General features: G+C 32.2%; 1 protein-coding gene, 1 long non-coding RNA gene and 1 pseudogene across 7 annotated transcripts; 1 reads left to right on the top strand and 2 right to left on the bottom strand.

The window, feature by feature from the left end:
- Positions 1–41,354: 41,354 nt before the first annotated feature.
- Positions 41,355–83,278, bottom strand: LOC143238219 (putative inorganic phosphate cotransporter). Of its 5 annotated transcripts, XM_076478261.1 has the most exons (12): positions 82,896–83,278; positions 78,722–78,802; positions 70,203–70,329; positions 68,916–69,112; positions 65,200–65,433; positions 61,715–61,898; positions 60,263–60,393; positions 56,827–56,976; positions 52,952–53,084; positions 51,472–51,627; positions 45,606–45,691; positions 41,355–42,993 (listed from the first exon to the last, which is right to left on the bottom strand). In XM_076478261.1, exons 3-12 carry the CDS (start codon positions 70,303–70,305, stop codon positions 42,817–42,819), a joined length of 1,551 nt encoding a protein of 516 aa, XP_076334376.1. In that variant the 5' UTR covers positions 70,306–70,329; positions 78,722–78,802; positions 82,896–83,278; the 3' UTR covers positions 41,355–42,816. The 5 variants fall into 5 exon arrangements, with proteins under 5 accessions (XP_076334376.1, XP_076334377.1, XP_076334375.1 ...); XM_076478262.1 differs by lacking the exon at positions 78,722–78,802 and having other exon boundaries at positions 70,212–70,329; XM_076478260.1 differs by lacking the exon at positions 78,722–78,802.
- On the top strand, positions 83,172–114,139 carry LOC143236217 (sialin-like; annotated as a pseudogene). Its single transcript, XR_013019511.1, has 8 exons — positions 83,172–83,280; positions 87,285–87,567; positions 91,420–91,544; positions 93,291–93,421; positions 96,628–96,760; positions 100,282–100,437; positions 108,343–108,428; positions 113,442–114,139. The product of XR_013019511.1 is annotated as a sialin-like (transcript).
- Positions 114,140–115,728: 1,589 nt separating this feature from the next.
- On the bottom strand, positions 115,729–117,958 carry LOC143239202 (uncharacterized). Its single transcript, XR_013021055.1, has 2 exons — positions 117,429–117,958; positions 115,729–116,145 (listed from the first exon to the last, which is right to left on the bottom strand). It is a non-coding gene; the product is annotated as an uncharacterized LOC143239202 (long non-coding RNA).
- Between the last annotated feature and the right edge of the window lie 14,085 nt (positions 117,959–132,043).

A 132,043-nucleotide genomic window follows, 5' to 3' on the forward strand; every position in this document is an offset into this window, starting at 1 on the left:
GGACGACAGGAAAGTGCATCTCATTTCTCGTCGCTAAGTCTCAATTTTACAGTCCATTTACGAATAGTTCATCCATCTAGAACTTCCAACGTTTAATTCGACATACTCTGGGTGCTACAACGTAATCAAGTCTCACCTTAGGTTTAACCGTTAAATTACTTCTCTCTTAAAAAAAAAGTACAAATGATTCTAAAGTATTTTTAACAAAGGATTAAGTTTAATGTTTCGTAATCCATGAACGTGCAAAGGAATATTTTGAGAACCCGTAGAGAGCGCAATTTACAAAATTGTCATATACTTCCAAAGAATTCCTAAATATTACATATATGTGCGTGTGTGTAATATATATAGGAATATGTGCAAGTGTGTGTAATATATATAGGAATATATGCAAGTGTGTGTGTTGACATATAGACAATTTTGTAGCTTAGGTAAATTGTAGCAATGACGTAATCATCGACATAATTCAGAAAATGTTAAAACAATATACATATATCACAATATATTCACACAGTTCTTGAAAAGTAAAAATCATAATTGTGTCTTTATAATTTCCATAAAGTAATGTTTTACAGAAAGTATAATCATTTATTATTTTCCTAAATGTTAATGTGATTGCAATGTATATTTTCACAAAGTAAAGACAAACATTGTATTTTTCACGTTTCTTCTGTGAATAAGATTTCACATAATGGAGACGAAAGACGACAATGTCATTGCTTAATAACAGAGTTTTACGAAAACTACTTTGTTAATTAATCAATGCAGCTCTTCTTTATTTTTACTTTCGTGAATGAGCCATCATTCCATACGAACAATCGCACAAATGTGAAAAGCCAGATGCTTCTGATAATATTAGGCGTCACGAAAGATGTCTGAAATGTATCATTCTGAATGAAATAAAATCTGTAAGTATATCTTTCAAGGAAATTAATAAAATTAGTATCAGAATATATTCCGTATAAAAATTAATATGATATCATACTAAGAGGAATAATAATTTTATTAGCTTGCAGTCTAGGTGCCATTTTTTAAATCTTTATTTCGCTAAATTATAAAGTGACTTAATTTTTTCTCCATTACTCTCAGGCTAATTGTTCGGAACATAAATGCAATACCGTCCTCCCTTTATACAAAATACTTGAAATATACAAAGCAACAAGATAATTATAACTGAAAAAGTAAAGATAATAAGTTTCATTTCCTTGTAATGTGTTGCTTATCATATATATATATATATATAGTGAAGCTAATGGTGGTTTAGTAAGTTCAAAGTAACGAAAACGCACTCACTTATGTTTTAATATATCTGCATATGTTTTTATCAGTGTTTCTATGTGTTCATCAGTCTAATAATTTACTTGAAATAATACGGTGAAATTATTTCTTTTAAAATCAGTTGCTCGTTGTATCATATTTTATAAATCCACCCCTCTGAACAAAAACAAAGATTATTATGTAAAATCAAAATCTATATAGAAAGAGTTATAATAAATGCAACTAAAGTGTGTAGCGTATTGATATTATGTGAGAACTAGTCTTTAATTCTCATAACATAATTACAGGTTTTCCTCACAGGTGTAATTTTCATAGTCATAATAATTATGCAAAAATACATTGAAATTATATTAGTCGATGCTGCTTGTAAATTTGTTTCTTTTCCCCTTTAAATTTAAGAAATTATTCATTCCAGCTTTGTAGTCACATTTAGACTTGTCGAACATTAACGCACAATGAATGAGCTTATTAGACTAGTTGGATCACAAAGGTCAAAATTGTAGATTAAAACACTGTTAATGTAAGTCATTTATGAAATAAGTACGTTGTGCTGTGTATCATCATGAATAAGGCAAAATATGACCCATTTTAGTGGAACGACAAATGGTAATAAGTCTGTAGTAACGGTTCTCTGTTAATTAGTACATAAAAACCCTTTGTTTTGCTTTGTCTCTTTGGCTTTGTATACGTATACTAACTCTTTAGTAAGCATGTTTATTCCAGGTGTAGAATACCTGTGTTAGTAGTTTCTTTACATTGATTGTGAAAGCTGATATATCAGTTAATGGAAACTTTCTTTCGCTGCTTTTTTTTTTTTTTTTGTTAGAAACAATTATCTCTATTAACACAATATCTACTTCATTTTAGTCCTGACTACAGTATCGCATAATCATTGGCAGCTCTTTCTATATACTTAAATTTTAATATCGTTTTGTTCATGTTTTAGAAATAATCTTGCTGAAATGTCCCCCGCTGGTACAACGGCAACTCTACGGAATTACAATGCTAACATCAAGGGTTCGATTCTCCTGGGCGGACTCAGCAGATAGCCCAATGCGGCTTTGCTATAAGAAAACGCACATCTTGCTAAACCAATATGTATTGCAGGAAAAGTACTGAAACTTTGGTAAGAATTTTTTAATTTGAATGCATGCTTCTCGATGGTATTTACTTTGTTACTACATTTACTATATGCATCAGATATACGGGATATCTAAAAAGATTATGTTAAAGTATGGAGTGACTTTAAGGTTTATAAATTTAATGTAAACGTGACTTAAATACAACAGACTTGGGGAATAATAAAACAATAAATCTGTTTAAAATACTTCATCGATTTTTTCAATACACTACGTATTGCTCGTTAACGAACAAATAAAATATGCCAAAAATTTTGAAGGAAGTCTTAAGTACTCAGAAAGAATTCTTTATCAGAATATGAATTTAACACAGAAGGACAAAAACGACAAGAGATATCAAACAGCAAAGCTTGCAAACATACTGAAAACGTACTAAATTAGTAAACAGTTTGGTTTAATATACAGCGTAGACAGTTAAGAATAATCGGTATTTATAATATTATAGCTATGACAGAACAATATCTAGGTATTATAAATCAATAATAGTACCTGTGTCAGTTATTTCTAAGCAAAACAAGCATGTTATGACATTTCATGCTAAAAGAAATGGAAATGATTAGTCTTATGTTCTATGATATCCATAGTGGTCTCATACAGTATAGTCTTACTTTATTATTTTGAAGTTACTCACAAAACTTAAAACAATTCCTCCAATTTGTTTATAGATCATAGATGGGTCTTAAATAAGATATTTTATTCATATAGAAAACCACCGAAGGAATGGACGCGGCTACTAGGCATGGACTACAAGTATCTCCAAGTGTTGTTAGCAGAATATGAAACAGTTTCCAAAGATGTAATGACATAGCTGTGTGTATACTGGGACAGTCTACCATCCACAACACAACTGCTATCAACACTGAAACTGAAAGGAAGCTGTAGCAGGATACCGTGCCATTCTACAGATATACAGAAAGGGGCTTCGCAAAATTGGTATGTAAACACCCATCGAATAAAAGGTACATCGCTCACAGCAACGAGTATTACATCTGTCATGTAATGATATAATTATATTAACAATATGTTCAGTTACCCAACAATACGTGGAACATTTTTTTATGAATAGGTTTTCTCCTCTCTGCAACAAGATAAATGAAGTCTATTCATTTGGAGAAAATCTAAAACAGGCACGAGTGAATTGTTAAACAGACACATAACGTACATGAGGTAGTGGAAACGTGTGTTGCATGCATGCAGGAATAACGTTCTATTAGTTTTGAACAATAAGTCTCAATATGCTATATATTAAAGGAATAACACCCTTGACTCGTTCTGCGTTCTTCCAAAATGAAGCCTAAGTGAAATCCACACATGCCCAGTAAAGAATAATTATCATAGTATTATTTTGAGTACATGATTTTGTTTCTTATTTCCAAGGAGTTCTCTATCGCTTGCATTTTGCGCTACTTTTTATGCATATACATATACTTAAATATATAATGAAATGTATTGCACATTTCAAGCAATACACGCAAAACAGAATAATGTTTCTTTGTTTTGGAATTTCGCACAAAGCTACTCGAGGGCTATCTGTGCTAGCCGTCCCTAATTTAGCAGTGTAAGATTAGAGGGAAGGCAGCTAGTCCTCACCACCCACCGCCAACTCTTGGGCTACTCTTTTACCAGCAAATAGTGGGATTGACCGTCACATTATACGCCCCCACAGATGGGAGGGCGAGCACGTTTAGCGCGACTCGGGCGCGAACCCGCGACCCTCGGATTACGAGTCGTACGCCTTACGCGTTTGGCCATGCCAGGCTCTGGAGAATAATGAGGCATCGCAAATTAGCTCAAAATATGTTGAAAAGAAAGTTGCTTGAAACAAGTGGTTATTTTAACAATTGTGCTCTAAAAATTAGTAAATCTAAGATACCAAAAACAATACTAACTAAACTATGGAAAAATCTATTTCAGATAAACTATTCTAGGTTAAATAAGTGATAAAGAAAGTATAGAAGTGATTTAAATTGATATAAAGTTAATTTAATTTTAACGGAAAATAATGCTTAATTTTCATTTTTACTGCAACTTTATATATCATAATTCGGTTTCGAAAGTACGAGTTTGATGAAATTCAAATCCTCATAAACTAGTAAGCTTTACTCTTCACAACCCATTAGGAAACTGTAAATCTTAGCTAATTTTACGTGATAGATACGTTTTGAAATATACATAAATAGTTAATTCTAAACAGTAATAAAAACTACGTATTTCCGGTTTACTATCATATCTGTTTTAGTATCGTTGTTTGTTTAACGTCAGATTTATATTTAGAAATGTGAGTAACATATACTGTTAAATCTGTATTGCAAAATTTCCACCTATTTACTAAAATTGTAGAAAATTCTCGACAATATATATGTGTACATAAACAATGGTGTGTCATCCATATTGTTCTGCAGGCTTAAATTTCTAGAAACTCTCTTCAACATGACATGCTATATTATTGGTTTGCTATGGTTGGTGTACTATAAATTCCGGAAGCTATAAATGTGAATAACAACTATTAATCGAGGTCCTGAAGACAACTGACCATAAACATTTATAAATTTTGAACATTATAAAGCATTTAAGTTCAGTGTGTTTACACTGGATATTATTAGTTTTACGAATTCATTATATAACTTCAGTAATGGAAATCTCGGCGCGTGCTCAATGAAGAACGCAGAGCCACCTATCTCTTTATAAAGCGAACTGCATGCACATCAACTCAAGTTTAATTTGCTAGTTGCGAACCTTCGATAAGATACCAGGGAAGTTCCGTACCAAATAGAGAACTCGCTATTGTCTGTGCGTTTGTAAAGCGTTTCTACATAAATTACCATTTGTATACATCGTTATTGTTAAGTGTGTTATTGTTTATATATTAAAATATATTTGTATTAAAAAAGAAACCTCTGTGTATCAATCTCATTGACAAATATTAGAAACTGGGTACATATCTACATTTAATTAATTTCTAAATGTAAATTATTTTTTACTCAGTTTCAGAGTATTTCGAATTACAATGCGTAACATTGGTCTAATAGGTTCTAAGGCACATATGTTGTATATAGAAGTTTGAATAACCGCATAACGTCTATTTTAGAAGCTATAAATTTCTTGCCATAAACGTAGCTACACTTATTTTGGTTTATATATACATATATAGAAAGCTGATACAAATTTAAAACACTAATAGTGTATAAATAGCTTGAAATATAACATTAATTATTTTAAAAGTTTACACATATTTTAGCAGCAAGAAGCTGAGTAATAAAAATTATTACCTCTAATTAAAAACGAACTACTTATCACCACAAGCTCGATCCACATTATTTTTATGAAGATATTAAGTACTTAAATTGTGTAAGTATATTACAGTTAATTAGGCTTCAAGTCACTAATTATAATTACGAAAACGTACATAAAATTTTTAGAAAAAATGATGCAAAATAAAATTAATTACTTAATTTTAATAAGGTGAATATCTCATTTTCCGAGAATACTTTAAAATAAATATCTGTTTGTAAAATATAAAATTTTAATAAACAAAATGTCTTTCTCATGGAACATTAAATAAATAGAAGCTTTACACACCACATACAACTGAATCAGAATTTGAGAAGGTTAGTGGTATTTAGTAAGATAAAAACATAAGAAATTGTATGTAATTTGTCGTTAAATTTTTCAAAGAAAGGTTAGAGAAATACAATTGTTTAAATCTGTTGCTTTTAGCTTTATATCATACCGTCTCTAGACTAGAAATTGTTGAAACGTCTAATGAATTTCAAATATAAAATTTAAAATGCTATATAAAAAATAAGGAACAAAGAGAGCACCCAGTATCTTATCAAATACCTGAAAAAATAGGCTCTGTATAGCTGTGGTTAGAACGTTGGACTCGTAATCTGAGGGTCGTGGGTTCGAATCTCCGTGACACCAAACATGTTTCCCTTTCATCCGTATGTGTGTTATAATGTGAAAGTCAATCCTACTACTTGTAGGTAAAAGAGTAACCCATGAGTCGGCGGTGCGTGGTGATAATTAGCTACCTTCTCTCTAGCCTTACACTGCTAAATTTTAGATAGCGATTACAGATAGTACTCTTGAAGCTTTGCGCAAAATTAAAATCAAACAATATGAAAAAAATCAGAAAGTAAAAGTACATTACGTTCGTGATGACAGAAGTAAATCCGTAATCAAGTGTGTTGAGGCGTTTGACTCGTAATCTGAGGACCGCGGTTTGAATCCCAGTGGCACGAAACAAGCTCGCTCTTTCAGCCATGGGGGCGTTATAATGTGGTGGTCAATCCCACTATTCGTTGGAAAAAGAGTAGCCCAAGAGTTGGCGGTGGGTGGTGATGACTAGCTGCCTTCCCTCTAGTCTTACACAGCTAAATTAGGGACGGCTAGCGCAGATATCCCTGAGTAGCTTTGCACGAAATTAAAAACAAAAAACAAAACCTCCCATAACCTTTCATTAGATATAACTTTACATAACTTCCGTCCAGGTAATGGGTACTCGAGCAAGTTCAAACTTTAATTTGTTAATTGAATAAACTTATATATATTTTTTTATATATAGTAACTTCAGCTTGAGGTAAGTAATTCTTGTATTCCTTTCTTTATATTATTATGCAAGAGAATTGTTTGTGTTAAGCTACTAGCAATCTATAAAAGATATGAATAGCAATTCAAAAATTAGATATTGATCTAAATAAAGAAATAAACACAAACACATTCTAATAGTACTAACCAATAAAACATAAAACCTACAACAAAAAGAATAGCGTCGATAAAATGTATGAACATTTTAAATTATTTGTTGCTTTGTATTTTACACTAGTATTCTGTCCCATTTTTCATCACGTTAAAAGTAAGTACAATCAACGAATTCACAAAAATATTTTGAAATTCGCAACAAAGTTTCTCCTCTCTCTGTGAGTCTACTAACAAAAACATTTAACGAGAAATAAATGAATAATGAATACTCTATGAATAGTTCTTAATCAGTTCAAGCCATTATGTGAATAAAGACAAAGATGGTGGACGTTCTTAAAATAACAAGGCACGCGCAACAAATTTAAACAAACGTAAAAATACCACTATCTATAAATAAACCTCTCGAGATTATGTATCCTTGAAATATTAAAAAAAATGTGAATTTTATTCTTATTGAAAGATAAAGAAAGGTCATAATTTTATTAAGTTTTCATACACTTTAGCACACTATTTCAACACTCCATTTCTAAGTACAGAAAGTTTGCAATAGATCTGATGACTTCTTGCACTTTATCATCATAATGATATGGTTTTATTATGGTTAGTATGCACCAGGGTGAGTAAGATACAACATTTTTTTGACTTTCAAATACATGGTAATTGGGAAACATCTGCTGCAGTGTTGTTGTCAAAACATTTGTACTATCAATCGTTTATATAAATGTATTCCCTCTTCCCGGAGTTTATTAATTGCGGTTCTTGATGTGATTATTATTAAAAAAAACAACACAACGTTTTCTTCACTTAACTTTTGATGACTACTGGAAGAAAAATACAACTGGCTTTTACAATGCAGCACGCATCACGATATTCCAAATAAGTGATTCTTTCTATAGTGACAAGTATTCGTCTTTCAACAATTGCATCATAGAAAGAGTATTACAAAAACTCTAATAAGACAACCAATAATTGGTCTGAAAATATCCTGTCTCAGATGTTAAAAACAAGTGATGTTCAGAACGCAAAAGGTGTGGAATAATGAACATTGTCTTAACAAACAAACTGATCAGTGGAGTTTCATCTTTTTTTGCATTGACCGTAGAGAAAAGTGTGTATAGAAACCACATGGAGCATCTGAACTTTGTTGTCATTCCTGCAATGCAATCCGCTGCAAATGATATGATGGTATATTGACCATTTTCATGATGGTTGTTAGAATTTTGAATTTTTTAGAAAGTTGAATAACAACTAAATATTTTCGACTTTGTTCTTAATCATGCCCACCAATAGTTCTGCATTTCAATCCTACTGGAGAATACGATAATGCAGTAATTCACTACGATTCTATTCTTCGAAGCTTGTTCAGAAAGCACGACAATGACTTTAGTCATCTCTCTGTATCAGTTGAATCACCGGATATTAGTATGATTGAGCATCTTTCAGATGAGATTGAACGTTGCTCTCCCTACAGTAATCCTCTGCCGACAGCTGGGAACCGAATGCAGACCATATTCTTTCAGGAATAGGCTACAATCGAACAAACGCCTTCCGTCATTTTGTGGAGTACGTGCAAAGCCAAACTCAGGCTATTATCGTAACAAACGTAATAAAAGTACGTGCAAAGCCCGAAAAACCCTGTGCAGTTACTCCTTCATTTTTTTATTGGTTAATATAAAAAAACAGTTCGAAATTCGAAGAAATAAAAAGGAAAGATTGTAGAAGGAAACCGTATTTAATCTCTTACTATAAGGTTGAAAAACGTATCACATGTAAAGATAACTTTTAAAATACTTAAATAATTTAGAAACATTAAAAATTTGAAGTACCAAGTCTAGAATGCACGGTAAAGAAAACGATATAAATGTTTATTGCATACGTTTGTTTGTTTGTTGTTGAATTTCGCGCAAAGCTACTCGAGGGCTATCTGCGCTAGCCGTCCCTAATTTAGCAGTGTAAGACTAGAGGGAAGGCAGCTAGTCATCACCACCCACCGCCAACTCTTGGGTTACTCTTTTACCAACGAATAGTGGTACTGACCGTCACATTATAACGCCCCCACGGCTGAAAGGGCGAGCATGTTTTGCGCGACGGAGATTCGAACCCGCGACCCTCGGATTACGAGTCGAACGCCTTAACACACTTGGTCATGCCAGGCCTATTGCATACGAAAAGGACATCAATAACAGGCATGCGCACGTAAGATTTATTATTTGTAAAATGTTGAATTCATAACTTCGATAAGAAACAAACATAATAAATACTGCTTATTTTAACTCTATCATTTGTGTGTTTATCTAATAAAGGACAGACGTAATTGCACGAATATATTAAGTTACAATCCCATTTCCTTCATATCGTAAACTTATAATTATTTTAAGGTTCTTTATATGCATCACTTATTTTTTTATTACTTATCTCCTAGCAGTTATTTCTTAGAGAAAATATTTGTCCCTGTTAAAACTAACTAGATTATACCCCTCTCTTTTTAATCAGTGAATGAAAATGTCGTGTTAATATATTAAAATAACATATGGTGTTAAATTTTAATATGTGAAATTATTATTTTACAGTAAAGCTCTGACATTATATTTTATTTAATTGGCTGAACAAGTACATAATTCTTATAAAGTATAACTGACGAGTTATAAAGGTTCGATAAAAGAACATTTAAACTAGATTGAAATGGTAGGTTGAATTGCTTTTTTCTTAAACGCAATAAATTATTAGACTGTATTTTGTTCTTTTAAACTACGGACATAATTTATGTCTTGCGTTAACATTTCTAAGTTGGTTATATTTGCAAATATTTGTACAGATATCTCTAAGGTATAATGTTTCGTTCATCAACAGTAAACAACATTTACATCACTTGGAAGTAATTATAAACAAATACACTTCTAAAGACGGATACCTTTGCCTTTGAAGACTGTATAATAAACATTTTTTGGTAGAGTTAAAAAATTAAAACAAATTTATTAGTGTTGTATAAGTCGCTTAAATTAGTTAGTTATGATTTAACAGTTTCAATAAATATAATTGAATTATATTCGTAGACCTTTAAAGAACGAAATGAAATGAGTTAACGTTTTATCTTCATTCCTCTGAAACTAAGTATATAGTTTAAGTCATATGATGCTAATGACTCAAAACAAGTTATTGCAGCACGTTTCATATATTTGTGTTTATTAAATAAAATGAAACGTTTTATATCAGTTAAAATTATCGAACTAATTATTTTAATAATCATATATTTTTACTTCGTTAGTTTTAAATTATCTTTAGAGGCAAAGATACCGATCATAAGAAGTGTATATGTTTTCGAATGTTCCCAAGTCATGTATATATGTTTTACTGTAGATGAAAACTTTTATATGTATTAATAATCTGTTTCTTCACACTGATACAATCTCAAACGATCAATCAACATGTTGAAGTTAACTTAAAAGCAATAACATTTTACAAGTAATTTATATTATTTTGTGTGTAAAGCTCAGATTTTCTTTTCTTTCACAAATAATTCTTATTTTCGAAAGATAGTTTTATACAGAGAGTTATACAGAAAAAGCAAGCTCACCATAAAATATACTCTTGGTTCTATTATGTTAATTATATGTTCTAAAATATGTATTAACTTCGTAGTTCAAATTCTTCGTAAAATATCTCTATTAGTTAATCTTGGGCAAGTTGTGACTAAGTTCATTAATAACGACACTATATGTTATCAGCTTATCGTTAACTGCTGTTAAACTAATTCTAAAGTTTGTGTTGAATTTATGAAATAAAAAAAAATATGGTAATTCCCGAAATACGTTTTGTGAATTTTCCGTGCCACAAATGCAATAACTACTCTAATAACTATCTTATTATGATATCTGAATAAATTATTTGATTTTTCTGTTAGTTCATCTACTACGTGGCACTTAAGTTGTTTCAGTAAATGTTCAGGAGTTCCATGAAGAGAAGTCTGAAGATCTACAAAGAAAGTGAATGTCACGTTTTCCTTCTTCAACAAATTTTCCTCAGGACTTGAAGCATTACCAGACGGCAACTCTAAACTGTGTCGATACTTGCCACAGGTACTTGTAGTTATTGGATTTGTTATGCAACACAATCATAAATGTTAATTCTTTTCACTTTATCTTCCTTTATTTGTAATGACTGAACCTATACTTGTCTTCTCAAACCTTAATTGGTGGTGGTTACATCAAAAGTTTTATGATATTTTTATCCCTTTTTTCTGCAACTCAATAATCAGTTTTTGTCACGGCTACGTCTAATAGATTTACATTTAAAAGTGTATTAGAATACACTGCACAACAATTTTTTTGAAAAGTTTGCTTCCTGAAATGTTTTTGCTGATTGTGACAAGTACTTGGTGGGTATGCACAAATATAGTTTTGGCTTTGCTTCATCACGTAGGAACTCTGAGAAATAGACATTTAACTGTTTACTGGCAATAACGTATTTAATTTCGTTTATGTTTTTAATACGCTATTAAGTTCAACATAATTAAAATTGTTTTGCTTCTGATTTTCGTTTGTATTCAATATCCGTTGCATCACGTTGCAGTGTCCAACAGTAGTCAGCAAGCATTGACGGATTCCAGTTTCCCTAATATCGTTTTATTATTGTAGCAATATCCTGGTGAAACCTTTCACCGTGTTCGTCACTGACAGCACGGAGATTTGCGGGGAAGAAGTCCAAGTGTGAGTGGAGGAAATGAATCTTGAGTGACATGTTGCACTTCATTGTTTTGTATGCTTTGAGATGTTTGTCTACCAGCTGAATGTAATGTGGGGCTCTATAATTGTCAAGAAATTTGTTAACAACGTCTTTGAAGTCTTTCTAGGCAATCTTTTCCGGCCCAACTAACAGATCTTCGAACCGCTTGTCACTCATAACATGTCTGATCTGAGGGCCAACAAAAATGTCCTCATTGAAATTGGCCTCAGTTATTCTTGGGAACATCTGTCTTAAATAACAAAAACCTTTGTCTTCTTTGTTCATTGCTTTCACGAAATTCTTCGTAAGTCTCAATTTTATGTGAAGAGGAGGCAAAAATATCTTTGCCGGGTCGATAAGCGGTTCATGCACCACATTTTTCTGTCCCGGAACTAACTTTTTACGGAGTGGCCAGCTCTGTTTAGAATAATGTGATTCTTTGGCACGACTGTCCCATTCACAGATGAAACAACAGTACTTTGTATAGACGAGCTGCAGTCCCAGTAACAGAGCAACGACTTTCAGATCTCCACAGATATTCCAGTTGTACTTGCTGTACTGGATGTGCTTCAGCAACATATCCATGTTCTCGTAGGTTTCTTTCATGTGTGCTGCATAGCCAACAGGTATTGAAGGGTGAACGTTGTCATTGTGTAACAAAACAGCTTTGAGGCTTCACACTGATGAATCAATAAAGAGACGCCACTCTTGCGGGTCATGGTCTCAACCCTAAGCAGAGAACAATCCTTCGATGTCAACACAGAAACAGAGACTGTCAACTTGTGCAAAGAATTTGGTTATATCATCTTGGCGACTTCAAAACACAGAAATCTCCGTACCTGGTGACCACAAACGCCATTCCTGCAGTCTCGAACCCAGCAATTCGGCTTTTGCTTTTGACAGACCCAAATCTCTGACCAAATCGTTTAATTCTGACTGTGTTATGAGATATGGATCGCCTGAGAAGCACGGTTCAAAATTGCATTGCAGTTTCTTCATCTGGTTTGTCTAAGTCCATTCCTCTGATGGTTTCGGAATTGGAAGACTGTCGTTATGTGGCACGGGTCTCATTCCTGAAGGCAGATTAGGGTATTTAATTGACTTCTTGTTTTTGGCAGAGAAACCAGACACATTAGTCAAACAGAAGTAACCGTCCGTCACATGGTCTTTCTGTTCTCGCCATATCATCGGGACAGCAAACGGCATTGTCTTTCGAGTGCATCTGAGTCAAGCTCTCAGACAGATAGCACATGTCGCACAACAAATGTGAGGCGCCCATTCCTGGTCTTGATCACCAATTTTACAGCTGAAGTACAGATGATATGCTTTCTTCACAAGACCAGTCATTGAGCGTCTCTGATGAACAAGTGTATACTCGCCACAAATGTAGCAGAATATATCGAGGCTGTTACGACATTGACGCGACATATTGCCCGACACCAATCGTCCTGTAAAACGTCTATAACATCTATCTTACTTGTTACAGTGCTACTGAGGCAATGCTATATTCTGAAACAATACGTACGCACTATAAAGTCTATATTATTCCAATGAGGAGCATCTGTGTATGCAAACCACATTTATAGACTGTTGAGACAGTGCCAAGCTGGCTCCGGCCTGCCAAGGCATTCCCGGGTTGCATACTTCCACAGAACAGCTTCCAACCTGGCCTGATTTCATGCCTGGACATGCCCAGACTGCACAAAACATTGTTCATAGGTCTCTTACAGAAACGAACATTTTTGGACACCAATATAAGAATGAACATGACAGAACTGAAGATTTCGATAAAACGGAATGTGATGGGCAAATCTGAATGTGAATTTCGTAATCAGCAGCCAAAAATCTATAAGGAACACCCAACAGTGTTCAAGAAGCAAAACCTTTGTTGTGCAGTGATATCTATGAACGCACTCAAGTAACTACTTATTATATCCTGTCTCAACGTTTTTTTTATTACAGTCAGACCTCTCACAGATTTTTACATCTGGTATAAAGTGGAAACAAGTGTAAGTGCTTCCATATTTGTCCTAAAATCCATAAAAAATCAATTACAACACCTATTTATCATTAGATGAAATTATATGGCAATACATTTCAGTCAACAGCTTCACAGTTTGTTTGTAAAATACAAAACTACGCAATGTGCCGTCTGTGCTGTGCCCAGAAATTACTCTAAGAACAAACATTAAGTTACATTGTATGTATATGTAGTTTATTTTTCAGTGTTTTAACATCATGTTCATTGAATATTTCACAACAATAAAGAGCAGCATCCACATTGAATATTCGTGAAATTCAAACATAAATATGAGATTAATGTGTGAATAAAAGACAATTTTAAACCCAACATATTTTTTAGTTATTTATTTGTTTGTTATTGAATTTCGCGCAAATCTACATAGGGGCTATCTGCGTTAGCCGTTCCCAATTTAGCAATGTAAGACTAGAAGGAAGGCAGCTATTCATCGCCACCCACCGCCAACTTTTGGCTACTCTTTTACCAACGAATGGTGGAATTGACCGTCACATTATAACGCCCCCATGTCTGAAAGGGCAAGCATGCTTGGTGTGACAGGGATTCGAACCCGCGACCCTCGGATTACGAGTCCAGTGCCTTAAACACATAGCCATGCTGGGCCTATATGTTTAGTAAGCATTACCTATAGGTAGCTGGTTCGAATCCCCGTCACACCAAACATGCTCGCCCTTTCAACTGTGGGGGTGTTATAATGTTACTGTCAATCCCACTATTCGTTGGCAAAAACAGTAGCCCAAGAGTTGGCGGTAGGTGGTGATGACTAGCTGCCTTCCCTCTAGTCTTACACTGCTAAATGAGAGACGGCTAGCACAGATAGCTCTCGTGTAGCTCTGCGCGAAAGTCAAAAACAAACAAACTAAACATACAAAATTCAACTTCTCCATTCTGTTAAATAAAATGTGCTAACCTTGGCGTTCCTCCTATAATTTATGCCTCTCGTGAATATAAATTGTGTAGTTACAGCTTGCAATATATTGTTTATTAGTTAAAACAAAGAAGAAAAATCTTGCAAATATTGGCTGGTGCTTTTACTGGAAATTTTATTTAAAGTCGGTGTCTGTCGCTACTTTCTCGTTTTACTGCCAACAAAAGTAAGATAAAATTTAGGTCCTTTTCTCATATTATTTTATTTTTAGATATTCCATTGAAATATAAGTATTCACCGACTGTGTGATTTATAGGTCTGTAGTGAATATTACACTGTTTTCCATTAAAATTGGGTGGGGATGGCCAGCGCAGAAAGCCCTTGAATAATTTGGTGCGTGTATCTGAAAAACAAAAACAATTTATAAAACTCAGTATTTGGAAGGTATTCTGAACATGCGAATTTACGTCAGTAAAGTATAACCTTTTAACCGGAAGTTGTTAATGAAAAAAATTACAAAAATAGAGACTGGTATTATTTTTACTTCTTTTTAAATAATCTTGGCATATAAATATCAAATTCTGTCTTTATAGTAAAAATAATATGGTTAGTAAAGCGATGTATTACGCAGTTGAAATAGTACCACTACTCGTAAATGATATACAAGCTGAATTAAATTGTCAAGCTTAAACCATTTGTTCATCAGATTGCTTCTATTTGCAAATGCCCAGATGAAGAAATGTGAATTAACACCATTTTCGTTGGAAGCAATTATTTGTAAAGGATGTTGGGTCAGCAATCATTTTCTGACAAACAACGCAGTAAATAAATCGCATAAAACTTCTTTATTACACTACTTATTACTGGACAATATCGTAACAATCGCATTTACATTTTATTCCAACAACTGAGTTAGTATAATCTAGAACAAAGGCTCAAAAAAAATTCATGTTATAATAACTGCCAACCATAAGCCATTATAAGTACAACATGAAACAAGCAAGACTACTAACTTGAAGCATCGCTGGTCTATTATTGAGTATAATGAACGTACTCAGAAGACGACTAGAGCAGATGTCTCAATTAAATTGAAGATGATATTCCTTATTATTATGGGATAAAACTTTCATGCTTTACCTGTAAACTACCATAAGATGTGACACACGAAATAAAATCTAAGACAGATAATGAAACACAATTAATAATTCCTGTGTCAAACGTAAACAGTAAAGCAAATTTTTAATAGCCTGATATACCAATGTATGACATAATAGAATATGTAATGTTTGCCAGTTTGTAGTGAAGCACAAATCTACACAATAAACAATATGTGACCGCAACGAGAACCGAAACCCGTTTTTTTTGCGTTATGCAAGAAGACTAGCTGCTGTGTCACCGGCGACAAAATTAAATAAGAATACTATTACATATGCAAAACTTACGTTCAGAAGACAAGTAACTGTGTTACCAAGACACCACAATACGAAAATCATGAAGTATCAATATTGATTGAGAAACTTAGTTGCAAAATGGTTTTAACACAACAATCTTTACATCCACGTAGCATTAGTGAAAAAATGTAAAAAATATGAACTGGATGATTTATATTTTCGCTTATGTAATAATCGGAGGTAGGTACCAACTCCCATATTTATAGTAAAAAGAACATGATTTGAAAAGCTGTATTTATAATAATATAAGGATGTGTTTGTGGGTTTATATGTATGTGTGTGACCACCAAGAACCACAAATCTGAAAGTTTACACATATAATAAGTGGACCTAAGGGTATGCACCTGAGTATTATTAAATATCCACATGCGTGTGTGCACCTTTTTGTGACGAAAACAAGCGAAAACCCACATAGAAAAGAATATGTGACCCTCATAGCTCCAAGAGCAAAAGAAACCCAAGAATATGTGACCCTCATAGCTCCAAGAGCAAAAGAAACCCAAGAAACCTCAAATGTTGAACCCATGTTAAGTGAATTCGCGTGCATCTTTTTATGCAACAAACCACATAGAAAGGAAGTGTGACCACCATAACTACAGAAGAAAAGAAGCCAGAATTCCGAAAATTTCCATCTATATTAAATATACACCGAGGGTGTGCAGTTCAGTTTATAATTTATCTTGTCCACGTGCGTGCGCGTATGCACATCTTTTTATGTGAAAAAAAACACATAGAAAAGAAAAGTGCATGTGGATGCACGAAAGCGCACCTTCTTAATGAGGTATGCTAGAGGAAAATCACATAAAAAGAAGTGATTTCTTATATTACAACAATGGCCCGGCATGGCCTAGCGCGTAAGGCGTGCGACTCGTAATCCGAGGGCCGCGGGTTCGCGCCCGCGTCGCGCTAAACATGCTCGCCCTCCCAGCTGTGGGGGCATATAATGTGACGGTCAATCCCACTATTCGCTGGTAAAAGAGTAGCCCAAGAGTTGGCGGTGGGTGGTGATGACTAGCTGCCTTCCCTCTAGTCTTACACTGCTAAATTAGGGACGGGTAGCACAGATAGCCCTCGAGTAGCTTTGTGCGAAATTTCCAAACAAACAAATATTACAACAAGAAATTACAGACAGACCCATGTGTGTGCGTTCGCACGTGCGCATGTGCGTGTCTTTGTATGTGTACCCGAGAGATGTCGGGTACTTTCGCTGGTATTGAATTAATATCACGTGTAATAAAAGATATAAAAGCTGTATTGTACTGTTAAACCATTTGTCCACGAGATTGCTTCTATCTTCATATGCTTAGATGGAGAAATGCGAATAAACATTAAAAAGTTTAAAGCAATCAGATTAAATGATGATGCTTCTTTAACAAGAAATATGTTTTTCTCGCATGGTAAGTTATAAGGAACTAGAAAGAAGCCGAGAAATGTTTTACGTCAATCAAATTACAGTCCCTTTGTTTCTCTAAAACGCTTCCCAGTAATTGGACTCTTCGACATATTGCTGCATACTTGAAATGCTCCCCAAACGCTGTCAAGTACATTCTAGATCATGAAACAGAAGACATAAATTTGAAAATAAGAAATGAGGTATAATGATGCTGATGTTAAGTATCTTCATTTATACAGCCTTCGGGAAAGAAGGAAGATTTCTGCTGATCTCAAGCATGAGATAAACAATCATGTACCAAATGACAGAAAAATGTCCAGATCTACAGTATCAAGAAAACTCTACGAGAATATACTCTATGGTCGTGTAACAGTGACAGATACTTGCCTCAATACATAGTACCTACCATGAAGCATGGGGAGCAGTGTGATGGTTTGGGTGTGTCATTCTGCTGAGACGACATAAGTACAGTCACATAATGATCCGTCATGATATACCCAGTGGTTTTGCGTATTACTAGTAAAGAATTCTGCTACTAAGAAGATAATGACCCCTGAAATGCTCATGCAATCTATGCAGAAATTACTTAGCTAAGAAGGAAGTTGCTTGAGTTATTCAAATGATCCAATGCCCTCCCCCTATATCTCCGATTCCATCCAAATAAACAGATCTGGGACTTGATAAATCACAACTTTGAAAAATCAAAAGTTGCTTTATGGGAAAGTGTTAGCTACATCTGGAATAAAATTCCGAAGGACACTTTGATTAAATATGTTGTAACAATGCCTGAAAGACTGCCTGCAGTTATTAGCGAGGGAAACACAAAGTACTAACTGTTCACTGAACTTAAACACGAAGTTTCTGTTGTACTAAATATGAAGATTGATAAAATTTTGATATTTCACCTGTGATTTATCTTCCACTGTTCTGTGAAAGTAGCCTGAAATCTAACTATTGACTTAGTCCTAACGTTTTTGTACAGTACTGTAAGTAATTTTATTGTCATATTAAAAATATTTTTGTATTAGATTAAGTCTGACATCCATTACTTTTTGGCCCACACGACATCTGGGTCTCTTATCTGGCACGCTTTTTGTTTGACGTAAGAAATTTCAGCGGGAGGCACTTCCAGCTCACAGACTGCTTATTTTTACCTTTTAATTTCAGTTTTCATGATGGCACAACTAATACCGATTTATGCGTGTCTGTGTGTTTTCTTATAGCAGAGTCACGTTGGACCATCTACTGAGTTCATCGAGGGAAATCGAAACCCTGGTCTTAGCGTTGTAAATCCGTAGACAACAGCTGTTCCAGAGGGGGATCCGGTTTATGCACTGCTCGTTCTGGAAGATATATTAAAGCAGGAACTGTAGTTACTGCGTGTACTTAATTACTTTACACACTAAAATTTTCAACTTAAAAGTATATCTGTAATAAGTACAGACAACTCTCTTTGATATACATGTACAGTTTCCAAGTATTTAACTTCAGAAATTTAAATATTTAGGCGAAAAATTTTCTTTATTTTTACAATTAATATTTAACTAAATATATTACATACATTATAACTCGTTAAATATTATTCAGCGTGTTTAAACTCTATCAATAGAACTAAAGGTCACCTGCGAGGTCAGCGGGAACTCTACGGATTTACTCTAACACAGCAGACAGCTTGGTGCAGTTTTGATAAAGAGGAACAAGCAAGAAAAGGAAGTTACATTCAATACCGATAAATATAGAAGTAAAGCTAGAAAAGACTGTATTTGAGTGTACCAAGGCATTATTTATTGTTTTGAGATCAAAACATTCACATTTTTGCTAATCTAAACTAATTCTTGTAAATTATGTTGAGATTTCACAGAAAAATTTGAAATTGTAGTTGTAAATAGTGTTGAGTCAGACTTTGGATTGAAAACCAATGTAGAGAAAACAAGAGTTTATTTGTCTTTGAAGTTAAGCATAAAGCTACACGAAGGCTTATCTGTGATCTGTTCATCACTGGTATCAAAACCCGATTTATAGTGTTATAAGTCCGCAGACATGCCACTGTGCAGCTAGGGAGCAGGAAACAAAAGAAGAGAAAACACAGTCCTTAGTTTTAAAATTAGAAGTTTAAACTGGGTTTTTAAAATTGGTTTAGAAGTAAAAGTAAAGAAATACAAGTACAAAGGTGTACGAATATTTTATTATGTGGAATGGGAAGTGAGGCAAAATAGGATCCAAATTGCTAGAATCTCTTTTAATCACCTGTTGATACATCTCACAAACATAAAATTGAACTTCAAGTCCAGGTCGTCTCTGTACATGTTGATAAGACGGACAGGTAGCAGAGTCATGTGAGACCGTTTATTAACAGCCGAAGCATGGTTTGTAAAAAGTATGATGCACGTTAAATGGACGTAAATAAAGAATAAAAAACAATGGTTAGATGATGTAGACAAGACAAGAAACTATTGAGAGCAGTATAGAATAGACAAGGACGTAAGTTGAACAGAAAGCATGAAGTAATATGTTGATAGAAACTCTTAACAGAATACGTGGAAGCGAAAAAACAAAGGAAAAACGGCTAGGCAAAAGTAAGAGAATAACTGGCTTGTCAACATTATAAATGATCCGTATTAGCAGAGACAAATGGAGATCCATAGATCCCAACTTTTGGCACAGAGAAAAGTGAGCTTTAAGTAATGCCCAATGTTTTAGCCCTAAAATGTATGAGGAACTTTATTAAATGCTGGAATACTACAACATATACCATTGAAATAAGTAGATGAAATATGTTGAAACTACACAATAGAAATGTTAAAAGTCATGTTCTGTTCATTATGACGCAATGAAATATTTGCTGGTGGTCTGTTGGGAATTGTTCATTGGAGGTTGGTATGGCAAATTGGCAGTGTTGTTGATAGCGCATATGGAATTTGGTAGTATAGTGTTATTACTGTAAACTTCCAACTTTTTATTTTACATAGATGTTGAAGGTATCCCATACATCCCATATTTTAAAATCCAGAAATCAGTTGAAACGAGATAGAAAATAAAAATAACGAATCGTCAATTTTAACACAAGAAGAACATTGAATTTATGCAGCTTTCTTCATAAAGATGGCATCACTTTAGTAACTGTGAAAAAATGAATTAACTGTTCAAATTATCAGATTGTCGTGTTTTGGTTTAAATATAAATACACATTGAAAAGTGGGTGTGTCCATTCATGCTCTTAGCTATTTTTTTATTTCTTACAAGTAATTAGTGTCCCGGAACTGTGGATCGATCGCTTCAGTTTTGGGCCGTAGATATATTATAAGGGTGACGGGCTACATTCAACTATTTACTCAAACAAAAGTACCCAAAAAATTAGCAGCAGGTATTGTTAACCGATTATTGGCCCGGTATGGCCAAGCGATTTAAGGCGTTCGACTCATAATCCGAGGGTCGTGGGTTCGAATCCCGGTCGCACCTAACATGCTTGCGCTTTCAGCCGTGGTGGCGTTATATTGTGACGGTCAATCCCACTATTCGTTGGTAAAAGAGTAGCCCAAGAGTTGGCGGTGGGTGGTGATGACTAGCTGCCTTCCCTCTAGTCTTACACTGCTAAATTAGGGACGGCTAGCAGAGATAGCCTTCGAGTAGCTTTGTGCGAAATTAAAAACAAACAAACAAACAAACCGATTACCATACGTCTACTGTATCAGTTCGGGAAAACAAGCACTCTGTCAAACAGTATTTCCTTCGCAAATGAAAAAAATATACATTAAATATAAAACCTGACTATAAATTTTGCAATATTTTAAGTCAAGCCACAAATTCCTGGGTTCTAAATTGTGGACCTACTGCCTTAAACTTATGACTGTAATTATTTCGACAGAAAGCATTTACTTTTACTTAACTAAATTTATAGTATAACTCTGAAGTTTTTATCGCAATTATTTCTTAAAGCAGAACCTTGTTTATTAATAATCTGTTTAGTGTAAAAAGTTTAGTTCATTTTCTCATTGAAACGGGTTGTATTCAAATATTTGATTACTTCTGTTCGAAATTTCTACGAACAATAACAAAAAAAAAACACTGTACAAAACGACACTATCTTCTTATAATGATAAAATTAATTTCCATATAACTTATTTGTAATTAGTTAAATAAATGCCATATAGAACACCACCGCTAAATTTTACTTTATACCAAGTAAATATGCAACGCAAGGTAAAGAGCTATTCATCTTGAATTTACGATGTTTTTTTTATATTACCTTAATTAGGTGTCTTTAGATAATTACAAATAATTACAATATTTGGAGAAGAAAAATAGAACTGCATCAATAACATATATGAATAATTTGAGCTATACTTGTAAAATATGACTTTTATAATTAAATAACTTGACTTGAAAAAAAGTTCCATTTCTACAGGACTAAACAAACAGTAACGTTTGAAAAAAAAAATCTTTGGATAAGTGCTATATGTACAACGTGATATCAAGATAATATCGTAATAGTGGTTTCAAAGGGCCTGAAACATCTTAATAAAAAACTTACGTATGTGAGCTTCTCGTGTTGTTTCCATATTTAGCTTCTTTAATGAATTTTCAAATAAAATTTACGAAACCCACTTATTTTAATTGAAATGAACTGAGAAAGAAACGACACTTTTAACTTATTACATTACAGGCACGTGTTATAAAATTCACTAAAAATCAAATGTTTCTAAGGATTTCTGTTTCTCCTTTTTTTGCTTGATGTCTCTATAGATGGCAATGGTTCGAGTACTAACAGCTGGGAGCCACTCCCACAATTTTATTTTCGTTTGTTGTTAAATACAAAGTACACAACAGGTTATTTGTGCTGCGCTCGTCGCTGGTATCAAAGTCTGATTTTCAGCGCTTTTAGCTCTCAGCTGAGTTAGTGTTGAAATAGTCAAAAGAAAATGTTGTGTGAATTACTACAGAAAGAAAAGAAAATATTATTTTTTGTAGGCAAGATTTTTTTATCTTCTTCCATTATTGTATTGTTGAATGGCTTTTGATAAATGTTTTAAAAGTGTAGTCAAAAGATAATTTTATTGAGACAAATACATCACTTTTACATTACTACTGTTTACCCTTGTATATTTTTAAAATGTTGTCTGAATAAGTTTTATAAGTACAACATAAGTATGGCGATCATATTAATAACGAGTGAGACTTTTCTAAACATATTTAGTGATAGCCAAATGAATGTGTTATTAATATTAAAATATATATCTTTGAAGGTCAAAATCATGTTTCATATTTGCAGTTATCTACTTTTTATGCAAATAAGATAGGTTTTTCAAAGTATCGTCATTATTAAATAACTTCATATTTCTTTGATAAATTAGTTAACAAGAAAATGCCTTCGAACTTTCCTTGAAAAGGTTTGTTGTTTGTTTGACTTTTTTTAATTTCGCGAAAAGCTACACGAGGGCTATCTGCACTAGCCGTCCTTAATTTAGCAGTGTAAGACTATAGAGAAGGCAGCTAGTCATCACCACCCACCACCAACTCTTAAACTACTCCTTTACCAACAAATAATGGGATTAACCATCACTTTATAACGCCCCACGGTCGAATGGTCAAGTATATTTGATGCGACGAGATTCGAACCTGCGATCCTAAACACCACTAAATTAAGGACGATTAGCGTAGTTTGCCATCTTGTAGATTTGCGCTAAATTCCAAACAAACCAAATAAAAAATGTGGAAATTATAGAAATTTGAGAAAACAAAACAGCTAGACTAAACCATAATAACAGAAAAGTAATATAATATAATTGTGTTTGATAATCTTAAACATAAAATGCTCTGAAGATAATAGCTGAAATATCACTTATCATAAGAGAGCAAGTGTATTTCATGTGATTCGTATCATACTTATAATTCAAGTCTCTAGTTCGTGTTGATTTATTATCATCTTCATGCACGCCATTTCAGCTAACCTTTACTGTGTGACTTTATTTAATTTAACTCCACATAAATAAACAATAAAGTTTAGGTATTTATAATAGTGTACACAATATGAAACAGCGATATGCATTTAGTATATGACACGGTGTTACGAACTGAAGCAAAGAAACTCACAAAAACGAAGAATAAAACCCTTAGTAAAAAAAAGAAATAGCTAAAACATGTTTATAGCAGTCTATTAAACGAACCAAAGCTATATTATTGCAAAGTGAAATAAATGTACATGAAGGCAAACTTACCTGATACACAGAAACGTCTGAATGCGTGTTCACAAAGTAATGAACATAGTTTTTTTACGAACTATATATATGTGTATTTTAGACATAAATTAGTCGCAAAAACACACAGAAATTGTATTCATTGTATTATTCTTTTTTTTTAGGAAATTATACACAGGCTAAGTCTAATTTGAGTAAACTATATTGCAAAAAACAAAACAACAAAAGTTAAAATCAAAGTCAGTCGTCACGTGATGACAACGACCTTGTCATCGTGTACTATGTTTGTTGCATTAAACAACTGACTAAGGAAAAAAATATTGAAAAGTAAATATAATATACAATCCAGACTCATCGGACAAAGAGTTTTGTAATGATATGAAGTTTGTAGTGTTTGAACAAGATATTTGCGAGAAAATTCTGGACAATTTTTTTTTTTAATTTCACGCAAAGCTACACTAGAGCTATCTGCGATAGTCGTCCCTAAATTAGCAGAGGAAGACTAGAGAAAAGACAGCTAGTTACCACCGAATCGCCTGCGACTCTCAGATTGCGGTCGATCGTCCTAATCACCTAACTTGTTATTTCTATAGCTGTTCGGTTTACCGTCGCACTCGTTGTTTTACTACATATTACGGCACCACAAACAGAGAAATAAACTGCCAAAACAAATTTTATTTAAAATTTTAAGCAATAAACTAAACTGATATCACTGTTTAACCATAGGATTTCTGTATAAAATCACAAAAGTGTGGTCTACTTGGTCAGGATTTATTAATATTTTAATCTTTTTTTCACTGTGATCAATTTAATTATACAGGGTGTTCGGAAAGTCACTGCGCACTTATATATTTATCAACAGACATGTTTTAATATAGAATACAGGAAGTAACTATGAATGGCAATTATAAACAATGTTGAAAGTGACCCCCGTTGGCATCAATACAGGCTTGGATCCTTCTTATTTTGTTTCTAAACACCGCTATCAGTTGCTGGTTTGAAATAGACTGAATATACATATGATTACAAAACTGCGCTTTTACTTTCCGAACACCTTGTATATGCCCCTTGTTAAACGTAAAGTGGGACTATTTAGAGAAAAACTCAAACTTGATGAGAAGCTTTTGGTTGAATTTTCAGTGATTAATATTAAAGCAAAAGTTACAGATTTTCTATTGAAATTTTAAAGTATGTATATATTTCATAGCTACCCAGTGGCACAACGGTGTGTCTGCAGACTTACACTGCTAAAAACTGGGTTTCGATATGTGTTGTGGGCAGAGAACACATAGCCCATTGTGTAGCTTTGTGCTTAATTCTAAAACAAACAAATATATTTTATAATATTACTATCATAGATGTCAATTACAGAGTTGCAACGATAGTCTTATATAGACTTACACACACGCACACACACACGTGTGTGTATATATACATATATATAATTATATGTTCCTCCGTGGTTCAATGGAAGGTCGATTATCAATAATTGTATTTATAAATATGTAATGTAGGATGGATGTGTGTGTGTGTGTGTTTTCTTAGAGCAAGGCTACATCGGGCTATCTGCTGAGTTCAACGAGGGGAATCGAAATGTTGGATGGAAAACATGATTAGTAAACGCTATTTACATCCATTTACTTGCATTCTTGACAACCAGTTTGCAACATAGTTTAAGGAGTTATACTAAAACCTTTTCCCTATCTATCAGTGGCTTCCTATGTTTGAAGAGCAAGAAAATTCGTGTGGTTTTAATGTTTTTGTTTCGTTTCGGTTTCTTGTAGGATTTTACACCATAAAATGGTTTTATGATCCGGATTTAACATTACCATACATGATCTGCTACGCAAAAGTTTAGCTTTGCCGGAAATTCAAAAACAAGGAAATAAACACCCTAAAAATTACAAGGAAACAATTTAGTAAATTTTTTACTCTCATGAATGCGAGAATTAGAAACTATATATATATATATTTTTCAGAATTCATAAATAAATTAAAAGTTGAACAAAGTATATTTTCGTTTTATAGATGTTTATAATATGAAGCTATATTTCTTTCTTCATGGTAATATTGTTTAAAATCTTCACTCATAATAAGGATTTTTCTTTTGCGTTTTGTTAAGGTAACTTTTGCTGCAAACAATACTGCAAACATTTCAACGTGAAAGAAACGTTAACATTGGATAAAAACTCAATTCTTACCTTCTTATAATTTACTGGCATCGAAAACTCAACCGTTTATGTTAACCACTAGGTGAAACACATTTTCTCAACTATTTCTTCTCATGCTAAATATGTAACGCATTTTATTGATAAAAATATGAAAATCAATGAAAAAGAATGATCATCTCAGAAAATTATTCTTAATACCAAGAGTGTTTCTTCTCTATACATTTATACTAAATATTGTGAAGTACTGAGGGATTAATGGAAACTGCTTTAAACCAATTCATTCCTCACTAATCTAACACCTGACTCACTAGTCAGTCATGTTTTACCATTAAATAGCACCAAATTTAATAGCATACATTACTTTCAGACTTATCCATTATAACTAAAATTACTCCTTACTTTGTCCTTTATACTTATGAATGAGATTAGAAGGTGTTTTTTACATAAAGATAATGCAACACGCTTGAGATATTACATTAAGAACATTTTTCTGATAAGAAATCCACTGCTGAACAACTTAAAAGTTTTATATGCTAGGTCTTTCCACCAAACTATCTAATTTATTTTTATTAGTTTCCTATCCAAATAAATTTGGTTGATATCTGCGTTTCTTTAACAATATTTTTATTTAACGATCTATGCAGAAAACCAACTGACATATGCAGACTATAATGCCTTCACTATCCACCCATACTAAACAGATTATCACTGTATTTGGTTTTCACTTCAATCTTTGTTTATAAATAGGAAATATTTGTTTCAGTTTCATTTATAAAATATATAATTATTTATTAGTTTTTTAATTTTAATTTTTAGCGTAACTATTTTATTGATATTTCACGCTTCTCGGAGGCTCAAGGGTAATTCACGTTCATCGCTGGGACAGCGGTAAATCTAGGGATTTACATTCTTAAAATCAAGCGTTTGGTTCCTCTCAATGGATACAGCACATAATCTGATGTGGCTTTGACATAAAGACACACACACATGAAGGCATTTTTGTACAACCCAGATAGCCTATTATCTAACCTTGCCCTTAACAACTACAAAATTGACAATTTCTATTATTTATCTTTAGTTAACAGTTGTCTATTATTTATTCATGTTTTTTATTTCTATCTACTCGCAGTCAATTATAATTATAATTCCCGAATTAATTTGTTAAATACTTTCTCTAGTTCTCCCTCTCTCTTCTTTTTACCAGCACATTACTTTCCTGTACTCCAATATAGTTTTCTGCCAGAAATCTATCACACTTCATCAGAGTGAGTTTACAAATATACCTGGTATATCACTGAAAATAATTTAAATAGCTTCGACACTTTACACTTCTCACTTATTCCTGCTTCATTTCTGAAGAAAAAAGGTCTCTTTTCCAAAATCTTTCGGAAATCAGATTTCGTTTTTATGATAGTTATTTTTCAAATTAATTTTTATATTTGAAACATAAATGTGTAACAAAATTTTATGAGTAGTTTATGAATTATGCGCCATATACAAAACAACAACTTCTAACAATATATCAGTGATGTTTGTCGATACTTCCTTGATGGGAGGCTTAGAAAATTCATTGGAAGCTTTCATACTTTGAATGTTGTTAATATTATATTTGTGATTAGTTCTTTACTTTGAGTTTTGTGACTTAACAGAAATGATGAAAATATCAAACTTCTTTGTTATCAAATTTTATAAATCTGTAAACAACAATGCAAAATTATGAGAAGGAGACACCTTGAGAAACATATATTTAAGTTATCCAAACTTCTATTTCTTTTTGGTAGAAACAAGAGAATGAAGTGGTGTTCCTTGAAGTTTTATAATCACATAAGTTACAGTGTTATTGATTTTTATGTTTATTGAGCAAAACAACAGGAAAATATAAACACTGTTTATTTTGCATGACTAATTTTGTGTTGAATATTTTGTTTACTTAACTTAGGTTAATTTTCAGTTTCATTTAAAGAAAATTATTATCAATAATACTTACAGATAGTAAAATAGTTTTATTTTTGCACTCAACTTTATTGTTTGAACCATTAGACGTTCACTTTAAATATTATAAACATATGAGTAGCCCAATGTGTTGTAAAAATTGTCAGTTTTAATCACATGGTTTGTAAAATTACATCTCGTGACAGGTACCAGAAGCTCTTTAGAAACGTTTGTAATTGTCCCCGCATGTCGGTTTAGCAATGTGCCTATATCAACACGCCACCAAGTTCATCTTCTTGTAACTATGACGTCATCGTGTGTACCATTTCCCTCCACTCCCAATTTCCTGAGATTGACATTCGTGTTGGCGCCCTCTGGCTCCGTATTGCGCTAGTGCCGGGGTAACTACTTACGTTACCTCTCTTATAGATTATGTTGCTTTCATACAGTAAACAGTGAAAGGTAAGATTAGAAACATTGTTTTTGTTTGGGTATTCGAGGTTTTTAAAAAGTCTTAACATATTTAAAGCTTTAATGATGGTGCAATAAACATTAACGAGTTATAATACAAATTTGCTTAGATTGTAGATGTAAAGAAAGGTTTTCTCAAGATATAACTCTAATTTTCTCTATGTTCACAAACTTATACTCATAACGCAATGATATAAAGAATAATGTTAAATTTTATAAACAAGATAACTTCAAGCCCTTTTCATTACAGCTAAGAAGTTCTCATCTACCCTCTTAAAAATATTAAAATATTGTAAAGCTTTGTGATATTTTATAAATGCATTATTTATTAGATGAGAAGAGATTGGGATATTGAAAAACCTACAATCCTCTACTTAAAAGATGGTAACACAAACTAAAAAATTAAATTACTTGTTAAATGTTGAATTGAACACAAACGCTGAGTTTCACATCAGCTTAATAATATACTCTAAAAATCACGCTACAGAGAAATTTTGAAAATATTTTAATGCGATTATATAAATGAGGTGGTTACTTCAATATCTCAATCAGAAGTATATATCTTTATGTATTACGTTAACTATTTTGGTGTCGATTTTAATTCAATATAAACTTTTAAATATGGTTATACATATCTTTATTTTCTAATCCCAAGTACCAAGTACACGAAAGGTGATACACTGAGTCAATGATTAATTTCTGAAATGTCAAATTTTCTGGTACTCTCAGACAGAAGATGTCACAAGCTGAAAGCATTTACCTGAATTTAGTAATGATTAGATTGGTGTTAAACATCATTCAGGTATATAAATATAATAATGAAAGTCTGTAAAGGCTCATCTTTTAACACGGGGAAACATGATAGTTAATGCTTTTGAAGACAAAATTTTAGTTTCTGCCACCAGGAACATATAAAAAGAACGTATACTTTTCACAATGACATATAGATGGTAGTTTTACGCGAAATAAAGTGATTTTAACATTCTAATGTGATGGTTTTAATTTATATCTGTAAAACATGTAATATACACTTAACTATCTACAAACTCTTAAAACTTATTTAAAAGTTGAATTTCAAATCAATACAACAAAAGTCTTCAAAATAACGGAGCTTAAATGCACCAAATTTATTAGAGAAATAAGACTATAAAGGTTTCTGGTGAATACAATATTTCGCTGTAGTTTCAACGAATCTCTATTAGTTTTCACTATTGCAGCTGCGTCGTTAATTTTAAATAATGCTCTATCATATATTTTTTATTTTTTGAATTCAAGTACTCACAAACAAGTGTTTGAAGTCATCTAGTGCTGTTGGTTTCTCATAGTTATTTAGGGATAGTATTAATAATAATAATAATAGAAAACTGTAGATCGACAAGACTTAGAAACGAAATATTTAAATTAAACAAGTCTGAAATATTTCATGTACATTGAACGCGTTATACCATTGTATATGAGGGTCAGTTTTCTTGAAGAACTACATAGAATCGCTAATATAACACGTGTTTCTTAAAAGACATAAAAAAATCTCAGCAATTGTATTTCCATTATATTTCTTTAATACAAATAAGTCAACCACTTTCATCACAAATAGAACATTTTCCAAAATTTAAAGCATCTCAGGAAATCAGTTTTAGTCGATACTTAATAAGAAAAGTAAGTCTGGATAATTGCTTCCAATATGGTTCGGCATGGGCGGGTGGTTAGAGCACTCGACTCCTAATCCAAAGGTTGCGGGTTCGCATCCCCGTCACACCAAACATGCTCGTCTTTTCAGCCGTGGGGGCGTCATAATATTACGGTCAATCCAACTATTCGTTGGTAAAAGAGTAGCCCAAACGTTGGCGGTGAGTTGTGATGACTAGCTGCCTTCCCTCTAGTCTGACTCTGCTAAATTAGGGATGGATAGCGCAGATAGTCCTCGTGTAGCTTTGCGCGAAATTCAAAACAAACAAATATATTCTACAGGTCGTTGGATCAAAATCCTTTAACGAAGAAGGATTTTTTTTTCAGCCACAGAGGTGTTATAAGTTACGATGAATTCCACTGTTCATTGGTAAAGGGTATCTCTAGAGTTGACGGCAGGTGATGTTGACAAGCTGCCTTCCTTTTAATCTGTAGCTTGAAAATTAAGGACGTCTAGAGTAGATAGCTCTCGAGTAGCTTTGTGCTAAACGCAACAAATCAAAACCAACCAACCCAATCCTACCCAATAAATGGACTAAAAAGTTTGAAATAGAATATATAAACATCGATACGGTTTTATACTCTTCAGAAAATTTCCCAAGTTTCTTTCCTAAGTAATACATCAAAATATCCATAGTTTACTATGTAGCGGAAAATTCGGAAAGGCTTACCTTGTGAACAGAAATAGTAATAAAATTGGCATTTTTTATTTCTGTATTTCATAACTTCTAAGAATTGTGTAGTTTTAAGACAGGCTTATAAAACACGAATTACTCTAAAAATACACATTGGTCTCTTTGTGATGGGCGACCAATGACAATTCATATAACAAATAAATAAGTCTAACATCTCGTAATCGTGTATCAGGTTTTACATTTTATTTGACAACCCTTATTTTTCTTGTGATTTTACTGAAAGAGTGTGTTCTCTAATAGTAAAGCCACACCGGACTATCTGTTGAGATTACAGAGAGGAATCAAATCCCTGATTTTAGCGTTGTAAATACGTATACTTACTGCTATACATAGAGTACTATTACAGGGGCTACTAAAATAAAAGGTATTCTATTTTTTCCCTGTTGTATTCGTGTACTTCGGTGTACAATTTGTGTGATAAGATTTTTAAGTCACAGAAGAAATCTTTCACTCTGACGTTTCTGAATAGAAAGTAAGGGAACGAATGCTCTTTCATTAAAAATGCAATTTCACTTTCAATTAGTTTTTCCTTCGAGAGCTTTACGTAAAGTCTGTTGTGGAGCACTTTTACAAACAAAGCAGCTTCCGTGTCGTGTTTTTTCTTTTTTCATGACTGACTATTAACACATTCCAACTAACTTTATAAGTCAAAGTCTGGGAAATATTTGTTTAAGAGAACTTTGAAATGAGTTCTGAAAACTCCACTTAAAAAGTGACTTGGTATGTACAAGGTCTACAGTAATAAAAAGTTTAGAGAACTGGAACTATTTACTAAATATAAGTTTTCTGCACAGTTAATCACCCTTTGGGAATGTATTTTTTCATTTTCTTATGTGAAGATGTTTTCAATAAAAGAAAATTTTCGTCACAAGTTAAATCCTTGGGAAGAAATAGCTACACTTCTTTCAATAATAAAGTGTTGAAATCATGATAATCGTCGGGTCTTCAAGTTTTTAAATCTTTAGACACAACTTCTAATAACAAGTTTACAAACTAACCTGGGAATTTTTCTTGCAGATATAAAACAACCATTTAGATACAGTGTAAATGAAAAAGCGAAATGAGAAATGAATATTTTGTTTTTATATATTTCTTGATATTGAAATATTCATATTTTCTAAATTTCATTTAAAGTTGGGACTCAATTCCTAACTTTTCATATTGAAAATAACTGTAAAAATGTTTAATATTTGTATTATAACTAGGATTATTTACATTTGCATTACTGTTATTTTTAACTGATAGCAAATTTTATAAAGTTTCGAAACATAGTTTTGTGAACTTGATAAATAAAGCTGCACTAGATCCAGCTTTCGAATGAAAACAAAAAAATCCACAAAAGTTATATATTAACTTATTGCGTACGAGAAGAGTATATTATAACTTTAAAAGCATGACAAATAAAAACCTATTTTTCTCTTTTCTGGAGAAAAAAATATTCACTTGTTTTAAGCAAAACTAAAAAATGATGTTGCTAGATGTCAACACTGTCAAATCATAACATTTTTATGTTTAAACATAAGGGAAATTTATATTTATTTGTTTTATGTAGTTTAAATGTAAAAATATGTTATAACTATAAGTTATAAATTAAATAAAGATATAGCTGCATGTTTTTGAATTTCGCACAAAGCTACTCGAGGGCTATCTGTGCTAGCCGTCCCTAATTTTGCAGTGTAAGACGAGGGGAAGGCAGCTAGTCATCACCACCCACCGCCAACTCTTGGGTTACTCTTTTACCAACGAATAGTGGGATTAACCGTCACATTATAACGCCCCCCCGGCTGAAAGGGCGAGCATGTTTGGCGCGACGGGGTTGCGAACCCGCGACCCTCAGATTATGAGTCGCACGCCTTAACAAGCTTGGCCATGCCGGGCCTACAGCTGCATGATATTCATTAATTGTCTTACCAGTTATACAGTAAGATTTAATACTATTACAAAATAACTAACATTAATTAAGAAAGATATTGCATTTTGACTCCATACACGGTAAGTTTTGGTACATATTAAAGTTCCATAAATAATCTCTTTAAAAAAAAAAATATAATTAATCCACGTAAAATATTAAGTTAGAAAAGTAAGACTTCTGTACAGGACATACAAATCTAAATCCTTACTTTACGAAATAGGTTAAAAATAATAAATTATGTTTTGTTATTTAGCACAAAGTTACACAATGGACCAGAGGCACTATGCCCACCATGTTTTTTACCATGAGAAGATCCCAGATGTGCTGCTGAAACACTAGCGGGGATGAGGAGGATGTTTTGTTTGCTTTTGGAATTTCGCACAAAGCTACTTGAGGGCTATCTGTGTTAGCCGTCCCTAATTTTGCAGTGTAAGACTAGAGGGAAGGCAGCTAGTCATCACCACCCACTCTTGGGCTACTATTTTACCAACGAAAAGTGGGATTAACCGTCACATTATATCGCCCTCACGGCTGGGAGAGGGAGCATGTTTGGCGCGACGCGGGCACGAACCCGCGACCCTCGGATTACGAGTCGCACGCCTTACGCGCTAGGCCATGCCAGGCCGGGATGAGGAGGAATTTAAGGATTTAGAAGCAAAAGGTTTGAAGGAAAGGAGCAAGGATTTGGGTTGTACCTTTCAGAAGGGCTCCAAATTGTATTACAAAACTTTAAACACTAAAACTATATAATGTTCTTCGTATATCTGTATGGGAATTTTAATAATTTTTTACTTTATGACAATTTTATTCGAAACTTATTTCTTGTCCTGATTGTTTTATTTCATTTTCACTTTAGTTTAATCAATTAAAACTGTATGACTTTTTTAAATTAAACTTTAAAGAGCTATTAATGTTTTAAAACATTTTTAAAACTCAAAACTGATATATATGCATGAAGTCCGTACAATAAAAAAATATTTTGTGAGTGATTTCAATATTTTGACGCAGTATAATTAGCAGAAATTAAAATTGTGGTTTTACCAATGAACATTGTTTTACGCAGAAAATGTTAAATTGTGCAGTATGCTTCAATTCAGCATTTAATATTTATTTGTTAAATCATACTGTCAAGCGTAATGATCACATTGTTTTAATTATATATATATATATATATATATATGTAATTTTCTTTTGGCAAACTTACAAGTAATTTGTAGCTATTAAATACTATTTAGGTACTCTACAGGACAATCCTCAAATTTCTTTCTTAAGTGATAAATGAAAACTCTTTGGATTTAATGTGTAGTAGAAAACTTTAAAACTTTGTTTGGTAAACAAAAGTTAGCCAAATGTCGTTGTGAATAAGATTAAAAGAATGCAAAGAAGTGAAAATAAAATCAAATTTAGCAATGCTCTTTGTTCGTTTACGAGTGTTCAGAAATGAATTTACCTATTGTTCATTGTGAATAATTTTCCACGTGTAAATAAAGCAAATATTATTCGATTGAAATTACTAATTCATTTCTCACGAATATTCTGAAATGGTAAACACATGAAAAATAAAAAAAAAACTAATTTAAATAAATTTAAAAATGACTTTTTTATATTATTAAACTGTTTAAGTTTCTTAAAGTTAACAACCACACATGCACACAAATTTGGTATGAAACGAAGGAATCGGCGTCATTTTCCAATGTTTATTGTCAATAATAAAATATTTATTATTGCATTTAAATAATAATTACGTTGTCCACAGGTCAAATGTTCCAAAAATGGCGTCGAAAAATCTTAACAATCATATAAACAACGAAAACACTAAGGTTTTTTGTACGATGTTCTTATCTACTTTAAGATATATACTCTCTTTATCGCTGATGATCAGTCCTCAAATTTTGGCGTTCTAATTGTTTTTGTTTTGTTGAATGTTTGTGCAAAATAATCCGAGAGTCATTTGTTCTATTCATCATGAATTATGAAATTATACACTAGAGGTAAACTACCTGGTTAGTACTATACTCTGCCAAACCTTGAACTACTTTTTATTAACGAACAGTGGAAATGATCATCACCTAGTAACTCTACCATAGCAGAAACGGTGAGCACATTACGAGAAGGGTTTCGATACCACGATTTACAGGTTGCGCTTCACGAGCACCATCTACCAGGCCAAATCCGAAGCTAAAGTTTGCTAAACACAAAAACAATAAAACAATATTTCGTTGTTGTTTCTCGACGGAAATAGAGATTCACGGAAAGAATAGGGTACCACTAAAGTACTTCCTTAGTGAAAGGATATACATCTTGAATATATGTCTTTTTTCACCCTTCAGCATAAAAAAATGTGGCTTTTGAAAAACAATAAGCAAGTGAACTGTCGGTCAATTGTCAAACATTTAAAGTACAGAAATGGTGAGGACAAAAATCAAATGTGCAGTAAAAGCTAATGGTCAGCACATCTGTGGAGAAATACTTGAAAAGAAAGAGAAATAGTTGAATGATCAAAACTTTGTATATTATATTTTTCAAGAAAATTAAACTATGTTACCACTAGGAATTTAAAAAAATATCAACCAGTTTTTGAACATGTTAAATATCAAAGTATATGTGATACATTAAACAAACTTTTTTTGGTGAAAATATTAGTAGCTAAAACATTCTGCAAGTACCTCTAATAAAAAGCTGTTGTTTGATAATTTATATAGGGTTGGTCTGAAAATATAAATAAATAGAAATAATAACTACTGTTGTTATTTCTCTTATACTATTAAAAACAATTCATCAAATGAACAATGATGCTGTACAAATTTAAAGAAACTCATATATTTCATAGAATTTTTAGGATCTTGGTGTATTAATGGTCTCCACTAACACGGTATGCGTTAAAAAGTTATTATTACACATTGCAAGAGTACTTATGTTCCTACATGGATGGCTTTTAATTGTGACCTTCTTACAAGCAGAATATTAGATTTGAAAAAGTTCTTGGACATACACACACTGATATTGTGCCTCATATAATTTGATCAGCTTCATGTTTCCTTTTGTAGGTCATGATATATCTATTTTCAATAACAAATGTTTCGTACTCAAATATATTTAAGAAATAATATTTTCAGGAGATTATGCTCTGGAACTTCAACTAGGGATATGTTATGAAAGATGATAGTAAATAGCAGTTTTTGTCTTCATAAGACCAGACAAAGTATTTTGTGGTGAAGAGCGCTTCTTGCTGGCTGCTATCCTTCGAGCCAATTTGCTCAGAATTAGAAACAGTTTATTTCTGAACTCTGTCGGTCTCTTATTCGCCCGTTTAACCAAAATGGTGTGGTTTGAATTATGCGTAAGGATACACGATGGCTATCTGTACTAGCCAATCTAACTAGCTGTGAAAGACTAGAGACAAGGCAGCTAGTCATCATCATCCACCTTCAACTCTTGGACTACTGTATACAGTGGGATTGACCAAATATTATAACGACCCCACAGCTGAAAGAGTGCATATGTTTGATGGAACAGAGATTCGAACTCTTGACTCTCAGACTGGGTGTCAAGCACCCAAACCACTTGGTCGTGTAGGAACATTAACACAACTGCGCATGATGTGTTGTCCACGATGAAAATTCCAATAGTTAATACTTTCTGAATATGTGGTGTAAATTTACAATTTGTTTTTAAAACAACGGAAAGTTTCAAATCTGGATTTTATATAAAGAAAAAAGACAAATAATAAGTAAATTCAAATCGCCTTATTTTGTTTTGAAGCTGGTGTTGGCTTCTAAGTGTGAAGTGACACAATGGGCTGGCTACTTGTACTATGTCTACTCTGCGAACCCTTTAAATAAGTGTTGTAAGTTCGTAATATTATCACTGACCACTTTTCTTAAATATCAAAATATCATAGAACCACTCAATTCAAATATTTTTATTATTGTCTAAAATATATAAATAAAAACGATAGAAATGTCCAGAACAGTCACAATTAGTTATAATTATTTTAATAATCAAAACAGAATTATTCTAATTTTCCAAGCAATTCTATGAGGCTTCATTGTTAAAACACGCTATAAGAAAATAAGATGGCTTTTTAGTTTAGATTGTAAAATGTTTCAAGTATAACAAAATAATTTAATAAATATAATGTTTACGTAAACATTTGTAACTGATTTTAATTTTTTCTTCTCATTCTCATAGGCTATTTATGTTGTATACGTTTGTTAAGAATTAGCATACATTTATATCCTTACTTAACAACTGAAATTTGAAGTTCTTTCTCTAAATAGCTTGGCCTTATGAAACAACAGTTGCTCACAACTAGAATCTTTAAAGTTTGACACAGCATTACTACTTGCCAACTTGACACAACGAATTAAAACTGAGCTGAGTTCAATCTGCTTCTTGAGTTTACGAAGTCTATGGGGAACAGATGTACACTATACCAATCACTTTCATGGTTCAGAGGGTGGTGAGAAATTTGGAAATGGTTGCTCTGGAAACGAGTAACATTCTAACTGTTTTTAATCATACGCTGAAGCTGCTTTGTTACTCTTTTACCAACAAATAGTAGGATTGACTGTACCATTACAACACCCTTACACCTGAAAGGACGAGCATGTTTGGTGTGACAAGGTGTTGTTTGGGTTTCTTTTCTATTTGTAGAACATAGAGACATACGAAAAAGAGAGAATTTTTAAAAACTGTTTTTGTTAATATTATGGATTTTATTGTTAGGTTTATTTATCTACAATGCTAATATTCAGTGCTCAATTCACTGTAGTGAATAGAGCATATAGTCCATTATGCACCTTTGGACTAACTCAACAGGCTTTTAGATAACTTATTAACTATTGTTATTAAGACAATTTCATCTTTTTGCACTACTCGACAGGACTTTTTCGAAGTACAATCTAGACTTACTAAACTGAAAGTTGTGTTTTTCGTAAGTAGTTTTCCTTTCCTTTTGTTTAATGGGTCGAAGAATTAACTCAGTGTAAAGTGTGATGACTCATGTCATGGGTGTTCTGTATGGAATATCAGGTACAATTTTTAGACAGGCTAATATCTCATAACTTATATCATGATAATTTATATTTACGTATTGCTTAAAAATATTAAAATGTATTGTTGTTTTATATGAAGCGTGTAATAAATTTGGGAGATACCTGACGATAAGAAAGACGAAAAATGAATATTTGATTTTTGTGTTTTTCGTGAGTAGTTTTTCTTTCTTTTTATTTAATGGGGTCGAAGAATTAATTCAAATAAGACAAAACGTCATTTGTGTATAGAATGATATAAGCGGTCGATTCTCAAGATGCATTTGATTAATATATTTACATTCTATAGAAGGCATTAAGTGCTACGAAATTACACCAGATCATTTAACATGTATGTTTTATCACTCGAGTAGAATTGTTCATGTGGTTTGTATTATAATATCTGCAGCATTTGTTTTATATTTAAAAAAATAATCGTTCTCTATATAAAATGCAATTATTTAAGCATAGTATGCCATTTCACTTCTAAAGAATGTGGCAAAAGTAGTAATACTAGTCTACTTAGAACACACGACCAATAATGGATCTAAGCTTCTTTAACCGCCTATGGTTAATCATATACCTTGAGGAATACGTCAGATAGCTACATACACTAACATGGCCATCCTGCACACACTTGATTTCCCTCTGGATATCTAGTGATGGTTTCTCGTCATATGGTATGAGAAGGAAAGTAAACATTAAAGACGGACATTTGAAAGTGAAAGAAGAAACCTGTAAGGGATAAGTAAAATAAATATATCAATTTGAAACATACATTGGATGACGCTATTCTATAGTTTACGTTTTCAATGCTCTTTGTATTGGCTAAAAATCGTATATTGTATGATTAAAAATTAATATTTTATATTTATTTCTGATACTTCCCTTTTAACGTTATATATATATATATATACATATATATATAAATATATCATATAAACTATTTGTGAAAACAAAAGGCTTTAATCTTTCGTAAATGATATGAGATAAAAATAAGCAAATATAATTAAGCTTTACTGATTTTCACAGACATTTCAATTTTCTTTCACATAATTTTCAAATAACTTCTTTTTTTTGAAAATCACACTCCCTGATACGTCATAAACGTATTAATTAATAACTTGGATGTATGATTGACATATTTCAAGGTAAACCAATAGATATACCAAATTAAAAAAAATAACGAACAACAATTCATTAATGGGCCTGGCATGGCCAAGCGCGTTAGGCGTGCGACTCGTAATCCGAGGGTCGCAGGTTCGCGCCCGCGTCGCGCCAAACATGCTCGCCCTCCCAGCCGTGGGGGCGTTATAATGTGACGGTCAATCTCACTATTCGTTGGTACAAGAGTAGCCCAAGAGTTGGCGGTGGGTGGTGATGACTAGCTGCCTTCCCTCTAGTCTTACACTGCTAAATTAGGGACGGCTCTGTGCAGTGGGCTAGCAACCTACTCACTTAAATACTTGTTGAAGAATCCGCAAGCGATTGCGGCCCAATGTTCCTAGATGGAATCTAATGGTGATAACTAATTAATTCATTAATGAATATTAGATCCAGGATTTCTAGTTAGTTATTTGGTAGAAAGTTTCAGTTTTTGCTGCTCATGAAACAAGAAGACTCCATATCCTTAATTATATTATACATGAAAAGGTTTTATATTTTAGTTATTGCAACTGTTTTGCTGCAATTACTAAAGGATTATTCTATCTTGACGGTGTAATTGGCCGTACATATTTATGGTGAAATCTATGTTTAGATTCATGGGGACAGTAAGATTTCAAACTTAGCAACAACCAATTCTTTTGTTTTCATGAAAATTTTTGATTAATTAAATAACGATTTATCATCTTCACGTAAAAAAACCGTACATCTCTAATTCAGTAATATTTTAATATTAAACGTAAATAATCTGAATGAAAGTTATACTTTTTGATGATAGTCCTTCTAATAATAAAATTCGAACACCGGAATGGGTCTATATTTGTACCTTTCAACCCATATAACAGTATTTTGATGATCAAGACCTTTCACTAATTCTTATGGAAAGTCTAATATTAATTTGTAAAGCGAATTAAGGTATTATTACAAATAAATTTATTCCTTGAGCTTGTGATTAATAAGTTCATGCGAGAGGAAATTAGAAAAGCCACCACTCCTTTAATTCAAATATTGATGTTCCAAAACCTTATAGTTATCGTATATACTAATTAAATATAAACTGTGATTAATTAATGTAACTAGTTGTATTTCTACGAGTATAGCTATGAGGTGTTTGGGAATAAGTTATTATAATGAAGCCTTGATTTTGTTTAAGGTTGTCAGCAGCGTATGGAAAGGTAAGGGATAATTTATTTATAAATATACATATTTAAGATGCTGTATAAAATATATGAAGTTTACTGTTAGGTTCATATATTTTCCTGCGTATAAAAATAATATTTATCCTCGACTCTTGAAACACCTCCAGTATTGCTTGCTACTTATTGTAACACTGGTAATTACTCCAATTATTTTAATGTCATAAGTATATATGAAAGTGAAATTAACTCAGAATAACTTAAAGTACAATCCATTACCTAAATGTCCGGCTTAATGAACGTTAGTATTATTACAATTTTAAAGACAAAGGTCGGCTAGCCTGTTCTTGACATTCTCGTGACCGTAACTCTAACAAATTTTGGTTTCTCTGCATACTGGAATGAAACGGACTAATTATTTCTTTGTTTCACAGGTGTGGTACTTTAATTTGTATCTTGTTGTCATGTTAGTAGAATAATCACCATAACAATATTATTCTTATTTTTTATTTTATAGAACAAGCTGAACAAGGGTTAAGATCAGCATGACACATTCGTTTAAATTTTTTTTTTGAATTTCGCACAAAGCTACAAGAGGGCTATCTGTGCTAGCCGTCCCTAATTTAGCAGTGTAAGACTAAATGGGAAGGCAGCTAGTCATCACCACCCATCCCCAACTCTTGGGCTATTCTTTTACCAACGAATAGTGGGATTGACCGTACATTATAACGCCCCCACGGCTAAAACGGTGAGCATGTTTGATATGACACGCATTCGAACACGCGACCCTCAGATTACGAGTCGCATGCCTTAACACGCTTGGCCATGCCGGGCCTCGTTTAAATAAATGTTGTTTATTACTTCAGTCGGCATTTTTCTTTTTCAAAAATACGTTCCCTATTCAAGTTATTAGCAATTCAAAATAATTTAAAGTGTCTAAAAATTCGACAAAAGCACGATCTTTGCCAAAACATGGGGAATTCTCGACAGGAACTGATTTAAAAGTTTGTACTTGAAAAAGAACTCAGAGTCGTTCCATGAGTCACTATGCTGCAGCTACAAATTTATTACTGCTCTATAGAGAAAGCTTGTTTAACCTTTCGTCACTGATTGAGGTTTGATTCTGTTTTAGGGATCTGTTAGTTTCTTTTTTTTACGTCTTCTTTCAATGTTTTTGTCGATGCTGTTATAAATAATCCTAGATTATATTACAGAAAACAAGATGATTAACATTTAAAAACATATTTTTAACACAATAATTCTTTGTTTTACATATCGTGTCAGTATTGTAATAGTACATTTTACAGTGTAAGATGTGTGAGGTTTTTATCATGGTGAAAGAATCTCATATTGAAGCTTAATTTTCATTTTCTCGAGTTAGTTTTAATTATGAATATATATATATATATATACAACACTAATCACTTAAAACTATTATCTTTTTACTAAATTGAATTGGTACATATGTATTACTGAAAGATAACAAGAAACTCAATTTTCTTTCAATTAAGCATCAAGATAAAAACAAAGTAGGTACCAATGGAAATCACTAACATTAAAACAGCTTTTACAAACGTGTATTTTATTAGTTTACTATATTTCTAACTGCATTACAGTATTAAACGTTTTGACTTTTATAATTCTTTGCATAACGTGTGTATATGAACACGAATAACTTAAAACGCGACCTTCATTGTATATTACGTTAATAGTAAGCATTTTAAAAGTATATACGTTCTAAACATAGAGTACAATTTAAAAATGTACTTTAGTAAGTGTTTTGATGATATATTTAGATGTTTTAATAATCACGCGATTTATTTCGAAAACTTTAACCAATTTACTACACTGACATCTGCTCTTTAGCTATAGCAGTTGCATTGTGTCTTAAGCCAACTCCTGAGAGAGAGAGTACTGACAGAATTTGGGCTGGGCTGTTTGAAAGTAGTTGTTTCTAGTGAACATAAGGAATCACAAACATCTAAAGTATTCTCCAACACTTTGAGAGTTTGGGCATAGAAGTAATTTAATTTCAGTTCTAAATTGAAAAACGTTTTTACGACATACATATTATTTCATGAAGTGTCGGAACTCATCTACAACTTTATGTGCCAGAGTTACACTCTAAAGCCACCTAGCAATGATACATCCCTGTAAGTTATTAAAAATTTTAACTCTGTTTGAATCGAATTTTGCTTTTCTAAAGATGTGTTAATTAAAGTTTATATTTGAACCTGATGTGGATTATTTTCTTTTGATTGTATATTATTCCATATTATTACACTAATTCATCACTAGAAACTGAGTAATAAAGCATGTTTCATGTAAATTATAATATTTTAATTTATTATGGGTATGGTATAAAAAATATTTGTTTTCTGAAAGTCATCACAATATATCTTTAGATTTTGTTACCAAACATTAGATCAAACTCAGTAAGCATAATCGCATTACCTATTTTTCTCTATCAATGCGAAATATAAATCAGATGAAAGTGTCTTGAACTTAATATTTTGTTCACTTTGAACATTATGATAGCTTAGTATTATATGTCAACTTGTACCTTTATATCGTTCAAACAGCTTCTGGTATCTGTGCACTTATTATTGTTTTTACATTAGGCATAGGAAATTTTATACTGCATTTTCTTAAGAACCATACTTATTATATGAATATTTTATATGTAATCTTATTCAGGTTTTGACCGTGATAATATCTTGCTGTAATATGAAAGTCATTAATGGACGTGGATACTATGAGAAAGGTTATAAATAAATGTACATTTTTACAATCAATAGTCTTTGAAACGGTAAATAGAAGAATGTAGTCCTAGAGTCTACAAGAATTATCTTCATCTTCTTTTCGACATTTGGTGATTTCTTTTCCATGATTTGCAACTCCCCACCATTGTAGTTCCGCTGAACCAAATGTGGCAAACAAAACTCCTGTTACCAAATAGACTACGGAAGTTGAAATAAAAATGATGGACCATTGGTGGAGTGTTTGCTGTGAAAAAAAAAGTTCTTATTCTCATAAAGATTTTACCAAAGGAATAATCTCAATATAATAAAGTAAGTGCTGTTTTCCCTTTCTGTAAAAAGGATAGAAATCTAAAAGATAGCTGAATAAATTATTTCAGAAAAGCAAGCATAACAGTAACACTAAAAACAAAGATCGGTTATTGTTTTCAAATTCACCATCGATTTTAACAATTTTTAAAGATTTATTCAGTTGATTCTGTCATTACTATAACATAAAGTGAAGATTTATTGTTACATCAAACCAAGGCCCACATAAAATACGTTCTCACATTACATTTAGTTAACTTTATCGCTTGTGTCCACTCTTCACGCCTACACCTTCTGACCAGCCTTTAAATGGAAATGCCTTGTGAATCAAGTCAGAAATTAACAAGGTTTTAGAATACGATAAAGTTGAACCTGTTGTTAAATGTAAAACTAAATATAAACACTGAGAACACTAAAGATAAATAAAAAACAATATCAAACAGTTTAAAGCAGAATAAAAAGACAGCTAGCAGTTATTTAAAGATTTATTTCACACATATATTTAAGTTCGGTGTGTTGTTGCTATTATGGATTAGATTTAATTATAATTAAAAATTTCATTATAATTGTATTGCATAGATTCCAATCAAGTTCAATGCACCGGGAAGTGACACAAAAATTGGCATTCGGATCTAACCATTTGTTTCACTCTCCTGGAACCAATATGTCTTTCCCCCTTATACTGATGAACACGTACTTCAGCTAGAACGTATACAATCCTTTCATTCAACTGTTTATTAAGTATTTAAAACTGCCATAAGTATGTAAGTGTGTTTCTATATATATATATATATAAATATAAAGCACAAATATATGTGTGTCTGTCTGTTCTTTAGGTCAGGTCGCTGAGCCAGTCTCAACCAAACTTTGTGAAATTATAGCTTGGAACAAAGGGCAAGTTAATGGGGTTTCACAAACTCCACCTCTCCATTATAGTTATTATTAGGTATTTATTATCTGTGACGTAGGTTAACGTTAATTGAATTCACAGATGGCGCCACGTCTTACACCAGAAAAAACTTTATTAAATTTTCTGCAACACAACATACGCACAATGTTGGGAGAGCACACACGCGTTTTATATACATCAGAGTGTGCATTAGTACTCTCTACGCAGACATACAATGAAGAATATGGCCGCTACTATTGCAGTAACACATAAACTTAACTGAAGTTTCTACTCCAACAGCCACCAGAAGTATGAAATGAAGAGTCGTTTCTGAGTTATACCTACTTCCATCTTTTAACTTCAGCCCTAAAACGTTTTTCCGGCCAGTGACCTTCAATTAATTAATTACACGAAGCACTGCGGAATAACACTGAGAACTGAGTGTTGAAAGCGGGTAACAGAAATCGTTCTTACCACCACCACTTTCGCCGCAATCTCTTCCTACAGTCAATCTTACCATCGTCCAGTGTTTGAACCTTTTAACTAGAGAAGACGAGTGAACTCGCCTTGATGGCGTTAGACCGTTTCTGAAATGGGGAAGCCGTTTCATCTCGTCGGAGCAATTATTGCTTCTTTTATAGCTATTCTATGTTGTCTATCACATGTTTTGGTTACATGACTATGTAATTCAGCAGTTTTTTTGGTTTTTTTTTTACCGCTGAAACAATGGTATCAAACAAACGTCGCAGGCGCACACTGCGTCAGTTTGACTTAAGTTTTAGCTAGTAACAATTCCTGGCTCGGCATGGCCAGGTGGGTTAAGGCGTTCGGCTCGTAATCTGAGGGTCGAGGGTTCGAATCCCCGTCGCACCGAACATACTCGCCCTTTCAGCTGTAGAGGCGTTAAAAATTGACGATCAATCCCACTATTCGTTGGTAAAAGAATAGCCCAAGAATTGGCGGTGGGTGGTGATGACTAGCTGCCTTCCCTCTAGTCTTACATTGCTAAATTAGGGACGGCTAGTACAGATAGCTCTTGAGTAGCTTTGGGCGAAACTCAAAACAAACAGACAATTCATTGTTATCATCAGATTCTGAAATTGATGTTGAGTTTCAGTTTGGCGTTGATAATTTAGAAGTTACAAATGCTGTTGTTATCCTTTACTGCAGTAATAGAAACAATACACGAAGTAAACTAGTTTCTATTTGGAAAACAGGACACGTGTCTTAAGTGAAACAATATTTTGGAAACATTCGTTTTTATTCGACCTTTTCAAATCGCAATACATTTTCTATTCCTTTTTTAAAATTTCTTCTTATTCTCGTTATTGAAGATGATCGATACATTATTAGTACGGCTAAGCAAAAAAATAAAAATTACTTAAGTTTTAGTGTATTTCATTTTGATGTAATTTGTCTGGTGCATCTTTGTGTGTTGTGAATCATACAGGTTTTCCTCGTCACAGTGCAGATTTCCTTTTTCTCGCAAACGTTCTTGTCTTTTAAGTTGGAGTAAGAGATTTAAAGGTGATCTTATATGTTTTCGTACGTTTTCTCTCTTATGTTTTACAAGCATTAATGTTATTTTGGAACAAACAGGTATTTATTTCAAAGTACTGTGATACTGATAAGATCTGATAAAAAAAAAAAATTCAACTCACTTTATGTTCGGTTAGGATCCCAACAAAAGCCGGAGCAATGAATCCACTTATCTCAGACAGGCCATTTGTTAGACCCATTAAGGTACCTGAAAATATGAATACTTCAGGTATGGCCTTTTATTTAAGGTCGATGTCCGTGAGGTTTGAGATACTTAACCAGCAGTACATGTAGTTTTAAGAAATTTATATTTGTTAAAGAATAAAGAAACCGATTAGCTACTTACAAACATTATCAATTTACGTACAACTCATTGATCAGTTATATTTTAAGTTTTCTATAATAGATGTTGATGCTGCGCATATATATTAAAAACACAGTTAGAAAAACGTCTTAGCTTAAATATAAATTGTAAAACCCTATCATACATTTGTTTATTTTTAAATACATGTGATATATGTATATATTATAACAAAGAGGTTCGAAACTGACAAAATGCTGAACAGTTGTGTTAAATCAGGAGAAAAAGGGAAAGATGGGGTAATACCTTTAGCAATACGCTTCATAAATTTATTTATTTTTCTAATCCGAGGGTCGCGGGTTCTAATCCCCATAACACTAAACATGCTCGCCCTTTCAGCCATGGGGGCGTTATACTGTCACGGTCAATCCCACTATTCGTTGGTAAAAGAGTAGCCCAAGAGTTGGCGGTATGTGGTGATGACTAGCTGCCTTCTCTCTAGTCTTACACTGCTAAATTAGGGACGGCTAGCGCAAATAGCCCTCGAGTAGCTATGCGTGAAATTCAAAAAACAAACAAACAATTTATTTTTCAATAGACCATTAATCTTTATTTTTCAATTAGCTTCAAATGATTAGAACAACGTAAGTAATGTATTAATTGTTTTGTAAGAAATAAGGCACGTTTATTAGTCTTACACTAAACTAAACTGCGTTCTGTTCAAAATTATTTAATTATGTTCACTAAATTGATAGAAATTAATTGTTGTTTCATTTATATTATTTACAGATGGTTTTATATTAATCTAATGTGTGACTCTGCATATAACCCAACGAGGTTGTGCTCCATAGTTATAGGAGATTCCGCATAAATAATTATAATAATTAAAAACCTGTATAAAAGCCTTAATGATAAATACCGGTAACTGTTTTTTTTTTTTTGGAAATATTTCATATGCTATTAGTTGTTGTGTATTTTTTTTATAATTAAGCACAAAGCCACACAATCGGCTCCCTGTGCTCTGACCACCATGGGTATCGAAGCCTGGTTTCTAGCTTTGTAAGTTAGCAGACACCTCACTGTGCCACTGAGGAGCTACGCTATCAGTAAATCCCGAATTTGTTGTATCCAAATATGCAATCCATATAATGGTAATGTATTTTGTTCATGGCTTATGGACAGTCAAACAGCCCTAAGGTTTTTGAATGGCCACACTATTTTACCAACAGTGGGCACGCACATGAAGTGATTATTTTTTTTAAATTGTCAAAATCAAATTACGTAACTCCTTGTTGTCTGTTTGAGATTGGAACCTTGTTCTTATTTGTTAGAATGGTTTTGCTACTATCATTAACAGCAAACACCCTATATTTGAGTGTTGTCACAGCACCTTGGGGCTTGATAGATGGATTTTCTTCAAGAAGAACCGTAAAAAAAATGAAAAAGTCAATGAAGATCGCGTGGATGTACAGTTTGCAGATCGTTAAATATTTCGAACTCTTGAACACACAGGTAATCAAGAGAACAAGAGCGATTAACAATGAGAAGTAAAAGAGTAGCATAGTCACGGTCAGCTGGGTTCGAGGCTAGTAACTGAAGATCTGTAGGGTTCTAGTCTAAAAAAAACAAAACAAAAACATATGCAATTACGAATGATGATAAAGGTTCACATAATGGATCCACCAGTTACAAAAGAAAGCGTTCTCTCATCAACTATGGAATTTCTGCTGATGAGGCGGCCAGTTGTAACTTGGTTATTCTTTACGCTACCTGGAATCGTAATATAGCACTATATATGATACAACCTACTTTAGTTTCACAAAATTCGAAAAAAAAATGTTTGTTTACGACCGATTCCTGCCCCTGGCTAAAATAAACCTGAGCTTTATCTTACTTCCCATCTAACAGGTTTCCTTACTTACTTACTTATATATTATTATTTCTTTAATTTTTTTTCACTGTACAAATAATGTTATTTTATTGTGGTATTTTCTCCTTATGTCCTGGACCCGGCATGGCCAGATGGGTTAGGACGTTTGACTCGTAATCTGAGGTTTGCGGGTTTGAATCCTCATTGCACCAAACATGCTCCCCTGTTCAACCGTAAGGGCATTATAATGTGACGATCAATCCCACTATTCGTTGGTAAACGAGTAGCCCAAGAGTTGGCGGTGGGTGGTGATGACTAGCTGCCTACTCTCTAGTCTTACACTGCTAAATTAGGGACGGCTAGCACGGATACCCTTTGTGTAGCTTTGCGCTAAATTCAAAACAAACAAGCTAACCTTATGTTCTGTAAGACTTGTAAAAATGTTCTTAATCTTATTTTAAGTCTGATAGTTTAGCATTCTATTTCAGGCACATTGGATCAGTTGTAAATCAGATTATAACACTAAAAACCGAATTTCAATATCCGTAATTGGCACATCGCATGTAACCTGTGATGTAGTTTACGCTTTACAACAAGCAATAAAACTTGCGATATATATTGATAGCATTTTGTACACTATCGTCATCTAGTTTGCAAAATATAAAGCTGAAAAATTATCTCAATGTTTTCATAACTTCTATTATAAATAATAATTTGTATATAAGGTAAAATTAATAACAGTTACAATATATTTCTACTGCAAACTCAGGTTCATTTAATTAAAAATTCATTTTATTCTGGTTCATTTTTCATTTGGCTTGATTTATAAGAAGGGTTAAAATCAAAATTTTATAGCAGCCACTTTTTCAATAGGAATCTAACGCATATGTCCATACGCGTAAGCAAATAACAGCATTTTAGAAGAAGGCTAATAGAGAAAATTCCACATTAAACATGGGCAAGAAATTCTTGCAGAATGATGAAAGCTTCAGTAACAAGTTTTATTAAGTAAGATTAATTGTATACTGAACTACCTAAATATAAATGTTAACTTACTAAAAACTTTATACGTAACCTCCAGGAATAAAATGAACATAGCTAATGCCATATGACAAAAATAACAAATCATGCAGTTTTCACTTGTGTAGTAAGATAATACTCGGTTAAGTGAACAATTAAGTATTCATAACCTGTACATGCCTTTATGTGTCAATAAGAATGAATCCCTTCTGATAATAATCTGACAATTCTTTCCCAATATGACTTTCGTTTGAACGAACTGAGCCTCAGAAACTGATAAGTCTAAGCTTTTAAGTATGGAAGTTGTTGTTAAAAACAGAAAGTAAATTCAACGATTTGCTACGGTAGAATATTGTAACATGGAAGGAAGTGTATCATACATTTCTACACCTTTTTATCTTATTGATCTTAACTTAAACTGTCTGTTTAAGTTGATAAAAATGATGCTTTTACATTGCTGTTTTATGACCAGAATCATGCTTCGTTTTAACAAACATTTCTAATAGAGACGTTTCTTCGAAGCTACTTTGGCTTGAGAAAACATTATTGTTTTCAAATGTATTACAATATTCTCATTGATATAAACTTACAGAATCTCACTTTTTCGTTTTATTACACGAAAACGAAAGTGTCTCATAACTTTACTGCTAATCTATAGAATCAAACATTCATATAACTAGTAATTTTGAAAAGCGTTTTTTTTTTTCTTTTCAAGTTAGAGTTATTTAAGATGTTATTTGGCTGTATACATGTAAACACTGATATTGTAATATTCAACTAAATGAAATAACTAGTTATAAAAAATTAAATGTCTTTCTGAGCCTGTCTTTGTTTTTATGATGCCAGTTTCTTATGATGTGATTAGTACCTGAACAATATTTAAGGACATTATAGAAATTATATATTTAATTAGTTGAAGCAACAGATGATCTACCTAAGAACTAAAATCTGTCCGAAATAATAAAGTAAGCATTAGAGTTGGTAAGCTATGGACATAAATCTCGCATTTCCTCGATAAACATGGACACATGTTAACAACCACTACAGTTACCTAATTAAACCCAAATAACCTTGATACACTGATATAAAGCTGCCATCAATAGGATCATTTTCGTAACTCTACGAGTTCAAAAACCTAACAAATATGTTGTAAGTGTAAAAAGCATGATGGGGCTGTATTTCTTCACCAAGCTAAATTCGCAGTTTTGGGAATTAAAGAAGATATAAATAAGAGAAAGAGAAACCACAGAAACATTATAATAAAAAAAAACAACAGACAAACTTCTTTTGCAACTGTTTAAATGTATTGAACTGTCTCTTTAACTATGCATTTACTCTTTCATATTATGATCACGGGTTCGAATTCCCATCACACCAAACATGCTCACCCTATCAGCCGTAAGGGCTTTATTATGTGCGGTAAATCCTACTATTCGTTGAGTAGCCCAAGAGCTTGTGGTGGGTGGTGATGACGAGTTATCTTCTCTCTAGTCACACCTTGCTAAATTATGGACGACTAGTGTAGATAGCCCAGATGTAGTTTTGCATGAAATACAAAACAAATCAAACGAAATTTTTCATGTTTCAGAACATAGAAGGTACATTTGTTGTTATTTTTATTCAATATCGTAAAGACTGTAACAATTACAATAAAATACTTTAGCAGTATTTCAGATTAGATTAATTATTGCTTGAAGTTATGCACAAAGTAACACAATGTATTATCTATGCTCTGCCCACCACGGGTATCGAGACTCGGATTCTAGTGTTGTAAGCCCGCTGTGCCACTGTGAGCGTTTCATATTAGCTCATAATATACAAAAGAATTTTGGAAACGAAGATAATTACAAAATATTACGTAAATTGATTTTTTTTAACTAGTATATATGAGACCAACGAACATTTACTGATACTGTTTGTGTGGTAGTAGATAATCAGTGTGTAATAAACGTTTTTCATCTTACATCACGAAATAAGACACATAGACGTAGAAAGATGCAGGTAACCGCTGTTAATTACTGCACAGACACCATCACTTAGCAACAGCAAAATTTGTACGAATTATTAAATTTTAAAGTAGTTTCATGTTTAATTAATGAAATCATTAGCAATTATATCCAGTTAATAAAATAATGCAATAATTCTTAGATACTTACACAATATTATGAGTTCCACTGCCACTCCGTATTTTCCCAATGTGAGTTTAAGGCTTACTATTCTCAATCATTTCAGAGTTAAATAAACACAAACATTTAAAGTGTGGATTTGTGATGCGAAGACTTAACTATTTAATCCCAATATACTCGAAACATAATCATAGAGTTCAAATTATACCAATTTAAGATTTGTTGTTGTTTCATATTAAGCACAAAATTACAGAAAGGGCTATGTTCTGTTCACAGAGGATATCAAAATCAGATTTGGAGCGATACAAATCCGCAGACGTACCATTGTGCTATGTTGGATATGTTACAATAACTATATTGCATTCACCATTTTGAAATATTATTTTGTGTATCAATGAAAAGAACAAATTCTTATCCACGATTCTACTTAAAAACGTCATTTATTTAGTAATTACGATCGAAACACTCACGTTTTTCTTTCTTTGTTAAATGTTATCAAGTCTAAAAGAAACATATCATGAGATTGTGTTTGACGGAGGTGGTAAATATTTATTTTATTTTATTGCTCTTAAGAAGTACGCAAGTACACGTTTTAGACTAATTATAAAAGTTACAGAAACATAACTATTACAAAGACAATTAGGAAACAAACATTACGAAAAGTAACCTACCAGCAAAGTCAGGAGCCAAATCTAAGTGATTCACCATGTACCCTGAGAAGGAAAACCCATTTAATGCCATGGCTAGTGTGAAGAGGATGACATTTAAGTTATTACTGCAACCAGCCAAAACTACGCCGACGAGACACAAGGCCGGTCCCATAGAACCTAGAGAATAAAAATATTCAAACACAAATGGTAAACAAATACAAATTCATGTCACTCGCATACAGGAAGGCAATAAATAATGTTATTATATAAATAAAGTCAATACATAAGAAACCAATGAAAGTTAAAATTAAAACATAAGTAATAAATGACGATGCCTTTTTTAGAATGTTATTTTTGACCTGATGAAAGCAAAAGTGTATCAAAATGTTTATTTCGAGCCAATGTTATAACAAAGCAGAAGTTTTTAAAGATATAACAAATGAACAATAATGATTTTTATACTGTCCAAAATTTATACAAAGCATAAACTCTGTCACTAATTTTAATAATGATCTCATCTTTGGGCAATAATATGCTATAGGATTTTAACATTTCCATTTTAATGTGTCATAAAGGTAAGAGTTTGCAAACGTGTGAGTACCTTTCCTAATAAGATTGTTGCTTTAAGAATTATTGAAATCAAATAATTTTATAGCCTAACTCATTTTTATATTTACAGAATCACACCAAATCAACACTTTAGAACAAGGATATGACGCTGAACATATATATAACTTGTAAATTAAACACTAAACTCATTAGTGATTAAATACAATTTTACTACAATTTTTTTTTTGGCTAGGAATATTTGTTACATGAAAGAGTATAAGATTAATAAAAAAAACAAACTTTCAGTAATCCAGCTGTTCGAGTACAGACTCTTGAATATACGTCAATACTCATGGTTAAGTCAGCTCTGATACATGTATACACGATTGTATACTTCATATTATAAAATTGAGATTTTCCTCTCAGTTCTCTTGGCTGCCACGTATTAACAATAATTATGAAGTAGGAGATCTATATGAATGGGGTAAAATATTTCCAAATAAAAAAAGTTCCTTGTTGTTTGATAAATATTTTCGAATAGTCCTGACAAAATAGGAAAGAAAAAACAATAAAAAATTGGAGATTTTACAACTTGTATATTTCTTAATCAATTGCCTTGAAATTTTATATGAAAAGAAGGGGTTCAGTATAGCATATTCATTAAAAATGTCATTGGTAAATCACTGTCGCAGCTACAAATAAAAAGTAGAAAATCACGAAACTGCCACTCCTGTTCATAACACAGAGTAACGTGCAGGTTGTTTTGGCCGCACGACACACTACCGTATGAGTGTCTTGATAACTGTAATTGTATGACACTAGCAACATTATATTGAACAAAAAAAAAGTGCCTAGAATAAACCTAGAAGGTCATATAGTAACGAAATAAAGTTAAGCTACAACAATACGTGCTACAACAAGACTGATACATTGTAATGGTTGAAATACTTACCAATTGTATTGCACACTTTTCGAGTGACGCTGATGCTGAGATATCTTTTTTTTACCATGAAGTCAGCTGTAGTTCCAGTGATCCAAGCAATGAATGCCCGAAAAATATACGGAAGAGCCGACAGCATACCGTTCTATCATCACAACACATATCATCAGGTAATAATGTAAAAAAACAAAAAACAGCTGAATTTGGTCTTAATTTTAACAAATTATTTTTCAGTGACATATATAGATGGTTGGTGGAGGTTGGAACATATCAAACGTTCAATAAAAAATCTCCACTAGCTAAAGGTGCATTCAATAATAAAAATGACTTTTCGCATAAACATTTTTTTTATTTAAAAGATAACACATTTTTCCCTTCTCCTCTTTCAATGAGAAAATGTTATCTATCTTACCTTGATAGTTGAGTAAGTGAACATTTTATTCTATTTAACTTCCATTACACTTACAACTTAGTTTTCTACATTAGTTAAAATAAAAATCATTGTTTAACATTTTTTCAGATGATATAAAATATTATATAGAGGTAAGATTAACGGTTTGTAACTCTACAGTCTAGAGTACTATTTCTTGTGGTAGAAACAAGTCGGATGAACCCATTTTGTCGCTTTGCGCTTAAAACAAACAGCTAACTAATCAAGAATATTATTTAAATGTACTTCTTAATACTTCTTCAATGATAACGTATTTCATACATGACAAAGTGTATTTGTACAGAACGTAAACAGGATACAGCTTTGGCTTCCTACGAAATGTATAACATTTTTTATCCCATAATGATTATTTCAGAGTGTACGTTGTGTGTGTGAAGCTTTATAGTGAGAGCAACTCTGTTCTGTCTGGTTAATTTAACATGTAACTAGTTATAGGCGTAACATATTAGATACACTTTGGTTTCATAAATGTAACGTGTCTTTTCAATTATTTACCACTTTGTGAAATGCATACAACATAACATTTAATATTTTCAAGAGCAAAATCTAGAGTAACGTTGATGCATTTCGCAATTTGTTTCACTTGATGTAAGAAATATTTTTAAAACCATAAAAAAGTTTAAACACTTAAAGAAAACAATAATGAAAGAATGAACAACACATTTTCACGCCGTATTGAGCTGTGTACGATTTATGTGTAGTGTAGGTAGCTCGTTTTTGGCGACACCAATAGTTATGTGCTTAAAATAGAATAGCTAATCATTAACTAGCTTTTGTAATAAATTTACTAAAATTATAGCAAAGTACTAACAGACACTAAGTTATCTTTCTAAGAAAGTCTATTAAAACCTAATGTGTTTCAGAAATATGTATTTAGTTAAATACAGACAGAGAAGTAATAGAGAAAAATAACATCAGGATGATGATTATAGACGTTAAATGCTATACTTTAACATGTACCATAAGATATCTGAGTTTTGAACTTTGGTATATTTTTCCCCAGTTATAATGTGAGTAAGTACTTATAGTTGTTCAATAAATGGTAAGTATCTTTATATTATAAAGAACAAGTATCATTTTGAGAATATTAAACTTGCGTTATCCACAACAAAGATATTAAAGTAGCCTCTAAGATGTGGTCCTTGGCTTTGAAACGTTTAGAGGATATTTCTTTCAGAAGCGCGAGCTACATTCAACTTTTTTGCACACACACACACACACAAGTTTTGATGACAAGTTAAGTGAATCGTAATATAAGATAGTTCAAACCCTTTTTCATTCCTTCGGTGACAAATATGAAACATTTTCTACCAGATATAGTGAGATGTCGTTCGTCTAACAATCACACAGAGATCCAATGTCATTTGTCTTCACTCTAAAACTACCAGACATATATAAATCCTAAATATACAAATTACAAAATATTCTAGGCAATTGGAAAATGAAATGAGTAGTCATAATGTTTCATATCAAAGTGTATTGTTATCGGACGTAGCACCTTATAGATTTATGTGCGACTTGGCTGTTGAAATGGGAGCTTAGAAAGCGTAAGCCTTATACACTTGATTTATTATGAAAAGCAGCTTGGAGGAAACGTATGCTTTGGACATAACAGCCTTAAGACGGAGACTTTTATAAAGGAAAATACGGTGCAGATATTTTTCAAGATATACTGTATCGTAGAACATGACAGGACCTTGATGACAAAGACTGCGACGACGCGGCGAGACTCTAGAATCCTTTTAATATAAAGCACTTGATTTTTACACATCAGTGGAGTGTTTTCTATCCGCTTTTACAAAAGAATATTGTATCTCATTATTTGGACTTTTAAGTTTCATATCATTTAAAAACAAACTTTTTTCTTTTCATTGTAAACGAAAGTTTAGCTTCATTTCCAAAAAAATATCATACTTCTTCTAAATACCTAAATTGTGGAATGTTTTTATACAATTTAAATTCTAGTGAAATGTCTTGTCTTGTGAATCGTAGATAATATCTTAATTTTTAATGTACAGTAATATCTGATTTATTTTTCTTGGTTAATTTTTCCAGTGCTTGTCTTGTTATGTCCTAATTAATTTTAAATACGAGAAAACAAGGGTATTATTAAATATCTCTAGTGCAAGGATCGTATTAGAATACACTGAAATATGAAACAGTGGTTAAGAAAACAAAGTTAAATCTTACTTATGTTCAAGTAATCTAATTTGGTCAAGGTATAAAAGAGAATAGATATTATTTTACTGATAACAAACGTAAAATAAGGCATTCAAATACGATTGTTTTTGTTAAACACTAATAGAAAGTAAAATACGAATGAGAATACAATACTAGTTATGACCTGATAATTATTATAGTTTTATAACTCTATTTATTACAAAGGTTATGTGAGTCTATCGTTATATTTAATATATTATTTTAAAAATAACTGATTAACAATTTTTGTTGTATTAGATTTAATATCTTGCAAAGTAGAAATTTCATCCTTCGATGTTCTGAACATAATTTAACATTGTGTCTTTTCATACTTATATTCAATACAATTATAGTTCAATATTCCAATTAAAGAAAATTTTGGATATTTAACGAGCACATTTTCAGTATTTGTTTAGCTTCTTATCACGTAGCCTAATTTGTGTTTGAAGGTGTTTTTTTGTTTCATGAGATTCGTTATTTGTTAATAGGTTCTAAGTTGTCTAATAAGACAATTATTTTGTTTTTGCTGTTACAATGTATAAAATATATTCAATAATGTTTTATAAAACTCACATTTCTGAATCATGGTAAGTATGTTCATAGTTTGGGAAGATGGCATAACTTAATCTTGTGGTTAACGTACCATGTATTTTGGTTCAGGGTCATTTTCTCGCACCCTGTTGCCATCAAAGGAAAACAAAAATACATACAGAACGTTAGGGCTAAAGGTACACTCTAAGAGTGACTTTCAAATTCCGCTATTTTATAGGAGTAGCTCAAATGTTCGAGGTAGGGGCTTTTCAGTATTTGCCTTACATTTTGTTTCTGAGAAACATTTTTACGTTAAAGAATTAATTGAAAAACGATTATTTTAGAATTCGAAATGCATGACTTAAAGTTCTGAAAATCTAAACATTCTCTAAATTAAACAAGATAACATGCCATGCTGCACGTTTATTCTTGTTTCACCATTTAAAGACATTAATGCAATTATTTTCAATGTAAAGCAGGCTGTATGAGGTCAACTACAACATATTTAACTAATCTTACCAAAGAAATTAACGGAATCATACGAAACAGTAATTATTATGATTTAACAGGCAAAATTTCGTTATATACAACAATTCAAAGATCAGTATGGGATATCTGGATGTAACATGTGACAACGAATCTAATTTTTTCTAACATACCACTAGTAAACCAGTGATCATTGTTTAATATAATATAATTTACCTACTGTTTCCATGTTGTAATGGAGAATATTCTTCATGTAAGAAGGAAGTTCAGTCAGGAACATATTCAAACCAAAGTCCTGTCCAAAATGCGTGGCGATTAACATCCAGATTGGAACAGATGTCAAAACGTTCTTCCAAGGTACTGGCGCTTTCTGCGTATGGGAAAGACGGTATGATTTATAAATACAAATAACAAATTGTATTTAGCTAGATATGAATATCTTTATGCCTTTTCTTTAAAATACATTTATTAAAAAAACAGTTACCAGATCCAAAACTCCAGAAAAATAAATGTATTATCTGAATCAGCTAATAAAAAAGGGAGTAACAAGATAAAAATGCTTACTTCTAACTTGAGTTGATGATTTTCATGTTTATGTGTGTTTCAGAAACATAATTTTTATAACTATTTCGATATTCTTTTAGTTACATGAGGAAAGGGGTTGTATTGTAATTACTATAAAGTACTAATTTAATATCTCAAAACTGTGCATCTTATTAGATTTCATAGCAAATAATTATAAATAATGTGATACCCTATGTAATTCTTAATGCTCGTGTACATCGTAAATAAGTGGGTGAAGTGAAATTTTTTCGTCGACTTATTTTCATCATTTAAATCATACATACACATAGGTTGAGTACATTATATTAGAATGATTTCATAGTCTCTCGACATCCTTACACTCCATGAAACAACTTCCGGTCACTTTTTCCTGACGACTATACGTGTAAGCCGTTGATCTGCAAGCAACATAGTTTTCATTGCAAAATAATCCGTCATAAGATACGTCACTCCTCTTTACATGCTTTCATAGTCTGTTGAGTATACGGTAACACCCATTACAACATTCCAATTGCACAGAAATACATTAGGCCTGCATTCAACGACTTGACAGATATAGCCTAACATAACGTTTTTGAACAATATGGAACTTATTGGTCCATCTTGGCTGTTCCATCCTCTAGACTAAAACTATAAAAAATTAAATTTTAAAAACATTTAAATCCAGCCCTCATAATTCACCAATTGGTTAATCTCGGCTGTTCCATTCTATAAACTAAATTAAAAGTATAAATAAATAAATTTGAAAAAAATAAAGGCAGCCCATATCATTCATATACTTATCAAGGTTTCTCTTAAACTCTTAAATTACTGCTTCTACAATATTTATAGGCAACCCATTCCAAAGACCAACCATCTGTTAGAAAAATAAAACTGTCTTAGTTGAAGATGACTCCTACCCTGTTAAAATATATATTTCTATCCTCGAGTCCTATTCTCGCAGGTTAACAACTGTTCGATCTGACGAAGAGCACTAGCTCAAAACATCATCTTTCTTTAAATAAAAATATGCAAACTTAGCGATTGTTCAACCTATTATTTAATTTATCCTATCCATACTCTAAATCATGGAATCAGCTATAACTATAACCTCTTTATCATCCACATCTTCCTCTGACCGGTTTGTTTTCCTTCCCTCCAACAGAAGCCAAGAGTTAAAATTTGTTGCTCAATACAACAGGCACATTATAACTCAATTCACTACTTTTATCTTTATAATTATTTTTTGTATTTTCTTGAATGTTATTGTTAGCCAATGTATCACGTGCATGTAAAACTTCTCATTAAATCCTGCTGTTATTTTCCACAGTCGAAGCCTCTCTTTATTTATTGCCTCTACTTTGATTAGGATAGCCTCCAACATACAAACTATGTAAAGTTTGCACAGTTTTATTACTAGTGTTCTTCAAAGTACATGCCGGTCTCGAGTTCCCCCTCATTGCACCCGTTACACTTAACAAACTGCGAATGTTTAACTCCTACACTAGTCTTAACTACTGTATTTATATTTATATCCAGAAAATAAATACTCAATAACACATAGCAGTAGCCTATTGTCAACACTGTTACTGTTAAGTCTAATGTTTAAGAGCCAATAATATTATTTTTGTTATTAATATTCACACTAAAGTAATAAATTATATCTTTAATTTTATAGAAGTTAGAACTTTATTAAAAGTGACATTAACTAGTCTTTGATGTATATGTAATGTTAATAATAAAATGTATTTAGCCTGATTTATGTTAAAATCTAACTATAATTATGCGTGGAGTGGTCAAGCATGACCAGTTGATTAAGGACCCTCGAGTTGGATTCTGAAGGTCACGGGTTTAAATCCTTGTACCACCAAATATGCTTGCCCTTTCAGCCGTAAATGTGTTATAATGTGACGATTAATCTCATTATTTGTTGGTAAAAGAGTAGCTCAAGAGAACTATAGGCTGGAGATAATCTAATGGATCTAAATTCACGTAAACACGTTAAACATTGAAACACTAAGAGACAACAAACTACTTTTTTTTTAGAATGTATCTATAATAATACAAATGTGTGTCTATGTGTGTGTGTGTGACCGCTATAGCTCCGAGAGGTAAGAACCTAAAATTGTACACGTATACTAAGTGGACCCTGAAGGTGTGCAACAAGGTACTATTATTCATTTTATCCACGTGCGTGCGCGTGCTCATATTTTTAATGAGACAAGCCAGTGAAAATCTACACAGAAAAGAAATGGTTCCCTATATTTCGAATAGAAATCACAAGCAGACAGACACGCATAGGCTGGGTATCTTTCCTACAGTCATACTGTCACTTTCATCGTCTAAGTACTATTCTTACGATTTTCTAAAGTTGATCTTCGGTATTATTTTTCTTAGACGTCAAGGAAACAGCTTGTTTACAAGTTACTTGAGGCAGTTCTTATGTATTATGTTGAGTTTTGTTTCCTGGGGCTAGTGAACAGCTTATTCTACTGATCTTTCTTTTCGTGTATTAACATCTGATAGAAGCGCTGCTCTTTGCTTACTACGGTTGAGGTTCAATTTTTTTGTAGGATGATTCTTCTGTTACAAGTTTATCTGTTCTTCTTTGTTCTCCAATCTCTTAGAAATTACAAATGTTCGACGTGAACACATCAAAACGTAATAATATTTTACCTCAAACGAGCTGTTACATATCCTTTCTAAAAACGATGATTTTTTTGCTGTCATCGAACTACTTACGATAAACCATTAAAAAAAAAGGAAAATAAAGTTCTGATATATTCGTGTTGGCTGTGGTGTCACGTCATTTGCTTGTTAATATGCATATTCAATGTTTTTTCAAATATAATCTTTTTAGCCATTTCTCTATATGTATATATCTACAGATATACCCTGTATATGATATATAAGAAAATTATTCTTCAATGTTTATAAAATAATTTGAAATCCAGCTAATTCTGGGGTAATACACTATATTCGAAACGGTGTAAAGTTTGCAGCTGATAAGCTTCAATGTGTAACACGTCTTCTTAATTTATTTATCTGAACAAGTAGAATATATAATGCTTTTTGTTGTGTATTTTGTTACCATTTCCAACAGATTTACATACTTTGTCTCCATGCGCTCTGCTCTGATCTCTTTGAATGAAAATAAGTTCTTGTTTGGATATTCTTGGATGGTCTTCTGGGGAATCAAATATTAAAAATATCCAAAATATAAACCATACGATACCGCCCGTACCTGGAATATTCGAAAACATAATAAATTTCTAAAGCGTCAATAACTAACAAAAACAAAAAATTAAAGACACACAGTCTGTAAAAACTAAGTTAACAACTCATGTCTTACATCAAATCAAGGACAGCGTGAATTTTACTCAGTATACGAACCTCAAATGAAATATAATTAAATGCAATGTTATGGAGAGAAAAAAAACACAACTCAGACATAAAATATTCAACATTAAAGCACAAAACATAATGTAGGTTTATTACATAATATACCCTGGTTTGTTTTTAGGTACCGGCGGAAGTGAAACCCAAACTGCGTTGGAGACACATTGTATATTAGGTTTAATTTCAACTTCGCCGGCCTCATATGCATGGAAAAAAAAAAAACCAACAAATGTATGTAGGAAAATGGTTACTCATAAAAAAATAAATAAATAAAATAATAATATTGATTAAGCTGTCCTAGAAGTTAGATTCCAGCTTTTAGTATGATGTTTGGACATAAATTGTTTTTTGTCTTGTTTTTGAATTTCGCGCAAAGCTACTCGAGAGCTATCTGCGCCAGCCGTCCCTAATTTTGCAGTGTAAGACTAGAGGGAAGGCAGCTAGTCATCACCACCCACCGCCAACTCTTGGGGTACTCCTTAACCAACGAATAGTGAGATTGACCGTCACATTATAACGCCCCCACGGCTGAAAGGGCAAGCATGTTTTGCGCGACGGAGATTCGAATCCGCGACCCTCAGATTACGAGTCGCACGCCATTTAATACTGAACATTTAATATTATTAAACAAATATATTTTAATATATTTGACAAAATATTTAACTAAATATTCTAAATTAATTTATAATAAATATAAATCTATTTACATACATTAGAAAATAATTATTTAAGCAACACTATAATATACTAAACTAGTCATCGCCATCCACCGCCAACTTCTAGGTTATTCTTTACCAACGAATAATGGGATGGACCGTCACATTATATCGCTCCCACGGCTGAAAGGGCGAGCATGTTTGGTGTGAAGGGAATTCAAACCCGCGACTCTCGGATTACGAGTCGAGTGCCTTAACCACCTGGCTATACCAGGCCTATTAAAAAAAAAAACACTTTACAATTGATACTTTGATAATTCCTAATACGTGGTGCTCAATCGATAAGAATGCTTTATGCCATTTCTGCATCTTAAATGGTTGTTAACATAATGTTTATGACAGTAAAGCAATCTTATTGTTTTAAATTTTCCTCCATTTATTTTACATTTTATCATTTTTATCGTAAATTACTCGTGATTTTAGTTTATTAAAACAGTAAGAAAATATTACCTAATACATAAAAGCCAGCTGGCCATCCACCAAGAAAGTCACTTTCACAAAAAATTCCTGTTAGAAGCATTGATACCACTGTTCCTATATCTCCACCAATGAAGACCACGGCAGACAACAAACTCCTCTGTGAACGAGGTAGCCAGTGTCCTAACATCACGTGCATCGCAGGGTAGCTAGGTCCCTATTATGCGATAAAAGTTTCTCTTGTATCCTGATAAATAGTCTTTAAACGTGTGTTCTGTTGTTCATGTTTATTATACTCTTGCATTATACCATTAAATAGCATTCAACATTCATTATTATTTTGTTTCTTAGTTACTTTCAAACTAACTCTTCGCTATAAGCCAATTAATGAGAAAGTTTTACAATATTTTATTTTAATAAAGGATATACGAGTTTTATACAAGCACAACCAAAAAGTAATATAAATAAAAGTAGAGCGCAATACCTCCGCCACGCAGCGTTGATCATTTTCGGTTCTCAAAAAAGGCGAAAATACATCTAATGTCTGCCATTATGAAAGAACACAAATTATTTTTTGGTAGAGCAATGGGGAATAGTATCCTACACATGTCCTTCAAGATTAGTCAAAAGTTGATCGAGTTATAGAGGAATAAAAAATCGGTCTCCATGTTAACAGATAGATATTTTATTTCATATTCGTGACCTTGCTGAGGCCCTGTACTTCAACCTTTACCACCCCAAAACTAAAAACATTAAAATTTGGTCATAGTCCAAATATATGCCAAATTTCGTCCAAATCCATTTTTGAGAAATCGTGCTTATAAATACACACATATGTGAAAAATAACTTTTGTCAACCTTTGGTGGAGGAGATATTCTTTGTAATTATGCACAAAGCTACACAATGGACTATCTGTGCTCTGCCTACCACGAGTATCGAAAACTGGTTTCCAGCCTTTTAAGTCCGCAGACATTCAAATGTGCTATTGGGACTATGGTGAGAGGCGTGGATGAAGTAAAACCGTTTGATATGAACGAGAAATAAAATATTAAAAACAATTAGATGGATTTACATCACCCAGGAAAAAAATCAAATAAAAATGCTATCTTAGTCTGAATATTTAATTTTACGACTCTCTAGAAAACATTTCTTTTGATTTAGTTGAGTGGTTTTTTCAGTTGTGTAGTTTATTTGTTTTTTGAATTTCGTGCAAAGCTACATGAGAGCTATCTGCGCTAGCCGTCCCTAATTTAGCAGTGTAAGGCTAGAGAAGCTAGTCATCTTCACCCACCGTTAGCTCTTGGGCTACTCTTTTACCAACAAATACGTGGGATTGACCGTCACATTGTAACGCACCCACGGCTGAAAGGGCGAGTATGTTTGGGTTAACAGGGATTCGAGCCCGCGACCCTCAGACTACGAGTTGAGTTCCTTAACCACCTGACCATGCTGGGCCCATTGTGTTATTTTAATTGTCGTAGTATATGTTGATGTAAATATCTCAGGTTTTATTGCGAAATTCATATATGTATTTCTTTACAACTGAAATCAGAGGGCCAGCCTTTAGGACATACGTTTTTATCTTTCTAGTAATTCTTTATAGTGATATATACGTTATCTTTATTCTTTGTGCTTTTCTGTGTCGCAACGGCTGAAAAAGGCAAAAAGTAATTTGAGATGTAGGATATTCTAGACTTGAGTACTTTTATCAGATCTTAATGTGTAAGCCCTGTTTTTAGCTTTAGTTTTTCTTAAAATGTCTTACAGGCGAGTAGTTAGCGTAATTCACAACTGTGTAGGTTCTACTTAGAAAGATATTTCTCCGTACTTGATACATTGTATTTTCACATTTTAAACGAAGTGTCTTGAGTTCATGTCTGTTTGTTTTTGACCTAGTTTTGATGTAACTACAAAAACTTTTATTCAATGCTAGGAACTGCTGAAATAAATCAGCCTTTCAACAGAAAGGTATAATAAAAAGAATGTCAATTAAACTTAGCTGAAGGTAACTGCAAAGTGTATAACTCCAAAGCTAGACATTTACGTTTGTAACGTGCACAGGGAGTTCAGATCTCTCTTTTATCTGCACAGATTAAACGAAAATAAAAGAAATAATTCAATGATCAGAAGAAATAAGCTGCTTAGCAACTTTATAATAAACATTAATAACTTAATGTCTCAAGAACTTTCTTAGTATTACTCTCATTCACTGTCTATGCGCTCAGTGGAGGTATACATACAATAGTAATACCTATAATGCCTATAAGTAGTAATCCTACTACTGATTATCATGACGGTTCAACCTTCCCTACGAAATTGTAAATGAAATTGTTCGTATTTCAGTTGAAAGTTAAAAATAAAAAGGTTATAACAGAAAGATAAAATTTTGGCAATTACAGAATTAATGATCCTGATATAAGTAATTATTGTCATATATATCTATTTTAACATCGTATTTACTAAATGATATATTGTGTATTACAAAATAACCATGTTGAATAGCTAGCAAAATTAAAGAAAAAGATATAATGGAACTTTTAACAGATGTATTGTAACAAGCGTTCGTGTGTTTTCTTATAACAAAGCCACATCAGGCTATATGCTGAATTGTAATAAGTATTAACTAAATTGTTTCCGAGTAAATTTTTTTTAAAAATGTAAACCTCAAGTTGGCGGCCTGTGTGCTTAACCTACGATTACATAACCTGATAATAAATAAATTTATTTGTAACTTGTATAAAGTCGTCCAAAAACGACTACGCCTACCGGCTACCAGTTACTATCTTAATAAAAGTTTCAAAGAAGGATTCTACATTAACCCCTGTAGCTTTTTGTATTTTTTCCAATGACCAGTTGTTTAAAATTCTCCATTACTTCTGTTATAAAACTGGTAGTTGATCATTGGGTAGCCTTTTCTTTCGTCAATGATATGAAGCCTTCTCTTACTTTACTGAAGCTATTAAACACTTATCTCTCAGTTTTTTCTTAACCTTTAAATATCGTACTTTTCATGCTTTTGTAGTTGTGGAATAAAATTTTTCACGCCAAAAAAGTCTTGTAATCTAGCCACCCTAGAAGGAGGCAATTATAAGCACTATTTATGCTTTCAATTCATTAAACTTTAATTGAATCGCAATAAACAAACCACACTTAATATGATAAACCAAGAGTGACTGGAGAAAGAATAATGAATATGTATATTTTAATCATAGAGCGCTAACAACCTTTTCAGTATACAATGATATTAACTATAGCAAAATACATCAGGAATTTACGAAATGCCAGTTTTATTCACGGTACAGAAACAAGTTGTAGCAAGCCATTATTTTAAATGACACGAATTTTGGAAAATATATTTCTTAGACAATTGTAATAGCTTTAATATCCTTAATTGGTTTACAGTTTGAGAAATTACATGTAATTATAGAGCATGTGCGCAAAAATAACTTAAAAATAGTAATAATTACGGAAAATATTCGTCTATGTTTTAACAAATGTTCATAAAATCTAATATTACCCCTAGTAATCCTTCTAAGATTCGAACTACGATCAAAGCAGCAACATGCACCCTAGCAAGTAGAGGAGTCACGATAGATAACACTGATGTGCCGACTATTGTTATTCCATACACCCATTTAGAACTGTAAATCTCCGCCATCCGTCCTCCTAGAAGCTGAGTCAATACGTAGGTGTAATAAAATGATCCAAGAACGGTTCCTTGAAGCTTTTCATCCCAATCAAATTCTCCTTTCTAGGCAAAGTAAACAAAATACGCGGACACATAAACAATACATCAAATGACAAAGAATTATTCAGCTAAAACAAAAATATATTAAAGTCATTGCAGTCCTAAAGAACGTTGAAATACGTTTCTGCTAAAATTTCTAGTCTTCATATTTATCAAATAAATTTAGAAAAGCTGCTTCTTATTCACGTAATATTTTGTCTTTCATTCGTTTTTATTAATGGATAGCTTTAATAACACATTAAAGGAAATCATATTACGTAATTAATGTTTTATCTTAAATAGCCGACTAACTACTGGTTGAATATGCTATATAAAATACTGCCATTGGTTGAATAAAAAATCTTTGTATTTCAATAAAGGTAATGTCTTCTAATAAGTGGCTACTGGCAGCAGAGGCAGTGTATTGAGCGTGATTTTTGTCCTGTAATATAAAAAAAATTTAGCCATTTCACTTTCCTTTTATAGAAATGTTCTTCTGTTGTTAAGGTCTAAGCGATATTATCCTGGAAGTATATCAGGAAAAGAATATCAGAGCTAAAAGGCAAGCACGGGTTGAAAAGTAACCTTTTCTCGTGGTAATTTGTACCCAAAGAATCACCAAATATATTGCAAAACTGTCATGTAGTCTGTGAAACATCACCACAAAATTTTATTATATAGACTTTCTTTTTTATATTATAATTAGTTGTATTAAGAACCTAAAAGTTTATTAAATCCAAATTATTTTCTGTCATTTACTGTATCTACCGCAAGGAATCGAACCCCAGATTTTATGTTGCCAGTCCATAGCCTTAACACTGTCTCACCGAGGGATATGGGTGAGACTTTATATAGACAATGATTAAGTTGTACTCTGTGCTGAGTTCTAAATTACGACCGCAGATAAACTTCTTTCCAGAAAATGCACAGTATTTACAGCAAAATACAAATAGTATGTTTAAAAGTGTTTTTATAGAAATAACAGTATTTGAAATCTTACATATTTATCCTATCTGTCCACTTAAAATGTATTTAATTTTTCAATTCTTTTAAATTTTTAGTTTGTATGTTTAGTGATTATGTTATGAATGTAACTTTAGTTTATTACCAGATTATCTTGAGAAATTTCAGGGAAAATTGTTGCTTTCTAATTCCACAAACAAAAGATACTTTTATAATAACTTTCTTAAAGCATTTTTCTTATCAATTCTTAATGTAAAAGTATTTTAATTAATAATGAAATACATTGTTAAGAATAGTAATGAATTTTATTATGAGTACTCATACGCCATTGCTGAGGATATTATTTTATTTTATTTCATTTGTGAAAAAGGAACTTTGAAAGTTATATTCCTAAGATGTTTAAAAATAATGATATTTAACAACCTCTTAAAGACAAGACAGTATGAAATCCACTACACTGAGCGGAAAAGGTAAAATGTGTTAAATTATGCGATAACTACAATTAAAGATATATTAAAAAATCACATGGACCTGATAAATGGAAGCCTTGTTGTTTTCTGAAGGTAAGAATCAAAAATTATAAATCGGAAAAAAGAAACTACATGAAAGATATTCATAAAATTTACAATACACTTATAAAATACACTTTATATGAATGCTTCTTAGGACTAAAGGTTTCATAAAATGTACAACAAAGAGAAATAACAGATTTATAAAAAATACAACTTTAGTATCAGTTATGCTGTTTTTAAGGTATAATTATTAATGTACACTATATTTCAATTTATATTATACTGATGGTAAAATTAAAAGTCACACATCAAAGATGTTTTACACTAATATTATGATATGACGTTAAGTAATTAAATATTTTATGAACAGTATAACAAATGCATGGTAAATAGTCTATTCTTGCAATGTTTACTGGCATGTTAAGCTCCAAGGTATTAAGTAGAGTACTGTGAAATTTACAAAATCTGCTGTTATAAAGTAACTGTTGGAAAAAATATACAATAAAGTAGCTTATATTTTTACTGTTGACAATCGCTTTTAATAAAATTATACAGCAATAGTTTACAATAATGAATTAAAAATGAACAAATATGTAATTGTTATGATGGTGTTATCTAAATATCAAATGATTTTATTGTACATGATGTCTTATTTTAAGCAAACATGTGTCATCACATTTGGCTCATCGGTAAGTCTGTAAACTTATGATATTAAAATTGAACTTCCATATCGTCAATGAAGAACAAAAATAGCCAATTTTGTAGCTTTGTTCTTAACAACAATCAAACAACTTAGGCATATTTGCAAATTATTTATCAAATTTAGTAGTTAAAAAAATTGTTTTAAATTTGTTTAGTTTGCCTGATGCCTTGTTTTTCCTATAACTCATCGGAAGAAAAGTTATTTCTATTTTAAAAGTAATATTCCATTTCACTGTTATTTATATAAGTGTAGCTACTGATTACATTGATTGGAATGTAGTAATGAATTTCTTACTGTTATGTGATACGATGGTTGAACCAGGACAATTAAAATTTTTATACAAACAAATATAGGAAACGGAATCATATTTTCAAATAAGAGATAATTTTTGTATATCTAAATATTCTACAGAATAGAAAGAAATAGATATTTTATAAATAGATTTATTTTAGTTATATGATAAAATACTACATTAAAAAGCAAGTTCGTAAAGTACTATCACCTCCTAAAAATATTCTTGAATTTACAAATCATAAAATAGCTTCAATTAAAACTTTTGGCTAAATGTAGCAGTATGATACACATTTTGAGGTACCAGGCAAACAGAAGTAGTATCACAAAACAGGTCGAAGTAAAGTTGTTGTTCAGAAATTAAAAAAAAACAGAACAGTATTACCATAAAAAGAATTTCAAAAAAGATCTTAATAGTTTGGGAAAAATAGCTCTAGTAGCTTTTATCAAAATTATTTTTCATCTGCATTTGCTACATCAATGTTATTTTAATTTTTAATATCAGTATTCAGATTTTTTACATATGATGTACATTTTCATTGACTGATTTAATAATTTGCGTGGATAATGAAATCGTGATGTATGTAAGTATAATAAACAATTTAATTACTAATTATTTCATGTCAATAGATAATGACATTTCTAAACAAATCAAATAAATAGTCCTTTAGTAACACAACGGTAAATCTGACGTCTTTAACGCCAACAACCAGGTTCTGATACTCATGATAAATATAGCACATATTGTTCATATATACATTCGTGCTCAATTACAACTAAACACATAAAACAAGATATATTTCCTTTAATGTATTTATTTGAGGTACATTATATTTATAAAAATTAATTAAAAGTAATGTTATGATATACTGAAACTTAAATGCAATCACTGTAATAGTGAATATTGAAACTGACACTTGACACCTATACACTTTGAAATTTATTGTCCTTATCTTTTTGCAATCAAAACGCTTATTCGTTAAGTTTACAGTTTGGAATATCCCCCCAAATACCACTTAAAGCACAAAGAGACTCACCTTGATAGTTTCTGTAGAATTGTCAACTTCTGGAAAGGGACATTCGTCAATCAGGGTGACATTGTTGTCATTTATTGAGCTGTTCACCATCGCCACTATAGCTACGTTTAAAGTTACTCGAAGGGCATGTAAGTAAAAAAATTCCCCAAATCCCATCAAGGTAAACACATATCGTGCTGGGATAAAATGTAAATATCCTACATAATAGAAAGAGATAAATGTTTTATTTCAAAGTTTCCGTATGTTTATTGCGTAGATATAAATGCAAACATTGTCAGAATTTTATTATGGTGTTATATATATATATAAATAGTTGGAGGTACTTTCTTATTTATGTTATTGATTGAAGAGATAAGCAAGCATAGGGCTTGATCAAAACGACTAGTTTTTCAAAAGCTACAAGAGTTAGCTTTTATTTAAGTTATAATGCTTATTTTTACCGTTTGTAATCGAAAAAGTGTAATAAACGTACTCATTCATAAGAAATAATAAGAAATATACCTAATTAACAGAATATTTTAACATGAAAATACACTACCTTACATTAGATTTCAAATCTTACACCCAGACAAGTTAAAAATTAATAGTAACAATAATAATAATATCAACTTTTTATCTCACATACGTAATTAAGGAACGTGATATTGTACGCATAAAAATGAATGAATAAACCTACGTATAAAGATTCCTTGAAAATAAGAAAACTTTATAAAAAGATCTAGAATAAAATCTCAAAAAATTCATTTATTTACAGCTACTATTATATTAGTATTATATTATATAATGTATATTTTACTTTTATTTATATAAGTGTAGCAGTTAACTAGACTAACGACAATGTATTAATAAAATGTTCACTGTAATGTAAGTGATATAGCAGTTGAACTATGACAATGTAGAACTGAACCTATTGGAAATTGAGATGCTTTTTTGGTAGCTGAATATTTATATTAAACTTTATATTTTCAAATGGAAATGTTGGTCAAGAAAATAATTTAAATTAATTATATGTTTACATGTTTTACACATTATCCTCCTTTCCTTTTTCAACTATTTCCTTTTCAAAAAAATAATAATTCTAACATAATAGATAGATTAAAAACAAGTATTTAATATCTCTTACGTTTCAACAAGATAGGCAATATGTTACTCATAGATTTCTTCTGAATAATTGTACTTAAACATCCTAATAATATGGCTATCCACAATCCTGAAACATTTTAAACAATTTGCAATATAAACTAGCGATAATTAACTTACATTAAAGTAAAAAAATGTATTCGTTACCTAACACACCTTTATAGTTTGACTTCTCAGAACAAAGCTCTTGTTCCTCACTTGTTAAAATTTCTTCATCATCATCGGTCATCTCCTCTTTCTGATAAGACATTGCAAGCTTGTTAGGCTCGTTGTCCTATATTAGTCATTTAAAATGAATTTTAAGTTTTACGTAAAATAGCCCCTAGATACAGGTAGTATAGATAAAGATTTATCTTTTGTTTAATAAAATTTACGTATAGACTATCTTATGGGCTTTATCGCGGCTATTTTTCCTTTGTATAAACACACAAACATGCACACTTCAATAATATTAGAATTTTATATATATATATATATGTATGCGTAAATAAATATACAGGGTCAGGTAACAAATTAGTCAACCTTATCTGTAGCTTACAATATCGCCTGAATCAAAGTATCATAAATGTATTGAAAGGGTAATTATGTATAAATACGCCTCTGGTGATGATATTTACTGATAAGTGAACTATAAAGGCAATCAAACTGTGGAAAATGGTAAACAGGACGGAATGTTATAATAAAAAATTCGTGGCATTGGCCCTGAAACGGATGATAGGAATTGTAAAAGAATTGTCATCACTTATGCACAGATTTTCGTTTTTTATTATAAAGTATTTAAAACAACAATACTCAGTTAAGGAGAAAGAGTTCTCAACTGTACCTCACCTTCCCCAGTCGTACACTACGACCTAAATACAGGTTCAAACACATACAAGCGGGGCTTCACATGTCACCACAGGAGAAAGTCTTAACGGTGTTTATTAAAGGATATGGGTCTCTCTTAGGGTAGTTATAATAGCTAGTGGCGATAATGGAGGATATTGTTGGTACACTGGGGCATCAGTAAATCATAAGAAGGTCCTTAAATCCCTTATCTGAACACGGTATTTTTCGTTAGTTAATGAATAAAATTCTGTAATCTGATTGGGTAGTGAAATTTTATCGCAATCTCTTATTGTACTCCCTTGGACTTTCTTTCCTCATTACAATATTTCTCAATAAATTTTCCCCAAATACTCCCAGACCAAGCCATAATGGGCCGTTGCGAAATAATTTCAAATTCATGGCTCGATGCATTAATTATTTTCTTTGTAAATATCGTAAATAACATTATAATTTATAGCTTGTAAGCTACAATGTAGCTACTGACAAAGAGTATACGAATAATTGATTGGCTTTTAATCTTTCTGAATATATATAGTTGTAATGGATATAAATTCTGTTATTTCCAAAGATGAATATATAGCCACTACCCAAACAAAAAAACCAGACTCAATCAACGCACTAGAAGAGACCACATCGTAAGACATTATATAACAACTATTGGGAAAAAAATCAGTTAAACATTTAAGGGTTGAACCAAAATCTCCTTCATCGTAACGGGTATTTTAGAAAAATTCTTCCATGTAAAAATGATATTCTAATAGTACTAAAATGTATATGTAAATTATAGAAAGAAACCTATTTTTGATATATGTATTTGAGCAGCGTGTAGTATCAATTTTGTTAAGGTTCTTTTTCTCAGTAATTCAGCAAGTTTTATAAGAATATGTTTTTTTTTTATTTTTAGCAGTTTCACGAGGTTAACAAAAGAAACGTGAAGACCATTGTTCGAATGGACTAGACCACATCTTGTATAAAATATCAAACATTTCGAAATGCGATAGTGTCGAATGTATTTGGATATATATCTAACTGCTTTATGTTTTGAGTTCCAATGACAAACAATTATGATATTTAAATGTCAACATTACAGTGCATAAATAAATCCCTGAGACAATGTAAATAAAAGTTTAATTTAAACAAGTTTATTTACGTCAATTCATAAATCCGATAAATTATAAAATGACTGTTCGCCAAAACATACAGTTAGAATCCCGTTTATTTTATAATTTTAAGCCTGAAATAGTTTACTTAAAAAGCAAACCTTCAGTTGAAATTCATTGGATATTTTAACTGATAGTAGCAATTCTGTTGATACTAGCCTTCAAGCTAGTCGTATATAACAGTATTTCTAACAGTGGCAACAGCCATTTTGATGTCTAATAGAGGAGTTTATCCAAATATGGTACAATGCATATTGTGACATTGGTCCTTTTAAGTAATATTTTAATATAACTTACTTTCTACCTTCGGCAAATATATTTAACGATAAAAATCAATCATCAAATATTTTAATTTTTTTTGTCATATAAGGCAGGACCTCTAGTTTTAACCAAATATTTTCAACATTCTTTTCAAACTAGCTTTCCAATAATATATCTTCTCTATTACTCAACAGATTTGTATTAATAATTAAGTAGATGAAGTATCATAAAACAAAAATACAGAATGTTAGAGACATCTGGTTTTGTTTCATTACAATTCTTAAAAAAGCTTAACAGGTTTTAATGAGCTTTTTTTAATAAAATATACTAATTTTAATCAACTACTTTTCAAAATCTATGTATAATTATTTAGTTTTTCACATGTAACATTTATAAACATAAAAATGGCAGTAGTTTCTGTCTAGGTATTTGATTTTCTATTTATTCATAGCAGTAAACACACCATCAAATTCAATTTCAAAATCCAGATTATATATATATATATATGAAGTACTTCACTCAAAAGTTTATCTGCATAAGACATTAAACAGTTGTAAATGAAGTGAAATAAAAGAAAGTATTATTTAGCAATGGTGATAAGTTCTGAATAGAAGTCGGAAGAAACCAGATATATTCAACAGTGATGAAGCACTGAGTAAAAACCTTCCCAAGAATTACACATGTTTCACGATGATGATGAAGCATAGCTGTTTATAAGACTGGTAAACAGATATGGCTATAAAAGACAAACAAGTTATTTTCAAAAATAACAATTGTTATGACCAACATTCTAAAGCATTAATGGCGATTTTGAAGGTGTACCCATACAAATTTAGAAACTTGTTTTATCATACTTTATGAACAAAAGCTAGAAATTTGGTATTTGAATAATTTTTGGACAGACCAAGAAATACAAACACTTTTTTCAAACCCTAGGAAAAGCCTACGTTTTATCAGTATTTTAAAAGCAACATTAAAAGTATCCGTTTGAAGAGGAAAGCACCCGATTTTCCAAACTATTGGACCGAGAGTTGTATAACATATTGTGTTTGAATTAGATACCAACAAAATTCACATGACATTACAACAGTAATAAATAATAAGTCTCAATTGCTAATCAAATATAAATGTTCAATAAGAAATTCTCATTTAAGGTCTACAGGTCTACATTTATTTTTAAATTGTTTTTCACTTGATTAATATAAGTTACGTAGAAATTTCAAATTCTAAGCTTCACCTTGTGACACATATCAATAAAACAACGAAGTTTGTTTGTTTTCGAATTTTGCGCAAAGTTACACAAGGGCTATCTGCGTTAGCCGTCCCTAATTTAGCAGTGTAAGACTAGAGGGAAGGCAGCTAGTCATCACCACCCACCGCCAACTCTTTGGCTACTCTTTCACCAACGAATAGTGGGATTGACCGTAACTTTATAACGCTTCCACGGCTGAAAGGATGAGCGTGTTTGGTGCAATGGGGATTCAAACCTGTCACCATCAGATTACGAGTCAAACGCCTTAACCAATCTGGCCATACCGGGCCTAAACAACGAAGTTAAACTGCTTATATTCACCATGCTATAAAACAAGATCATTTTATTTATCAAGAAATAACGAGAGATTGGACTATAGAAGGTGATCGAATGTTTATTTTCCATAATATGTCTCAAATATTCAGAAATAGTCTACATTAAATATTTAATAGCGTTTTGTTCATCTTTTTCTCTACACATTTTTCAAGTGTCACGTATTACTATATGATTTTGGACGAGTCTCCGATTTATTATGTCACGTATGTTAGGATATTACCATTTCAAATAACCGGAAATTTGTTGCTGTTTGGCGTTTTATGGCGTAAAGCAACTAGGCTATTGCGTCAAATTACGAGTAAAAAACTAAAAATAAAGTAAAATTATTAAAATTCGTAAAATGGAATCGAATTAAAAACCAAAGTGCAATTTATGAATTAAAAGCTTAAATAGCGTTAAAAAGCCGAATTTCTTAAAATATTTGAAACATTTGTCAGGTGGACAGTGTCACCACCGCCAATGACACTGTCTAGTGTCAAAGGTAAACCTGTGGACAAAACATGTCTAAAATGGTATTGTTGTTTAGAGTCGTAATGACGGCACGATAATAAAATGTGGCCTATTATGACTTGGGTGTCACACAGACCACATATTGGTGAATCAGTCCCAAATAAACTAAAATGATGACCAATGCATAGTCTAGTTAGGACAACTTCCTCCTTCCAATCCTTATGAAAACAATAGGCCAAAGTCCAATAGATGGTTTTACCTGGAAAAGCTTGTTATTACATTGCTCACTCCAAGGCAACTACCAATAGGATCATAGTCCAAGTATGGAACAGGCATGACAGTAATAGTGTCAGAGCAGACAGACTTAGCTGCGGTGTCAGCGAGCTTGTTCCCACGAATACCAATGTAGCCTGTTATCCAGGATAGAAGTAGACGTTAGAGACAAATGGTTCAGTCTGTTTTGGATATCGGCGAGAACAGGGTGAGAAATAACGTGAAGTGATTCCATGACCAGTAGAGAACTAAGTGAGTTTGTATAAATAGTGCAGTTCGTGTACTGCACAGCTCCTATGTGATCCAGGGCATGGGAAATGACATACAATTTGGCAGTGAACACAGAAACTGTAGAAAGGATCCTATGTGCAATTTCAGAACCGCGAAAAACCGTGGCAGAGCCCACAGAGTCACGTGATTTCGAACCATCCGTATAAATGGGAATGGAGGGATGGCTCGAAAGATGTTCGGAAAATAGAAGATGGTACTTTCAATTAAGTGTATTAGCATTTCTAAGATGACTCAAAGAAAGGTGACATCTGGAGATGGTAATAAGCCATAATGGGATGGGCTTACCAGTCGATACACTAATGTCATTCAAGGACAAACCCAGTTCATCCAACTGTGCCTGGATACGAAGGCCAAAAGGAACAACAACAGACCATCAGTTCTGAAAAAAACATAGTTCACTGAGGAAGGAAAATATTACTCCAGATGGAATGATGTGATAAGGATCGATGTTTTGAAGCATACAATAAAGACAGTAGCAAATGGCACAGGTAAGATGATGTTCATGAGACTCTGTGTACAAATTCTGGACTAAGGAAGTGCGGAAAGCCCCGGAGCAGAGCTCTGAAGTACCTGATGATGAACGGGTCCAGCATCTTTAAGGCTGAAGTTCTGGCTGAGCCATATACCAGTGACCCATAGTCTAGCTTCGATCGAAAAAGAGCACGATATATCTTTGCTATAGAACATCGATCTGCTTCCTACGAGGTGAAAGAGAGGACACAAAAGGTGATCAGTGCCCTTGTACACTTGACTCATAGCTGCTTGATGTATGATATAAAGGTCCGCCTACAGTCAAAGATAAATCCCAAAAAAGAAGGTAGTGGTCTGAGAGTATACACTCTACGGAGCGAACCTCTCCACATCTATATCAGCACCTCCCCAGAGGGGATTATGTCAGTTAAAGTTTCTCATGTTTAGAATTGAGAAGACAGCTGTTCAATAAGAGCATAAGAAAAGTCTGATTGATCGCAGGTCTTTCCAGGAGACAGGTAACACAGATGGCTATGTCCTCCAAGGCTATGTCAAGTGGCAAAGAAAGGGCGGGCACATGCTGAAAGACCAGAAGTGCCACCCATCCATGCACATAATTAAAATGTCCCAAATGAACCGGTTTGAACCGGATTATAGCGGTTTATAGTTGTTCAAACTGGATAGAACTGGTTTGTGCTGGTTTTCAACAGGATCGAAACAGTTTAATCTGGTACAAATCAGTTGTATCCGGTTTTGGCTGGCTCAGATAGGTTCAAAACCCTTTCAGCTGTTTAATGCTGACCTGTATCAGATTCAACTAGTTTAGGACCGGTTTAATTTAGAATGACTATGGACGAGTTAAAAGTAGTTTGACCTATGTTATCTTCTCATGAAATAGGCAGTTATTATCTACTTCCTGATTTATAACATATCGAGTAAAGTATCAAGCTTTATTTCATCAATAAACTTCTCTCTGATGTTATTAGTAGGTTCAGAATCAATGATTCTAACATATATGGAAATTCCTAGGTATAATAAAGGCAGCATCAGTTATGGGATATAATTACTTATAACAAGCTATGGTGTAAATGTTCGATCTGAAATAATCAAACTATTAGATTACAGTAAAGGTTCAGTGAGATATAAGAATTACTGAATCAGATTATGTAGAAACAATGAACTTTCATTATTAGATAATAAAGAGATTTCTGTGGACCCAGTCAAACCTTGTAGGGTTAAGTAAGCACAGTATCTTCATTTCTCACTCGTGCAAAGATACCATATGAGGAATGACAGCTTGCTTTGTTGCAATATCCTCGATTTTGATATGAAAACGAAAATATTTTAATTAACATTTATTTTTGCGCTATTCGTATGAAAGTAAAAACGTCTACAGATGTAATTCATCATTATCAAAGTCTGATTTTAATTTATAGCATTCGCTTGGCAAGTTTTTACATTTTCCCATCATCCTGAATAATAGGCTTACCCATCCTCGTATGCACCAGTGTACACATCTCTGCGCGCATGTACCAGTATATGCTTTGAGCTGAAATTTGAATGATCTATAACTTCTTCAAAAATTTGAAATAACATAAGATATTTTTCCCTAGTTAACTTCATAATAGCTTATGGAACATGAACATGTAGGTTGTGTGTGTGTATATATGCTGACCTATATCAGATTCAACTAGTTTAGGACCGGTTTAATTTAGAATGACTATGGACATTTTTGATTTCTCTTCGATTCAGAGATATTACACACCCTTTGTCTAAAGCAACGTCTCACTAAAATTTGTACATGCCAGTACCGTAAATTCAAAATTATAGATAATGTATATCAATAAACATAATCAATGTATTATTTCCTACAAAGAATTCTGTAGCCAAATCTAAATTATTGCCATACAAATTAAAGTTATTTTTACACAAATATTTCTTTAAATGTTTTCAACGTGTTTAATTTCGCAACAAAAATATTGTCGAGAAAGTAGTTCAGATATGTATTATTGCGTCGCTTTTCTTCAAACATGTTTTATTCGCTAAGACAAAGTAGTCCTAAAAAGTATATCTTATACGGATAATTGAGAGAAAAAAACAAGTTTCAAGATGCATTATTATACCAAAAATTAATTTTAATACGTATTACTATTATAGACAAAATACTTCCACGAACCTACTGAATGAGCTACTTTCCTCATAAAGCTACTCATCAAAACGTTTCTGATTTCTCTTCGATGTTGGCCCTGATATGGCCTAGCGCGTTAAGGCGTGCACTTCGTAATCTGAGGGTTGCGGGTTCGCGCCCGAGTCGCGCCAAACATGCTCGCCCTCCCAGCCGTGGGGGCGTTATAATGTGACGGTCAATCCCACTATTCGTTGGTAAACGAGTAGCCCAAGAGTTGGCGGTGGGTGGTGATGACTAGCTACCTTCCCTCTAGTCTTACACTGCTAAATTAGGGACGGCTAGCACAGATAGCCCTCGAGTAGCTTTGTGCGAAATTCCAAAACAAACAAACAAACATTCTCTTCGATGCAGAGATATTACACACTCTTTGTCTAAAGGAACGTCTCATTAAAATTTATACATGCCAGTTATAGATAATGTATATCAATAAACATAATCAAATGAGATAAATATAATTTAAAGAAAGGTTTTATTTATTGATAGCATTATAAATGGGATTACTGTGGTTTTAATTACAAATATTTACATAATTTGAATGAAATATGTTAAAATTACTGAAAAGATTTCCTTAAAATTTTGTTTGACAAAGAAATGTACATATATATCGTATTTTGATAAGTATATATTCATATATCATCGTTAATACGATGTATCATTTTAAGTAGACAGTCTTGGTGTTTCCCTGTCGTACAGCAACAAGTCTTTGGTTTTACAATGCTGAAATCTGGGGGTTAGATATATCTAGTAGCTCATTGTGACTTTACTGTGAGAATATACACACAGCTAATAATGGCTACTACAGAACCCCCAGTAACACAAAATATACGCATTTTACATGAAAAAGAACAACACTGGAATCTCTTATTATATTGTTCATTTCTATCTTTAGTGAAAGATTTGTATCTGTTTGTTTAAAACAAAAATATTTCTTTTTATTTCATAGATGCTGAATAATAATTATTAACGTGAAGAAGAAATACCCATGTTTACATGACTTTTTGATGAAAGGTAAGTAATGTTTTTACTAGTTTTTAATTTGATGGAAAGTTTATGCCATGGCAAAATAAATAATACTAATACAGTAATATACATATAAGTAATATTTTATGCTTGTTTATATTCTACCATAGAAAATTAACTTTTCCAAGATACTCACGTGAGCTTTATTATCTCATCAGAATCTGTATTCATCTATAAACATATTTCCTAGATATTTTTGGCTTTGAAGTAAAATGTTCTGAAAACAAATTAAGCAATCTGTGCAAATTAAGGAAATCTGTTACTTGTTAAAATAGATATTAACTAGCCAGACATTACTGACTATTGCTTCATGAATGAATTTTTTTAACTTCTTAAATGTATCTAGCGATTCCATTAATATTTTTCGGTTGATTGTTAATACGAGTGAGGATCATGTAAGTGAATACAACATATATATGTAAAAACGGTTCGTTTGGGTTAAGAATTTTTTGTTGTTTTTTTTACGAAGAAAAGCAAACATGTGGTCAGCGTCTGGTCAGTTACCTCTTCCTTTCTTTGTGAACCTGATGATGACCGAAGAAGGTCGAAACGTTGTTCGCTCCTCTACATAAAAAAATTTCAACCCAAACGAGCCGTTTTAACACATATATTTCCTCTACAAGTGGGTTTTCTCGACATCAACATAGTCGAAATAGTTATATCTGTGTTTATCAAGAACCTTTAGACTTATACAATGATTGTGGCCAAGGTTTTCATTGAACCAAAGACAAATAAGTTAAAAACATTGCGTAGTTACTAGTACCAGGTAACAGATAATAAATGTTGGTACCTAAGTAACGTAACATGTTAGTATTTTCACTTTTCACATGGGGGGCAGATATAAATGAAGATAACATGAGGTTATACAATTTTGCGACATGGCGCCTTATCCACCATATGTTCTCGTTTGTATTTGCGCTAAACAACCCTTAAAAACACTTACAAATTTATAGTAACTTGTCCAAAAAATCTCACCCTGTATAAATATATCAGTTGCGTTACTATAATATTTTAGCATTTTTAATACAATAAGGTCGTAAAATGGCAATTAGGTATAACCAGTACTTTTACCTCATTAGATTGGTTATTGAACTATCTGTAGAAAAACTTGAGCGTTTACTTTTAACTAGATCAGACACTTATTTGATAACTCAACTGGCCGTTTTGGGCACTTTTGGTCATTACTTTTGTTCTCATAGAGTATAAATATTTCATACACTAAACGTCCATAGAAATCCCTTATTGGTCTTTTTCAATGATCTATAATCATAAATGAGCCAATAAAAGATCGCTGAACCTCTATTCTTTCTCGTAAGCAAAAATATTTTACAAATTTAAGCAGTAATTATTCCAAATGATAGAATGGCAATGTCAGATCACAACGAACGCACAATATGCTACTAAAGTAGGGTTTTGCAGAGGGCATCAATAAATGTTTTGTTTTTTTGCAGAATGTCACAATGATTAAAAATATCACAAAATGTACCCTAATAAAAGCAAATATAAATATAATGTTCAGATAACTAACAACCCACTGCTCTTACACCCAATACATCTTGGAACTTAGTTTCAATATAAGTGGATTAGACATCACTATAAATATTAATACTTAATAGTATTAACCTAACATATTATCAATATATATCAATCCCTGAATGAAAGTCAACTCCAAAACTAGCATCGAATAATGTACAGAAACTTCGAATCTCAAATGAATTCACGGACTAGTCTCAATGATATTTTAGGTGGCGCTAGCTTAATACAGAAAGTTGGAGTTATTAATAAAAGTTATCCAGCCTGAGTCATTTTCTAATACTTTAGGAAATAGTACAATGTTCAAAAGAATAAACAAAACAAAATGTTCAAACTAAGTTAATCATAATTAAGTAATTAACAAACTTTCAAAATAACCAGCCAATAAAAACCATTGTTTAGTTTCTGCTGAAGAAAATAAACATTTTTTCAAAAAGTTATCACGAATTGGAAAGATTCCAATCAAATTATGAGTTATGTTGATCATCAGCATCAATATCCAATCACTGATTATCCCTATCTAAATTGTAACAATCTGATTACATTTCAACATTGACGAAAAACATTTGTGATACACATTTTCTATTTATTCACAACAAAAAAAGAGATAAAAAGCTAGAGAAGGTGGTTAACATTAACAACGAACGACTTTCTTTGTGAACCTGAAACAAAGACAAAGTGTGACATAAAATCACAAGGTTAGTTTTTGTCTTGGAACCAAAAACAAACAAATAATGAGTTTCTAGAACATGTGTTTCACGTGCAATTAAAAGCCAAGTGATGTAGAGCAAACACTTTAATGTTTCAATTTATCTGTTAGCTACTAAATAATGGAGAAAAATTTTAAAATTAATAAAACTAAAGAATAACACAGAGTTAAATCAGTAAATAAAAGTAAAATCCTAAAATAACAAAATAAACGGTTAATTTAAGAAACTAATTGCTTTTCCTCTTGTCTTTCACTGCTAAATTAGGAACGGCTAAAGCAGATGGACCTCATGTAGACTTGCAAGATGAAAACAAGATTCACTTCATGATGACGAGACTTGTTGAGAAACTGACGAATTCGAAGAAGGTCGAAAGCTCTTCTATGTAAAGTGTTTTCACAAACAAGTATTCACTTATAAATCAAGCAACCACAACAATCTAAATACTGGAGTCGTAGAGTGCTTATAATGAACAAAAAACACGAAAGAAAGGAAAATGTATCACTTCAATCCTTCTTCACGATGGGCACCCTGAAGACTTGATAAAGAAGATAGAGCAAGACGAAAATTACTGATATACAACCATATTTTCTTATGTCAAAAGTTGCTCTGTAAAACGGCATAAAGTTGGAAAAATATTCAGTTAATACAAATCACTCGAAAACTCAGTATAGATAAAAATATCATTTACAATATCTTTTGTGATGTAAGTCCAAATACAATGAAGAAATAGAATAACTAAAAAAATATGTGCTTTAGGAACGTAATAGACAAATGTGCTTATACAATACCGCCTGTCTGCAATAGCTCATTCCGCCAAGAAGGAGACCATACGATAAACTGAAGTAATTCTAAAATATTTGGACAAGAATCATCCATATTACAAAGTGTTACCAACCGGTTTGGAATATGATTTTGTTTTGAATAAAAAATAACAAATAGTAACACTAAATGTATAAGAAAATAATATGCTGGGACTTACGTTTAGTTGGCGTAAGAAAAAAATAAACTACTTTTTTTCTCTTTTTCAAACAGAACTAAATCAAACTCCCAATGTAGAATTATGGACAAAAGTGATTCATGCGCTTCTTGAACTATGATTTCATGGTTGAGTTATTATCTATGAATATTTTTGTTTCTCTGTCGATGCATTGGATACTGTGATAATATTTTAGGAGTCAGAATAATTTACTAACAATTCTGCAGTTTAAAAGCAGTTTACATATCATAAATTGATAGCTTCAGTGCTAAAAACAATTTTGAAATATATACTTGTAAGGTATATTAAAACTTGTAGTAACGATCTTGAAATAAAAACATGTTAGCAAAAACTAAAACAAAGACAATTAAAATCACAGTATGAGTGTTAAAAAAATAACATTGTAGTGAAATGCATCTCCGTTAAACTGTTGAATACTTTGAAAACAGAAATTCATAATTTTTTACGTTTCCAACTGATCCATGTAGCGTTATCACAGAAATTATACGCCGTCAATAATGACCGGGTAGTTAGGGAACTTGTCTCACAACTTGAGAGTAGCGAGTTCGAATACCCGTCCCACCAAACATGCCCGCTCTTTCATCTTTGAGGGAGTTACAAATTACGGTTAATTTCACTGTTTGTCGGTAAAAGAGTAGCCCAAGAGTCGGCAAAGAGTGATGATGACTGGCCGCATTCCCTCCAGACTTTCCCTCCCAAATTAGGGACACTCGAAACACTGATAACCTATGTGTAGCTTTGCGCGAAATTTGAACAAACATTTTATTTGCTTAGACCTTACAGGACGTTTTTAATCAGAGAGAAACTCTGCCACTATTAAAAGCTAACAAATTTTAAATATTTCACGAACATTTGCTTATACAATTATGTAAAGTTGTTTATGTAGATGTATCCTTTCCCCTCAGTAACGATTTTATCAGTGATGAAAGATCAGAGACATAACTATTATAGACGTTAAAAAAAGTGATTTAATCTATAATTTTCGGTATATTTTGTTCAAATTATTGTTGGTGCTACTTTCTGAATAAAGCATTCCTGGTAATATTCATAGAAATAAAACTTTTACTCACCAAAATTCGGATTTTTCATAACTAGAAAAAATAAATTCTCCGCATATATTTTGATTTCTAACTCAATGCAATAAATATTGCATCTATCAATAAATAACACAATTCTCATCAACTAAGTATTTATACGGGATTCATAGGTGTGATAAGAAGTCTATTGTAATAAACTATAGTCCGATCATATGATACGCCATATAATGAAGGGCGTATTCCAAGTGTAAGATAAGATTACACTAAAACCTTTGCAGAACAACAAGCCTGACACTTGACAAATGAATAATGTCGCATTATAACAAGAAGCTGGAAGTGTATGATAATGATGATGACAGAACTTCCGCCACCGATCAACACAAATTGCTTTTGCAGAAGTCAGTCTTCAAACGTATTGGTAAGTATGTTACATTTACGTATCAAAATTTAGGTTTAGTCAGTTTTGCCATATAATTCTTTAAAAGGTGTAAACTACATACAAAGTCTTTTATGTTTAAATAAACTGATGTGGAATGTATATTCAATAATATTTTATTATATGATTGTTATACATATAAATTAATGTAAGTCTTATATATAATGTAAGTTTTAACACAAAACACGTTTCCACATTTATGTATTATGACAAACAATTATCAACTAATGAAATACCTCTTCTATATAAAAAAATGGAATAATTAAATAAATAAAAATACAACATATTAAAGAGACGCCACCTATTACGTTTTTTTCTCAGCTTTAATAATGCCGGTGTAGTTTACCACATGTTTATGCTTGTCAAATCAATAATTTCTAACACTTAATTTCAAATAAATTCTTAAAATAATATTTGTTGTTATAAGAAATATACGTTTAAGTATTCGATATTCATCTTACCAGCAAGCGTTTCAAATACGTAGAGTTAAGAAAATTAGTTTAGTAAATGTGTACTTTAAAGAAAATTAAAATTGTACTATTATTTTGCGATAGTTAATATTTTCAGTTTTGTAAAATAGATAACTTATTCCTCTTCCTCTCTTTCAGAATTTCAGCCTTTTTCCCAACACAATATGTTCTTACTCTAATGGGTTTTCTTGGTTTTTTTAACCTTTACGCCCTTCGTGAAGTATTGAATGTCGCTATAGTAGCCATGGTAAACAGTTTAAAAGTGGAAACAAATGTTACCATCATTTCTGAATGCCGATTACCTAATAATGAGAACTCTACAAATGCTGCAAAGGTTTGTTATTTTGTGCATATCTTATTAATATTTAGTTACAAATACAGTTTTTGTAACACACGTGCTTGCTAGAAAGACACAAAAATATAATTTAGTGTTAAGATTTGCTGGATAGGTGATAGTGGCTCTTAAGTATATTATTGAACTATATAAATTCCCACGTTATTCAAACTATTACCGTCTAAAGTCATATGAATCTCGCTAAAAGCTTAGTGAAATTTAAATAAAGAGAAGTGGATGCTCGAGAACTAAAACTAGATTCTGATAACTATCTAAGTGAGAAGCTTCCTCGGCAAACTCTATGAGAATAAATAGGAAATACTTAGATACATCTACTGAAAACCCTTCATAATCTTTGTAATGCCGCACAGAAAACAAATCTTGCAGAAAATGTCAAAAAAATGCTATAACAAGTGTTCTTTTATCGAATTAAATGTATTTAAGGTTTTGCCAGTTTGTAAACAGTCAGCCAATAGAAACACATTTGTGAACATCAACGTATTATAAAGCTACGGTATCACATATTGGTGTATATCAGTGAGAATACTTAGATACAGACCACTATTTGTATCATAACTCCTATTAAAGTCAGTCTTAATATTTTCCTACTACTGTATACACTCTTGGGCTACTTCAAGAGAATAATGAGAATGACCATGTAACTATAACGTCATGTATGAAAGATGTTCTTATTCTATGATGAGATGCAAACCTGCAATCTACGAGTTGATTATCTTAGTCATCAGACCATGCTAAGCTCTAACAAAGAGAAAATCAAGTGTAAGACCAAGGGCAGAGAAGTATGTAGTCTCGTGGAAAACTGCCATTTATTAACTCATTGGAACAAAACCAGCACATATAAAAAATTATTAGTAGTACCTTCACCGTTTAAACCCCATAAAAGTGATATGCATGTTAAAATTTTCTATAGTGCAATATTATCCAGTTACGTAATATATTCTACAGGAATAATTACTAGAAATATTAAACAAAGATTACATTTAATAATGATTATTCAATATTATGAGTAACGGACAAACCACAAAAAAAAATCACTCTGCCTTAGTTGAGCATCTTTGCTGTTAGCGGTGTATTCGGACCTTATCAGTACTAAACCAATATTTTTAAACATTTGTTTTCAATATACCTCCTTCTGTTCTGACTCAACATATCGCATTAGCTCAACATTAGCTCTTTTCGGATCACTGAGATGTCATCGCCTTCTCTTGTTTTTTTCCCTTCTATCAATTGAAATGCTTATCCAAAATACACGAATTTTAACAAATACTTATTAAACAATGTCTAGTTTTTGCTTAAAGTCATACATTTAGATTTACTTTTTCTATCATTTTTTACGCTGTGAAAATTCCAAAACTTTGTTTATGGTCACGTTTTGGCTGTTTTTTTAGTGTGAACATTTTCATTAATTTCAGTTTTCTAATGAATTAGTCCTCCGGTGAGACAGAAGTATGCCTACGGACTTACAATGATAAAATTCTAGGTTCTATTTCTCGCGGTGGACACAGCAGATAACCCAATGTTGTTTTGCTTTAATACAAACAAACTAAAAGTGTACATCTTAACCATTTATCACTTCACTCAACTTAGTGTGGCACAGTGGTATGTCTGCAGAGGTATACCGCTATAAACCGGGTTTCAATAGCCATAGTGGACAAAATATAAATAGCATCTTGTGTAGCTTTGTTTTTGTTGTTTTGAATTAAGCACAAAGCTACACAATGGGCTATCTCTGCTCTAACCATCACGGGTATCGAAACACGGACTTTAACGCTGTAAGTTCGCAGACATACCGCTGAGCCATTGGTGAGCCTATGTAGCTTTGTTCTTAATAATAAAAATAAAACAAACTCTATGGCAGCATTATTGTGTTATATTATTGATAAATGTAAAAAAAACAAAATCTAGAATTAAATTATTGATGTGGAAGGGTAAATATCACATTTATTTTCCAAACTTCAGAATAAGTTCAGACTCAAAAACTTAAAAAAAAGTAAAACGGCGCATTTGATTTACAAATGAAAGAAAACACTGTATAGAAATTTAATGGTAAATTAATTGCTTTATTGAACCTAAAATAATTTATACATTACATTAACGGAATGTCGTAAACCACTTTCAATTTTAATATTTTGTTCTGCTTAATTTTACTATATCAGAACATTTGGCAAACACATTACTGAAATGATTTGGGTAGTTATTGTTTTCAATCTCACCTAGTAATGCTATTTTTAAACTTCTCCATTTGTAATCTCATTGACATTAAAAACGCACACTTGCAAAACTAATTTGTACTTGAACACTGCAGAAAGAGTCACGTATAATTATAATTTGATGCCAGTGGGATTCGGACCCGCAACCCTCCGATGATCCGTCGAACGCCTTAACACGCTTGGCCATGCCGTACGTGAAAGAAAAAAAATATTATTTTCGAAAGTCTGCATAACTGATTTATGAAAAATCTGTTATTAAAACCAAAACAGTTTTTATGAAGTTTAATTTCGCAGATCTGTGTTGTCAGTTATAGATCTTAAAATAAAGATATGATCTACAATAATTTAAACGGTTTTGCTATGTAACGTTAATTATTTAACAGTTGTGTTTCTGTAATTGATCATTCTTGTTCTTTTTCAACCTCAAAATATTCTAAACTAAATTTTAATGTATAAATAAATATAATGCAAAACAAGTACATATTACAAATCTTTACGCATTAATAATTTACTTAATTCAAATGGAAATATCTAAAATTCACGCAAAGTGTTTTGGGTTTGTTGGCTTAGGCTGTTTGCACGAAGCTATAGAAGGTCTATCAGTGCATAACCGTCTCTAATAATTACTTGATGGACTAGATAGAAGGTAATTATTCAACAGTAGTTACTGATAATTCTTAAGCTATTATTGCTTGACCAATTAGTTGTTTTCAACGTATACTCTGGAGGTGGTAGCGCGTTTTTGTTTCGTTTTTGTGTGGAAACGAGATCCAAATAATAAGCTTTCTGATTCACAGTCACAATATGATAGCCCCTAAATCGTACCCACCAAGCATCTTGAGGGAAATTTATATTCTTTCTTGTTGTTTACAGTTTTATCATTCATCTTTTAATGTTGTCATATACTCTATATTTTCTAACTATTGTTTTCTGTTTCCTTTTCTTTAACAGGAGGCGAGTTTCAGTGGGATGAAAAGATACAAGGAATTGTTCTAGGTTCATTCTACTACGACTATGTGGTGACTCAGATCCCTGGAGGCCGGATGTCAGAAATTTATGGTTCTAAATGGTTATTTGGTGGATGTTTATTAACCACTTCAGTTTTAAGTCTATTGATTCCTGTAATTGCAAGGTTAAATGTTGTGGCTTTGATTGTCGCTCGGATTATACAAGAATTGGTAGGAGTAAGATTTCAAATTAAAGTATTTCTATTAAAGATACACATATGGTCATTGTACTGAGCTATTTTTACGGAATATTTCCTATAAAGCTGTACGTATAATCAAATCGAGTTACTCATTTACAATTAGATTAGAGGTATCGGAATTGATTATTAAAAATGAAGCGAAACATGAAGTAATATAAACAACAGCCTGTAATATAATTTAAAGGAAAAATATTTTAGCATGCAGAAACTTTTCTATATAGGTTTACTATAATGCAATAAATCATTAGTCAAAATAAATAATGTATACTACCAGTTTTATTAGGTTGTCCAGAAATGAATGTCGGAATTCTCACGATGACATTTAGAAACTTAATATTGAGTACCTTATCGTTGATCACTCACAAGGTGTCTTACTTGTCTACTGTTTCAACTCTACTCAAAGAAAGTTTCTCAACTCCCAAGACAGCATTGACAGAAAGTCTTTTGTCTGATTTTCCTTTACGACTTTAAACTTGGACCAAAAACTACCGAAATTACACGAAACATCAAACCAGGCATTCGGCCATGGATCTGTTACTGAACGTATAATTCAACGTTGATTCCAAATGTTTCAACATGGAGATGAAAGTCTTGAAGACTACGAAGGAGGTGGAAGGAAGCCATCCTTAGATGAAAATATATTGAGGGAAGCAGTTGAGACAGACCCTCGCACAACAAGTACGTGAGCTTGCTGAAAAGCTAAGCACAAGCAAATCAAGCATTATCAGCCACATGGTGCAATTGGAAAGACGAAAAGTTGAATAAGTGGGTTCCACGTGAGCTGACTGAAGATTAACAAAATCGGCGTTATGAGACCTGTTAAAGATGACGCTTCAAAAATTGAACGAATTGGAAATCGAGGGTCTTGTTCATCCACCTTATTCCCCAGATTTTTCCCCTACAGATTTTTATTTTTCGAGCACTTTGACAACTTTTTGAACAATAAACGCTTTCAAACCAAGGCAGAAGAAGCTTTCGGGGAGTTCATTAACCGTAAAAACACTGATTTTACAGCAAGGGCATAAACAGCATCGTTACACGTTGTAAAAGTGTATTGAAGCATGTTTTACAACACTACCTTATGCTTTTCCAATCCTCGCAGATCAAAAACGACATTTATTTTTGAACATTTTAAAAATTTATAAAAGCTTACACCGATAATTCTCATTTGAAAATGTTATTACACTCTTCTCAAAGTTTTCCACTCAATACTAAATATGCTCACCCATTAATGTTCTCTCCGTCTTTAGTGTATACCAAACGTAAGCACCCACACATATATCTATGTGTGTGTTTGTTTGTTTTTTTTCATTTTGCGCAAAGTTACAAAAGGGCTATTTGTGCTAGCCGTCCCTAATTTAGCAGTGTAAGACTAAAGGAAAGGTAGCTAGTGATCACCACCCACCACCAACTCTTGGGCTACTCTTTTACTAACAAATACTGGAATTGACCGTTACGTTATAACGCCTCAACAGCTGAAAGAAAGAGTATGTTTGGTGCAACGAAAATTCCAGCCCGCTACCCTTGGATTACGAGTCGAGCACCTTAACCACCTGGCCACGCCAGGCCTATATCTACACTGCTGGTCAAAATCTTAAGGCCATTGAACATAAAGAAAAAATATGCATTTTGGATTGTTAGATTCAACTACTTATTTGAGTAGAGCTTCGAAAGATGAAAATAAGAAAAGGGAAAATTAAAATAAAAACGTTTCTAGCATTTGATAGGGAAAATGTGAGCACTATGAAGTTACCCTAAATACTAGCTGGTCAAAAGTATAAGATTATATTGCAACGAACCGTTAATCGATAAACACGTAACGAAATTTAATCATTTATGTTCAAGCAATAGCGTTATCAACATCCCCCACTGAATCTCCTGTGTAACATTGAGTAAAAACATGGCAAAGGCTAAAAAGTTGACAGAGTTTGAACGTGGCAGAATCGTCGAGCTACAAAAGCAAGATCTCTCTCAACGTGTCATCGCTGGTGAGATTGGGCGTAGTAAAACTGCTGTTGCAAATTTCTTAAAAGACCCTGAGAGATACGGAACTAGGTGTTCACGTGGTCTGCCAAAGAAAATTTCGCCAGCGTTGAGCAGGAGAATTCGACGGGTTGTCCGGCAAGACACCAGCCGATCGTCGAATCAGATTAAGACCCTTACGGACGCAGAATGCAGCTCAAGAACAATAAGACGACATATACGAGAGAAAGGCTTTAAAAACCGAAAACGTCTTCAAAAGCAACGCCTCCTTCCACACCACGAAACAGCTCGGTTAAACTTTACTGAGAAGCACCAAACACGAGACGTAGAAAAGTGGACAAAGGTTTTGTTCTCTAATGAGAAAAAAATTAACCTGGACGGTCCAGGTGACTTCCAATGTTACTGGCACGATAAGGATATCCCACCGGAGACACAACACAGTGAAGGAGGTTCCATCATCATTAGGGGTGCTTTCTCCTTCCATGGAGCAATGGAGCTTCAGGTTATACAGGGGCGTCAAACAGCAGCTGGCTACACTTGCATGTTAGAGAGAACATCCTTATTGCCTGAAGGCCCTCGCTTCTATGGAAATGACTGGAATTTTCAGTAGGACAATGCCACAGATCTCGTGTTTGGCATTTCCTACCCTGTTTAGGACTTCTTTTTGGTATGGTTTTGAACACAACTAACTAAATTTCGTTACGTATTTACCGATTAACGCTTCGTTTCAGTATGGTCTTAAACTTTTGACCAGCTAGTATTTAAGCTAATTTCATAGTGTTCACATTTTCCCTATTAAATGCTAAAAGTTTTTTATTTTTATTTTCCCTTTTCTTATTTTCATCTTTTGAAGCTCTTCTCAAATAAGTGGTTGAGTCTAAAAACGCAAAATGCATATTTTTTCCTTATGTTCATTGGCCTTAAGATTTTGGTCAGCAGTGCATATGTGTATAATGTTTGTGATTAACTAAATCTCTCAAACAGATGGGATACTTTGTTTCATATTTCACACTTTATTTTATAAATTCATCGATGTAGTTACTTACTTCTCAAACACTTCATCTAAATTAAAAGCATTTTATGAATTATACAACATTTGCCTCCCAGTGGCACAGCGACAGTTCTGTGAACTTACAACGCTAGAAACTAAGTCTCGAAATCCGAGATTGGCAGAGCACAGATGTGCAGTTGCGTATTTTTGTGCTTAACTTCAAAAGTTTTGATTCAAATAACCTTCAGTTTTTCATGGTGTTTCATCATTCTTGAGATAAATTTCTTTCTTTAACTATCATCATCATACATTAACTATTACAGAAGTAAACTCCAGGAATACAAACAAAATTATCTTTGTGATATATTTGTTTCATTTACAAAACATTAACTTCATATCGTGTTATAGCAGAATAGTATATAAATGATACGTAAAACTTAATGTTTGAAAGCATATTATCGTAATATTTGTTATTGGTGCGTATTGTGTAATCTAATGAAACTTGGTATAAGTTATATTTCAATTTACAAAATTTGTTGTCAAGAAAGCTTAATTCTTAGGCCTTATTACTGGGAGACTAGACAGGTACAGACTTTTTAGCTTTAAGAAGAAATGTGTTACGTGATTGACATAGAGAAAGATAAAATTTCAATGTTTAACATTCTTCATCAATAATTAATTGAGCTTATGTAAAATTCATATTTCTCAAACAGCTCGTGGTATGTTTGTTTAGCTCCCTGTGAGCTATATCACAAAAGCTCGTGTGTGAAAAATATGAAAACAACTTTTTTATTCTATTACAGTTTCTCTTCTTTTTTTAAACATAGGAACCCAGCTACCCTGCAATGCACGCCTTGTTAGGACGTTGGTTCTAATCAACAGATTAGAGATTCCCTATCACAGAGAAGTTTGTTATCTTCCATAATCTACATAGGTGCGGAGATTGGAACAGTGGTGTCAGAGCTTCTCACAGGAATTCTTTGTGATTCAGACATCCTGGGTGGATAGCCATCTGCTTTTTACTTTTTAGGTAATAGGAATATTTGTTGTTATTTTTTCAGTTTTCATTTTATTTTTAGAATACTAAAACACATTATGTAGTGGCCAACGGCGAGAAACTGATTTATAATATATGATAAATTGTTTCATATCATTGCAAACATTTCTGAGACCAACTAATGCACTACGTTTCTCTAATAAATAGGCCATACACCACAATATGGTTGTTATATTTAAGCATATCTAGCATCTTCCTTTTTCAAATTATGTTTGAATAATATTTGAGTTATGTTAGATTAGATATTTCATTATGTTAATCATTCCTACATAAAATTCATATTTGTATTGTTTACGTAAATTTATGATTCAAATTCAGTATTAAGAATAAAAAAAATTAGAGGCAAAGGAAAGAGAAGAGGATAGATACACTGTATAAATATTTTGTAACATAAAACTAAGTGTGTTAATTGGACGTATACTTTTATATACCCATTTACTGCTATGATGTTCCTTATATTGTTGTTTTCTATATTGCACAAATAATACGTCTCAGTTTAATGATGGATTGGACCATTTTTGCTACTCATTGTTGCATAAATTCCTTAAAATACCTCAAGGTGTCCTTCTAGGTTATACTCTGATTTTGAGGAATATTGTTTGTACTTGGTCTGTGAAGTATTATGATAAAGTTTTAGCAGAAAGCTACACAGTAGGCTATCTGCGTTCTGTCAACCCAAGTATTTTAGTATTCTAAATCCATAGCCTTACCTCTGACACACTAGGTGACTCACAATTTGTACAAACAATAGATAACACGACACATGACACCAAACCACATACTTCCAGTTATTCTTCTTCAACAGTTTACGCTCTGTGCTTTTCTGTTCAAGTCGCTGATGAACGGTTTTCAGAATGGTGTTTCATTGCATTACTAGTAAGTTTCTTTGCGTGATATTGTTGGAGTCAAATTCGTCACTATTTAAAAGAAAATGTGACTTGATGTATGATACAATTTTAAGTTATCGGGTCCGGAAGCTTCAGTTTTCTAAAAATAGACGTATTACTTTTGTTGCTGTATTTTACAAACTTTCATAACAGGTTTCTTTTAAGAGCCGGTCAAAGAAACCGTTATAGGACTTCCTACATCGTATCCCTATGAAAATTATAATTATTATTGTCCGTTTTCATTGTCTTATAGCTACAGTGTTACTCTATTTCTGCATTTACAGAGAGATTTTTGATAGTTTGGTGCATAACATGATTTCCTTTTTCTTGCATATGTAAATAAGCCAACTTTCCTCAATAGTGTCTGTAGAGATTTCTAATAAAGTTACTAGTCAGTGTAGATTTGCTTGTTTTCCAGTTTTTCTAGATGTCCCACTTTTAACTCCAAGTTGGTGTCGTGTTATCGTTGAAACAATAACTGTTTTTTACAAAAAACAAGTTTGCATTTTATGATATTTTTAAAACAAAGATCCTTGTACCTAACTATGAGCTTAGTGAGTTCAGCGTAGAGTGTTATCTGTAATTTATTCACTTCGGTTATAACAAGTATAAGTTTTAGACAAGAATCTGTGTCACAAATATAAACATCTATAAAAATATTTCAATTAAAATACTATTATAATATTTATCTTGACGAATCCATTTACAAAAAGAAACTGTTAATTGCCAAAAATGATGTATTTCGACCGTAACAATCTTTACAAGTGTAAAAGGAAATAAACAATGAAGTTATAATATTAAAATATCATTCTGCCTATTCTCGATTGTGCAGGTATTGCAGGAATACTTTGGTTTGTTCTGTGGACAGTTTTAATATTTGATTCCCCTGAAGAGCATCCAAGAATATCGGAAGAAGAGTTCCAATTTATCCAAACTAACCAAAACAAAGAGCATGGACAAAAGGTAAATATAAATCTACTAAAAATTATAAAAAATTCTTCCTTCAAGTCAGAATGAAAATATTAATTCAGCAAATTCAATGTTTTATTTCAAATACTAATTTTCGTTTTTGTTTTACTCACAATTATGACTTATTTAGTGCGTCACTAAATATATCTTTCCATATCATTAACAAACATTACTGTGACAGGCTATAGACACATAAAATAGTAATCGCGCTCGAATATTAATTTTTATACACTTATAATAAAATTAATAAAACTAATAATGTAAATATATAAAACGACAAAAAATAAAGTTTCAGCTTGAATGAGCATTTAACAGAAGTATTTTATAAATAAGCATAAGTTTGACCTGCAGTTGATATGTTATAATGTAAACGTCTTACACATTTCGATAAAAAATTACTATTTGTTGTGTGTTTTAGAAGATTGAAAACACGTTATAATAGTGTATCGTTACTTACATTTAACCGAGTTATTACTGAACTCTTATATGATTTTTTTATAAATTTAATGATTCACACTGCTATAATATAAGACAACAATAATTAAAAATAACAGAATCATTGTAACTATAATGTACACAGAATCAGTTTGTTCACAAACAGTGCTGTTACAAAAATAAATATACACATTTCCTTTGTAGAACTATTAAATTGTGAATTCCTGGTGATCCCACAATAAGATAATTCTTGTTATTCTACCTTATCTAATATCTGGAAAAAGGAGAGAGTGAAATCCAAGATTTCAACTCATAGATACACATACCCAGCAACCAATTAACCATCCTTATAGAATTCACTTACACCAAAACTAACTTTGTATTAGTTACCCACCACTATACTGGTACAAGTGTGTTGACGATACAATTGCTGGAATCACATCTACAGAACACACAATTAGTTTTTTTTAACCACGTTAACTCTATTTATCCCGATATTAAATTCACCTGTGAACATGAAAAACTAACCAAATAACATTTCTCAACCTCAACATCACAAGAACCGATACACAATTCGAAACAGAAATCCACAGAAAAATCACCAATACTGGACAATACATTCACTGGGACTCAACAAATAATACAAAAGAAAACTCAATATATCAAGGAACCAAATAAAAACTATTCTCATCCGATAAAATTAACGATAAGATCAACAAAATATAACAACACTTCATCAACATCAACAAATTTCCTCCAAAAACCGTTGAAAAAACTATATGCACACATCTAGACCAACAACAATAAATCTCAAGATAAAACAAACTACCAAACCTTACACTGCTGCATTACAATATGTTCCAAATATCAGTGAAAAAATAACAAACATTTGGAAACACTTACAACAAAACACAACATTCCATTAAACACCAAATTTATTCAAAAACCAGGTACAAAACTAAAGTCCACATTATGTAAAAACTACACTGACAAACACAACACAAACATAATTTGTAAAATGCAATGCAATAACTGCTACATCTTCTACATTGGAGAAACTAGCAGAAAAACGGAAACTAGATTTAAAAAAGAAAAACAAATCTTCAAACGTTTACGAACACTGAAAATCAAGTAAACACAATATAACCATATAAAACACCCAGATACTAAGTAGGAATACAAATATAAACAAACGCAAAATCAATGAAGCCCTACTTATACAACAAAACAAATATAAAGGAACACCTTTATACCTATACTAATTAATAATCTAACATCTAGCTGCAACGCCCCCTACAATTCCTAACCGTTTACATTCTCGTCCCTCAGATATGTGCTCGGCAACGGTCAATTGCATAGTCTCTCTTTGTTGACCTGAAGATGACCTAAGAAGAACGAAACGTTGTTCTCTGTAAACGTGTTAACACCCACAGCAGCCGTACTGAGATACAAAGAATGATATCGATCTTGCTCACTTCGAATATAATACAAACTTCAAGTATCTTACAAAGCTTCTTACTGCAACTCTTTCTATCTAATAGACAGAGAATAAACTGGCACTGAAAGCATTCATATGAACTCACATAAAATCTCCAGTGTCAACCAATTCCAAGAAATATCCAAAAAGTGACCGTCTACAACTGCCAGTGCAAGTTTGTAAATACTTAAATTCTGATTAAGGAGTTTTAAGCTCAGGTTAAGAAGACTATTAGTAAATAATCAATTCAACACGAATTTAAAATTGAGAATACTTGCAAATAGTTTCACTAAAGTATATCAGAATACAAATGTTTTCGCTTTTTCAAGTCACGAAAGGGTTATAGCTTAAAATATCTATCAATGTTAAATGCAGTTTCTATTCAGTTGTATTATGAAATTGAAAGTGCACTCAGTATTTTGGTAGCAGAATATTTCAATACCGTGGAGGAACATGCTGACATCAGTTCCGGTCTGGATGCTGATTGCCACTCATTTTGGGCAAGACTGGGGCTTCAGTATATTATTAACAGAACTTCCAACATACATGAAAAAATATTCTTCACTTTGATTTCAAAACAGAAAGGAACTTATATTATATAATGTTTGGATAGATTTATAATTGTTTATGCGAAAAATAGTCTGGTTATGTAGTAAAATATAATATGAGTATTACTTATTGCTATAAAATATTATGTTACAAGTACTATACAACCTCCGTATAAATAATCTTCAAAGGTGCATGCTTCTTTAAAATATAAATATTTTATTGTTACAAATTGTTCTCATTGTTTATATTCTTATTAAAAATGCATAAAAGCGAAAGAAGTTCCACTTCTTTTGGAAGAAAAACTCAAGAGATTTCGGGAAATTTATTACATTTTACTTGGCACAGTAGAGCCATTATGCTATGTTTACAATAAATGTTACATTATATATGGTACTTGTAGATATTATTCACTATTCAAGTTAAAGTTCTAAAGAAAGTCCCTTAGTTCACAGCACTGTTTTACAAATACGTTGAGTTATTTCTCATCGCAATAACTTAAAAGACCGATTCATATAATATTTCAATATATCTATTTAAGAAATTCAAATAAGTTGACAGTTCTCTCAGTATCTGGCTTTACATTCTGCTTCAATTAACACTACAATGGTACAAAAACTAATATGTTTATTTGATATGTCCATTTATTTTGAAAGATAAAGAAAATACAGTTTCGGATGTCATACGTTTTATACATTTACTGTTATTTAGGAAACAGTTTTATTTACTTTTACAACTATAGAATGGTTTGTTATCTGCTCTACCGTACTTTTTTCGGGGAGCATTTGGTTGGATAGCTGGATGTCTAGCGGATTTAATCAGAGGGAAAGGATACATCGGAATTAGTAGCACTAGAAAGGTCTTCAACATTATAGGTAAGTGCAAGAAAATGTTTTAATAACTACTACCTTACATTATTACACAGCACGTGTAATTTCAATGTAATCTTGAAAGAATACTTCACAATGAAATATAGTTTAACTTATCACCTAATTACAACTCAAAAGTATTTCGTATGCAGTACGATACATAAATTAGGAATGACACAGTAATTCTTATGTATTTTAAATTCAAGACATCCTGATTTTGTTTCTTTAATATTATTCTTAGCTGAAATATCGTGTTGTTCGAAAAATAATCACGACTTCATATATGCCATTGAAAATCTAAAGCTTTCTTCTATTCACTAGCGCTTTTACTTCCAGAATTTCAGACCTTTTTAGTTAGTGAAGAAATAAAAGTTGCATATCATTTATATTTTTTTCATGAATTCAAACTTGGGCATAATGCATCGTAAATACTTCTCAATATCAACAAAGCAGGGGGTGAAAGAACCACAATCGAATGTACAGTACAGTATCGATTCCAAAAGTTTCGTAATGGAGATGTGAGTCTTAAGGATAAGAAAAGCAGAGGGCAGCATTCTGCACTTAAAAGCGATCAACTGAGAGCGTTAGTGTAAAGAAACCCACGCCAAACTCTTCGAAAAAATGGCACATAAATTGGGTGTTAGCATTTCCACAATTTCTGATAATTTCGAGCGACTTGTAAAAGTAAAAGAGCTCGACATGTGGGTTCCACACAAAATTAGTGAAAATCAGAAAACTCGCCGTTTTTAACTGTTTTATGCTGATTTTGCACAACAGAAATTACCTGCCACGAAATGTAGATCCTTTAAGTTAAATGAAGTCGATCTTCCAAAAGCCGAAGCTGCACCAATAGAAGATTATGATCACTGTATGGTGGTCTGCGGTCGTTATTATTCATTATAGCTTGCTCAACCAAGGCCAGAATATCACTGTGAAGGATTATTGTCAACAATTAGCAGACATGCATAGAAAAATTCATGAAAAAAGTGCTAAAATTAGTCAATCGAAGAGCACAACTCATACATGATGCTAAGCCACACTCTGCTCAAATGATGCTTCAGAAGCTCAACGAATTGAGCTACGAAATATTGCCTCATTTTCATAGCTTGCCAGACCTGTTGCTTACCGACTACCCTTTTTTAAAGCACTTGGACAACTTTTTATAGGACACAAGATTCAACAACAAAGCAGCAATGGAAAATGGTTTTAAAGAATTTTTCAGTTCTAAGCCTTCAGAGTTTTATCGATATGGCATAAATAGATTTGTTTCTCAATTGCAAAAGGGTATAGATTTACAGTTTCCTATTTTAATTAATAAAGTTGCTCTTTAATTTTTTATTTCTTATTAAAGTTAAAATTTTAAATCCGCCATTATTTTTATTACAACCTAATAACTTTCAAAGCTGATGACAAATGCTTTCTTCAAGTTTTCTTAGAGAAATTAATTCCATTTTTCTTTAAATACTGTCCATTGTTCTTTCTTTCATTATCGGCTTCTTTTTATTGAGATACTATTTTACTGCAGTTGTTTAGGATTGTTATCATAATAGAAAATGAAATTTCTTCCACCAAACGACGCTCAGAGGAAACATAACAGTGAATGAGTATTTGTTTATATCGGATAGAATCCAGAAATTCATCATTATGGCAGAGATAGATCACTAACTTTAGATGTGGTTAAATAGATGTTTGGATACTATCTCCACCGTGCTCAGTTAACTAATGTTAACAGACAATTATTGTTTAAGTTCTCATCACTAATGCTATGAATGAAATGCTGTTTATTGGTGTCAAATACCTCAGTTTACAACAATAGACCAAAGTACTCTTTTTCCACATACATTTTGTCCATTTCTTGTGGATTTTTACAAACTCAAGCCTCTTATTTTTATCACCTTTCGGAAATAAATTCTTTCTATCACCATTTTAGCAATACAGTCTACGTCGTACTGTGGAAAACCAGTGATTTATTAAGTTGTGCTGCATGGCAACCACTAGATACGCGTTTGTCTCTTGAGTGAAGTAAGCTTTAAGTGCTTAACTTCCAACCTTGAAAGATCAGATAGTTTTTCAGACTGACTTGCGATACAAAATTTCACTTTGTATTTTAATTATTTTTATAACTACATTTTTGTATATTTTAGTTTTTGCAGAACTTCCTCGCGGACAGAAATCTTTATATAAACATGTTATGCCGGGTTCTGCTTCACCAGAAAAAAAGTGTCTTTTGAAGTCATATTTCGTTCTAGAGGGCAAAACTTTGATGTTGGAGTCACAAACTATAAAAGATAACAACTATATTTGTACAAAAGCAGATAATAACATTAAAGTTTAAGAAAAACTGATTAACACCTACAATAGAGTCAACAAATGTGTGGAATACTTTTTGATATTGGAAGTAAATATAGTAGTTACACTATTAAAACATATATATATGTTGCATTTTTTAGTTTTCACACATATTCGTATGGCCAATTCTAACATTTTAACACCTAATATCTATCTAAAACAAACAGATTATTTAGAAAGTATTTAACTAAATATGGTTTTTAGATTAACATATGTTGATACATTTGCACCATTAGTTTTTAGCACAGGAGACTCTAACTAATATACAGTGATGTATATTTTATAATAATAATTATTAAATAGAGCAGTGCTATTTAAATATTTGTGCAAATTATTTTATATCAGATTGCGAAAAGTAAAACCAAATAAGTTGTTGTTCATAATTAAACACTAAGTTACACAATGGGCTATCGGTACTCTGCTCATCACGTACATCGAAACCTGGTTTCTAGAGTTGTAAGTCCGCAGACATACCGCTGTGCCACAAGGAGGCCTATACAAAGCAAGAAAACGAGACTGTTTTTTCACGATAATCTAAATGATTTTAAATATAATTTCAGTTTGTTGGAACATCCCTTTCTCACAGAAGTATTAGCAATATTCCTGAGTAACATTTCATGTGCTTGAAATATTTTTACCTCAATAAATCTATGAGGTTTGCTTTTCGGAAATATTACTTATACATTTTTTTTATATGGGTAGCTATATATGTTACTGGTTCTTAAAATTTCTTTTTGGTTTATTACGACTAATAAGCTACATAGATTATTAAATGAATTTAACATTAATCCATTACCCTCTGACTTAACAACATTTGGCAAATAATGAGCTCTATCTTTCTGTAAATGGCCCGGCGGTTAAGGCACTAGACTCGTAATCTGAGGGTTGCGGGTTCAAATCCCTGTTACACCAAACATCCTCACTCTTTCTTCTGTGGGGGGATTATAATGTGACGGTCAGTCCTACTATTCGTTGGTAAAAGAGTAGCCCAAGAGTTGAGGGGGTGTTGATGACTAGCTGCCTTCCCTCTAGTCTTACACTGCTAAATTAGGAACGGTTACCACAGATAGCCCTCGTGTAGCTTTGCGCGAAAATCAAAACAAACCAAAATCAAATCAAGCTCTCTTTTTTAAAAAAATCATGTTTGTAAAGTAAGAACTTCTTTTTGAAACCACTAGGTTCTTTAGGACCAGCCTTATGTTTGACTGGCGTAGTTTATGCAGGCTGCAATAACACCTTAAATGCTGCTCTCTTCACGCTAGCCATGGGTTTCAGTGGATTTTCATATGCTGGATTCTTAGTGACCCACATCGATTTGTCTCCTGACTTTGCAGGTATAGTTTGTAATAGTTCCTGAAATTTTTTTATTGTTTATATTCTAAAAACCGGTTAAAAGTTTAGAATATTTTGTAAAAATTCAATACCAACTGTAAAATGGTTTGAAGAAGTACCTTGATGTAAACGTGCGAATTGTATGAGATTGACATCACGCGAAAAAAAGATATTGTTTAATATTTTAATATACATATTTTTAAACAAATATTTAAAGTTTAATATTCAACTTCAACTCCCTTTATATACAACAGCTTTAAAAGTTTCTGAATATTTTATTTTTAAACAACATTCTTAGTATTCTAACGCCATAAAGTTCCTAAATATGTAAAAATGTATCTAGCCAGCTTTTCAATCATGAATTTCTTATTAACTTATCTAACTCGTAATAACCTACCGTACCTAATTTTCCAAAGTGATAATTGCCACAGCATCCAGAAATCTTCATGTATAAAAGATTTTCCATGTTCATCATTTCTGCACTTTTAATGTTTCCAGGATATTTATTTGTTTATTTACTAAAATTTACGTTCGTAACTTGATAACTACAAAAATGGCATTTTCCATGTCCTGTTTTATCACATTTGAATAGAATTTTAGCTAAGCTAAAATTATCAAAAAGGTGTTTTAAATACTAATAAGTTTAAAATTAAGAAAGTTAAACGTCTAGGGTTTTTTGGTAATCATGTTTTCGTATTTTGATATATATAAACAGAACCTGGTACAAAAATACAATTTAAAGATATTCGAATCAGAGCTATAGACAGTTTTGGAATTTTTGTTTTTTCTAAAATTTTCAGCAAGAAAATCACAGTTTGAAGGCTCTGTAAACTAATCATTTGTATATGAATCACCTTATGTGGGATTTGGTAGAAAATTACTTTCTTGTAGTAGGTCCCAAACGATCATGTAGACAGCTTTCAATTTTTCTGCTGTATAAACTGATCATCCTGCAACTTTATAGCAGAAACATGTTGTATTCCTCCGAAAATGTTAGCCTTTTTAATACTTATCATTTCTGTATAAAAATTATTATGAAATATTAAGTTAAAACTACGACTCTACAAATGTTGGATAAATTTTATTTAAGTTTTATTTGAAGTAGTTCAAAGACTTTTCAAGAGTTTTCATTTAAAAATTGCAAAGTTAGTAATGAACTTATTGTTTTGATAGTTACCAAAAAGATTATAACTGAGACATCGTTATCAAGATTTAGGTTCATAACCACTGCCATAGAAAATACATAAGTGAGTGAATTTACAATATTGACTTGTACATTACCATATCATGGCCATCCAGCTGTTGGTATTGTTAATGCCGTGTGTGTTTCGTTTCAAAATATATCTGTGAATTTTCTATTACACTTAAGAAGTCAGTGAAAGATTGTTATTTAACAATTAATGTTAGAAGTATGTTTGACAAAACGCTACAAAGTTTGACACACAGTTAAAACATTCTTATAAAATATATGAACCTAAAAAAGTAAATGGGTTGTCAAAAACAGTATTGTCCAATCAGAGTGCACGCTTACCATACGGAATAACCGCAATTTTCTAAAGACATGGAAACTTCATTATATTTGTCTTTTTTAGAAGTACCCAAAAGATAATGTATTTCCTAGAATTTCACTAGTTTACAAAGTATGTAGGACGAAGATGTGTTCGTCCCATTGAGATAAAGTAAAATAAATACTGTGTAAAAAGCTTTTCGATTTCCTGTGGAAATTGATTCAATTAGATTTGATGAAATAGAATTCAGGAAACTTGTTCTAATGCCGAAATCGTTCAAAAAAGTTTATATAGACCATGATTAACGTTTATCTATAATGGAAAAGTTATAAGGAAAAATCACCAAAAGGTAATTTTTTCAAACTTTGTAGATAGTGGACATGATACTGTTACCAAACGAATACGTTCCACAGGAAATTAGGAATCATGTTAAACATACCATGCAGACGTTTTTCATCAAGATTCCTTTTACGCAACGTCACTATAACCACAACCGGAACTAAGGAGCTGTGTAGCCAAACATTGCATATGAGAAGTTCAGAAAAAGAATCTCAGAAACTCTTTGCAGCAAAAGACAAAAAAAAGAGTTCAGATTAAAAACTCAATCATAAAATCTGAAGCAGCTGGACAATACTAATTAACTTGAGCTGAAATTAAGTAAAAACTCTCTATTTTGATAAAACTCCCATTAAGAAACCAATCCATGTTAAAAGCATACACACAGAATGGTGTAGCATAGCTTTATGAAAAGAACGACTAATAAAACTACCATTTTCCAGCCATATCTAGTAACGAAATTTTTCAAGGAGTGAAAAATATGAAATGATGCAGTTAACGTTGTTGTATGCAGTTAAACACAAATCTATTCAAGTACATGTGCTCTTTTTACTACAGGTATCAAAACCTGATTTCTATCGTTGTAAGTCCGCAGACAGTAGTGACAATTTCCTATCCGTTTTCTTGCTGAGGAGGAATAAAATATAATATATCTAAAGATGAAACTTTATTTCTACAAGTCTAAATTACTATGAAAATGATAAATATCAAGAAATGTATATAAAATCAGAAGTTCAGTGTATCTATATTAATATACTATCACTGAGCTAATTCTCGTAACTCATTAATTGCTGAAGCTTTTAGAGAGACAATAAAAGTTGCGTTGGAAAAATACAACGAGAACATCTTCACATGTCTCAGAAACGTGTTTATTTCAACAGTATTCTTCGTTTGTCTATTTCTTGAAGGTCCACTTAAAAGGTTAATAAGCATTTCGTACAAGTTTCTTATCGCAAATAAATGGAGGATGGAAAACAAACTAAATAGTTTAGGTTAGAACACGTTTAATCTCAGAAGGAAAAAATAATTCAATGTAAGAAGTTTTGGTTAGGGATTGTACTAGTTGTGATCCGTTATCTTTACAGGTTAAAGCTCACCTGATCAGTAATCTTGAAATATCTGAATCCGACTAAATTGCATATCCAAAAATAAGAACTACTTCTCATTTACTGACATTTTTTGATCCACAGAAATGCTAATAGTTTACTGTAAATATTATGAGCATAATAAAACCATCTAAATCAATAGGGTCAGCCTCGAAAATGACATACTGAAAAAATGGTCATCGAAACAGCTGCAAGAAATGTGCCCAGAGTCTATCATAACACTTATTATTTACAATAGCTTAAGACTCAGTCACAAAAATATCTTTCAAATGGTATCTAACAACTATCAAACATCTATGATGTAGAGATAAACATTTAAGCTCGGCAACTAGAGAAAAACAGAGATAAACATTTTCATATCCACATCATCAATAAGACATCTTAATGCGAATAAAACAATCAAGATGGTTTGTGTTTATATACGACTGATATGTGGAAATGTCTGTAGGATAATATGAACAATTTCAACAGTTTTTGGTCGGAGCCAAACTTTAAAAGAGTAGATTTATATATTTTGTTTCATCCCCAAGAGCAAGTAATAGTGAAAACTACATGAAAATAGTAATAGCGAAAACAACATGAAAATAGTGATAGTGAAAACTACATGAAAAATAGTAATTACAAAAAAAATGGGAGTTGAATCAACTGGCAAATTTAAGCTTCAATGGCGCTTGGTGGGTTTTTAAAAGACTGCTCTCTGAATAAAACGTTTTCATACCAAGTAAAGTACTCTGATACAATGTTCTTTACTGAAATGTGTAAATGTTAGGTATCAAGAAAATTAGGACGAATACCCATAATCTATCCTCGAGTGAATTTTTAAAACTATTTAACAACGTATTATTAAATCTAATATCTATATAAAGGTAAACGTGTGAAAGACGAAGTACATGAGTACACAATTTGCTGTTCCCATTAACGAAATACAAAACTACTGTCATAGCTCCAAGTCATCATCTCTGAGTTGGTTGTACCAATGAAGTTGTGACGATGGGTATCCTTTCATTGTGATGATTCGCATTCTATATTATGATCATTTTTATAATTAATGAAATAATAATATCTTAATCTTTGACTGTTAATGTTCTTCTTATTTTCTTCCAAGAATATTTTATAATAAAAAATAATACCTTTCACTTCTATGGTGATTGAATATGCTACTAACCATGGTAACTGAACTGTATCTTATTTTTTGAGAACTTAAGGTACCATTGGATGCTTCCGATACTTTACTCTTATCATAATAATTGTATTATTTCATTTTCTTAATACTGGGAAAACAGTTTTCCGTCCTAGTAGAACATATATTGATGTTTAATGGTTCTGTTAACATGATATTATTATATTTTATCTATTACACCACTTTTTATGTAAATTTTCCTACACATCAAAGTCAATTCATTACACATTACTTTTCAAATTAAAATCTCAAATGAGTCAGAAATAATATGTAAAAATAACATAAGTACCATAATGACATTATTACAAAAATGGAAGAAAAAGATTACAAAACTGCGTTAAAAGAATTCATTAAAAGTTATTTTACACATGAAAATAAATGGACCCTCAAAGTGAACCAGAATACCATAATAAAGTAAATTGTAATAAAACTCAGCCCAGGTTACTGAAAAAAAACAGTTTCAAGTCTGACAAGCTATTTTTTAACGACGTTGTTAGTAAAGGCAAGATTTGAGGCTTGGCAAGGTGATAAGCCATATTGGAAGTCCAATGTTATAGATGAAGGTGAGAAAAATATATTTGTCTGACTTGCTTCCTTATCAATTTATGAAATGTATAATGTGATCATTTTAATTCTCCAAGCAACTTAGCAATTTTCAGTCGTATGTAAAAATACTTACACTATCAGTATGTCAAATGTTCTGCAATAAATGCAAGAAATGTTGTCCTATTACTGAATATGAACATTAAGTGGGTATTTAAACGTTTGGCTGATATGTGTGAATATGGAAATGGAATTTTAGCAAATAAATTAGATGGCGTAATAGCCACTGTCGTAATTTGATTTAACATTTTAATACAAATTATTCTAATTTTAGAATGTAAAACTAAATGTTTAAATTTTATCCAGAATGCGAATTTTAGGTAAACATTTAGAAGAGCTCAGAGAAATTATTTAGTGCTTTCTAAAAGTTACTGAATAACATTATCGTTCAATAATGTAACAAAATTTATCACCTTAGCTTCATAAGTTTAAACTAAAAAATTTCAGCTCTTTATTAGGTTTAGATAAGCATTGTAATATACGAACAGACTACCTGTTTTTGATGCTAAGATAGAACTGTAAGTCAATTTTACAACTTTGTTTGTTTAAGATATTTTAGTGCAGAATGTTACAATAAATTGTAATCTCAATTAGCCATGTTCATTGCGTTAGCTTTTAAACATTATAAAATAGTACTGCAGGCTATGTTTTGCTTGTTATTTGGTTTCGGCATTTTTATTCATTAGCAAGAGGAAGCATTGGGCTCATGCAATGGATGTGGATTAATTTGTAGAATACTCTTGAAAACTTAGCTAGCTATTTAAGCCATACAGAAAGCGATTTAAGGAAAAATAGCCTCATCGGTTATCGCTATATCGAGAATGCTTGTCAATTTGTCTTTTATTGTCAATCGGTTAGTAAGTTAGTTCAGTTTCATGAAAAATTGAGTTTATATTTCACTGAATAATAGAGAAACGAAAAAGTGTCATTCGTACTAGAGGAGCTAGGAAGTATGTATAATTGTTGTATTACCAGTTACTGCAGACTTGTGTCTGTTATTGAAATTGGTTAACCTAACTTGTATAAATTCTAAGAAAAGAAGTAAAAGCCCAGCATGGCCAGTTGATTAAGGCATTCGACTCCTAATCAGAGGGTTCCGGAGTTCGAATCCCCGTCACACCAAACATGCTTGCCCTTTTAGCCGTAGGAGCGTTATAATGTTACAGTCAATCCCACTATTCGTTGGTAAAATAGTAGCCCAAGAGTTGGCATTGGGTAGTGATGACTAGCTGCCTTCCCTCTGGTCTTACACTGCTAAATTAGGAGGGATGGCTAGCGCAAATAGCCCTCGTGTAGCTTTGCTCGATATTCAAACCAAACCTATAAAACGTAAAATAATTTGCTCAGCAAAAAAAAAACCTCTTACAAAAGCAAGATAATGATCACACTAAAAATGTTACTAAGGAGTATTTCACACTAGGAGGTATAAAATACTTGTTAAATAATAATACATGATCATTTGGTAGTTTTGTTATTGTTTTTAGAAAAACTGGACAACTTTAAATATCAGGGTACTGCTCAAACTACTATCAAATATGTGAACAAACAACCATTTACCTCGAATAGAACTTACTGAATGTATTGATGCACTATCCATCCCCACATCCAAACCACTTAAATTATGAATTAGAAAGATTGTATAAAATATTAAATCAAGAGAAAGGTTAGCCTCGAGAAACCCTTAGAAACAATTTTTTTAAACTAAATTTGAGAAGTTATTTGGTATTAAAAGCCCCAAACAGCCACAAAATAAAAACATTATTCAAAAAGTTGCTGTGGAAAAGACAAATGGAAAGAGAGCATCAACATCAGTTTTTTTGTTTGTTTGTTGTTGTTGTAGTTATACACAAACCATAATTAAAAGTCAACAATATTATTGAAAACACTTGCGAAAGGCACAAAAATGAAACAACTTATGAAGCTATGTGGAATCATTGTGATCATTGTTAAATAAATGAAACGGCAAATAAACGGCACAATATTTATCAAGCCAAAACATCAGTTTAAAGGACCCTCGTATGTCTTGAAAATCTTATCTGTAAACAATGTTAAAAGGAAACGTAGAGAAATTGTCGTTAAAGGACAGAAAACAGCTAATGGTATGTTAATAGAGTTTATAAATAATTCACATAAAATTAAAAATATATTTTGTATTAAATTACCTTTAAACAGAGAACAATTAACGTAGTATTTTTCATTGTTAACCAGATATTAATAACATTCTTCAATCTATCGCCATCTGTGAGGCCTACTTGCAAATGTTCTTGCATTTATTGTGTTGTGATTTAAAACATACGAATATTATTCAAAAGTAATCGTGTATAACACGATTATGACCTACTTCTAGTGTTACAATCGTCGTTATGTAGATATTAACATATATTTACAGTACAAATGTGCTTATTATTTTTTACTGGTTTACTCAGTAGAATCTTCACAATTTATTACTTGTGTTATGTTTATGTGCTGTTATGATGACATCGAAATTCAAAGTTATAAAAAGCTTTAATTTAGTCTTCCCAAAATGCTAAATATCGTCCTCCAAATTGTTTTTATACAATTTAATTTTCTAGTTTACACTTTTTTACGAGTTTAACTTCTGTTAAGAGTGGTTCAGCCACAGGTCTGGGGCTTATAACGTTAAAAAATCGTGTTTTGCTACCCGTGGTTGGAAACAGCACAGATAATCCATTCAGTAACTTTGTGTTTGACAACCACTATTCACATATGTGTATTGACAAAACTCTCACCTGAATTGGTTTGTCTTGAATTTTGTTCAAACCTACTCGAGTATTATCTGCACTAGTCGTCCACAATTTAGCAGTGATAGACCAGAGGGAAAGAAACTAGTCAACTCTACCCACTTCAAACTCTTGAACTATCCTTGTACCAACGAATAGTAGCAATGACCTTTACGTTGTAACAACTCTATAACGGATAGGACGACGGAGATTCGAAGCCGCAAATTAGGAGTAAGTGTTCCAGGGCAACTAATAAGTAACACGGATAATTCAATTGAGCTTAAAGGAATGAAATTTAAATAATCCATTTAAAACAAAACTCACGAGGATATTTTTATATTTCCAGAGAGCAATTTTTGTTTTTGAAAATAGAATGATATATTTGGAGTAACGGAGTAATGGAGTGTTTGTGATTATAACTTTTGTTTTGCAGGAACATTGATGGGGTTATCCAACGGTTTTGCTCAGATAACCGGATTCATTGCTCCAGCTTTTGTTGGAAGTTTGATAGAAAACAATGTAAGTCAGAACAATTTTCAGTTTTTTTCTTTAATTTAACCAGCTTACGCAGTGTCAGAACTTTCACTGCGTGGAAATTTAAAGGTAGATAAAAGACTGTTTGGAAATCTTAACATATTAATAAGTAGTATTAATGACCATGAATGATATAGTTCCAAGAACACAATTAAAGATGCATTATCAAGGACAACATGGGATCTGTAACACTATTCTTGTAAAAATTAACTAACCTGATTCAAAGGGAAGCACGTGTCGAATAATGTGACTTATATATAATCACATAAACCAAATAATTTGTAACCAGCTAAGGTTTTTCTTTGGTCATTTTCTCTTTCTGATTTGAAACTGAATTTTGGGTAACTAAATAAAATAAAAGCAATAAAAAATTATATTAAGTGGTCATTATTATTCTATTTTTCGTTTATTTCCAACCAATAATTGCAGCAAATGATATATATACACAAACCACATTTTTCCTGTGCCAACATGAATTTCTAGAGAGAGTAATAATCATTTCCCACTGTTAAAAATGAGCTCTCAACCTTTAAGGACACAGTGATCATTTTTTTTAAATTTTAGAACCCTGTTTTTGTGCTCTTACTGGAAAGAAAGACATCGGTGTACAGATCTAACTTGATGAGAAGCCGACAACTAGCGTAATTACTTGTTTTGAACTTTAAATTGATTTACTGCGAAATATGACTAACTGATTTTGTATTGTTCATTACTCAACTTCTAATAATGTGTTTCCATTAATAATAACTTTGTCCAAGCGAACTAGTTATATATAGGAAAATTAAAATTAACTCATTATTGAATATAGTTACATTAATACGCTGTTCTTACTTCTAATGGTTCAAATTATATGTTTCATCACTTGGGTACCTCTGCTGTTTACAACATTTTCGACCTGTATTCTGGAATATCGTTATACTCTGTTACGGCTGAAAAGTGAAGATCAAGTGAATGTTTAATGTTCTGTTAGTGTCGTGTTTCAATACTCATGGTGTTATGCGTGTGATGTGGTCCTACACTAACTCACGTTGTGTGATCGTGACTTTATTTGTCTGCTAATTTTACGCTTAATTATGGAATTAGCAGGAACAAGTTTGGCTTTCAGACTGGGGATGTCAATTAGAAACTCATTAACTATATAGCATGCTTCTCTATCCCAGGCTATCTACAATGCATCAAAAAGGTCATTTAGTCATAATAATGGCTCAGAAATAAGTTGTCATGATCATCTTGTATTGTATATTGTGGTCCTAACACTTCTTGTGATACCGTTCATACCTTTCATAACACGCTGGAAGGACCAAATGTGACGTTTCTGCTTAGGTAACAAGAGTATTGAAGGTTTCTCTCCATTTGGATAACTATATAATAATTTGTTGCTGATGGAAGAGCTTTATTGGTAAATTGGGATTGTATGAATAATCAAGAAGATGTGAATGGGGCAGAAGAGAGAGCATACTTTATGTTTGTAGTTGGCTGTGTGTTAACTTGTTACAAATTTCTTCCTTCATGTATGATTAACATAAACTGTTAAACTATTTTAGGTATTTGTTCTTTAAATAGTGATTATATGTCACAAAGACTTAACTTTCTAGGACATGTTATCGTCTCTCTGGTTGAATTATTCAGATTTTCGAAAATACATATAACTAGAGTTAGTTGTGGTAAAAGAAGGTACATGGACAAAAGTTAAATAAATTGAAAATACCACAATGTAAACAAAGCACGATAATGAAATAAATTTAATTTTGTGTTTTTTTATATTTTTACAGTTTATTTCGATGTTAGTAATATAGGAGAAAATATCTAATATTTTAATATCAAAATACATCTTTAATTAGGATGCATGAAGTTTTATGTTCAACAATTTTCTTCAGTTTTTCTGTGTCTTTTATCTCTTTGTAATTTCCTTCTTCTCTTTTTCTTCTTTTTTTTCGTTTCTAGAAGTGGGTCAATCTCATTCCGTGATCAGGTCGTCATCTTAAGTTTTAGTCAAAGTTCTGTTATATTTTTGCCAAAATAATTCCACTTTTGACACCAAGTCTATAAGGTTACTCTTTCATTTTGTAAGTTCTTTGGAGGTATATGGCAAAAAAGAATTATAACTCCATCTCACATAACAGTAACAAATAAATTTATTTCTTGAATAAATGTCTAATACAGTCTATTTAATTTTTAAGCCTAAGTTTACAACTACTTTTAACCTAGATCCCTAAACAAATGTAGGCCTAGCTTCAAATACGACGTTCAGTATAAATTACAAGATGTATGCATAAATCACAAAGTTTCTTCACAAAGCTAATATATTGATAAAAAATTACTAGCTCACCAACTAATTTAATGGCAAAAGAGGCATGACATCTCTCATTGAATAATGTGTCTTACACTGTACTAATAGACTGGCACAAAAACGAATTACTCACTAAATACTTCACCGAATTCTCAATGAAACTGAATACTCGTACTTATAATGTATTCTCATTTTTCGAAATTACAGCAAATTTTTATATCGATACGTTATCAGGAACATTCTAGGTACTCTACCGACTAGTTTTATGAACTTCTTAAATCTAGCGTCATCATCATGATTAGTAACTCATTCTATCAAATAATTAAATTATAACAATGAACATTTAGCTTACAACACTTCCCCCCTTCCTTTGAAAAATCCTAATGTAGAAATGAAACAGTACTTTTAATTGTTCATTCACCAAATCTTTTGGTAATTTTCTCTTCCCAAGTCTATGGTATGAGATTGAATTAACTCTTCTCCTTTGTCATCACTTGCTGTTTTGATGAAGTTATTCCTAGATCTGATTAGTTCTTTGCTATTTCATTAACATGACTAGGCTCGAAAACTCAATCTTAAAATATTGTCTATTTGGCTTAACAACATCTGTTGATTTATCGAAGTTTGTATTTGTTTTTCATGATCACGGTTCTCATGTTTAGAAGAGTTCCCCTTTTTCAAACTCCTTTGAGAGGAGCTTTTAAACTATACGTGGGTTTGACGACAGTTGCTGGCAATGTTTATTTATGAGTTGCCCATAAAACATCTATTGTATGAAGGGTTAGATGTTCCATTCTGTGTAACTACTTGTCTAATTAATCTGTTTAGTATTTCTGGTTGAACTATCATTAGAAAGAAATAACATTTCAATGCTACTTGGTCCGATGCTCTCGTAACTTATAGATAGTGACTTTATTTGTTTTTCTGTGCCTTTTATTGATTTAGGTTTCACTGTCACCAGCTGTTGAAGATTCTTCAAAAAAGTACACTTACTTTGCTTAAATCTAATTTTCATATTTTCATCTATCATAGCATCTATAAATCAATTACGTACCAACTAATCCATCATTTCAGATAGAACAGTCAGATAAGATAAACTAGGCAAGCCTTTACAAATCTACCCATATTTTGTAAAAGATCGTTTGATTACATCATACCCTGTTTGGAAATTTGTTTTGAATAACGTCTTCTGGTGTATCATTACAAAACGGTTGGAAAAGGCAAATGCCTTGATAGTTGAAACAGCCTTCACGTGAAAGGATACATAATGTCTTTAAAGATGGTCATTTTAAATGGACTTCAAAATGAATAGCTTTTCTTTCAGCGTTCCATCTGTTCATTTTGCAAATTATTTCGAACAGAGCCTCATATGCCTTTTATAGTACTTTTCTATCATACTCTTATGTTTTCCTGATTGGACTATGCTGTTGAATGTCGCAAATGACAGAGTAGTAACGATAATGTGAGTAGATTAAATAGGTTCTTATATTTGATATTTAATATTAAATAGTGTTTTAAGTTGAAATTGTTGCGTAGTTGCAAAAAAAGAGGTGTGGTTTTAAAAATGTATATTCTGTCATTGTTCTTACAGTTATATCGTTCCGTTCTTTATAGATGTTTCCGTACTTCTACGCATTTGTTGTAATCTCTCTGTACCTCTCTAATAGGTTTGTCGCTTCTTTCTTTTCAGTCAGATTAATTTTTCTTAATTGTGCTTTAATTATGACATCTCTTTCTTGTAACTCCTCTCTTAAATTTTCATCTTTTATCTATTGAACTTCTTTTATTTTCTATAACTTTCTTCTAATATACTTGTACGTAATTTAAGTTTACCCCAAGAAACTATTATTAGTAAAATATCAAAGAACTTGAAATTTAACCTTAAAATATACCAAACGTAATTAATAGTTTTTACCTTATTCTTTTGTTTTATACATCGTAAGTGTTCAGTCTTATGAATACTCTTAAATAACCACAATTTTTATCTAGCATACGTGAGTGAGTGATTGCAGACTTACGCAGGTTCATGCTGAGTGTCAGGCCATAGCTTTCACTGCAAATATTTAACAAACAAGTAGCCAACATACTGAAAAATCATGATATGAACAAACGTATCCATAAATTAAAAAAACAAATGTTAACTGTAGAAAAAGATCATCACGAAAGGGTAAAATGTTTTTTGTTTGAGAAGTTTCTAACAAAACCGCACAAAAGGATACTTATATATAGCTTTTTTCATAAACAACATAAACAAGTATCCGAGATACTGAAAAATTATGAATGTCATAGAAGTATAACGTTAGAGAGAAAGTAGAATATAATGATTTCTTTTAAATTATACTGTTTAATATTAGAATTTAATTTTCTTTGCTTATTTATTAAATATTTATACAAGAATAATACACATTCTATTTTTCTTCTGAAATATTGTTTTTTATCTATTTATTATATTTCGCCTTTCATCCAAATACAAGAAATTATTAATAGCGTGTTTGTTCATGAAGCGTCATTCACAAAACCTCCTAAAAGATAAGCATGTCCTGAAGCTATATTTTAATGCTAGTAAAGAAATCTGCTACAGATGGTTACATTCAAAACATTTGTTTCAGTTCATCTTACTGAATGATATTTTAACATTTTTTTATATTATATTATTAAAGGTTTACACCATTTTTAAAAAAAGTATAAACGACTTTGTTTTCCTGTAGGAAACACTTCAACGGTGGTCCATTGTTTTCTACACAACTTCTGCAATTTATGTCACTGCAGCAATCTTATTCGTTACATTTGGATCGGCAGAGCTACAACCCTGGGTTGTAGTGGTTCCTGAAGAAACTAACAGTACTGAAGAATAATTGTTGATAATTGTCTAAATCTCGATGATATTCCAGTTTTTAGTGTTTCATAGGTTGGCAGTAGTTAACAGTATCTGTTTTTTTTAATGCATTATTGATTAAAGATGACACGGTAGAACAAATAACTTGTGTATATTGAAAATCCTCGAGGATATATAATATTATATAAGTCAATAGCTGTCGTTTACAGTAGACTGAATGAAATGAGATTAGACGTACGCAATTTTTTCATGACCTCGCCTAATTCAAGAAATCGAATACTTACTCTTGTTAGAAACCAGTAAAAACAGTTTTCAGCACCTTCAACTTATGAATTATTTTATTTAGTGTAAGATTTCCGCGATTTGTGATGAACCTTAATATGTTTTTTACACCATTTTCTGGACAGACCGTTATATCTTGTTTTTATTACAAGACCTGTTGCTAAGAGCCAGAATTTGAATTCGGGTATATTTTATCAATAAACTGTGATAATTCTGTAACTCTTGTTTGAAATTGTGAAATGTTCTCGATTCAGGTCTTCATAAATATTTTAACCCTGTTATTAGTTTGTGGCCATATAAAAATGTATTGTTAATGTAGCTAAGCTAAATTAAGGGAATTAAAGTGGATTTACCTTTGAAATATTTCCTGGAATTGATACAAGTATGTGAATTTCTTAGCTTTATCAATGATAAATGTATACGAAATGATCTTAAGAAAGTTAATGTCCCTCGTTTTTACAAATTGTCATTCCAGTAAAATTCTCCATAAACTGGATAAAAGTAATTAGATTTCAAGTTCAAATTCGTCTAAACTTAAGTTGTATATTTAAGAGAACGTATAGGATAAGACATTAATTTAATTTAAAAGCAGTAAACAGAAAGGAAAGCATTCGCTGGTTGTTTACAAATTTACACTTTCGTACTGCAACATGAAACGTATTTTTTCAACCTTTAGGCGTTATCTCACAAATATAAAATAACATTTGATCTAAAAAAAACTAAGAATATACTAAATATCACATATCATTCTACAGTAGTTATTTTAACTCTAGCCAATATAAAATTTATAATACAGACCAAAATAAAAAAGAATATATTCTTATTATTCACATAAAGCCCAGTATGAGCCAACAAGTCTCAGCTATTTCATAATTTATTTTTTACTACGACTGGACTATAGTTTTTGCAGTCAAAATTTTTGTTTTTTAGATTGGAAATGAAGACCAGTTGGTTATGACTTGGAAGAAGTAGTTCAAATAATGAGTCTATGATAGTTAATTTATCTTAAATGTCAAATGGAAATGTATCATTGCGACAAATATGTTATACAGTTATATGCGAAATTCTAAGATCATGACAAAACAAATTTCATTTTGAATTATCTGATAAAAATGTGAACAGGTGAAAGGAAATACAAGAAAAACAAAATATGTGAGAAATAATAACCAAACAGTGACTACTTATCATAAACTGAGGAATGCTCTTCAGTATGCATATGTATTCGATAAGGAAAGGAGATTATTACAATGACTATTCAAGTGCATCATAATTTTCAGCCTCGTTTCACCCCACCAAAAACCTCATTGTAAACATTGTAATTTTATGTATTTACTAAGTAATTTTGATTTTCGTAGCATTTTTAACAGTGAAGCAAGTAATAATTACTCCAATAGAAATGAACAGTCTCCTTATCTTTCCAAATGTTTATCCGACATTAAATTTCATGAAAATATTTTGTATTGCAAATGTGTTATGTTTTCTTTTGATACCTGATTGCTGGTCTAATGGTTATTAAAATATTGAAGATTTTATGGAGTCAGTGAAGATCATAAATTTTGAAATTTAATGTTGATCATTAATATTATTGACCAAAAATAATGCACTTGTGACCCTATTAGTTCAAAATATTCCTGATATATCAGTAAAGATGTAAATTTTGACGTGCCTTCAGAATTTTCAATACACATAGATATAAAGAAATACTACTGTTTGTTAACAATGCAATATAATACCTGAAGTACTTCAGAGTACTGAAAATATTAGATTTGCATGGAAAATAACTTAAGAAATCATATGTGTGTTTGTGTATATATATAACCAAAACATATACACGTTTCTATCTGTAGAAATCTAACAAAACTCAACAGTCCTTGAACTCGTCTATTTCGATCTTTTCTTTATTTCTTTTTTGCTTGTTTCGAGACACGGGATGCAGTTTTACGAATAATCTATAATAAAAACCTTCGAATACAACTTTCTAATGAGAAATAAATGAAAAAAATGTATCTATAAATTTATCGTATGATGATAATGGTCTGTGTAGTAATTATTGCACCATATAAACATACTGTTCGTTCACTTCAAACTAACTCTCAAGAAACACTGTAGAGTTGCATTTTAATTCTACAAAATATCGTGAATGGAGTTAAAGTAGTTTTTAACATAATCGATAGATGGAGACTTGCGACAGTTTTATGTTTGTTTTTCAAGCGGCCAAGAAGAATCAGGTACACACTGGATCCTTTCTTCCCACCTCGGCTGTTGTGTGATTACTTGGCTCTGCTCGATAAAGCCTGCATATTTAACATACGTTTTTCAAAATGTACAAACGTAAAATACAATAATTAATAAATTTAAATGCATTGAAATATACTCACAAATATATTATTTTAAACTTATAATTTCCATTCTATTATCAAATTTCTTTTGATGAAAACATACTTTAATTATAATTTCTCGTTTTATTATTTCCATAATAGTTAACAATTTAATGCTGTTTTATTATTTCCATAATAGTTAACAATTTAATGCTGTTTTATTATTTCCATGATAGTTAACAATTTAATGCTGTTTTATTATTTCCATGATAGTTAACAATTTAATGCTGTTTTATTATTTCCATGATAGTTAACAATTTAATGCTGTTTTATTATTTCCATAATAGTTAACAATTTAATGCTGTTTTCTTTTCTCTTTTCTAATTCCTAGTCCTAGTTTTCATCGGAGTAAAATTTCGTTTGATCTCACTCGTCTACTCTTACTTCTTCTGCCCTCTCACCCCAATCTTAAATGTTACAAGAGTTTACAAAAGAATGGAAGTTTTCAATATATCGAAATGCATAAATTTCATTAAAGAAATATTAATGAGCTCTGTTTAAGAATTTAAGCTGGAAAAAATATTCTGAGTAATTCAGAAATTGGGCATTTTTATGTGCTTCCAAAAATCTATATATCAAAGAAAGATTAATTAATTAATGCTGAAAACAAAATTTACCAGTATTTCGGGAGACCAATTGTATGAAGAAACGAAATATCACGAAACATAGTGATCTTTTAGATATGTTATTCAAATATTTTTTATCTCATATTCCGAATATTACCATGAATGGTTTCTAATTTGTTGAAAAAAATTGCCAGACAAACATAGTTTCGTTTCTTCTCATATAGTAGTTATTTATCGAAGTTTCAAAATTGTTATGAACTTAAAGTAGTAGAATCCTTTCTGGATCAATATAAAAAACAAATTTATTCTATGATTAATAAAAGCTTTATTTTAAAAGGTTTCAATTTTGGCAAAAAATTGTTCGATTTCTTATGAGGAACACATTTTCCATTAAGTTTTTGTGTATCAGTTGGTACAAAATTCACTCGAAGTTACGTTAATATAATTATGTGATTTGTTTAAAGTTGAATAACTTAATATATTGCCTAACTATTTTGAAGATAATTTGCATTTTCCTCTAAAAAAAATTGGAAAAATATTTCTAAACGATTGTTTTGTGATATGAAAGAATATTTAGGATATTAATATTTCTGATGGGATTTTAAATTGAATAAATAAAAAAATTACACTTACCGTAAAACACCGAAGAACGAGTTATCCATTTTTTGATGTGCTGTTAAGTTTCACCAGAAATAGAAGATGCTAAGTGGTAATGTTTTACAAACCTACAAACCCACATCAGTATATTGATTTTTCAGTAACTATCCCAAACACATAAAATCAATTGATGCAATATATCTTGCAAGTGGACTATGTAGTTTAGTTTTAAATGAAGAAGTGGGAGTTAAGAGTCAACTAGAGCTAAACTAATTTTTAATTCAGTGTCACTACTCGAAAGATTGTATCCCGACGTTTTGAAATTGTTAATAATTATTTCTTCAGTAAAACCGTTTTTCTTGATTTTCGCGCAAAGCTATACGAGGACTATTTATGCTAGCCGTCCCAGATATAGCGGTTTATTGTTTGAATGTCACGCAAAGCTACACGAAAGCTATCTGCGTTAATATAGCAAGTAGGACTGGAGGGGTGGCAGCTTGTCATCACCACTCAACGTCAAATGTTAGGCAACTCTTTTACCAGAGAATAGTTGGTTGAACATCACATTATAGAGTCCCCCAGGAAAGGGCGAACATATATGGTGTGACTGTTATTCGAACATACGATTACGAGTCGAGCGCTATAACACCTGCCCCTCAGGTTCGGTCGTGCTCTTGAGAAATAACCTCATATCGTTCACAACAAAACAAAGAAAGAAGAGGAGGTTTATGAACAAATTTTGTTTTTAAAACATTTAAACGACAGTTTCCTATGGGATAAAACGACATATTTTAAACACGTAGCACATTTTAACTTTTTACGATCTAATGATTGCTTTTACCATAAGTTTGATAAAAAATGAGCTTATAAAGAAAGAAAATATTAGCTCAATATCTCGAACCTTAAAGAAATAATGAGTTACAAATTGCATTTCATTTAGTAAAATGGAAAACAACTTAGAGTCGTCTTTGAAGTTATAGAGGAGAGAGAGAGCAATGATTTTCTCATAACAAAATCGTTCAGTTATTACTTCACATGTTACTTTTCACATGCTCTGAGTCTTGAAAGATAGGGAAGAATTCAAAGCTCAAGTCAATATTAAATCTTGGTACAGTAGAACGTAAATAAATAGAATGGAAAGAAGTATAGAAGAAAGAAGCAGTTGAAGAAACGCGTACATAGAGTATATTAAACGCGGACTGGTCCTATGATAGAACTCTGTTACAGCCGTCTCTAATTGATAAATGATAGACTAAATGTAAAGCAGCTAGTTAATACTGTATACCGTCATTTCTTGGGCTATTCTTTAGTAGTGGGATTGACCGTAACTTCATAACGCTCCCTCGCCTGAAAAAGCAATAATGTTTGATGAGAGGCTTCGAACTTGCTTGCAGTAGTTTATTAGTGGAATCTCAGGCCTTACCCGCAGTAACTGCATTTTCTCTTATTCATCTAACTCATTTATTTAAATTATATTAGTAAGTATTGTTTGTTTGTTTGTTTTGTGAATTTCGCACAAAGTTACTCGTGTGCTAGCCGTCCCCACGAGTATCGAAACCCATTTTCTAGCGGTGTGAATCCGCAGACGTACCACCGTGCCACTGGGAGGCATTTATGTGAAAATCAGTTAAATCCATTTTTAGAAGGTAAATTGGATAAACTTAGGTAAACTACAATTTTGTGTTTTAATGAACAATCCTTTAAATTATTTGTAAATTTCAATTTATTAAAAATTATGATATAAAACTAATTATCTGTACTGTCCTGGGAATACTTTTTTAATTAGAAAAAAGTGCAGTGACTACTCTGACAACAAAACTTTTCTTTCCTAACCAATGCTCGTTTCGACTTTTTGTTTATTTGCTTACGTTAGAGCAAAGCCACATAGGACTATCGGTTGTGTATACCGCGAATAATCGAACCCTAAATTTAAGTGTTGTTAGTCCTTAAACTTACAGCTTTTCCACGTGTGTTTTGTAATTCCATTTCGGTTCACACTATGTTATAACCCAAAGAGTTTTAAAATAATACTTGACTAACACTTTCAAACAATTTCTAGCCACGAAGTTGGCCAACATAATTTTTAAAAATAAATTTAGATCTTCAGAGAGATTTTGCCAATAATTTTTTAATAATTATAACTATTAATTTTAAACCGACTATAAATTTTGTGTATCGATCACATATATACACACAAAAAATTCCTACTTTGTAACAGAAACTAGTCAACAAACATATTAAAATAAATTAACACCTAACACCACACGAGAAACCTAAACAAATCCCTTGAATTTCTGTCTCTCCCTCTTCAAGATTTTCATTGTTTGTTTATTTGTTTTTGAATTAAGCACAAAGCTGCATAAGTGGTCATCTGTGCTCTGCTCACCACGGGTATTTAAACCCGGTTTCTAGCAGTGTGAGTCCATTGACACACCGCTGTGTCACTTGTGGGTAAGATGTTCATTACCTACTCCATTCTATAAAAGTTTTCTTGCCCAAACAGCAAGCTGTAGTAGATAATTTTCCCAGGTCTATTTTTCCTGGTTGTTATTAATTAGTGATAGCCTCCTTTTTCTCTTACAGATGCTGCCGTAAACGTGACCTGCATTTTAGTTTTCTCGCAATCTTCTTAAGGCACGTTATCTTTCAATTCACTACCTACTTCTCACCTGTAAACTGTCTTTTAATTTTCTTAATTTTCCTCTTAGTAAAACTCGAGAAAAACAAAATTACACAAATTACTATTGTTCTCTCTTTTCAATAATCAAACTAGCCTACGTGCTTGATTATACACCAATCAAGATGGTGTTCTCTTTGTCAGCCGAACAGCTCCATCTTTCTGTGATTTAATACCAAACATTCGACCTAAATTGTGAAAGTTTAAGATCTTTATAACAAATTATCACTGAAAACAAGGACAGGATCACACAGATCCTTTGAACTGACCTGTTTTCTAATCGTGTAGTTTCGAGATGTGTCTCAATGAGATTCCTGGTCATAGTTTTCGGCTTTTAATCTCAGTTTAGTAGCGTTTTGCTCAAGTTGACCCCAGTGGCGCAGCGGTATGTCTGCGAACTTGCAACGCTAAAAACCGCGTTTCGATACCCGTGGTGGGCAGAGCACAGATAGCCCTTTCTGTAGATTTGTGCTTAATTCAAAACAACAATTTACTGGTGTTATTTTGTTGAGGTGCTCCAGATAGTTATACGAGCAAATGAGTACATACGAACTACAGTTCCCTCTTTCTTCTGTGGTGACCAAAAGATATGAAACTTGTTACTCTGAAACTGTTTTCACCTTATTTTTATGTTACTACAATAAAAACAGTGGCATTTCCAGATTTTTCTAATATCTAATGCATTACTTTCGTTATAAAATTTCTCCTGTAAGAACTTGTATGTAAATTGCATAATACAATGATTGTTGTTATTTTTTTCACTTTTCCTGTTACAGAAGTACAGTCACAAACCATTTACGTTATTACTCCTATTTATGACCTATCGTAGAGAATAATGGTTACTTATACTCTGTCCACTGTCGGTACATAACCCCAATTATTAACATCGTAAGCCATTTTACTTACCGCAAAGTTACCAGGATGCTTATCCGATAGATATTGTTTGTTTCATAATATGTGATAAATTTCTATGTTGTCTCACAATAAGACATAGAGAGATAAAAACCAGGCATCAGAAAGCAGACAGTGAAATCTGATGCCCCCCCCCAGATGTTCTGTAAACATTTATCAACATTGTACTTATGCCAAAACTAACATATCCATGCCAGATATAGGCTGTCAGTAAGAGAAACAAATAAAAAATAACATTATATTAAATGAAATACCCCTCTCAAGATGCCAGTAAAATTAAACTAAATAATATAAGAGGCAAAATAATTATAAGATAACTTGGAGAGAGACCAGTACTGAAAGATATAAAAAATAAGAGATTGCAATGTTTCAGCCACTTGGTGAGAACGGGTCCTCAACATTTACCAGCAAGAGTATTTAACTTATTACAATTAAGAGGAAACAAAGGAAGATCAAGAAAAAGTTAATCAATGGTGTCAAGAAAACACAAATACGCCATTAACAAACTCATGCCTGTTTAATTCTGTATGCTAGTCCTTTGTCACTTGTTTAACCTTTTCATGATAGGGTGTTCATTGCCCATCTCTCCGCCATCATCTTATTTTTTTTTTTTTTTTACAAACAGTCAGTTACTTGATCAGCTTACTTAAGTGTTAAGTGTATTTAATATCCAGTCTATAAATCAGTGAGAATGAATTCGGTGATTTGGGTAATGTTACGGTTTCTGGTATTCAAGGTAGAACCATAAAATATATTCCAAAAATGCAATGAATATTCTAGCCCTAAAAGATACATTTTACTACCAAAAGAGCTTTTCTTTCAATTGTGTTTGTTTAATGGGTTGACCGGACTGTATTCCTCTCACATAAAATTGTGGAAGTATTAATGTTGATAGTTATCTGTTAGTGACAAGTAAGCTTTGTTGAACCTTCTTCGATTGTCTTTGTTAACAGAACTAGATAAAACTGTGGAAAAACGGTTTTATCGAACTGAGGAATCAGATCTTGTATTACACAACATGTACGGTCATCATTATGTTTTGGAAATTTTGGGTAACGATATGGGATTTAGCTCTTAATGACCTCAACATTAGGACTAATTTGGTCATATGGAAGGAAATAATGGTTCTAGCCATTGCAAAGTGTTCAAGTCTATATTCAGATCTTAAAATTAAAACAGCACTAGAAAGGTTTGTTTGAGAATCAACCCATCAATAATGACTTCCCGCATTTTTAATGTTTTTCTAACCATATCATCATTTTGGGACGTAACTTCTATTTGAAAGACTTTCTGCTTCAACTGGGTGATCATTACTTTAAGATCCTTACCCTTTGCAACCTATCACCTTACCCAAGGATCATTTGAGTCGTGGGAGCGTTCTAATGTTACCATCAATCCCACTCTTCGTTGGAAGAAGGGTAGCCTAACAGTTAGCGGTGAGTCGTAATGACACGCCACCTTCCCTTTAGTGTTGTACGGCTAAATGACTTTTGTTTGTCTTTTGAATTTCGCGCAAATCTATACGAGGGCTATCTGTGCTAGCCGTCCTTAATTTAGCAGTGTAAAACTAGAGGGAAGGCAGCTAGTCATCACCACACACCGCCAACTCTTGGGCTACTCTTTTACCAACGAATAGTGGCATTGGCCGTCACATTACGACTTCTCCTCGGCTGAAAGATCGAGCATGTTTGGTGTGACGGGGATTCAAACCCACGAGTCTCGAATTACGAGTAGAGTGCCTTAAACACCTGGTCATGCCGGGCTTCAAAATTATATGAAACCATTAATAAATTTTATATTATCACAAATCCTAGCGTAATTTTTTGTCCAGTTCAAACCTTAATGAGGGAACCTAAGAATGGTGATCACTATTAGAGTGTAAAACGCCTTTTCAATTTCCATTTAGTTAGTTAGTTTGTTTGTTTTTGAATTTCGCTCAAAGTTACACGGGGTTATCTTTGCTAGCCGTTTCTAATTTAGTAGTGAAGGACTGCGGGAAGACAGCTAGTCATCACCACCTCTTGGACTACTCTTTTATCAAAGGATAGTGGGATTGGCTGTAACATTATAACGCTCCCACAGCTGAAAGGGTGAGCATGTTTGGTGCAACGGGGATTCAACCCCGCGAACCTCAGATTACGAGTCGAGCACCTTAACTACCTGGTCCTATCGGACCCCCTTCAGTTAGTTTGTGCTGAATATAAAATTTCAAAAGGTGAAACACTTCACCCCGTAGATTTTTCTCTCTAATGAATGTTATAAAGTTTTAAAAAGAAACCTAATTTAACGAACCTTATAATCATCCATGCGAAATACTCTTTACGCATTAATCAATCTAATCGTACATACAGGTCATACGTATATATTTTGACTTACTCTTTTCTTTGTTCTTAGTTCAATTCATTTCTAATACAATAAGTATAATTTTTCATCTGTTTATGATGAACGACGTTATTTTCCCATTACAAGTAACGCAATTTTTCATTTTTGAAGGATACAAACAACAGTTTCTCACCCATTAAAATTTTTCGTAACTGATATAAATATTTTTGTTTCTCTAATATCTTTTTCATCTGTTTATTCCATTTCTATTCAATGAATATTCTCTTTAATATGATACGCATCGGCTACCAAGTCTGCAGGCCAAGCATGGCCTAATGTTTAAGGCACTCAGCTCATAACCTGTGGGTAGTGTGTTTGAATCTCCATCACCGAAGCTAATCGCCCTTTCAGCCGTGGAGACGTTATAATGCGTCAATATCACTATTTGTTGTTAAAAAGAGTAGTCCAAAAGTTTATTGTGGGTGGAGTCGACTAGTTACCTTTCCTTTAGTCTTTTGCTATTAAACTAAGGACGTCTGGCACAGATAGTCTTTGTTAAACTTTGCGCGAAACTTAAACCAAACCACGAAGCTGAAACCCCGGATTCCTTTACATAGTATGGTAGCTGGAACCTATGCCTTGAATAAATTAACTTTTCGTACGCTTTATTGTTTGTTTTTGAATTTCGCACAAAGCTACTCGAAGGCTATCTGTGCTAGCCGTCCCTAATTTAGCAGTGTAAGACTAGAGGGAAGGCAGCTAGTCATCACCACCCACTGCCAACTCTTGGGCTACTCTTTTACCAACGAATAGTGGGATTGAACGTCATATTATAACGTCCCCACGGCTGAAAGAGGCGAGCATGTTTGGCGCGAGGGGGATGCGAACCCGCGACCCTCAGGTTACGAGTCGCATGCCTTAACACACTTGGCCATGCCAGGCTCGCCGTACGCTTTATACACTGATGTAAGTTTGCTTTAATCAGTTGTAATTCTCACCTATTATTCTGACCAACGTTTACGTTTCTTGTTGGTTTGTAACTTCCACAATCACTCATTTTAGCATATTTATTCACCTGTTTACTTACAGCTTGAAAGAGTTCAATTTTTTTTTATTTGGCCATATTTCTTTATATCAATTTGTTATACATGACCCAGTTTGATAAGTTTCACTTCAAATATTTTTTTATACTTTCATTATGTGAGAGTTCCTTTACGCGATGCTGCTTAATTCGTGTAATTTGTATCCATCACTAAGTTATACCATTTACTCAATGACGTATGTATCTATACTGCTGAACATTTTGTAATCACTATTTTATAACCCGTGGATAGCAATATAAAATGCTTATTGTCCTTGGAACTACAGAAACTTATTTCATGTTTGTTTTACCTAGATAATGGAATTACCTCCATCAAAAGTAATACTGATTGTCAGCTAAGTCAAGAAAGCTTTGAGCCTAATCATTAAAAATAGGCCAAGAACATCTCTTTAGCTCCGCATTGATAAAAAAACAACAAATGTTTCGCAACTTATTACGTTTCTCAGGTAGCAACTATGACACACATTATTAAAGGGACATACTTTCTTACAGCAGGGTATGATGCCTCTAGTGAAAATTATCGATACCTCCAATATGTGTAAACAGTTGGCTTATAGTGAGATGACTAAATAGTGTTCTAGCACACTACATTGCTTTGATTACATAAAGGTTTAAACTGTACCTGGTATTTAGATAACTACAGCATGTGAATTATGAAATTTAATAATCTCCTCAGGTAAAACTTTGTTACGATATGTAAAAACACAGAAAGTTATGCTCAGCTGTTGCAAAACCAGAAATAAAAATACGGCCTTGGGTAAGATTTGTTTATTGTTTATTTGTGTTCTTTGGGTTCAAAGGGTGAGCATGTTTGGTGCGACGGGAATACGAATCCGCGACCCTCACATTACGAGTAGAACGTCTCAACCCACCTGACCATGCCGAGACGTTTTCGGAATCAATGATTAATGAGAAATAACGTACCCAGACTAGAATGTTGGGTATCAGACGTTGTTTTGATAATTCGTACATAACTTGTATATATATATATATAACTTGTAAATTTACAGCTTGTATACTTCTTACGGGATCTTGTTTATATATATATATATTATTGTTAACAAACAATAAAACGACGTTTCGTGTTGGTTACGTTCAAAGCTATTTTTATACGTACATCATTAATGTCGAACTTCCTCTTTAGAGTGTTACAACAGATGATAACAAATATTAATTTCTTCACCTTTCTTTTCAATTACAGTTATCCTCCCTATCCATACAGAGTGGTCCAACAGTCAGAGAAAAGACCTATAACACCAAAAACAGGGTTTTCATACTTATGGTGGGTATAGCACAGATACCCCGTTTTGTAGTTTAGCGTTTAACAACAAACTATTATGATATTGGTACACTTGCAGTTGTATATTAATTATGATAATGTGAATATATCTATTTTAGATATAGGTATCAAATATATTATTTGAAAAAGTGGACAATTTATATGTACTTTCATTCCTGTCCACTTTCTGTTCTTCCCTAATACCGATTTGTACAATTGTTTAACATGTTGTCTGTAAGATATCATAAAACGTTTTTGAGCTAATTAACACTTATCAGACAACTCTGGCTCTCTCACTGACGTAAAAGATCCATCTCTTAGTATACTTGTCTGGTTCGGATTGGAACGGTTGTTCGGGTTTTGAATACAAGCGGCGCTAGACAAATTCCCTGTACTTTAAGTTCCAGGTTCAGTAATTCTCTTATAGTTGATGATAGTTGCTTCGGACTGGACTGAATTCTCTCTGGTGGTTGTTCAAACTAAGGACTGTGACAGGCATTTTTAGTGGGTTTAATATAAGTGTAATAAAGAAAAATTATGAGATCCTGTTTTAAGTACTTAACTAAGTTAAGACCCCATTGTTGAAATGAACATATGTTTAGAAAGTAAAGGAACATAATAAGTTAACTATGCCTCAGTAAGTTTCTGTATCACAAATGTATGGTAAAATTTACTGTAGATACAGTTACGATAGAAAGTGTTCGTACCCCTGCGTTGTGTGTAGTTTTTTCCTTATAACTTAAAACGTATCATGACTAGGATAATGAAAGCACAGTTTATTGTAAATATTATATTAACACACATCTACTGAATTTTTATGTAAATTAAACGACGAATAAACTGTTTCTAAACAAATAACCAAACATAGGAGGGGAAGAAAGTGTTCGTGCGTCTACTTTAATGGTCAGTTGTATAGCCTTTCAGGTGAATTATGGCACAATTTCATGGCACAATCTCTCCTCATAACCCTCCATGATCATTTGACAGTACTCGACTGGTATTTTCTTTCATTCTTCTTCACAGAAGGCCTCCAACTCTTGCAAGTTTTTCGGATGACGCTGATGAACCCTGGTCTTCAACTCATGTCAAACGTTTTCAATTGGGCTGAGATCGGGTGACTGCGATGGCCACTCCAGAACGCTTATATGGTTCCTCTGCAACCTGGATTGCACATATTTCGATGTTTGCTTAGAGTCATTGTCACGCTGGAAGATCCAACGACGCCCAAGCTGCAAGTTCCGAGCATCATCCTTGATATAAGTACATAATATATCCACGTACTTTTCTTTTTTCATGATTCCGTTGACGCGGTGAAGGCTGCCTACACCAGAAGAGCTGAAGGAAACCCACAGCATGATCGAGCTACCTCCTTGTTTAACTGTAGGGACGGTGTTCTTTGGAAGATTTCGTTTCCCCTTCTCACGGAAAATACAGCGAACATCATTGTGGCCAAAAAGATCGATTTTAGTCTCGTCTGACCAAAGAATACTCTTCTAAAAGGCAAAAGGTTTATCTACATGCTTTCTTCCATACCTCAATCGTGCTTCTAAATTAACAGGCTTTAAATATGGAGTTCTACGAGGATGGCATGCTTTGAACCCAGAAGAGCGTAACATGTTCGTAACTGTAGAGGTCCTTGCTTCAACCCCAGTTTCCCTTACCAGTTTCTGTATGTCATTACGTGTTAAACGAGGGTTCCTACTAACTTTTCTGAGAACCTTCCTTTTGGTTCTCTCTGGAATTTTGGTGTGGCGTCCGGAACGAGTGAGATTAAGAATTGATCCTGTAAGCTTAAACTTAGAAATTATGCTTTGAACAGTAGATTTCGGCACATTAAGTTGTGTATTAATACCGAAAAGAGACACACGAGACTTGTATTTTACAATAATTCGGTTTTTTAAATCACAGGACAGTTGTTTCCTGTTCGCCATGATGACCAAGCAGATAATGACGGAGACAGCGCTAAATTGCCGAAAGTACATTTTTTGCTGGCTAAATTCCAATACTTATGAACCCAGTGTCTAGTTCTGGAATGGTATAATGTAGTTTATTCGCCAAACTAAACAAAATGTTTACGGGAATATTAGTTTTTTCTCACGTCCTGAAATGTACGAACACTTTCTGCTCCTCCTATTTTTGGTTATTTGTTTATAAACAGTTTATTTGTCATTTAATTTACATAAAAATATGTAGATTTGTGTTAGTTTAATATTCATAATATATTATACTTCTATTAGCCTACTCGTGATACTTTTTTAAGTTTTAGCAAAAACCACTCGGGATGCAGGGATACGAACACTTTCTGTCGTAACTGTATATTACTACTTAAACAGTTGTTCGGAACATCTCATGCCTACTTCTCTATTTCTTTTACTAGTGGTGTAGATATGAAAACGAAGCACTATCAGCAACAAGTAAAGAGAAAATATCAATGTTGAAGAAACAATTAAAATGTGACAATTTTGATGGCTGGCTTGTGTGCATGTGATTATTTTTAAAGCAACATCGATTTCGGCATCATATAGTTATTATAACTACATGGTGGTGGTTAAGTCCTGACGCACTGGTTAAAATAAGAAACTTATTGTTAAGTCGTCATCCGTAATAAGTTACTTGACTTTCTGTTTGTTATGTTTTCAAACAAAGAAGTTAAATGTAGTTAACACTAAATGTAATATTGTTTCAAATATTATAGATCCTTTCTTATATCCTCATTAGATTGTTTAGTACAACTACAATACAATGTATTGTGTTTAACTAAACAAACAGGATAAATAATGTAATTATAAGGTTACTTCCGTGATTGATATCAACAATGTGATTGACTTGAATGTTGCGAAGTTAAGTATGAAGTAACATCAACTGAAGCTGAGAAAACGTGAAAACAAGACCGGTCTTTAGCCAGAAGCTGAGGCATTAGGACTTACAAAACTTAAAGAGGTTATAAAATAATTGGAGTGAGCGAATATAACCATTATGGATATCATAAATATTCATATGATTATGAAATATTATAATACTCTTATATGTGAAACAGGTGAAAGGTCAGAAAGAACGGGAACAGTTCGAAATGGGTTTGGGAAAAAAATATAAAAGACAAATGTTCAACGAAATATAAAGGGAAGGCCGCGAGATGTGAGAGAAAACGAATAAACCGATCGATGTAAAAGAAGAAAATGATACACTTACTCCCAGTGAGAAACAAAAACTATTGCTAAATCTATTTCTTATTATTTACCAGTAATAAAAGGCGATTTTTTATCCTTACGTTCGTTTAAATCAATTATTGACAAAAATAAGTACAACCTTGATAAAGTTGATGGTCATAAGAAAGGAAAACAATATGGGAGTATAGCATAGTGGTAAAATTGAACTGCACATACAAAGTGTAACTGCTTTTGGTGTCACATTTTAATATCAGTGCAGTGACATAGGTTCAGTTGAAGAAGCTTCTTCTTAAGATTCATCTTCTATGGTCTGGGTACAAAAAGTTAATTTTGGAACGACCCGATAATACCTTCTGTCATTACCATTGTACATTGAAGTAGGCGATATAAAGATACGTTTAAACAAAAATCATTATTATTCATAGAACAGTCACTTAGTATTATTTAAGAATGTTTAACACAGCAAAGTAAAATATGATTCAACATGTCATGATATATATTAACATGCTGTTATAAAGCAATGTTTGCTCAGTGTATTCTGTTTCATTTTGTTTTTCAAATCCTAGAAGTTGGAATCAAATAATCATTGCTTGATTACAGATTTATCGATTTTGCTGTCATAGCTATGTCTGAAATCATTTTTCTTTTTTCTTTAGTAAAGTCAAATATAAAACTTTTGTATTCTTCCACTTTTAAAAAATATCCAAATTAATCAAATAAATAAATAAGAACTGACGCAAATTGGGGTTTGAGTACTTTATGTTTGATTGTTGTGCAGCTTTTCTTACTTATTTTATCAAATAATCATATGTATAGTAGTATCTAAGAATAAATATTTAAAATATTTTCTATCATAATTAAAACTTAGACTTTCTATATGATTGAAAGAAATATTCATCAACTTATAGGTGGTAAAATTAATTGTCCCGTCATAAGAAAGGTACATCTTTACACATCCGTTAAAGGTAAGGATTCAACAAAATAAGCTCAAACAAATCTAGAAACAAAACAATCTAGTCAGGTATTTCTACAATTTATGATTGAGTCTTCTTAAGTGAAGTGATAAGTGTGCTAAGTTTAGTAGGTAACCTTCATTATTTACGGTTTCATTTATAGCTCGTCTTTTGCATTTCTAATATATGATAATATACACTTTAAAATATTCATAATAATAACATATCTTGCATATCTGACCAGTTTTAATGAAGTCGTTTTCCGTAAATTGTACTAAAAACGTTCTATCATCATGAAGCTTACCAACGTTTCCATTATCAGTCGAACAAGTTTTATTTTCCAAGCCATACTGAATTAAGGTAGGTGTTTTATGGAGTTTGTATCTCACAGATATATCCCAAAAGTAATACAGTTGTTAAAGGAAGTGACGGCTTTTGATAATCTTCCGAAAGAGTAATAGACAGTTATTTTCTATGCAAATATTTTTGTCATGGCAGTTTACACTATAGTTTTTGGGTTTGGTTTTGAAGATTTAGCTTTACGTCATATATGTAAGTTATTCTCTCTGAGATCCTGGAAAAAACAGTTGTGATGCATTTTCAAATGAAAGTTTAATTTGATGAAACAAATCATACTGAATACAATATGAGTAAATAGTTTGTTTTTTTTTTTCAAAATTCAGTTAAAGTGAGCTTGTAACACTGTCTGTTTTGAACTAACTGTACAAAATGTTTTCTTTTTCCCACATGGGTTTATTTTTATAAAACCAATTCTACAGGAAATGTAGCTGATATGCAAATAATTTGCATCTCAAATACAAATTAATATGATTAGATTTTCTTTGCACATATTATGAAAATACAGTGGAATTATTTTTTCTTTGAATTTCTTAATTGATTTAGTCAAGATTGTACCAAAAATATTTTTGCGAAATATAGTTTGGTAAGATATCAAAGGGTGTGTGACCTAGAAGTAACACTGTTCAGTTAAGGAACCAACAAAAACAGTTCTATGGTTTATACATTATTACTTGGAAGTATAAGCATACAATTTACAGCATTAAAATATTTGTGTGTGTATTAAAAACACAAATAAATCTGTTACTTGTACGTTGTAATGTTCTACATTATAAATAGTGTTATTTGTTAATCAGTTGTTACTTTACAAATTTCTCTTTTAATTTATATATTTCACGTTTTCTGCTGCATTTGTTTATTTTAGGTGGGTCGAGCTTGCCATTTAGAAGTTAGCATGCCAAATTACTGCTAGAATGGTCAAAGTTCGAGGCTACGATTTGCCGTACGTTTCTTCATAGAAAATGTTCGCTCTTTTAGCCATGTGGCGTTATAATGTGGCAGCCAATCTCAATTTCGTTAGTAAAGAATAGCTCAAGAGTTGTTTATTAGTGATGTTAATTAATTGCCTACCCTTTAATATATCACTTCTAAGTTAGGGGCAGCTAGTGCAGATAGCCCTCGACCAGCTTTGCGCGAAATTTTACAAACAAATAATGCTGTTAAAATGATGTGGGTGCTTTTTAAAAGCGATAGTCATTTCCGCTATTGAATAAACTGTTTTCGTGTAGGCGGCAAGTGCTGTTGACTGTTTGATCACATTCTATCACCACTTATAAATTGATGACAGTTGTGACGGATGTACTGGACTAAAATTCTGCGTACTGAATATTTATTTTATATTTGTATCGGATTTTACCATAAAATAGAATATCAGTTCTATCATCATGAAATGTGTTAAAGCTCTGTGTTCATGCAGAACAATTATACGTATTTAGCCTGTTGCAAGCTCATTCAGACAACAGGAATATATGAATAGGAATTTAGAAGACAGGCCTATTTCTCACTGCAATGGCAACTAGTTTATATAAACTATGAACGATAACTTATTAAACGGGCATGTGGTTTGAAAACATTTTACTTTTATTTTTTGTTTAGAGCAAAGACACATTGTTCTATATGCTTTGTCCGCTGAAGGTAATCGAACCCCGTATTTTAGCGTTGTAAGTCCGTACTATGACTGGCTTGAAGACCAGTTTGAAATAAATCAGATACATGACAGTTGTACCATATATATTCCAGTGTAAAGTTGTGTATTCTTGTATTCATATGAGTACAGAGGTTGAGTACGTTATATTAAAACGACTTATTCAGACATGCTCAATTTGACGACACAAATGCTTACAGTAACCCTACAATCTAGAATCCAGTGCAAAATTCTTCA

This window comes from Tachypleus tridentatus, chromosome 13 (genome assembly GCF_004210375.1).
Source record: "Tachypleus tridentatus isolate NWPU-2018 chromosome 13, ASM421037v1, whole genome shotgun sequence".
Classification (NCBI taxonomy): Eukaryota; Metazoa; Arthropoda; class Merostomata; order Xiphosura; family Limulidae; genus Tachypleus; species Tachypleus tridentatus.

Bases quoted from the DNA above. Each gene is read 5' to 3' on its own strand.
- LOC143238219 (XM_076478260.1), bottom strand. From the start codon at position 70,305: ATGTCTTATCAGAAAGAGGAGATGACCGATGATGATGAAGAAATTTTA. The intron at 51,628-52,951 runs GTAAGTATTTCA...TTTATTCTCTAG, and splicing joins AAAAGTGTGCAATACAATTG to GTTCTATGGGACCGGCCTTG. The intron at 42,994-45,605 runs GTGAGTTGAATT...TTTTTTTCACAG, and splicing joins GGATCCTAACCGAACATAAA to CAAACACTCCACCAATGGTC.